The sequence below is a fragment of the Chanodichthys erythropterus genome, chromosome 2, assembly GCF_024489055.1.
Source record: "Chanodichthys erythropterus isolate Z2021 chromosome 2, ASM2448905v1, whole genome shotgun sequence".
Classification (NCBI taxonomy): domain Eukaryota; kingdom Metazoa; phylum Chordata; class Actinopteri; order Cypriniformes; family Xenocyprididae; genus Chanodichthys; species Chanodichthys erythropterus.
The window spans coordinates 9,310,446-9,454,624 of record NC_090222.1 but is presented as its reverse complement, the minus strand read 5'-3'; the positions used below and the strand labels follow the sequence as shown (position 1 = coordinate 9,454,624).

General features: G+C 39.1%; 1 protein-coding gene across 1 annotated transcript; it reads left to right on the top strand.

Moving 5' to 3' along the window:
- Positions 1 to 67,496: 67,496 nt before the first annotated feature.
- On the top strand, positions 67,497 to 136,997 carry LOC137024566 (tumor necrosis factor receptor superfamily member 11B-like). Its single transcript, XM_067392260.1, has 5 exons — positions 67,497 to 67,545; positions 89,085 to 89,448; positions 92,571 to 92,786; positions 134,866 to 135,090; positions 136,596 to 136,997. Exons 1-5 carry the CDS (start codon positions 67,498 to 67,500, stop codon positions 136,985 to 136,987), a joined length of 1,245 nt encoding a protein of 414 aa, XP_067248361.1. The 5' UTR covers position 67,497; the 3' UTR covers positions 136,988 to 136,997.
- Positions 136,998 to 144,179: the final 7,182 nt, after the last annotated feature.

Here is a 144,179-nt window from a genome sequence, read left to right as displayed (position 1 = left end):
GGGTGGTGGTTTTGCAGCCTTGGCTAATTGTATTATACACGAGACTAGATAATGATCTGATATATCATCGCTCTGCTGTAGAATTTCAACAGCATCAATATCAATTCCATGCGACAGTATTAGATCTAGGGTATGATTACGACAATGAGTGGGTCCTGACACGTGTTGTCTAACTCCAATAGAGTTTAAAATGTCTGCAAATGCCAATCCAAATGCGTCTTTATTATTATCTACATGGATATGAAAATCACCAACAACAAGAACTTTATCCGCAGCCAGTACTAACTCTGATAGAAAATCAGCAAATTCTTTGATAAAGTCAGTATGGTGCCCTGGTGGCCTGTATACAGGAGCCAGCACAAATGTCAACTTACATAATGTTACATAAAGCACCATCACTTCAAAGGAATTATATTTGAAATTCTTTTGAGTGATTCTGAATATATTACTATAAATTACAGCAACACCTCCCCCTTTGCCTTTCTGTCGAGGATTGTGTCGATAATCATAACCTCGAGGACTAGACTCATTTAAAATAATGTAATCGTCTGGTTTTAGCCAGGTTTCTGTCAAACACAGCAAGTCTAGTTTATTGTCTGTGATAATTTCATTTACAATAAGTGCTTTTGAAGAAATAGATCTAATATTCAGTAACCCAAGCTTTATCATTTGTTTATCTGATTTATCTGTGATTTTCATTTTTTGAACATCAATTAAATTTTTACCCTTAAAAGGTTTCGGAAGTTTTTTGTATTTACTAGTTCGAGGTACAGACACAGTCTCTATGTGATAATATCTAGGTGAAAGAGTTTCTATGTGCTGTGAATTATTTGAGTTCTGTGACGTGAGGCGGCTAGCAGACGGTCGGTTTAGCCAGTTTGTCTGCATCCTGATCTGGGCCCTGGTTTGTCATGTTTCAGCTCTAAGACTATTTGCCAAATTTCTAGATAGAAGAGCAGCACCATCCCGGGTGGGATGAATACCATCTCTTTTCAACAGATCAGGTCTGCCCCAAAAGCTTTTCCAATTGTCTATGAAACCTATATTATTCTGCGGACACCACTTAGACAGCCAGCCATTGAGTGATGATAACCTGCTAACTATCTCATCACTCCGACGAACCGGAAGAGGGCCAGAACAAATTACTTTCGCTGACATTGAATTTGCGAGTTCACACACCTCTTTAATGTTAATTTTAGTGATCTCCGACTGGCGAAGTCGAACATCATTTGTGCCGACGTGGATAATGATTTTAGAATATTTACGTTTAGCATTAGCCAGCACTTTTAAATTTGCTTTGATGTCAGGTGCTCTGGCCCCCGGCAAACATGTGACTATGGTGGCTGGTGTCTCTATTTTCACGTTCCGTGTAATAGAATCGCCAGTTACTAGGGCACTTTCAACAGGATTCTCAGTGGGTGCATCACTGGGTGGGGAGAACCTGTTTGATGTTCTAATCGGAACGGAAGAGTGGTGTTTGTTCTTGCCATTATGCCGCCTCACAGTCACCCAGTTAGCCTGCTGCGTGGCTTCTACAGCCGGAACCGAATGTGCAGTGTTTACTAGGCTAGTCGCATCCAAAGCAGTATCTAAGGCCCTTTCATTCTCACTATCCTCAATTAAAGTTTGGATGCGTGTCTCTAATTCTGAGATTCTCTCTGTCAGCCTGACAATATCCCTGCATTTATCACATGTGTAAGTCTCACTGCTGACAGAAAGAGCTAAGCTGTACATGTTGCATTTACTACACATGATAATCGTTGGACATGACTGACCGTGTGTTTGATGAACGCCGTCCGAAAAACTGCAACGCACACGGGACTCGCTGGCTGGATGTCTCGGTCGCTTGCTGGTGCCTGGGGCGAGGGTGATGTGCGGGACGCTGTACCTCGCGGTGGATCGATGAATGCCGGGCAGCAACGTCTCCACAGCTTCCCGATCTGGCGAGGACAGATCAGAATAAAATACATTGGATAAATCCGCCATTCAATCGACAAGGAAGGTTGGTTTAAAGGAAAAAAGAAAGTAGACGGTAGCTAGCAGGCCAGCGGGCTATGGCTAACACTAGGTGATTACGCTGGTGGATTGCTAGTAATAAATCGTTCCGTTTAGTAATAGTATGCAATAGGTTAAGTAATCTAGTGAAAATAAGAAAGTTATATTATGTGAATAGGAATAAAGAGAAGGATTTAGGATAAACTCCACGAAGCTCCGAGCGTAGGTCAGACAGCAGACAGGCAGCAGCGTTGAGCAGCGTTGAGCGTCATCAAATATTACACAGCATGTAAATCAAAACTGCCCAACGTTACTGAATGAAATGTCGACCCAGGATGAGCTATAGGACTGTGAACCACTGGGGGTGTTGATGGACTCGATCTATTCTATCTGTGTTTAGATCATCGTTCTAATTCCCATCCAACATAGTCTTTGACAAAAATGCAATTTTATCAGCTTTTTGTTTAAAAATGTTGCCTTTGTTGTTTAAAATGTTGCCTTTTTTTAAATAAAACCCACATTTGAGTATAGATAAAAAAGGATTCAAAAGCTAGAATAAAATGTTTTTAAAATGGAAAGAGTTAAAGTACAGTTAAAGGTATAATTCAAGTATAAAAATAATACCTAAATAGGAACATAGTAGTATACTCAAAGTGCAAGAATAATATATAAAAAGTAAACTATAAAATCCAAAGTATTGTTCACTTTTTACACGAGAGTCTGCGTACAGTGCGCATGACATAAATTTAGTCATCAGAAGACTACGCGCGTACTGTACACGCACCTTCAGGTTTTTGTAACTGCTCTTACTTGTACGTGCAAGTCACACATAATTAGTTTATCCACAAGGTGGCAATCATGCCCTGGGGGCGTTGATTAACAAGGTAGTCAAAGAAAAACTGCATAAACAGAACAGACCGGAGTGCATGCAAGCTACAGTGACAACGGAGGCCTACGTAGATGAGACAAGAGGTTAGAAAGTACCCTCATTTGTACAACTCTAGCATGAAAGAATACAAAGATGTTTACATGGGTTGTAACTCATGGCATGAGATTGCTCAAAACTGCTCATGTGAAGTATACTTTCCAAGGCTGTGCATTCGACTGTGTGCATACACAAGCAAATGCAGAAAAAATGAAGTATACCCAGGGCTTAAGTGTGATGTTATGTTCACTTAAAAAAAACTTACAAGTATACTTGTACTAAACTAGTAGAGTATACTTCAGAGTGTACTTTCATATACTAAAGTATTAAAATAGTAAACTACTAGTACACTTATAAGTTCACTTGTAGTATAGATGCAGTACAAATGAGAAATGTAGCTGTGAACTAGTTGTGCATTACTACCTTTACCCTTATAGTACACTTAAACGTATACATCAATTGGGCCAATTTAGTCCCAAGCAGTACTGAAACAGTACACTTACAAGTTCACTACTAGTACTTTGATACTAGTATACTTACTACAAAAAGTATAATTAAAAATATACTTGAACATTACTTAAGTATAATCATAAAATAAACTTGAAGTATACTTTTTTGTATGGGGACATAGTGGATGAACAGTAAATAGACAGTGCTTTGGTGAAAGCTGATTGACAAGGAACTTAAAAAAAAGCAGAGTATAGTTTTCATTGCGCTAGGACCACCAGGAGGTCTGAGATGTACTGATTCTGTGGCTGTGATTAAATGTGGGTTATCTGAGCCAATAAGTAAGAGAGGTTGAGCTTGTCGCTGTGGGGGAAAATGCAGACCTTGTAGGTATCTGTATTTCGTTTACAGGAACTTAACACGGTAAGTGTGTTTAGCAAGGCTCAGTTCTTTGGCTGTGAAAGTTCTTTTGATGGTGAAGTGTTTGTATGTTTGAGTTAGAGAGCCTTCTGAGTAGAGACCAAGTTGCTGGGCCACTTCATACAGTATTATTGTATTGAACCATCATCCAGTATGGCAAATGTGTCAAGTTCTTTCTCACCATTTCTCAATATCACTCAGCTGACTTTCAGAAGCACTGTACTGCTTGCTGCACTTGGTCTGTCAAGATACAGAGTCTCCACTTCTGAGCTCATGAGCTCACCAGACAACTGTTCTCTGCTAGTGTGTCGTGTTTCATTTTGGCATTGAAGTCATGTAGTACTTCCAAATGCCCCTTTTTTCTTTTTCTTTTTCTTTTTTTTTTTTTTTTTGGCATTTGGCTTTAAGGTTACATTGTGAGATCTGATTATCACGGCTGCATTTAAAGCATTTGATTTCGTTTATTACATTTGGCACTTCAGCCAGTACTTTTTCGGTTTCTCCTTCTTGACTGCTGTAGCACTTGATGGTTTACCACTTTGTAAGCCAGTGGCAAATCGTTGCATTGGCCTTGAGCTCCTGCGCTGGTCTCTCTGTGGCTGAGAGTAGGTTCTATTTAAATTACTAGTGTACTGTGACTCATCCTCTTGTATTCTGAGGGTTTTCTCTTGAATCTAGAGATGATGCCCTTATGGGCTGAGTAAGATCATCTTGATTTCTAGGCAGTACTGACTCTGTGGCTGCTGTATATTTACATTTAATAATTTATCAAATGCTTTTATCCAAAGCAACTTACAAATGCGGAGAACAATAGAAGCAATTAAACCAACAACAGGGCAACAATATGTAAGTGCTGTGATTAGTCCCAGTTAGTCCAGCACAGTACAGGTGCTGGTCATATAATTAGAATATCATCAAAAAGTTGATTTATTTCACTAATTCCATTCAAAAAGTGAAACTTGTATATTATATTCATTCATTACACACAGACTGATATATTTCAAATTTGTATTTCTTTTAATTTTGATGATTATAACTGACAACTAAAGAAAATCCCAAATTCAGTATCTTAGAAAATTAGAATATTTCTTAAGACCAATACAAAAAGGATTTTTAGAAATCTTGGCCAACTGAAAAGTATGAACATGAAAGTATGAGCATGTACAGCACTCAATACTTAGTTGGGGCTCCTTTTGCCTGAATTACTGCAGCAATGCAATGTGACATGGAGTAGATCAGTCTGTGGCACTGCTCAGGTGTTATGAGTGCCCAGGTTGCTCTGATAGTATTGTTGGGTCTGACATATCGCATCTTCCTCTTCACAATACCCCATAGATTTTCTATGGGGTTAAGGTCAGGCGAGTTTGCTGGCCAATTAAGAACAGTGATACCATGGTCCTTAAACCAGGTACTGGTAGCTTTTGCACTGTGTGCAGGTGCCAAGTCCTGTTGGAAAATGAAATCTGCATCTCCATAAAGTTGGTCAGCAGCAGGAAGCATGAAGTGCTCTAAAACTTCCTGGTATACGGCTGCGTTGATCTTGGACCTCAGAAAACACAGTGGACCAACACCAGCAGATGACATGGCACCCCAAACCATCACTGACTGTGGAAACTTTACACTGGACCTCAAGCAACGTGGATTGTGTGCCTCTCCTCTCTTCCTCGAGACTGTGGGACCCTGATTTCCAAAGGAAATGCAAAATTTACTTTCATCAGAGAACATAACTTTGGACAACTCAGCAGCAGTCCAGTCCTTTTTGTCTTTAGTCCAGGTGAGACACTTCTGATGCTGTCTGTTGTTCAAGAGTGGCTTGACACAAGGAATGCGACAGCTGAAACCTATGTCTTGCATATGTCTGTGCGTAGTGGTTCTTGAACCACTGACTCCAGCTGCAGTCCACCCTTTGTGAATCTTCCCCACATTTTTTAATGGGTTTTGTTTCACAATCCTCTCAAGGGTGCGGTTATCCCTATTGCTTGTACACTTTTTTCTACCACATCTTTTCCTTCCATTCGCCTCTCTATTAATGTGCTTGGACACAGAGCTCTGTGAACAGCCAGCCTCTTTTGCAATGACCTTTGGTGTCTTGCCCTCCATGTGCAAGGTGTCAATGGTCGTCTTTTGGACAACTGTCAAGTCAGCAGTCTTCCCCATGATTGTGTAGCCTACAGAACTAGACTGAGAGACCATTTAAAAGCATTTGCAGGTGTTTTGAGTTAATTAGCTAATTAGAGTGTGGCACCAGGTGTCTTCAATATTGAACTTTTTCACAATATTCTAATTTTCTGAGATACTGAATTTGGGATTTTTCTTAGTTGTCAGTATAATCATCAAAATTAAAAGAAATAAACATTTGAAATATATCAGTCTGTGTGTAATGAATGAATATAATATACAAGTTTAACTTTTTGAATGGAATTAGTGAAATAAATCAACTTTTTTATGATATTCTAATTATATGACCAGCACTTGTATACATAGCAAGGTATTGATTTTTAAATCAAATAAAGAATAGTAAGTGTTGGTATTAATAGGTTTGGTATTGACGAAAGAGGTGAGCCTTCAGCCATTTCTTGAAAATGGCTAAAGACTCAGCAGCTCGGGTTGAGTTAGGCAGGTCATTCCACCAGCATGGACAGTTAATATGGACTTGAGGTGAGAACTCAACTACAGTATGTATTAAAGTCCCCTGTAGTCAATAATTTTATCCTTTAAAACTCATCTTTGATCACCAAAATGACATATTGAAAATTGTTTCTTGTTAAAATAATTTGTTCATGCCTTAAAATACCTTGAATGTGATAATACCCATCAACAATCTAAAAAAAATATCCTAAAATATATAAATGATCTGAATTTAGTTGAGTTATGGAGGTATCTTAACCCCAGCGAAAAAGAATACTCATGCTTCTCTAAAACATATAAAACATACTCAAGAATAGATTATTTTTTAATCTCTAACAGTCTAGTGTTAAAAGTAGGTAAATGTTGGTACAGCAGTATTTTATTGTCTGATCACGCCCCTATCATGCCATCAGACAATGGAATATAATGTGTAATTTGTATTTGTGTATAGAGGGTCACCATTGGTCCAATATTTGTTTTTTCTTTAATGAAAAACATGGTAAGTTATGCTGAATCTATATTAAGTTTAAATAAAAACTATTGGATTTGTCAATGAAATATGTCTCTTCATTAGTCAAAGTCAAAGTCAAAGTTTATTTATAAAGCACTTTTTTAAAACAACAGGTGTTTATCAAAGTGCTGTACATACAAAAAGAAAACATATTCAATAATACAAACAGTCAGCAACATAAAGAAAAAACACTTAAGACACAATAAAACAGTAAAGAAAGCAGCTCTCACATGGCATTGAAAGCCAGACTATAAAAATAAGTTTTAAGGCCAGATTTGAAGACCTCAAGTGTTTGAGCCTGTCTGATATAGAGAGGCAAGCTGTTCCAGAGCTTCGGGGCCGCCCCTGCAAAGGCCCTGTCCCCCTTGCTCTTCAGTTTTGCCCTAGGAACAGCTAAAAGCAAATGGTCAGCAGACCTTAGTGCTCGTGACGGAGAATACAGATTAATCAAATCTGATAAATAACTTGGCACCGAACCATTAAGAGATTTAAAAACAAGCACCAAAATTTTAAAATTAATCCTATAATGGACAGGTAGCCAGTGAAGAGACGCAAGAACGGGAGTGATATGTTCCCGCTTTCGTGTGCCCGTCAATAGGCGAGCTGCCGCATTCTGGACCACTTGCAGTCTGGAGAGAGAGGCCTGACTAATGCCTAAATAAAGGCTGTTACAATAATCAAGGCGGCTTGAAATGAAAATATGCACAACTCTTTGAAAGTCTTTAGATGACAAGAAAGGTTTCACCTTGGTGAGTTGTCTCAATTGGAAAAAACATGATTTAACTACTAAATTAATCTGTTTATCCAATTTAAAATCACAATCCATAACAACACCTACATTTTTTACATGGGGCTTCACATATGGATTCAGCTCTCCGAGGTTTAGGTCTACTGTCTCACAGGTTCCCCCTGGCGTAAACAACACCACTTCGGTTTTCTTTTCATTAAAATTAAGGAAATTTAGTGCCATCCAGGTCTTAATTTCTTCAAAACACTGCAAAAGAGGTGCTAAAGAACAGGTATCTTTACATTTCAAGGGCAGATAAATTTGCAGATCATCTGCATAGCAATGAAAAGAAATACCAAATTTCCTAAAAATATGACCCAATGGGAGTATGTACAGGGAGAACAGAATAGGCCCCAAAATGGAGCCCTGGGGGACCCCACATGTGAGTGCAGCAGTTGAGGAGGTATAGTCTCCAAGATGAACCGAAAAAGATCTTTCAGCCAAATAGGATTTAAACCATTCCAATGCAGTACCCTTAATACCAACACATTGTTCTAGCCTCGAAATCAGGATATTATGGTCAACTGTATCAAATGCAGCTGAAAGGTCCATTAAAATTAAGATAGCGCAGTCACCAGAGTCAGTGATAAGTAGTAAGTCATTAAAAACCTTCAACAGTGCAGTTTCCGTGCTGTGTAGTGCTTTAAAACCAGACTGAAACACTTCATGAATACCATGTAGATCTAAAAATGAATTCATTTGTCCAAATACAACCTTCTCCAATAGTTTGGATAGAAATGGGAGTTTTGAGATAGGTCTATAATGAGTAAAAACTGATGGATCCAAAGTAGATTTCTTGATTACTGGTTCCACAGCTGCATGTTTAAAAGACTTAGGTACAACTCCCGAAGCTAGGCTGCTATTGATAATTGCAAGAATTTTAGGACCAATGATTTCAAATGAATCTTTAAGAAGACGGAGAGGAACAACATCCATACCACATGAGGAAGGTTTCATTTTATAAAAGGTCTCTTTCAGCGAGTCAAGAGACACCAACTCAAACTGATTGAAAACAGAAGAGCACTCAGTGGAAAAGGATGAAAAAGTTGAAGGGAGCAAAATATTTGCTCTAACAGCCTCAATCTTGTCAATGAAAAAGTCTAAAAATTTCTCACACATATCGGCTGAAGGCTCTAGACAGGTTGCTTGGGGAGTGTTTAAAACCGAGTTAATAGTACTAAATAGCACCGCTGGCTTGTGGGAGTTATTACAGATGACACTAGAAAGATATTTTGATTTCTCAGATTTAACAGTTTTTTGATATTTAAGCAGATTCTTCTTCAAAATATCAAAAGAAATCTGCAATTTATCCTTCTTCCAGCGGCGTTCCGCTCTTCTACACTCAAGTCTTACAGTTCGAGTAGTAGCGTTCAGCCAAGGTTGAGTTCTTGGTTTTACCCGAACCATCTTAAAAGGAGCCACAGTATCCAAGATATTAAGACAAGTTGAAGAAAACAATGAAGCCAGATCATCAGTGTTAAGGCCGTATGAAGACCTTGAATAGTCATCGTCAATAGCATTAAAAGCCTCAGAGAATGACTGAACGGTTGAAGAATTAATTGTTCTACGGCGACGGGTTGAAGCAGTCACTTTAGGATCACAGGTAATACATATCTCAAAGAAAACAGGTAAATGATCAGAGAAAATAGCATCACCGACTTCAATATTACCAATTGGCAAGCCATATGATAAAACCAGGTCCAAGATATGACCACAAACATGTGTGGGACTAGCCACAAGCTGGGTTAAGTTAAAAGACTCCACCAGATTAAGAAAGGCCTTAGCCAAGGGTTTGACAGGACAACATACATGGATGTTAAAATCCCCAACAATTAAGACCTGATCATATTTTGGCATAATTTCAGCCAAGAAAACTGAAAACTCCTCAATAAAGTCTTTGTTATATTTGGGTGGGCGGTAGACAACAGCGCACAGCACCGGATTACTCAAGTTTAGTTCAAAAATACTGAGTTCGAAGCTGGAATAGGAGTAAGCTGACAGACGACGACAGTTTGTGTTCTTTAAAGATAGCTGCTACTCCACCTCCTCGACCCGTAAGCCGTGGAGAATTAAAATAAGTACAGTTCAGAGGTACGACTTCTGAAAACACGCTTGACTCACCAACACCGATCCACGTCTCCGTCACACACAACATGTCCAGGTCTTTGGATGTGAAAAAGTCATTCAAAATAAAAGACTTGTTGGCTAGAGATCTAGCATTCACCAAGGAAAACCTCACTGGGGTTGAGTCTTTCAGCAACGGAGGTGCGCGATCAAAGGAACGGAGGAGAGAGACGTCCACACCACCTCTTCTAAAACGCGGCGGCCGATAAATGTTGGTCGACGGCTTCCCATCCATGCCAGCAACTGTTACCGGCACCAGCCACCCATACGCGGGATCCCAGGAGCGTCGGAGCACATACCGGCAACAATCCAAGCCAAGCTCGGACAAAATCCAGCGGGGATCAGCCCCTGGAAACAAGGCCATCAAGGTCCTAGCTCTCACCAGTAGACCCCCGCGTTTACCGCGGTGTCTAAAACGCTTCTTCCTCCCGGGAGAGCATAGGGTCCGACAAAGATAGTCAGGTAATCCACACAAGAGCGGAGGAGGGGGTGATGTTCTTATATTTTATTTAATTGAATGGCCTTGAAAACAAATGCATTCAACTTTGGGAAAATGTGTTAGCGATGTATTGCACTTTCAGTGTTTTATTGAATAAATTATACATTGCGACATTATACTTCACCTGACTGACTGAGAGAGGGGATTCAGACGACGACCGTGACGTCAGCAGCTCTGATTGGCTGAAGGCAGTGAGCAACAAAATCTGATTGGTCACAGACCAAGTTGAAGAGACATTTGAATTCCGATAAGTTTAGCCACTCGACATATTTTTTTCGCATTACTTGTGCTTCTGGTGTGTTGTTTAATATAGATTTGTGTGTACGATTGTAAAATGATTCTGCCAGTGTGAACTTAATAAACATTTACACATATTTGGAAATTGTATAGACTACACTGCATATATTAAATGGGCTTGTAATGCATTCATAATGAAATAAATAGCACAAGTAATATAATGAATCCCAAGGATGAAGAAGTAAACTTAAAAAATATACTCAAATTTAACTTTAATACACTACAACTTCAGGATATTAAATAATGTATTTTTTAAATATACTTTCAGTGCATTGTTACAATGATCATTTTCAGCACACTGTTAAAATATATCTCAAATATATTTCTATAAAGTGCAAATAAATTCACTTTTAAAAAATAAACTGAACTTACACTTCAAGTATATTTTTCTAAAATATATTTTTTAGAAAATAAACTAAAGTACAATTATTTTAAAGTGTGTTAAAAGTTGCATTGTGAAAATATGATACTAATATACTTTTTATATATTTAATGATAGTACATTTTTTGTTAGTATATTTGCAGTGTACTATAGAAAAAGGGAATATATTTAAAATACAATATACTTTTTTTTCACTAGGGAGGGCATGAGTATTGGAAAAGCCCCCGGGCCTGACGGCCTCCCAATAGAAATTTATAAAACGTTTGCAGGAAAACTTTTACCACACTTACTTGAAATGTTTAATGAGTCATTTGAAAAGGGAATACTGCCTCCTTCATTGAGATCAGCACTAATTACTCTTATTTTAAAGCCAGGCAAACCCACCAATGAAAAATCATCTTATAGGCCCATATCTTTAATGTCTTGCGATACTAAAATTCTTTGTAAGGCCCTAGCTAAAAGAATTGAAACTCATATGACAAATGTTATTATGAATGATCAAAATGGGTTTGTGCTTGGAAGACAAGCCCGTCATACATAGAGTTTTAAATATACTATACAAAAACAAAATGCCAAAGACCACTCAATCCTGTCATTGGACGCAGAAAAAGCCTTTGACAGGATTGAATGGGGATACCTTTTTGAGGTGCTTAAAAGATATGGGCTGGGTGAGGGATATATTAAATGGATTAGGTTACTTTATATTAATAATAATAAGAGTGCCTTGCTGTTATTGAATGGGGATGAAAGGAGAAACTCTTCGACCTGCAGGCAGTTCGTCTGGAAGAATGATCTTCAGGAAGATATTTCTAAAGAAGAATGGATGGAATCTTGTTTATTTGCACAAAGAAAACAGTGTCTAGGGTTTTTTACTTTGTTTTGTAATGTTCAAACAAAAGCCAATAAATATATTTTTGAAAGAAAAATAGCTTGAATGTAACTCTAGTATATGCGGAGCCATGAATATGCATATTAGTCTCTACCTCCACTTAGTCACACCAGCTCAAAATACCTGATCCACTCACTCAACTGTGTTTTATGTATTGCTCTTAAAGTCAGACACAAAACAGTAATTCATATGATTAGACTTTGGCTTGACTAAGTTATCAAACTGCTAATAATGTGTTGCTAATGTTAAGTCAGACAGCTGCCTTCTAAAAATACATCATATAAATAATTCACCCACTATATTGTTAAATGTACCCGATTTTTCATATCAACAGAAAAATATACCGGGATAATCTGGCTTCTCTTGAGACTGTAGAACCATAGGAGACTGAAAAGGAAGAGATGAAAAATGTTGAATAAAGTCGTTATTTTTGTTTTTGCGCACAAAAAGTATTCTCGTCGCTTCATAACATTAAGAGGTCACATGGACTATTTTAACAATGTATTTACTACCTTTCTGGGCCTTGAAATATGTTATGATTTGTTATGGCTGTGTATAAGGTGATCAGAAACCTCTTGGATTTCTTTAAAGATATCTTAAATTATATTCCGAGTATGAACTAAGGTCTTACAGGTTTGGAACAAAATGAGTGTGACAGAAATTTCATTTTTGGGTGAGCTAATCCTTTTAAGCATTTGCATTGGAGAAGTCTGAATCCGAGACTGTGGCAGAAGTAAGCCTTGATATCTCTCAACAAATAAGCTCCTTTCACTTGATCCAGTCCTACCTTTCATTGGTTCTGGTCAGCTTTCAGTACTTTAGAACTCATTAAAGTGCAGACTTTTTACGTGGTGCAGGTCCAGTGGCACCTTTTGTGGGCTGCACATGTGATGAAGAGGCTGACTTTGCACTGTATAATCGATAACACTTTACAATAACAGTACATGAATAACCATGAACTAACACCTGAGTTAATAGTTACTTCCACATGAACTCAAGATTAGTTAAGATATGAACTAATGAAGAGTGATCCTTAACTACGACAGGGATTCATGCATGAAAACAGAAGCCTTAACTATGCGTTAATACATGTTTGATAATTAATGCATTTAGAGTAAACTAAATCAAACAGTCTCCATAAGAAGGAATAATACATATTTGGACTTTGAAATAAATTTAAACAATTTATTATTGTCAGAATTTAAACTAGTGACATCAGCAGCTTCATTATAAACATTACTGAAAGGCACAGGATTAGTTTGTAATTATTTTCACTGACCCTCCTTATCAAACATAAAAAATACTAAATACACTATCTTAAAAGGTCTTAATCTGTTTTGTGATATTCTTTCCTACCAAACTAAACTACTGTGACTTACAACAGTTCCTGGGGAATCGGTTCCCAAAAAAATAACCAAACAGGAAACATGAACTAAGGTCAGGGAGTGTTTGCTGGGATCAGATTCAGAAGTTCTCTCTCCATCCAGACGCAGGCCATGATCATACTGTACCTCCATTCTCTGACTTTTTGAAAAGTCACACAACATCACTTAACTGGGCTGAACACTTATATAGTTGTGTTAGTACAAGTGTATTTGATAGTAAGTTAATGATAATCATGAGCTGAATTTGGTAAGTAGTTAACAGTGAATTAATTATGATTGTGCCCTCAAGTAAAGTCATGACATAAGTATACATTAACAAACCATTAGTTGATGTTAGTATATGCTTAGTTAATAATGAGTTAATTATGATTGTGCCCCCTCAAGTAAAGTCATGACATGTCACACATCATTAACTAATATATGAATAAACACTATAGAGTGCCATCCTTATTCATTTATACCCCGGTACAAAAAAACTAAAATAAAAAGTATTTGTATTTTATTTTTATTTATATAATTAAACATATATGGACTTGAAAGCAAGCCATAAACATACCTGTAAAGACACACATAAGGCACATTTACATGTAAAATAGCGTGCGTCCACAAGCTAATGCTAATCAAAGCATATACATTTAAACGACAAAAATAAAAATACAGTTAATAACTGCACATAACCTCCTGAAAACCCCAATAAAACATACATGTAAATATGTCTTTAATTATTAATTCGGCTTACCAAAGCAGTCAACATTGATTAGTTTAAAATGCCAGCAACATAACAAACGCGCCAAGAGAACACCTAGCGTGCACCACTAATGAGTGTCCCGCCAGAAACAAACCTTACATACTTTAGTTCCGGGAATAAACTGACTATTTAGCTATGACTAAATGTAACCCACCACAAGTGGGTGAATAACTGGCCACAGGCTGTAGTAAGAATGTATTGCTTGTACAAGCTTTTATTCACAATAATAAATACCAAGTTTTGTATAAAAACAATTAGATATTTAAAACACGAGTACACATCATTCAGCAAGGAGAAAGAAACAAAAACAAAACAAATTTATGACAAACCACAGGGCTCCAATCCGGGCACAACTATACGTGTGTAGGAAAATATAGCCACTACTTGCAATGCACACTCCAAATACAGTACAAAAATCCACGGCACTCAAAAGGATAAATAAATCACCAGAAACCACAGAAGAATGCCCACCACCTCACCAGTGCCAGTCACACCCTTGGAGGAGACCCTGCAGCTGCCATGGAAGTAAGATGGAAAACTAAAAAGAAAAAGGAAACAGTATATCAATTGAAAGCATACAATAATATAAATACACAACATCCAAAGAAAAATGAGGGTAATTCACCAAAAATAAAAGAAATCAAATAGTAACAATAGCCTTGCTAGTCCTGCAACATAAAAACCTTTTATTAATAACTGAAACACACATTTGCATAAATCAAATTATTTAATCTAATCAAATACCTTTAAATGAACTGGATTAAAGAAAAAAAAGGAATACATCAACCACACGGTTCTTCTTTAAAAGGAACCTACAAAACAAACTTTCATGAAAACAAATAAAATAAAACATACAAACAAATAAAATGTAAACTTATAAATGAAATAAACTAAATAGCACTTGTCATTACCTAATTCGCTCTCACTCATTCAACACTCTGAAGGCTGCATCACCAGGCCAATCACCATCAACACACAAGGACTTCTGAAATGCAACAACAAGATAAAACGACTTTCTACCCACCCAAATTAACCTACTATTATCCTTGCATAAACCCATTACCTTGATAAAACAAATACATACGACTGCCTTATGCCCCACGTTCAAAAATCACATAAAGGTGACCTACAGACAAACAATTAGAAGCATGAGCAGCATGAGGCAATATAACAGTCTCGTTGCTCAAAACAGGAACAGCCCTCGGTTAAATTAAATAAACTATTAAGAACAACATTACCTGATGCAAGCTCACGCTTATTTCTGAGTTCAATGAATGAATGAAACGAGGACGCACAGTACTTCCGTGCGTCTATTTATAGCGTGCCAACTACGTAATGACGCAATTCTTAAAATTGTCCCAAAGACTATTGGGAGTTGTAGTCCCCAACCCATACGTCAACCGGTTACACCCATCCCCCCCAAAATTAAATCGACGTCCCGGCGATAAATTATATTTTCACACCCATGGCCTAAACACACAGCTTTGGGAACTATTGGATGGCCTTATCACAGGGAGAGCTATCTGATCATTAATGCACACAGATTGAGGGAGATGATACGGGTTCCGATGACATCCTGCAGTTGATCTCTGTGTGCGTCTTGGTTCCCCACCACCCTGTGAAACTGGTAACGCACTATTTTGGCTCCTACCTGGACCAGACAAAACATTACCTGTACATTCATCCTGTGAATGTACCTCCTCCGTTGGCTGTGATACAATTAAAATGAGATCTTCATTTAGATTAGGCTCTTCATCCCTCATATGAGGGGACAACCCTGGATCCTCTGTAGCATTATAGACTGGACGCAACTCACAACGATGTATTCGTTTAACTTGCCCACTCCCATCCGCCGGACATATAGAATACACTGGACCTAAACCATCTGGGCTTTGCACAATCCTGTAAAGGGTAGGATCCCAAACATCCTGGATTTTATTTCTGCCTCTTACCTTATGAGATCTTTGATACACCAACTGACCCTCTTGCAGAGAGTCACAATTCACCTTTTCATTGTTAGATCGAGCCCGTTGGGCTGCAGCAGCTAGCAGGCGAGCTCTAGCACATTTAAAAACTTGTTCCAAATTCTCTTTATGTTGTACTATCCAAGGTTCTCCAGTAGGATCAAGATTATCCTGCCCCAAAATGAAATCAACTGGCAACTGAGGCTCTTCCCCAAACATAAGAACATATGGAGAATAACCGGTCGACTGATGTTCCGTAGTGTTGTAAGCAAACACAAGTTGTGAAAGAAAATCTGGCCAATGATACTTCTTTTCAGAAGGAAGTGTTCGCAATAAATCATGCATTGTCCTATTAAATCTCTCGCATTGACCATTACCTTGGGGCCTATATGGTGTTGTACGTGTTTTGACAATGCCATATATTTTACACAGTTCCTGGATAATTCTACTCTCGAAGCAGCGACCTTGGTCAGAGTGAATTTGCCTTGGCAACCCAAACAAATGGAACCAACGCTCAACCAATACTCGTGCCACAGTCTGTGCGGTCTGATCTTTTGTTGGTATAGCTTGGGTAAACTTCGAGAAGACATCTGTCATGACCAAGACATTTTCTGTTCCATTGGAAGAAGGTTCCAATAATGTAAAGTCAATGGCCAGGATGTCTAATGGCCTTTCTGCTCTGAGATGACCCATAAAGCTCAGAACTTTCGGTCGAACCTCCTTGGCTAATGTACAACGCTGACATTGTTTGCACCAGTCTTCAATAAACTTATACATCCCAGGCCAGTAACAGCGTGTCCTGACCAGACTAGCAGTCCGCTCCACCCCCTGATGGCCATGATCGTCATGCAAATTACTCAAAACCTCCTCCCTTAGGGTCTGAGGTAGTACAACCTGGCGAAACTCCTTAAATCCATCTTGGGCTTGAAACCGTCGATACAGGACACCATCCACCTTCATTAGCCTTTTCCATTGACGGACTAACTCAATCACTGTAGGGGACTCAAAACTCCTCTCTTTTCGTGTAGGAGGTCTCTGACGATCCCAATACACAAGAAACCGACTAATCACTGGATCTGTTCCTTGCAACTCCTGAAGGCTTGTTTTAGACTGAAGAGGAAGAGCAGAAATGGTTTCAACAGTCAATGCAGACTCATTATTAGCACATCGTCTTACCGTTTCTGGAATAGAGGTTGTCATCGAAATCTCTGTCATCAAAGCTGCATACTGTCTGGACAGTGCGTCTGCATTGCCATTAGATCGACCTGGTTTATACTTCACCTCCAAATCAAAATCTGCAAGCTGTCCGACCCAACGTTGTTCCAACGCTCCAAGCTTAGCTGTCTGATAATGGCTTAAAGGATTATTATCAGTGTAAACAGTACATTTGTGTCCCAACAAATAATCTCTAAACTTGTCAGCTACAGCCCATTTTAAAGCTAGAAACTCCAGCTTCATTGAACTATAATTTTTCATATTTCGCTCCGATGGTCGTAGGCCTCGACTTGCAAAAGCAATAGGTCTAAGTTTACCCTGATGATCTTGTGACAAAACTGCTCCCAATCCTTGATGACTTGCATCTACTTCCAACACGAAGGGTCTACTAAAGTCTGCATAGGCCAAAACAGGAGCGCTTGTCAGCAACCCTTTCAGTGTTTGAAATGCATACTCACACTCCTCCGTCCAGCTTTCCTTCAAGCACATCTTTGATGACTTGCCCTTTTGGTTACGGCTGACTTCCGCCACCAGCCGATTCAAGGGCCCTGCAACACCAGAAAAACCTTTAATGAAACGCTGATAGTAACTGGCGAATCCTAGAAAAGACCGCAGTTCTTGCACATTTTCCGGTCGTCTCCAGTTCGCCACAGTTGCCACCTTATCAGGATCAGTTCCCACTCCTGCAGCAGAGACAACATGACCCAAATAATGAACCTCCGGATGAAAGAAACAGCACTTGCTAAGTTTAATCTTGAGATTTTGTTGTCGCAAACGATTTAGTACCATTTCCAAGCGCTGCAGATGCTGATCTATAGAAGAAGAAAAAAATAATCACGTCATCGAGGTACAACAACAAGGATTGGAAACTCTGATCACCAAAAATTCTCTCCATTAATCGCTGAAAAGTGCTTGGTGCGTTGCACAACCCAAACGGCATCCTATTGAACTCAAAAAGGCCAAAAGGCGTACAAAAAGCAGTTTTATACTTATCCTCTTCTGCTACTGGAACTTGATTATAGCCACTAGCCAAATCAAGTGTTGAAAACCATCTGGCACCAGACAACGCATCCAAAGACTCTTCTATCCTGGGTAAAGGGAAAGCATCCTTACGAGTTTTAGCGTTTACTTGCCAATAATCAACACACATTCGAAGAGAGCCATCCTTCTTTTTAACCAGTACTATAGGGGAGGCATAAGGACTGCAACTCTCCCTAATGACTTGACCATCCAACAGCTGCTTAATATGAGCTTTAACAGCCTCAAACTGACTTGGGGGAAGTCTCCGATAGCGCTGACGCACTGGAACATCATCTAAAAGAGGAATACAATGTTCAATCAAGGAAGTACATCCTAGGTCACCCTCATGTTTTGCAAAAACATCACTATATCGGGATAAAAGGTCCTTAACTAACCCCTGTTCGGCTTCAGAAAGCCCTGGTAATTCCAGTTCAATATCAGATTCTGATGTAGAAGTACACACCTGAGATTGAACTAAAACAGTATGAGTGTTATCCATTTTTTTAAAACAAAAGCTCTGGTCTTGTGAAGGAATCACTTCAGCCCTAACCAGTCTTCCTAATCGAGTCCTTGATTGCAAACTTACAGTAATAGTACTAACATTCACCACAGGGACAAAGACCAGGCCTTGTGTTAACTGAAGCAAAGCAGGGGAAATCAATACACCAGATGGTAACCCATTACTTCCCCATTCCTCTGGTTCCAATAATGCAACTGTATTATCATAACCAAAACCTTTTGGGCAAAGGGCAGGTACTAACCTTAACGTGCCTGCTGGAATCTGCAATGGGTAGTCAGGCTGCACTCTCACATGGCCAATAAACCCAGCTGTATGGGCATTTTCTGCTCTCTGGCATTCCAATAGAGCATCCCTCCATCCCGGCTCTGCTTGTTTAACAGAAGATGCTGAAAACAATGCTGAACCATACTGTTCGAACAGCTCATGGTAACATTGGCTTATAACATTCATTCCCAACAACCCTGGGGTAAGCGCCCTACCTTGCTGTAACACACCCTTGCCTGGATCTTTAACTACCAAGACACCTCTTCTTGGAATAGTGTGTCCCAGCACTAACATATCAATCTCAAAATATCCTATGTATGGGATTTCGAGACCATTCGCCGCTTTCAGCTGCAGCCAACTACACTCTTTAAGGGCCTTTTCACCCAATGATTTAAAATGGCTATAAAAAAAAGATTCTGTTATTGTAGTCACCATGGAACCAGTGTCCAAAAGGCAAGGAACAATAACTTTCCCCATTTGGACAGTTACCGTTGGACACTGACCAACCATACGCTGTAAAACAGATGGACACACTGGGACAGATGCATTTGAGCCGTTACTACCCGATTCTGTTGTCTGGCTCATGACAGCAGAGGGTACTAGTTTAAAGGCTCTTCAGCAGAAATTTCACTAACATTAGCTGTTGGTGGCCTAAAACTGGTATCAATGGGCCAAGGCTGTCGACAGTATCTAGCAATATGACCCAGCTTATTACAGCGCAAGCACCTTTGAGTGTTTGTTCTAGGAGAAATAGGAGAATTATTCTCAGACTTCGGCTTAAGGTCATTAAGACACTTGTTAATAGCATCTATCTGTTTTTGTTGACTTTTAAGCATCTCTTTAATTTCATTCAACTCAGCTGATTCTTCAAACTGGTTCATTTTTCCATCAAACTGAACTACTCTGCTCTGAGTTCTATTACACCATGGTTGTGGCACCGATGTAACGGTCACCATTTCCCCTTCCTCCATCCACCTAATTGCCTCACCCCTTACATCTAGTAAGGAACAAGAAGGCTTCTGCCTCACAAATCGTTTAAGTTCACGTCGCAGAGTAACATCTCTGACATGCTCTACGAATTGATCTCGTAATACGTGATCAGCATTAGGAACACTTCCTGGGTTACAGCCTAAAACTGCCTCCATTAAGGACATTAAAGAATGGGAAAATTCTGTCAAAGACTCTCCCTCCTGCTGCTTACGCTCAAAAAATTTCTGTTGTAACTGGACAAAAGTCTGTTTACCATGATACATATTCCTTAAAATATTAAAAAGGTGTTCTGGTTTTTCCCTCTCAACAGCAGGACGAAGCTTTATCTCCATCCTTGCTTCACCCCCCAAATGATCCAGTAAAAACAATACTTGTTCCCTGTCTGACCAACCTCTACCTTCAATACACATGGTGGCCTCCTCAATCCACTCCTCCAAACTCAAAGATGATAAATCAGAATGTCCATAGAAACGTGGGCACTTTCTCTCTCTGGGGACATACAGCACCCTGTTAAAAGACATTGGAGGAGTATTAATGTTTGTGGAGGAGGATGGATTTGAAGCATGACCGCTGGATGTTGACTCCCGACTTCTGAGTTGATCATTCAATGCCTGCAGAGTACGCAGCTGTTCGCGCAGGTCCATTAGTTCTTGCTGCACATCTTCGGACATGCTGGGAAACTCAAAGGGAAGTCAGATTATGCAAAAGAGAAAGGCTTCTGAGGTAGTCAAGACAGCTGCCTTCTTGCACGACTATTGTTACTAGTACAGTTACCTATTACTTACCAACAATAAGTGGTGAAAACCCAAAATAAAACACATTACATTGACCAGAGAAAAAAAAAAAAGATAGATGACCCTGCCGACTACACCAAATTGTAACCCACCACAAGTGGGTGAATAACTGGCCACAGGCTGTAGTAAGAATGTATTGCTTGTACAAGCTTTTATTCACAATAATAAATACCAAGTTTTGTATAAAAACAATTAGATATTTAAAACACGAGTACACATCATTCAGCAAGGAGAAAGAAACAAAAACAAAACAAATTTATGACAAACCACAGGGCTCCAATCCGTTTTTGTTTGCAGATGAGACAAATTCGTAAAGCAAAGAATGATGCTCTTTGATATATATATATATATATATATATATATATATATATATATATATATATATATATATATATATTCTAAATTCATTCTAAAAAGCTTAGCGTGGAGATTGCTAAACTCCAGTGCACGTTTGTTTTCAGATCATCAGTGCTTCTTCCGCATTTAGAGGGAGTGCGTGCACATAGTTGCCAGATTGCACAGATTAAGTAAAACACCGGCAAGAAAGTATATCCTTTAAAGGGAAAAGCCCTGTTTGGGGGATTTAAGCTCTTTGCATCTCTGCAACCACAAGCATGACTGCTAGTGGAGGCTTGTCATCAATGCAAGATAACTAGTTTTTTCTGTGGGATTTGCGTTTTCAGGATAAATAACGAGTGGGCCAATATTGTGATGATTATTTGAAATCAATTGAGAGAAGCAGATATCGTCATCGCGATTAAAATACTATTAATCCTGCAGCCCTACAGGGGAGTGCTTACTAAAAGAATCTCTTAAACCTTTAAGACCAATTCAGGGGGCGAGGTCCTCTATATGACGACCCACACAAGAGAGGGGAGTACGTGATGCGTTTTACAATAATGTGACATGCATCGTTGAATAAGGCATAAAGAGAGCTCTAAAAAGAAACCAAACTTGTGAGGTGGCAAAAACCATAAAGGGAAGATACAGTTATACAAACAGGGAAGATACAGTATACTCGAATCTCATCGTTTAGGATGACACTAACGCACTACGGTCATAGCTTAGCTTATACACTAGGGATACATACATGCAGCTCGGAGTACAGCGGCGGGTAACACTTTGGCACAGTCATATTTTGTACATATATTCTTCATACGGGTTTGTGTGTGTCTGTGTGTCTGTGTCTGTGTCTGTGTCTGTGTGTGTGTGTGTGGTGTGTATTGGGATTTGGCTGGTCTGGCCCATGGTCACATGGTCCTTAACCCACATGGGTGATTCTTTTGAAGTCCCCAGAGCTGGGGACTGGGGTTCTCCGGTTAGTTTCTGACAGGGCCACAAAGATGCCAAAATCCAGTCTTTCCTAGACCGGCCGGAGCCGATTCATGATTTACATGCACAGTTCAGGAGACTAAAAGCATTCTGAGAATTCCAAAGTTGGTTGGCTAACACTTCTGACCAGAACTCGCAAGCACTGTACTCTAATGAATGACCCTCAATACAAGGGGAATACCAACTAGACTCAACCGAGATGAGTATTGACCAAGCTCAATGCAAGTACCAGGAAGGCTCATGAAGAGCCTACACTCTGATATAACTCTAGGGAGTCAGGATACTAACTGGATAACCGTCTGTTCAACTCTAGGGAACTAGGACACTCAGGAACCCAGTTCAACCCAGAGGATCGCTCTCAAGGAGACCCAAGGAGGGCCAACTACTTGGTAGCAAATCTAACTCCAGCAGAAACAGCCACTAGAGGTATTGCTGGCTTGGAATACTCGTTTGCATTGCCATCACGAGCCGTGTACTCAGCATATTGCTTTCTACCCTTAAAACAAGGGGAGTACAAATCTATGCGACCAGGCTTTCGAGGCGGCCTCAGATAGGGCCTACTACTCTAGCTTTACACGGCCACAGACCCGGGGCTAATGCTCGAGCTCTAAGGGAGCGTGCTCAACTCACCCTGAAAGGAGGGAGTACTCGATACGCTCAACCTGAGCATCACTGGTGATGGGCACATATGGGGAACAGAGCTCAGTGAGCTAAACCTGAGAAAGGGCTCAAGGGTGAAAGCCTGAGCAAAAACTCTTGCTCCAAGACGAGAACGACCGTCTGAGCTCAGCTCTGGAGGAATGGAGACCTCAATAGGAAGAAATTCCACAGAAATGGGCTGTAACAATCGACCACGCAACTTGATAATAATCAAGGAGCTTTTGAGATTTCAGCATAGTGCTTTCCACTCTCCAAAGGAGAGGAAGTCTAACAACGCTCAAGGATAACCACTGTGGAGGCTTTCTGCGAAAGCCTACAACACCTGGCTATCTGTCTGTGCCTAACACCACTAGGGAACTGAAGCATATCGCTTTTACTCTAATATCAAGAGGAGTCTCAGCTCAACCTAGGCAAATTAAGGAGGCCATAAAGCCTGCTACTCACATTAACAGCCTAAGGCCTAAGGCCTAAGGCCCATTAAACGCCCCAATACATAAGTATATATACATACCAGTGGTGTAGTCCTAAAAAAATAAGTGGTGTACTATTGCCCAGACCCCCCCCACGTAAACACGACAGTAAATGTGTTTTATGTTGTTGTTCACTAGTAACATGTTTCATTAAAAACAAATGAATACAGTGCATTCTAAAATTTGTTGACATTTTTGATGCTTTACAGTTTGACTATTATTTAAACATGCTGCTTTGGAATTATATTCACTGTGAAAAGTGATATCTGAAATTAAAGTTTCATTTTATTCAAAAGGGTGTTAAAAAAAAGCCACTTATTCGAAATCTAATTTATTAACATTATAAAAATGTGGTCACAAACAAACAAAAACAGTAGTCAGGCTGAATGGAAATTTAAACCACTCTCTGTCAGTAGGTGGCGCTTATGGAACAGCAGAAATAAAGCTGTTTCCCGGTAACCTCTATAAACTTTGTATATTATTTGTTTTATCTGTTTTATATTATTTATGACTAAGTAAGCTTATCAGTTTGACAAAATTTTACTTCATTGTGTCATAAGAATCAAACTATATAATTTTCCATTATCAAAGAATTTGTTATGAAAAATAGCAACCTACACATAGCCTATAGAAACAACAGAATATGTCACAGGTGTAATATAAATCTAGTGAATTCCCTTAATAGATTATAAATTGTACAAGTTAGCCAAATTTACCGTAATTACTACAATAAAGCTATATAAATTCTAGAAAGGGTGGGTCGTGAATAGTTTAAAAGCTCCCTAATAATTGTTGGCGCAAGATTATGTTTGACCTCTTTTCAGATTTTTGTTCATTTTGTTCATCAGTCTAGATCACGATTGACTTTCTCTATAGTGTTTTAAAGTGTTTAACTCTATTTCAATAGAATTCAAATGATTCGCACATTTATAGCAGCCTAGTATGTTTATGATTCCCGCACCACTAATGCATTAAATAAACGGGGCTTCAGTTGCGCTGATGGTCTTTTCATTTTGTACGGCAACTTAGCGCTTATAAAAGCTCTGAACGCAAAATGTAGGCTATATAATTAATTAATAGTCTTATTTACTCACTAACGTATTTTGCACGCCGTGTCCGCTACAGTGAGAGATCTGCGCTCAATGCACCGCTCAAAACACAGAGCGGCTTTGATCGAAGATCTCTCACTACAGCGTGAACACGCACTGTGAAGCCAGTTTTTTTTGCCAACGATGAGCGGGAAAAGGTAGAATAACATAAGTGTTCATGCACCAATTACAACAAAGAATTGCAAGTTTACACAACAGCATTGGACACACAGTTAAAGGAGAAGCTAACAGGACAATATTTTATGGACTTTCGAAGCAATAAAACAAGTGGGTATACGCAAATACTGATCCTTAGAAGTCGTAATACGCAAACAGCCCTGAGCAAAAAGTAAGCATACGCCGTATGCGTGCGTATCGCCCCGACTACACCACTGATACATACATATATCGTAATCTAACACATATTATAGAATAAACACCCCCTCCCATTATTCCTTTCTACAGGGAGCTGAGGTCACTGAATTTATAACGGCTCTCACGAAAGGAGAGGTAACCTAAAAGCTCAACTTGAGACCTTAAAGAGCAGAGGCCTAAATGTAAAAGTGGCCTTGCCATACTCTGCAGTCTGAAAGGATGCGCTCACTAACAAGCACCACAGAAGCGTTCCAAATGATGGAAAAAACACATCATCGGTTCAGCCTCAGGCCTGATGTAAAAGCGTCTGTGATGAATAAATCCCTCTATCATTCCTTTCTATAGGGAGCTGAAGTCGCTAAAATTATAACGGTTGTCACGAAAAGTGAGGCAACCTACAAAACTCAACTTGTGACTACAAAGAGTGGAGGACTTAATGTAAATGAGGCCTGTCATACTCATGCAGACTGAAAGGATGCACTCACTTCCAAGCCCGATGCCGGACCAACAGAAGGGTTCCTAATGATGGAACAAACTCATCGTCCGATGGGGGCATTGACATGTATCTACGTTTACGCGACCTCTCGACATCTGCATAAATTACATGCTGATGTTAACGGATGCGGGACAAAAACAGATTCTTCCATGCCCTGTCGATCTCAAAGTGGAGATTAAAAGGTAAAGGAAGGCTCATATACACGGGTGCAGATAAACAACACGCAACTGGGGTTGCCATGGGAAACACACACAGCGAGAGAAAACAGTTTCCTCAAAAACCGAACGCACGCGCTCCTCACTCATACAATGCACAATTAATGTGTGTGATTAAGTGTCAAAAACTTTAACCAATCCACACATCACTCGAATGTAAAAAGAGCACAGTCTGTCAATATTGAGGATGCAAAAGAAGATGTAAATTATTAAAATGTAGATTATTTATGAAGCAAAGATGTAAAACCATACATGGCTACTCACTACCACTGTCAAATGATATTATATTATGATGTTATATAGGCCTATAAACAACACCTAAATACAGGTAAAAACTATACATACCTTCACAAAGAAATAAATTATATATTCCCCTACTCACCTAATATATATATTGCATTATAAATGGCTATAACATTGTATTCAATTTATAAATATTTCACATTTCCACAAACTATGGTAAATTACTACAGTTCATTCATGGTAAATATTTGTGGTGATTTTGGGATTTAAAACTCTTCTAACGTAGTTCATGGCACAACGTTTCATCTGATTTATATCTAATTTAATCATTGAGTGATTTGTGGTTTGTAACTGAGAGGGGTGCGTTGAATTGAAATGCTTCTCACTGCATGTCGCAGCGCTGATTAAAGGTGATAAAGAGGATTTTTTCGTCGACTGAGAATCCAAAGACTGTTACTGAGTTTTTGTATTGAGCGCATGCGTAAGAACAGCCCCCCTTCTTCACAGCTCATTTCAAAGGAACGCCTCCCAAAACTCGTGCACGAGTATTGGAACACGAGTGTTTACCACTGGCATTCGCTGTGTCATGTTTTTTGGATTCATTATGTCGGACTCACTGCAGGTAACTCATAATCTGCACTTGTTATTCCTGTCTCCTGACAAAAACATTGCATGCGGGGCCTGTGGAGTGTGGAAAGCTACTGGAGAGCGCAGCCACGCTCGTCTCTCACATGGAACGTCACGGCAGTGATTGACAAGCCAGTGGGCCAATCCGCGCACGACTCTCACAAGGAACGTCACGGCAGTGATTGACAAGCCAGAGGGCCAATCATTTTTGGCTGATGTTTTTAGGCCCTACCTCGTGCACAGATGATGTATATTAATATTATTACTTTCAGTGCACCTAATAAATAGTCTTTTATCAGTTAGTGAAGACAGTTTCAAGTAATACTGCAAAAATGTATAAATCAAAACATCCTCTTTAGCACCTTTAATAATGGTATCCGGGACCGGGAATAAACGCAGCTCCTTTAAGCTTTCGTTTCGTTATCCACTGGGCTGGGCTGATTCAGTTTCAGAGAATGAATCCAAATCTCTTCAGATCATTATGCAAGCACATTTGGCCAATTCTCAGAAAAGAAAGAATTGAGCCAAAAGAATTATTAATTCACAAATGATTGGTATCGCTGGTTCAGTCGACAGAAATATATTACACACATAATAACCGCTGAAATATTTGCACGGAAAGCATTTCTCAGGTCAGTGGGAGGAGCGTACATGGTACGAACAGTGTGTATATAGCCATACAGCTGCAGGCGCCAGTGCGGCCACGTATATAACCCAATTTAGCTGCACCGCCAGGAAAAGAGGAGGATGACAAGATGACTGGCGGCCCGGATTCTGTTTACAGAACCAGGCTAATATGGTCATACTTCCTAGATCTAGTAAGAACTCTAGCTCCTGCATTTTGGACCAGCTGGAGTGTGTTTATTAAGCATGCAAGGCAACCACCCAGTAGAACATTACAGTAATCTAGCCTTGAGATCATGAATGCATGAACTAACTTTTTTTGCATTTGTCATTGAGAGCATATGTCATAATTTTAATATATATTTAAGATGGAAAATGTAGTTTTACAGATGCTAACAATCTGGCTTTCAAATAGGTTTTGGTTCAATAATTAAAACTTCTGGGGTCTTAGAGTATCAGAATATTCCTTTTTGGGTAAACTATTCCTTTAAGTAATAGGAAATTAGTCATCCAATTTTTATATCAACCATGCATTCTGTTAATGTTTGTCAGGGCATGAAGAAATATTGAGTATCATCAGTGTAACAGTGAAAACTAATGCCATTCTTCCTAATGATATCTCTCAAGGGTAGCATGTACAGGCTGAACTCTAATTAGAGCAGTCTCAGTACCATGATCCTGATGGGAAATCAACACAGATACCATTTCTTTCTAAAATGGAACATAGTTATGAGGATACTGCCTTTCCTAGTATTTTTGACAGAAAAGGGAGATTTGAGCTTGGTCTTGGTAATTAACTAGTTCTCTAGGATCAAGTTGCATTTTTTAATTAGATTTTTAATAACAGCCAGCTAAAATGTTTTAGGTCATTAGGTACGTATCCTAATGACAGTGATGAATTAATAATATTAAGAAGAAGATCTATGACTTCTGGAAGCATCTCTTTCAGTAGCTTAGTCAGTATAGGGTCTAACATACATGTTGCTGATTTTGATGATTTAACAATCTAGACAATACTTCTTCTCCTAAGCAAAGAATGAATGGAATTGTTCCTCAGGGGGTCAATAGCTTCTAAACGATAGCTTCAAAATGATGCTTCATGAAGCAGTGTTTTGAAATCGGCCATCACTACATAAGTCGTTATTTTGGGGGGGGTTTTGGCACACCAAAAATATTCTTGTCGCTTTATAATATTAATATTGAACCACTGTACTCACATGAACCGATTTAAATATGTTTTTAGTACCTTTATGGATCTTGAGAGAGGAAATGTCATTGCTCCCTATGAAGGCCTCACTGAGCCATTGGATTTTAACTAAAATATCTTAATTTGTGTTCCAAAGATTAACGAAGGTCTTACAGGTGTGGAATGACATGAGGGTAAGTAATAAATGACAGAAATTTCATTTTTGGGTGAACTAACCCTTTAAAGCCTTTCTGCATGTAGTAGCACTGTCCTTCCACGAAATGCGAAAAAGTTTTGTTTTCTTTTAGCTGCGCTCCATTTTTAAACTATTTACCTTAATCTTCTTTAAGTGCAAAGGAGCATCTGTGTCTAAAGTGCTGGAAAAGAGAGAGCAATGGTTTCTGTTGCAACATCGAGTTCTTTTAAGAAGAATATCTGGATATATCTGGCTGAGGAGTTCAAACTGTTTAGGAACATTGTTTATAAAGCAATCTTTAGTGGTAGTGTAACAAGGTTCGTAAATAAGGAGGGAAGAGGACAGGGTCAGCGGGTGACTACTGGCTGTTTTATTTTCAGCAAAATAATAATAACATAACAGTGTGCAGACAGGCACAAAAATAAAGTAATTCCAACGTTCACTCCAACACAGCAGATATCCAGGAGTGGGGAAACAGCCAGTAGTCCTTCTCTCTCTCGCAGGCTCCTGTTTCTCCTGGCGTTAAATACTCTCTCCACACCAATTACTGAAACAAGAAACAGGTGTTTATCATTTGCGTCTAATCCACTCAGACACCGCGCGTCTCCTCCCTCTCTCTCCCGTTGCAGATTCCGCTAAACCACGCCCCCCTTGCCACAGGTAGTGATAGTGATAGTTTTACCAGTTTTGTAACAGGGAGTTTCTTTTGCAGCCTTGGCTAAATAGAGTATACACCAGTGGCATGAGGTCCATATAAGCTGTGAATGCTCTGCATACCCAAGCTATTTGTGGACTCTGCAATTAATATTAACACTATCTATAAATTACTATTATATCCCTTGTTAGAGGTGTACCATAAAGTCGACATGATAAAATGTTGGTAATGCATATGTAACTGTCTGTAATTTATTTATTTGACAAGTGACAGTAATTTTCTTTAAATCTGCCAGTTACGGAGACTTCCGGGTAAGCTGATCTAAAGCAGCTTTTGCACCTTTGCTCTTTTTTATTTTATTTTTTTTATTAAAGCTGCAGTCCGCAACTTTTTTGGGTTAAAAATTATCCAAAATCAACTTCTGAACAAGTACATAACCAGCCAGTGTTCAAAACTATCTAATTATCTTGTCTCGATTTACAACAGTAAGCTTGTAATAATGTTTTATAATAAGTGCGACATGGCGGATTTCTGCGGGAAATTTGAGCATGCAGCAGTTCCTCTGTGCGTCATTACATCACGTCCGTAAACAAAGGAAGGAGTTCAGGCTAATCGTTTTATCACGTGAGGATGCTGCCGGTAGCGGCACATTTATAGCCTGTTCTCACAGCAGCTGAAATAATTAAACTTATCATTTTGATGGCGGATTGTAATCCAGAAAGATCCATCAATGACAACTGGAGATTCACAAAAGACTTTGGACTGTGGAGTGGCTACAGACATTGAAATCTAGAGGTAACACTTATACACACTAAATACACATAGTCATGCAATGCTGATGTTGTTAACAATAACAATTTGAGAACAATATATCAGTAATAAAAATTTGCACGGTTTGGCATGATCCGAGCTAAACAATCGTTAGATTTAATCATCATTGGCAGCGCGATTTACTGTAGGCCAAATGCTTTTTTCCTCAGTTGGTTAAAAGAAAAGTGGCAAACATCTACTTCAACTTCAACTTTATTCATTTATATAGCACATTTTACTGCAATTCCAATTGCCCAAAGTGCTTCACAATATCACAGAGACAAAAGTAATATATCAAACCAATTAATACAAAGAAATTAAAACAAATAAAGGAATAAAGAAGTATAGATAAAATAAAATGGAAAAAAATACATAAAGGCAAAAGAAATGAAAATCAAATGAGATAAAATCTATAAATATATCAAGAAACTATCTCTAAACATGGTCTATTCTCAACACATGCTAAATTAAAGAGATACGTTTTTAACTGAGACTTAAAACTTTCTAAAGTTGAAGCCTGCCGAATCTGCAAAGGGAGGCTGTTCCACAGTTTTGGGGCGATGACCATAAAAGCTCTATCGCCCCTAGATTTTTTTAAGGAACGGGGAACTGCCAATAGAAGTTAATCTCCTGATCTCAAAATCCTACATGGGGTATGATCCTTTAAGAGGTTGGTGATATAACTCTGGGGGCGATGTTGTGAAAAGCTTTAAAAACCATCAATACAATTTTAAAATCAATTCAAAACTGGACTGGAAGCCAGTGAAGAGTAGATAGTACTGGAGTCATGTGTTCTCTAATTTTTGTACCTGTTAAAAATCTTGCTGCTGCATTCTGCACTAATTGCAGACGAGATAGATTATGTTTACTTATCCCAACGTACAAAGAGTTGCAATAATCCAATCTTGAGGTGATGAATGCATGCACTATGACCTGTAGGTCTTTGGTATTAAGAAAAGGTTTCAATTTGGCGATCAGTCTAAGTTGATAAAAACTACTCTTTACTACAGACTTAATCTGGTTGTCAAAACTGAGAGAAGAGTCAATGATAACGCCCAGATCCCTAACAGTATTTTTTATAGGTATATCTAACGGGGCGATAGCACTAGACATAGCTTCCTTAAGATACGATGGACCAAAGATTATTATCTCAGATTTTTTTCCATTTAACTGAAGAAAATTTTGTGATAACCAGGTTTTGACTTCATCCAGGCAAAGTATTAAAGGCTGTAGCGAATTCAAATTTCCAACTTTTAAAGGCAAATATAATTGAGTGTCGTCGGCATACATATGATAAGAAATGTCATGACGACGGCAGATTGAGCCAAGAGGGCTCATGTACAAAGAAAATAAGATGGGCCCTAAAATAGAACCCTGAGGAAGACCATATTTTAATGATGCCAGCGAAGAAGAATTATTTGCAAAATTCATGAAGAATGATCTTTCATGCAAATATGACTTAAACCATTTTAAAGCAGACCCCTTAATACCTACTTCATCCTCCAAGCGTTTCAAAAGAATTAAATGATCTACTGTGTCGAAGGCGGCACTGAGATCCAGCATAAGTAAAACAACCCCCAACCAAGCGTCGACTGACATTAGTAGATCATTTACTACTTTAACTAACACAGTCTCTGTACTGTGGCCAGCCCTAAAGCCAGACTGAAAGTTATCTAGAATATCAAAAATTTTCTAAACATATTGGCTTGAAATCACCAAAAATGGACAGGAATACTGTAAGGAACATGTCCTATGTGTCCTTGTACTCATCCAGGAAACTGTGCACACACAGTAGAAACCACACCTGGAATAAAAGCCAATGCAACTACACCCACTGAGACAGAAGTGTGATACCTCAACCAATTCACATCAAGTTTGGACTCTACGAGTTCAGAAAACTGCCACAAGGACTTTGAGAAAGGTCTGAAAAAGAAATAAAGCATTTCCAAGGTCCTAAAGACATTGTCTTATTTAACTGTGTATTTTGGAGCAATACAACAAGTTTCACAGGATGAAAGGTGGGTGTGTTAAGGGACGGACACCTGGAATGCTGTGACCCAATTACATCACCACATCAGGAAAGGTGGGGATTAGTAATCCCCTCCCCAACGAGAAGGAATAAAAGTTTTCCTAAGTGAACAGACCCTTGTTCTGAGTTTCTGACCTGACGAGGGAAGAACAACAGCACGACCAAGGTGAGACTCTTGCGAGTAAACCTTTCACCGCACGGATCAAGCAGCCAAAGTGCTTCTACAGAGGACTTTGACTCCTGACCTGCATAACCCAAGTACCTCCAACCTACAGAAGATCCTACGGACCGACCACCATCTGACCTACAGTTCTCTGGATTACACAAAGACCTCCAGCAGTCAGTGCAGCTCTGCAGCTGTTGGAAAGCAATCCAGTCTCCCACTGCACACGGAAGGATACCAGTGGACAACGTTTCCCATTCCCGGACTGATCACCCGACCAAGTGAAATGTAAATATAAGCTAACCAAACCTTTTCCAAAAGCCTTGGCAATAGGTTTTTGCTAAATGAGATTGCTATTTGTGTAGAGACTGTTTTTCTAGGGTCAGCGTACACAGATAGATACATTAGACACGTTATCTGTATTCAGAGTAAATGCTTATTTACTTATTTTTAATACCAGCATTCAGAAAGACCACAACTGACCCCCTCATAGACTGCTAATTACCCATTCATTGCTTCGTCCAATCCGTTGCTCATCTACTTGGCATTCAGTTCTGTTAACATCCATTTGTGTTGTAGTTTGTAGTTTCTGTTTGATTATTGATTCAATTTTCTTAGTAGTTTAGTCATTTTTCCTTAGTAGTTTAGTCATTTTCCTTTGTAGTATTTAGTGAGTGTGATATTTTACTCTTGTATATTTTTTTTACATTTTTTTTTACAAATTCATTTTATTGCATATTGTGTCATACTTGTGTTGATAATCAGAGGCTCTACAAGCTCGCCCGAATCTCACTAAATCCTTCAGATTGGTCAGATGATAAACTTCCTCCAATTTATAAAATATTAATTAAGTTAACAATCTTTCACGATTGTTCTTTATTGTCAAGGTGAGAATCCTGACTGGTGCCCCGAAATATTGGAAGGAATCATCTGACTCAATATTAATATTAATACAAAATATGAATATTAATATTTAAGACCAAAAATCACTACATTTGTGGTGCCCTCATGTGAGGCTAATCCAAAATCACTACATCACTCACCATGGTTACTGATCACCTTAATCACGTTCAGCTGTGTCCAATCATCCCCAAATGTCTCTGTGTATATAAACCCTGTGTTTCCTGTGTAGTATTCCGATATCGTTTGTGTATACGTTGGTGTATGTTCCTTGTGTGTTCCTGATCTCTCCTATTGGATTTCCTAGTAAAAGACCTGTTTTGACTATATCTCCTCGTTGTGTGCTTTATATACCAGCTATTGTAACAGAATACCAGACCAAAACAGCGGCGTGTTTTTTGTTTTCTGTGTAAGTGTTTTTCATGTTTCACTTTTCATTCCCCGTCACGATGTACACACCCGCATTTCTCTTGCTCTGCCTTGAGCAGAAGGGCCGCTCCCTCGAGGCACATTTGGACAATTTTTTGTTCCTTGCACCATTGACACATTACCCTGACAGCAGCCTTTGCAACTTTCTGTTTGCCAGCCTGAACACCACCACCATAGCGCTGCTGTCCGGGGAAGGACCTCGAGGGAGCTTCCCTGAATACGTGGAGTGGGTACTGGCGTCATGTGAATCATCGTTGACTGTGGATTTCTGCGACAACGACGCCAGTCCCACTCCCACTCCAGTGCCCAGCCAGGAACCCTCTGACGGTATGGAAAGTCAGCGCAACACCACCGAAGACAGAGACCCCACCTCCACCGCAATGCAAGAGCCAGCGATGAGTGGAACGACTGAGCGTAACATGTCCGCTGAGATGTAGCTTTGGAGCTGAGTTTGCTGCTACCATCGCAGAGGGAGACAGTGAGGAAGAAGATGGGTTGGAAGGGAGCCCCGCCCACACTCCCGCCACTGAGAGCGAGTTCCAGGCAAGCACCATGGACTATTTTAAATCCCTATCCCTGGTAATGAGTCCCTATCCCAAGTAAATCCTGAGACTGCCTACCCCATTCTTGATGAACTGGTCCCACCCAGCCTCCCTCTCCCACCTCCTCTCCAAATCCCTGGTAATGACTTTGTTTACTTCTCTTCCTCTGCTATTCAACCTGTTCTCCAGCCCTCAACCTTGCCTGCTACCCAGCCATCGCTGTCTCACATCACTCCCTCAGCTCTACACCAGCCTCCTCTCAGTGGCGTGGCTACACATGGGGCCTGCTGTGAGCCAGCCTCAGGCGATGAGGATCCTGCAGCTCCGCCTCCGGCCTCAGGTCACGTCGTTACACCTCGACTCATCGTCCTGACTCCTCCACCTCTGCTCCTTCCACCCTCATCTACAGCAGTGACCATCAAGCGTTCGACTCCACTGGACTCCCTCGGTCCTGCGACTCCGCCTGGGTCAGATATCGCCAGCACATCACCACGGACCTACGGGTCTTTCGTGTTTCTCCGACCCTCCACCCCTACGGCTCTGATGGGCTCCGCCTTCCCTCAGACTCTGCCTCGGCCCTCAGTCATTCCAGCTCCACCTCAGCCCTCCGGTACCCTGCTCCGCCTCGGGGGGCCATCAGCATCACTCTGCTCCTTTGGCTCTCTGTCGCCTAACGATCCCTCTACATCGGCTGCGCTGCTTCCACGCCTCCCCAAGGTTGTTTGGAGCATTTCACCACCTCGGCTCCTCCCTCCAGCAACGCCGCCGTGGGTCGCTGTCCTGGCTGTGGCCTGGAGCAACATCTGGACTCCTCTGCTCAAGGCTACCAACTGGATTTCACCACCACCTGCACCTCCCTGGACTTCACCACCTGTACTTCCCTGGACTGGAAGTGGCTGCACTCAGTGATAAATAGATATCAATACAATGTAATGCAACAACAATATTAATAATAAATAACTTAATAATAGTAGTTGCAGTAGCCGTCAGTGCTGGATTGGAAGTAATGGCAGTAGCATTGGTAACGATGACAATAATAATAACAATGACATTAACATTAATGATGATAATAATAATAATGAATGGACTAGTCAGTGAAATGAATACAGACAAATCCATACCCCAATAGGTTCAGAATCTACTACATCCCCGGCAGCAAGCACAATCGATAGACCCATCCATACGACCATCAAAACTGACTCTGATTCGCCTTCTCTCTCCTTCACTCCCCCGGACATGCCAGACTCTCGTGCCAATGTCAGGCACCTCCAGACAAGGCTCACCTAGTCTGGGTGTGACCCAACAACTGACTATTCTTATGTGAATTCCTGGTGTTCAATGTATCAGTTGAGCCATTTTAGATTTTATTCTTTGGGTATAACTGCCGTGTGCCCTAGCCAGCTCCCTAGCCAGAGACATTGCGTTTAACCCAACAGAGATGTTTGACCCAGAACACCGGCAGAGTTGGCGAAAGGAGGAGGCAGGCAATGTAAAAAAAAAAAAAAGAAAAAAACATAATCGACAGTGCCTGTGTCAACCGGATGTGCCAGTCAGGCCTGCCGACAGAAACAGAGTGGCCGCCAAACCCAGAGTGCTTATATGTTATGTAATTTATTAAAAATGTATAATGATTGTGGAATTGTTTTCATAATCGATGAAGATACAGAAGAGGCCCAATTGTTCTATGAAAAATTAAAGTATTGATAGTTCGACCAATGCTGCCACTACTAAGAACCATAATCATAATAATTAAAGCACTAAAGTACTTTAATATATATATACACATAAACATACATACATACACACATACATATATATATATATATATATATACATATACAGTGGGTACGGAAAGTATTCAGACCCCCTTAAATTTTTCACTCTTTGTTATATTGCAGCCATTTGCTAAAATCATTTAAGTTCTTTTTTTTTTCCTCATTAATGTACACACAGCACCCCATATTGACAGAAAAACACAGAATTGTTGACATTTTTGCAGATTTATTAAAAAAGAAAAACTGAAATATCACATGGTCCTAAGTATTCAGACCCTTTGCTCAGTATTTATTGAAGCACCCTTTTGATCTAATACAGCCATGAGTCTTTTTGGGAAAGATGCAACAAGTGTTTCACACCTGGATTTGGGGATCCTCTGCCATTCCTCCTTGCAGATCCTCTCCAGTTCTGTCAGGTTGGATGGTAAACATTGGTGGACAGCCATTTTTAGGTCTCTCCAGAGATGCTTAATTGGGTTTAAGTCAGGGCTCTGGCTGGGCCATTCATGAACAGTCACTGAGTTGTTGTGAAGCCACTCCTTCGTTATTTTAGATGTGTGCTTAGGGTCATTGTTTTGCAGGAAGGTAAACCTTCGGCCCAGTCTGAGGTCCTGAGCACTCTGGAGAAGGTTTTCGTCCAGGATATCCCTGTACTTGGCCGCATTCATCTTTCCCTCAATTGCAACCAGTCGTCCTGTCCCTGCAGCTGAAAAACACCCCCACAGCATGATGCTGCCACCACCATGCTTCACTGTTGAGACTGTATTGGACAGGTGATGAGCAGTGCCTGGTTTTCTCCACACATACCGCTTTGAATTAAGGCCAAAAAGTTCTATCTTGGTCTCATCAGACCAGATAATCTTATTTCTCACCATCTTGGAGTCCTTCAGGTGTTTTTTAGCAAACTCCATGCAGGCTTTCATGTGTCTTGCACTGAGGAGAGGCTTCCGTCGGGCCACACTGCCATAAAGCCCTGACTGATGGAGGACTGCAGTGATGGCTGACTTTCTATAACTTTCTCCCATCTCCCAACTGCATATCTGGAGGTCAGCCACAGTGATCTTTGGGTTCTTCTTTATCTCTCTCACCAAGGCTCTTCTCCCCCGATAGCTCAGTTTGGCTGGAAAGCCAGCTCTAGGAAGGGTTCTGGTTGTCCCAAACGTCTTCCATTTAAGGATTATTGAGGCCACTGTGCTCTTAGGAACCTTAAGTGCAGAAGAAATGTTTTTGTAACCTTGGCCAGATCTGTGCCTTGCCACAATTCTGTCTCTGAGCTCTTCAGGCAGTTCCTTTGACCTCATGATTCTCATTTGCTCTGACATGCACTGTGAGCTGTAAGGTCTTATATAGACAGGTGTGTGGCTTTCCTAAACAATTCCAATCAGTATAATCAAACACAGCTGGACTCAAATGAAGGTGTAGAACCATCTCAAGGATGATCAGAAGAAATGGACAGCACCTGAGTTAAATATATGAGTGTCACAGCAAAGGGTCTGAATACTTAGGACCATGTGATATTTCAGTTTTTCTTTTTTAAAAAATATGCAAAAAAATGTCAACAATTCTGTGTTTTTCTGTCAATATGGGGTGCTGTGTGTACATTAATGAGGAAAAAAATAGGCTGCAATATAACAAAGAGCGAAAAATTTAAGGGGGTCTGAATACTTTCCGTACCCACTGTGTGTATATATATATATATATATATATATATATATATATATATATATATATATACATACATATACATACATACACATAAGATATATTATCGTACATCTATATACAGTACATCTATATAGTTAGGTATCATATATTCATAATATAAAATCGCAGTCACTTAATATATACACATAGTATATGTACATAAACCCCCAATACACATACATGTATATACTCATACAGGCGCATATATATATTCATAAATATATACATACATATATCCACATATAGACATATACATATAACATATAGAAACATATGCATTATATTCATCTTTTGTTGAAGCATGGTTTCTCATTTTCTATTCATCTAATTGTAAATGCATCTATTGTATATTGTATACCCTGAGGATTGGGGCATCAGCTCACCAGCCAGATTTAATCAATATTTAAGGATAGAAGAAGTAGGCTAAAGACGTCTCAGGTTACAAATGTAACCCTGGGTAGGGAACGAGACGCTGTGTGGAAACGCATTGGGAACCTTCTGCATGATGTCGTCACTGAAGCACTTATGTATCTAACCAATCGCGTAGCGAGACGTCAGAGACGGGTGACGTCACGGACCAGGAAACTATAAAGCATACCCGGATGCAGAGAACGCTAGCTTCTGGAAAAGTCTGAAGCAAGCACTCGTAAGTATGCAGGGGGTACAGCAAGAGACGCAGCGTCTCGTTCCCTACTCAGGGAACATCTGTAACCCTGGAACCTCCTCTGGTGGTTCAAAGGGAGCCTCAGCCAAGCCTTGTAAAACCACGGCCAAGTCCTAGGCTGGAACCCTTGTGCGCACTGGAGGCCTCAACCTGATGAGGGGGTCTCGTCCTACCGAGGAATCCCCCTCAAGAGGAGCATGATAGGCCGATATGGCCACAACATAAACCTTCAAGGTTGAATGAGATAAACCCTCCGAGAACTTTTCTTGGAGAAATCTTAGCACGGAGCTAATAGAGAAATGGACCGGGTCCGTATTGTTTTGTCTAAACCAAGTAGCAAATAAGTTCCATTTATAGGAATACAGCTTCCTCGTGGCGGGAGCTCTGGAGTTAAGAATGGTCTCCACAACCTCAGTTGGGAGACCGGCGTCTATGAGCCTGGCCCCCTCAGAGGACAGGCCCATAGCTTCCACAGTTCTGGGCGGGGATGTATTATCATACCGCCCGCTTGTGACAGGAGGTCCTGTCTGAGAGGTAGCTCCATCGGGGAGCAATCTAGAAGGGACACTAAGTCCGAGAACCATATCCTGGTTGGCCAGAAGGGGGCCACCAGTATTAGGCTGACCCTTTCCCGGTGTACTTTGTCCAGAATTCCGGGGAGCAGAGCGATCGGGGGAAATGCGTACAGAAGTAGCCTAGGCCACGTCTGTACCATGGCATCCCAACTGTGCCCCAAGGGTGCTGGATGTGTTAGGGAGTACCAGAGCGGACACTGGGTTGACTCTCCCAAAGCAAACAGGTCGACCTCTGCACGACCAAAATTTTTCTATAAGACGTCCACCACTTCTGGGTGAAGCCTTCACTCCCTGGGCCTCGGCCCCTGCCTCGACAGGGTGTCTGCTCCCACATTTTGATACCCTGGGATGTGCGCTGCCCTCAGAGAGAGCAGCTTCCCCTGGGACCACAGGAGGATCCGACAGGCCAAGTAATACAGTTGGTGAGACCGCAGACCCCCCTGATGGTTTATATACGCGACCACTGCCATGTTGTCCGTGCGGACCAACACATGGTGGCCTTTCAGGTCTGGGAGAAAGTGTTTTAGAGTCAGAAACACCTCCATCATCTCCAGCCGATTTATGTGCCAGGAGAGCTGATGGTCCTCCCATCGACCCTGAGCTGGGCGACCACTCAAGATTGCCCTCCAGCCCGTGAGGGGAAGCATTACACGATGACAAGAAGTCCCCAGCACGGGTCCCTGGGACAGGAACCAGCGATCTTTCCACATGGACAGAGCACGACGGTGATTAGTGGTAGTCTGAGCCGGAACTAGCACACTCTTTTTGGCATTGAGCCTCAACCCAAGCCTTTTCATGTGACACAGAACAGCATCTCGATGCTGAGCTGCTAGTTGCTCTGATTGAGCTAGGATCAACCAATTGTCAAAGTAATTCAGCACGCGAATGCCCTGGAGTCTCAACGGAGCCAGCGCTGCATCCACGCACTTTGTGAATGTGCGGGGTGATAATGATAGGCCGAACGGAAGAACCCTGTATTGGTAAGCTTCGTCCCCGAAAGCAAACCTGAGGAACTTCCTGTGTGAAGGATGGATGGACACATGAAAGTATGCATCTTTCAGGTCTATCGCCACAAACCAGTCCTCGGACCTGATCTGTGGGATAATCTGTCTGAGTGTAAGCATCTTGAACTTGAGCTTTTGAATTGAGCGATTTAGCACACGTAAATCTATGATAGGATGTAGACCTCATATAGGTCTACATCCTATCATAGATGTAGACTTCATATAGATGTAGGATTGTCACTTCCGGTTCACTTTCGGTTCAACGCTGCTCAACGCTGCTGCCTGCCAGCTGTCTGATCTACGCTCGGAGCTTCGTGGAGATTATCCTAAATCCTTCTCTTTATTCCTATTCACATAATATAACTTTCTTATTTTTCACTAGATTACTTAACCTATTGCATAGTATTACTAAACGGAACGATTTATTACTAGCAATCCACCAGCGTAATCACCTAGTGTTAGCCATAGCCTGCTAGCTACCGTCTACTTTCTTTTTTTCCTCTAAACCAACCTTCCTTGTCGATTGAATGGCGGATTTATCCGATGTATGTTATTCTGATCTGTCCTCGCCAGATCGGGAAGCTGTGGAGACGTTGCTGCCCGGCATTCATCGATCCACCGCGAGGTACAGCGTCCCGCACATCACCCTCGCCCCAGGCACCGGCAAGCGACCGAGACATCCAGCCAGCGAGTCCCGTGTGCGTTGCAGTTTTTCGGACGGCGTTCATCAAACACACGGTCAGTCATGTCCGACGATTATCATGTGTAGTAAATGCAACATGTACAGCTTAGCTCTTTCTGTCAGCAGTGAGACTTACACATGTGATAAATGCAGGGATATTGTCAGGCTGACAGAGAGAATCTCAGAATTAGAGACACGCATCCAAACTTTAATTGAGGATAGTGAGAATGAAAGGGCCTTAGATACTGCTTTGGATGCGACTAGCCTAGTAAACACTACACATTCGGTTCCGGTTATAGAAGCCACGCAGCAGGCTAACTGGGTGACTGTGAGGCGGCATAATGGCAAGAACAAACACCACTCTTCCGTTCCGATTAGAACATCAAACAGGTTCTCCCCACTCAGTGACGCACCCACTGAGAATCCTGTTGAAAGTGCCCTAGTAATTGGCGATTCTATTACACGGAACGTGAAAATAGAGACACCAGCCACCATAGTCACATGTTTGCCGGGGGCCAGAGCACCTGACATCAAAGCAAATTTAAAAGTGCTGGCTAATGCTAAACGTAAATATTCTAAAATCATTATCCACGTCGGCACAAATGATGTTCGACTTCGCCAGTCGGAGATCACTAAAATTAACATTAAAGAGGTGTGTGAACTCGCAAATTCAATGTCAGCATAAGTAATTTGTTCTGGCCCTCTTCCTGTTCGTCGGAGTGATGAGATAGTTAGCAGGTTATCATCACTCAATGGCTGGCTGTCTAAGTGGTGTGCGCAGAATAATATAGGTTTCATAGACAATTGGAAAAGCTTTTGGGGCAGACCTGATCTGTTGAAAAGAGATGGTATTCATCCCTCCCGGGATGGTGCTGCTCTTCTCTCTAGAAATTTGGCAAATAGTCTTAGAGCTGAAACATGACAAACCAGGGCCCAGATCAGGACGCAGACAAACTGGCTAAACCGACCGTCTGCTAGCCGCCTCACGTCACAGAATAATTCACAGCACATAGAAACACTTTCACCTAGATATTATCACATAGAGACTGTGTCTGTACCTCGAACTAGTAAATACAAAAAACTTCCAAAACCTTTTAAGGGTAAAAATTTAATTGATGTTCAAAAAATGAAAATCACAGATAAATCAGATAAACAAATGATAAAGCTTGGGTTACTGAATATTAGATCTATTTCTTCAAAAGCACTTATTGTAAATGAAATTATCACAGACAATAAACTAGACTTGCTGTGTTTGACAGAAACCTGGCTAAAACCAGACGATTACATTACTTTAAATGAATCTAGTCCTCAAGGTTATGATTATCGACACAATCCTCGACAGAAAGGCAAAGGGGGAGGTGTTGCTGTAATTTATAGTAATATATTCAGAATCATTCAAAAGAATTTCAAATATAATTCCTTTGAAGTGATGGTGCTTTATGTAACATTATGTAAGTTGACATTTGTGCTGGCTACTGTATACAGGCCACCAGGGCACCATACTGACTTTATCAAAGAATTTGCTGAGTTTCTATCAGAGTTAGTACTGGCTGCGGATAAAGTCCTTGTTGTTGGTGATTTTAATATCCATGTAGATAATAATAAAGACGCATTTGGATTGGCATTTGCAGATATTTTAAACTCTATTGGAGTTAGACAACACGTGTCAGGACCCACTCATTGTCGTAATCATACCCTAGATCTAATACTGTCGCATGGAATAGATATTGATGCTGTTGAAATTCTACAGCAGAGCGATGATATATCAGATCATTATTTAGTCTCGTGTATAATACAATTAGCCAAGGCTACAAAACCACCACCCAGCCATAATTATTGTAGAACAATCACGTCTGCCACTAAAGATTGCTTTATAAATAATCTCCCCGAGCAGTTTCATCGCCTTAGTATACCTGACAACTTAGAAGAACTCGATGCTGCAACAGAAACTATTGGCTCTCTCTTTTCCAGCACATTAGATGCGGTCGCTCCTTTACGTCTAAAGAAGATTAAGGAAACTAATCCAACGCCGTGGTATGATGAGCACACTCGGGCTCTAAAACGAGCTGTTAGAAAAGCTGAACGTAGTTGGAAGAAAACAAAACTAGAAGTTTTTCGCCTTTCGTGGAAAGAAAAAATGATTGAGTACAGAACAGCCATAAGAAATGCTAGATCTACTTATTTTTCAAATCTCTTAATAGAAAACAAACATAATCCTAGGTATTTATTTGACACAGTGGCTAAATTAACTAGAAACAGAGATTCAACTGCTGACGTTTCCATAGAGCACAGCAGTAATGACTTTATGAACTTCTTTACTTGCAAGATTGATAATATTAGAGAGAAAATTATAAACATGCAACCGTCTACAGTTTCTCTTCAGACAGTGCACTGTAGTGTCCCTGAGGTAAAACTAGAATCATTCGCCGCTATAGGAGAGGAAGAATTATCTAAACTTATCAAATCATCAAAATCAACGACATGTATGTTAGACCCAATGCCGACTAAACTACTGAAAGAAATGCTTCCAGAGGTCGTAGGTCCATTTCTTGATATAATTAATTCATCTTTAACACTAGGACACGTGCCAAAAACCTTTAAGCAGGCTATTATCAAACCTCTTATTAAAAAACCTCAACTAGATCCGAGAGATTTAGTAAATTACAGGCCAATCTCGAATCTACCTTTTCTGTCAAAGATACTAGAAAAGGCAGTTTCAACACAACTGTGTTCCTTTTTAGAAAGAAATGGAATCTGTGAGGATTTCCAGTCAGGATTTAGACCATACCATAGTACTGAGACTGCTCTCGTTAGAGTTACAAACAATCTACTCCTATCATCCGATCGTGGCTGTATTTCTCTATTAGTGTTATTAGATCTCAGTGCTGCTTTTGACACTATCGATCATAACATTCTTTTAAAAAGACTTGAAAACTATATTGGCATTAGTGGAATTGCTTTGGCATGGTTCAAATCATACTTATCTGACCGTTATCAGTCTGTGGTAGTTAATGAAGAGATGTCGTATCGATCACAGGTTAAATATGGGGTACCACAAGGCTCAGTATTAGGACCGTTGCTTTTCACTCTGTACATGCTGCCCTTAAGAGAGATAATTAGGAAGCATGGTGTTAGTTTTCACTGCTACGCTGACGATACTCAGCTCTATATTTCCTCGCGCCCTGACGAAACCTACAAATTCACAAAACTAACAGAATGCATAGCTGACATTAAAAACTGGATGACAAGAAATTTCTTATTATTAAATTCAGAAAAAACTGATTTCCTAATCTTTGGACCAAAAACTTCCTCACGAAAAAACCTTGAATACTCTCTAACACTTGACGGGTGCTCCATTAAACCTTCGTCCTCAGTTAGGAACCTGGGTGTGCTCTTTGATACCAATCTTTCATTTGAAAGTCATGTTTCTAGTATCTGTAAAACCGCCTTCTTCCATCTAAAAAATATATCTAAATTACGACATATGCTCTCAATGACAAATGCGGAACAGTTGGTTCATGCATTCATGACCTCAAGACTAGATTATTGTAATGCTCTACTGGGTGGTTGTTCTGCTCGGCTTTTAAACAAACTACAGTTGGTCCAAAATGCGGCAGCTAGAGTTCTTACTAGAACCAGAAAGTATGACCATATTAGCCCAGTTCTGTCAACATTACATTGGCTCCCTATTAAACATCGTATAGATTTTAAAATCTTGCTACTTACTTATAAAGCTCTAAATGGTTTAGCTCCCCAGTACCTAAGTGAGCTCTTAATGCATTATAGTCCTTCACGTTTATTGCGATCTCAGAATTTAGGCCAGTTGATAATACCCAGAATATCAAAATCAACTGAAGGCGGCAGATCCTTTTCCTATTTAGCACCTAAACTCTGGAACAATCTTCCTAGCATTGTTCGGGAAGCAGACACACTCTGTCAGTTTAAATCTAGACTAAAAACACATCTCTTTGCTCTTGCATACACATAACACATTATCAATACATTAACATTTTTCAAATCCGTTAAAGGATTGTTACGCTGCAATAATTAGGTCGGCCGGAACCGAGAACATTTCCTATAACACTAGATATACCTGTACATCAGAATAAGAATGGCATCTACGCTAATATCTGTCTCTCTGCTTATCCTGAGGTTTGCCGGGTGCTGGATCCAGGCCGTATCCAGATCAGATGGAGAACCTGCATCTGGACCTGACTACAACGTAGCCCAGGAGACAATGGGCCTAAAGATCCAATTCTGGCTGCATCTATAATTCAGATTTTTAATCCCCGTATCCGCTTACATATATTTATATATAATCGATTTTTAATCTCTATAATAAAAATGTACAATTCAGATTTTGATCTCCATATACATTTACATATATATATCTTCCAAGGGGTTTTTTCCCTCCTAGGACTTTTTTCCCAGTGCTAGCACGCTGGGTTTTTCTCCTAGGGGGTTTTTTCCACCCCTGGAAGTCAGCCGACATTGGCTTAATGTAGCACCATCTTGTATATGTTACATATTACCACGCTTGTTTGTACAGTTTTAACCACTTCCCTTTTTTTCTGTGCTTCTAATATGTAAAGCTGCTTTGAAACAATTACCAATTGTAAAAGCGCTATATAAATAAATTTGACTTGACTTGACTTGACCTCCATCCTTCTTTGGAACAATGAAGTAGCGGCTGAAGAAGCCTGACAGCTTGCTGGGAGGAGGAACCCTTTCTATAGCTCCTTTTCGCAAAAGTGTCATAACCTCTTGTTCCATAACCAGAGACTGCTGTGAGCCTACTTTCTTTCTTTTGAGCGAACCGACCCGCTCCCCAGGCACCCTGCGGGGGAGCACAGGCACCCACGCTCACTTTCTGTTGTACTCTGTGGTGCGCCGAGGAGCTCGTTGACGGCCGAGGCTGCTCCCGCTCAGCAGCCTCAGGGGGATTTCTTGATTGGTGGGGGAGGAACCTCTGGAACTCCACAGATTGCTTTTTAGCCTCCTGGAACCTCTCGACGACTGTTGTAACAGTGTCGCTGAAGAGGCCCGCAGGAGACAGCAGCGCGTCCATAAGGGCAGCTTTGTCTCGCTCCCTTATGTCCGAGAGGTTCAGCCACAAATGCCTCTCCGTGGCCACCAAGGCTGCCATAGACCGGACGATTTCTTTTGCCATTTCTTTGGTGGCTCAGAGAGCCATGTCAGTTGCCATCCTGATTTCCTGGATACAGTCAAATGTGGCCTCCCCGCTTTCAACGATCTGGCCTGAAGTCAAGTCAAGTCAAATTTATTTATATAGCGCTTTTACAATTGGTAATTGTTTCAAAGCAGCTTTACATATTAGAAGCACAGAAAAAAAGGGAAGTGGTTAAAACTGTACAAACAGCGTGGTAATATGTAACATATACAAGATGGTGCTACATTAAGCCAATGTCGGCTGACTTCCAGGGGTGGAAAAAAACGCCTAGGAGAAAAACCCAGCGTGCTAGCACTGGGAAAAAAAGTCCTAGGAGGGAAAAAACCCCTTGGAAGATGTATATATGTAAATGTATATGGAGATCAAAATCTGAATTGTACATTTTTATTATAGAGATTAAAAATCGATTATATATAAATATATGTAAGCGGATACGGGGATTAAAAATCTGAATTATAGATGCAGCCAGAATTGGATCTTTAGGCCCATTGTCTCCTGGGCTGCGTTGTAGTCAGGTCCAGACACAGGTTCTCCATCTGATCTGGATACGGCCTGGATCCAGCACCCGGCAAACCTCAGGATAAGCAGAGAGACAGATATTAGCGTAGATGCCATTCTTATTCTGATGTACAGGTATATCTAGTGTTATAGGAAATGTTCTCGGTTCCGGCCGACCTAATTATTGCAGCGTAACAATCCTTTAATGGATTTGAAAAATGTTAAATGTATTGATAATGTGTTATGTGTATGCAAGAGCAAAGAGGTGTGTTTTTAGTCTAGATTTAAACTGACAGAGTGTGTCTGCTTCCCGAACAATGCTAGGAAGATTGTTCCAGAGTTTAGGTTCTAAATAGGAAAAGGATCTGCCGCCTTCAGTTGATTTTGATATTCTGGGTATTATCAACTGGCCTAAATTCATTTAGAGCTTTATAAGTAAGTAGCAAGATTTTAAAATCTATACGATGTTTAAAAGGGAGCCAATGTAATGTTGACAGAACTGGGCTAATATGGTCATGGTAAGAACTCTAGCTGCCGCATTTTGCGGCATGGTGTGTAGACATGCAGCTGCCTGACCTGCTGCCGCATAAGCTTTGCCCACCAAGCTGGATGTGGTTTTCAGGGGCTTGGTGGGCAACGTCGGGGCTTTTACCAACAACGCCGCCTCAGGTGAGAGATAGCCCGCAAGTGTCTCTTCAACCCGGGGCATCGCCGCCTAACCGTGCTGTCTCAGGGGCCGAACACTCTGTATTGCACGGGCCTTCTCCACGATCTCACCACCTCGGTGAGGAGATTGGGAACAAAATTGGTTCTCTGCATCCGGGTATGCTTTATTGTTTCATGGTCCTTGACATCACCCGTCTCTGACATCTCGCTAGGCGATTGGTTAGATACATGAGTGCTTCAGTGACGACATCACGCAGAAGGTTCCCAATGCGTTTCCACGCAGCGTCGACAGTTCCCACGAAAGGGAACTGTATTAAATCTGAATAACTGGTTTTGTGTTTCTGACGTGTTTTTCTTGAATAATACGTTGCTTTAATAGATGTAGCCATTGTGATATTTGGCATTTCTTTTTCCAATTAAGTAATATTGTTTTCTTGGCGATAGACATGAGTAAAGGTATTGGATATTTAAAAGATGGGTTAATTTGGGAGGTGTCACCTAGGAGGCATAATGAAGGGAATTTTGGAATTTTGGTTTTGAAAAATTCTGTTAATTTGTTAGTGACATCTGTTTAGGTTGCAGTTAGTATATCTGTCTGAGGTTTCTAGGCCCATTTCGAACATCTTCTGTTGTGTAATGTGTGTTCTATGTATGATCTTATACTGGATTAATTGAATATTTGTGTTAGTACTAAAGATAAAGCTATTTTTACAAACTGTTTTCCAGAATTTCTCATCTGCGTTGATATTAAGGTCTTTTTCCCATTGTTTGACTGGTGCCGCTGTATTGGTATCTATAGAAGATATTAAAGTATATAGTTTCGTGAACATCTTTACTGAGTTACTGATTGAATTGATATGTTTAATAATTGGGGAAGGTTGTGCAATATCTGTAATTCCGGTTGTGGTTTTAATAGAGTTCCTGATTTGTAGGTAGTAATAATAGTGTTCTTTCCCTAAATTATATTTCTGCATTAATTCTGAAAAAGTGATGAAGGTGTTACCAGAGAACAAGTGATGTATACATGTGATGCCTTTCTCTTTCCATTTGGTATTGTAAAGTGGCATATGATTAATTGTGAAATCCAGATTATTCCATATAGGTGAGTTGATGTGTGGTACGAGCTTGTGATTTATTAATGTATTAATTTTCCACCAAGCAGTGAGAGTTGTTTAAATCGACAAATTCTTGAAGAGATTTTGTTGTTTGATTTTACTTGTGAGTGATGGAAGATCTGAAATTATTATTTCCTTACATTCTGCTTGTTCTAACTCTAGCCATGGATTTTGGGTAGTATCATTTCTGATCCATTTACTAAGATATTGTAATTGCTATGCTAAATAATACTGTTGAAAATTTGGTGCTGCTAGACCACCTTGAGCTTTATTTTTTTTAAGTTTTTGTAAGCTTATTTTCGGATTCTTGTTTTTTCAGTAAAATTTGCTTATTATTTGATTTAATGATGTAAACCATTTTTTGTTTGGTTGTACAGGAGTCAACCGCCTTTGCTCTTTTGTTACGGAACGTCATCATTGTCCTGCGTTCTCATTCGTTTGCTGGCCTATGGGCGAACTTTCTGACGCACCACCCAGCAAACCTGGTTAAAAAAGTCACCACTTGCCACTGGTATACGAGTCTAGATAATGATCTGAGATGTCATCGCTCTGCTGCAGATTTTCAACGCTATCAACATCAATTCCATGTGACAATATTAGATCTAAAGTATGATTACGACAACAAGAGGGGCCTGACATACGTTGTCTAATGCCAGTATAGAATCCCAATGCTTTTTTTTCATTATCTACATGTTTATAACAGTAAACTTGGGGGGTAGACTCATTTAAAGTAATGCAATTGTCTGGTTTTAGTCAAGGTTTTTAAACACAGCACATCTAGGTTATGATCATATCATTTACAATAAGTGCTTTTGTACAAAGGGATCTAATATTCAGCAAACCAAGCTTTATCATTTATTTATCTTTTTTATTATGGCTGTTTTTTTATTTGTTGAACATTAATTACATTTGACCTTAAATGGGTTTGGGACTTTTTTGTATTAATTAGATTTGGGGAACAGGCACCACAGTCTCTATTTGATAATATCTAGGTGAAAGAGTCTCTATGTGTTGAGATTTATATGACTTTTGTGACATGAGGCAGCTTACTGACTTACTGACCTGGATCCCAGATAGTCAAGTGCCAATTCTAAGACTATTTGCCACCCAACAGGGAGGGGGCCAGTGCATATTACAGTGTCTGACATCGTACTTGCATACCTCTTTAATGTTATTTTAGTTATATTTCAAATGCATAAAACCAGACCAAAGTTGGTTTTAGTACAAGAGCTCACCTCAAGAGGCAAGCCACTTCAGAGATGTACTCAGTAAAAGCACATTTTACTCTGTAAGCGAGAGGAGTACAAAGCCAAACTCCAGCGTGACACATAGGAGGCCTACAACCCGTATACACACGGCATTGGCTAGTGGCATCATGACCCATCCATGGTGATGAGTCACATAGAAACCCACACAAAGCTGTGCCAACATGCAGACAGAAAAGAGGCCCTGACAGGGGCCTACAACTTCTATGAACACATGGCATCAACCAGTGGTAGCTTCATGACTAGGGCCAGCCCGCAGGCCAGGTACTTGAGAAACCCTCAGGTATGAGAAGTACACACTACGCCGCAGAAGTCAACGAAAGGCCTAACCTAGGGCTTATTCGTACAGAGGTGGGCAAGGGCGAAGGCGGTGAGAGTCAAAACATGACTTAACCATGGAATGAGTCTAGACATAACCAGCCCAGCTGGGCCAGCACAGAGGGTACAAAAGTAGGCCTGGCCAGGCCTACTACTTTTATCACCAACACAGCTGCTGTGGTCATGATCGACTGGGAGCTAACAGAGATCATACTATTCTAACCAGAATAAGACTCAATCCAACAGGTGATGCACTCAGTGAAATACACACCCTAACCGGGGAGTACAACAAAACACCACGTTCACAGCCTGCTATCACAGAAACAGGCGTTAACCTGTGGCAACACATAAGTAAGCTCACATTTGTATGTAGGGCTAAAGCTTAGAACCCAAAGCAAACATGAATGCTTTGTAATACATGCCATCCAAACAGGATAAATGTTTCACAGAACAGAAATGGAATCTGTAATGAACCCTAGAGAACAAAAGCTAGAATATTTAGCATTGTAATCTGAAACTTGAATATAATTCAAAGGGCTCATGTGAAGACATTATAAGCATGACAAAAGTTCTAAAAAGTGGGGCCTAGCAGCACTGCATAGCTCATCTTCTCGAAGATAAGGGCCTACCACCTGGGAAAAACAGCACCAGGAAGACTAATAACAGCCTATAACCTTAGCTGTTAACCTCAGCCATAGCACCTACATTTTCATATCAAAGGAGAATCGGGCATACGGCCCGCAACTCCCTCAGGAGGAGGCCAGAACTAGGAACTATACAACCTCACAGGGATAGTAATAATAAGGGTGATGTAACAAACAAACAAACACCTAAACCTAGCTCTAGCCTAGCCACTAGCTAAGGCCTACTGGACCAAGCAAAGCTTGGGCTTCATTTTGAAACCTTCAAATATGAGGAGAAAATGAAGCACTGCAAGCAAACATTGTCAGGCAGCCGATAAGCCTATGAGAGTGGAGCATGCCCAGGCAGCCCTCGAGGGGGTTGCTTGTGAGCATTGTGATAAGTTTAATATAAAACCTCTCCGCTCCCGCTGGGTGCTCTTTGAGGAGGGCGCCGCGGCTTGCGTTCCTCTTGGTCGGGTCCTGTCTCTGCCGAGGCAGAGCGGCGGCTCAGATCATGGGGTTCACAGATGAATCTGGCAGAGAGGTTAGAGACGGGCGCCGCCCTTTTCTCTGCCCTTACCTGCCAGGTCCAGTGCCTTTTTCCTAGGTGGAAGCAAGCTCTGCGGTTTCTTCCCCCAGGGTTGAGGCACAGGTACTTCACATGTCCAGCTCTGAGGAGGTGGATATTGTGATAACGATCTGAGGTCTCGCCACCTCACACACATATCATGTTTTCAAAATCACACGTCTAATATTCTAACATCAAAAACAAACCAGTTGTGTTTGAAAGCCATGATTATTTTTGTGTTTTATTTGAAATATTCTGACTGTGATATATTTGCAGTGCGTGGATTAGGTCTGCAATAAAGAATATATGGCTCGGATCTCGCATTTGCCGAGTCTGCACATAGATTACGTGCCTGTAATTTTTATATATATGTATTTATATATATTTGGAGGGAACTGAGCAGACGGGAATTTCCCTTTCTCTTTTTTCCATATAATTCCTTGCAAACTATTACTAGCTATAGGCCTATATGAATTCTAATATATTCAGCATATCATTCAGCCATTCTTGTCGGTTTGTTTTCTGGCTGCATTTAATTTGAGAATTAAATTAAATGAAATATTGTCTGCTTTGAAGAGCATAGGTCTGTATGAAAATACTTTCATCCAGATAGTGTTTACTTGTCTGTTTGATATCTGGCTACATTAAATTAAGAGGAATTAAAAAAATAAAAAATAAAAAAAGAAGAAAAAAGGAGCCCGGTCTGCCAACCCTGCCACCTCGTGTGCTTCCAGTGAGAGTGGTCAGTTCAGATGTTCCCTGCAAAATATAAGCAGCGCTCTCTGTTGTCGAGTTGACAGATGACGGCGCTGCGAGACGGAAGGATGAAGGCCGGGACGGGAAAGACTCTGTCCGGCTTCATATCATCGGTTGTCAGTGGGACGGGAGGATGTTCAGCCCCATTCACCAAAAACAGCAGATTATCAGTGAATCTCAGCTGTCTGATGAAAGTTTGTAAAACTATCTGGTGTAGAACGATCACTTTATAGACTAAATTAATCCACCGTTCTTCATATTATTGTTTTAGGAAATTTAAATAAGGAGACTGAGCTGTATTGTATATTATAACAACCATGTAATATGCATCTGTGTGACGAAGGCTTTACTAACTAAATGTGCAAAGGGCTGTATAACTAATGGTAATGACACTCAAAACTGAGCGAGTGAGTCGCTGTAGCGTTAGGGGAGGTGCCATGCTCGGTGCGAAGACTTGTTTAATTGACTCTTACTTTTGAGAGACAATAGCTTTATATATGGTGCACTTTCAGATTTAAAACTTTGCAGGGTGTTTTCATTCACTTAGAGCTATGTTAAACACTACATGAAAGGTAATTTTCAAAAATCCATAATAGGGGCATTTACAATGAATAATTATGTGTCTGATTTGTTTCAGTCGTTACATCTTACAGCTCTCCTCCTGTCATCACCCTGAATTCCATCTCCATTGAAAGTCCTGAGGCCGAGAGCAAAACCGAAATTCCTCCAGAGTACAGCGCATCCCAGGATGTGTTCAACAAGCAGTTGCCTACCCAATTACCACCTCATCGGCCATGGGACCGTGCCATCAACCTGCTGCCTGAGGCTACTTTGTCCACGCACTCTGTTACCCACTGTCCATCCCGTAGCAGAAGGCCATGGAGGAGAACATCCAAAAGACACTACAACAGCAATTCATTCATCCATCTACAGCCCCTGCCTCTTTCAGCTTTTTCTTCATGGCCAAGAAGGACGGAGGCTTGTAGCCGTGCATAGATCACCCCTTCACTTCTTTACCAGGTCTCGCCCTTACCACAAGAACACACTGACTACCTACCTGTTTACTCACCTGAGTTACCTTACCTGAGATCACCGAAACCGGTCTTCTGTCTTCTGTCATCCGTCTTCTGTCTTCAGTCACCCTCCATCTTGATACCTTGTTCACCAGCCACCACTTCCCGATCTGCATCTGAAAAGGAAAGATATTTGTTTACAAGTCCAGGGTAACACTTTACAATAACAGTACATGAATAATCATACATGAACTAATACCTCAATTAATAGTTACTTCAACATGAACTCAAGATTAGTTAAGATATGAACTAATCATGAACTAATGAAGAGTGATACTTATCTACGACAGAAGTCATAAGGAGCATGAAAACAGAAGCCTTAACTACGCGTTAATATATGTTTGATAACACATTAATTAACATTTAGGGTAAACTAAATCAAACAGTCTCTATAAGAAGGAATAATAAATATTTGGACTTTGAAATAAATTTAAACAATTTATTATTGTCAGAATTTAAACTACTGACATCAGCAGCTTCATAGTAAACATTACTGAAAGGCACAGGATTAGTTTGTCATTTTCACTGAGCCTCCTTATCAAACATATAAAATACTAAACACACAAATAATTTATCTTAAATTGTCTTAATATGTTTTGTGACATTCTTTCCTACCAAACTAAACTACTGTGACTTACAACAGTTCCTGAGGAATCGGTTCCCAAAAAAATAACCAAACAGGAAACATGAACTAAGGTCAGGGAGCGTTTGCTGGGATCAGATTCAGAAGTTCACTCTCCATCAAGACGCAGGCCGTGATCATACTGTACCTCCATTCTCAGACTTTTTGAAAAGTCACATATATAGTAGGTAGTAGGTTAGTAGGTTAATGATAATCATGAGCTGAATTTGGTAAGGAGTTAACAGTGAATTAATTATGATGTGCCCCTTCAAGTAAAGTCATGGCATAATTATGCATTAACACACCATTAGTTGATGTTAGAATATGGTTAGTTAATAATGAGTTAATTATGATTGTGCCCCCTCAAGTAAAGTCATGACATAATTATGCATTAACAAACCATTAGTTGATGTTAGAATATGGTTAGTTAATAATGAGTTAATTTTGATTGTGCCCCCTCAAGTAAAGTCATGACACAATGCACTTACATTAACTAATATGAATAAACACTAAGAGTGCCATCCTTATTCCTTTACACCCCAGTACAAAAAAACAAAAATAAAAAGTATTTGTATTTTATTTTTTATTTATATAATTAAACATATATGGACTTGAAAGCAAGCCATAAACATACCTGTAAAGATACACATACGGCACATTTACATGTAAAATCCATAGACTGTAAAAAAAATATGGACGTAGTGTCCGTGACGTCACCCATAGAGTTCTGAACAGCAGTTTTGACCATAGACTCTAAAAAAAAATATGGACGTAGCGTCCATGACTGAAAATGGGCAAAGAGGCGGGACGAAGTTGGAGCCCATGCGACTTGTTGCTGAAACCACACCCGCCCTAGCTATCTTATATTCTATCTAAAATATTAATCAAGATAACAATATCATTAGAAAGTACTAAAGGATTACTGTCAATCTCCGGTGCCTTTTTTACGATAACGTTATAGATGCTCCAACACCAGTAGGTTAATTAATTTGTGTGGGGTGTGCCAGATGTATATCTCTCAAATGTTCTCTCAAACTAATGAGCACGTGTCCAAAGTATAATTTTTCAAAATAGTGCAGCAGTTTTAGTTATATCCAAGCAGTGCTGTCGGAGTTGTATATCCTCCTGGTATTGTCATTGTAGTAAATCTCAGGAACAAAACTTTTAGCCAATGCCACGACGATCCAACAACGTGTGTTCTGTATTCGAGCACATGTACACAGACTGACATCTGTCTCGAGTATGCAGCAATCCATATATTGTATAAAATAATCCAGAAAAAAGCACAAATATGACTGAGATGCCAAATTCAGCAGCTGAAATGAGCTGCTGAGGTAACATGACGGCTCACAGACAGCAGCTGAATACCTGTCACTCAAGTGACCACGCCCTTAATTATGCAGAACTTTAAGGCTTAATATAATTTAAACAGATGGGCTATAAAAAAAATTCACCCCCCTCAGAGTTGTCATGAAGGGCAAAATTCGCAGTATAGACCAAAACCACAATATGAACCAGAGTGTAATTTAACATTATGGTCAATGAGATTCTGCTCACTTCTGCAGCCTGTCCCTAGCGGCCAGTCGATGAATTGCAGTTTAATTCACTTCCGTATTGGCTTCACGAGAAACAGGGGGAGGTTGCAAGCGGGAAGGAAGTCGACCGGAAGTTGAAGTCGGCCGCGTGCCGCCATCTTGTAGCAGAACTTCACTTGCGTTAGCATCCCATTGACTCCCATTCATTTTGGCGTCACTTTGACAGCGAATAACTTTACATCTGAGGCGTTTAAATACTCCATTTGTCCATTATTTATTTCTAAAGATACACGACAATGTATAAAGGGCTCCATTACCTTCTATGTTACATTATGGCCCCTTAGAAACAGTTTTTGTAAAAATAGGCTAACGATTGCGTCATAACCACTCGACTCTCTGTCGCACAGTAGAGAAATTACCGTACAGACAGGAGGAGAAGCTCGCAGGCAATCGGGGAGACGTCAAGAGAGAAGCCTACTGGCGTTACATTTTAAAATACTATACAAAATAATTAATCAGAATACTTACTCCTGCTCACTCACGCCAAAGAACTCCCCGCTCAAGTTCGCCGTCTCTGCAAGATTAACGATGGCGGTTTGCATGCACAGCTACTAGAAGATTTACATCTGTCAGACAGGTTGCTGACGTCATCAAGCTTAGTTTGAGTCTGCGCGTCAGAAACGGGAGTGCTAAAAATCGCTAAAAATGGGCTTCACTTGTCTCAATTGAGTTCCACTGTGTCCATTTCTTTTACTGTCTATGGGAGGTTGCCGCTTGGTAAAATCGTGCACGTACACAAGCTAATGCTAATCAAAGCATATACATTTAAATGACAAAAATACAAATACAGTTAATAACTGCACATAACCTCCTGAAAATCCCAATAACACATACATGTAAATATGTCTTTAATTATTAATTCGGTTTACCAAAGCAGTCAACATTTATTAGTTTAAAATGCCAGCAACACAACAAGAGAACACCTAGCGTGCGCCACTAATGAGTGTCCCACCAGAAACAAACCCTACATACTTTAGTTCCGGGAATAAACTATGACTATTTAGCTATGACTAAATATAAATCAACTATAAAATTCAGAAAACGGTTTAGATCAAATTAAATTTATTAGTGGTAGTTAGTCTATTTTCCACATTTGATTAGACAGATCTATGTAATTAATGGCTAAATAATCATGTGCCATTCCAATTATTTGTCACAAAGCTGCAGATGGCAGATTATGATATTACAGTGTAAATTATGACAGTATTAAATCACGTTTAATTCAAATTCAGAGTACTTCTTGTTTACTCTTATGGAGCCTGATTTATTTAGTTTACCCCTAAATGTTAAGTAATGCATTAATTATCATTATTAACATGTATTAACATGTAGTTAAGGCTGCTGTTTTCATGTATGAATCCTTATGACTCCGGTCAAAGTTAAGGATCACTCTTCATTAGTTCATGATTAGTTATCTTAACTAATCATGAGTTCATGTTGAGGTAACTATTAATTTAGGTATTAGTCCATGATTATTCATGTACTGTTATTGTAGTGTTACCCAGCTAAGTCTTCATCTGATATTCCTTATGCCATTGATTCACTTGTGCAGCATTCCCGTGCCTCTCCGCCCTCTGCTACAATAAAGATCTGTTTAACCTTACTTACCTGTCGGTCCTTTTCTGTCTGGAGTGCCAGCATCATTGAAGTTTGGCCTTTTGTACCGCAGATCATATGCCTGAGTTGTCACAGTACAGAAAATGTATCTGCTGTGTTCTAGAGTCAAGACTGAATTCAAATCTAGCGCAAGCGTTAGTTCAGGCAGGCCACATAGACATAGCTCAGCATTAGCTATCTATCAGCTGTTCAATCTCTCCAATCACAAATATTCTCCTATCAAGGTACATGTATATATACATGGCACTATTACGTACTTTCATCTTAGCCAGCTCGCAAGCAAGTCAGTAGCTCGAAAGGCTCGTAAAGTATGCGATTACCTGTCATATTTTCAGTTTATCTCTTCTTGCATCTAATATCAATGGACAGCACAGATATTATTGAAGATCCCCTGATCTTCGAAGAAACACTCGAAGAAACTCCTAATCCAGATGAGCACAATCACTTCCTCCCAGATGCAGCTCCCAGTTAGCAGCAAAGACTCATGTCAGCATCAACGAATTTCCCAAAGAAAAAAATCCTATTCACTCTGTATAGTTTCAATATTCAAGCCCCTCCTGACCTTAGCCATGAACAACTTTTCCAGTTCTTCATCGAGTGTAACCAGGACCCGGATTTCCATTCACCTGAAACAGTTCCTCCTCGAAAAATAGAAAAAACATCTCTAGCAAAAATACTCCTTCGCCTCTGAAGAAAGCCAAGCCACATCACTCTGACCAAAACCCTGTGCAACAGAGAGATGACCAAATTCTGTCAGCTCTGACTTCCATCCAAGGTGTGCTTTCTGACATGGATGAAAGATTCCAAGCATAGGAAACTCAGCATTGTTCTTCTACATCTCGTCCTGCTATCCAAGGAGACCCCAGCTGAGCACACAAATCCTGTCAGGTAATGACATTAATTTAATTAAAATTCTGCTATGCGTGGAAACCAATGATAGAAGGATTGTTGACTGTGGAGACATTGCTTTTGTTTTAAAAGACAATGATCCCAGGCTATCAAGGACCTTAACTTTGCCCAAAGAAAGTGTACCCAGACAGGAGACAAGAATTAGACACTTCGCTATTATCTCTGACCTTGCTATGTCTTACCTTATTCTACGAATATCATGTACATCCAATGTTTTAATCAACACCTGGACTGGTCCGGCTTCAATTGGGTGTTTATTAGTAGACATTTCACTGGTCACAGAGCCCTGTCATGTTCCATTTGCAGCTCTTTTTCTCATACAACAACACAATGCCCAAAGACTGCCTCGTTAAAAATGACTCTAGCACTTCAGTCTCCGATCAGGTGAAGCTTGAAAGACAAACACCTTTATGTTAAAATTTTAACAAAAATGTCTATACACAACCTAATTGTAAGTTCTTTTATGTTTGCAGTTACTGCAGGAACAGCCACCCAAAATTTGCATGCCCACGTCGCACACACTTCATAAAAAATAAATAAAAAACTTCTGTCAATGTCCACAAACATTCCAAAGCTCTCACAAAGCATCCAAATCATTGTTTACCTGTTAATGGGACTAATCTATGGTTTTTCAGCAGGTCTTTCCTGTCTTCCTGCATTCTCATTCAGCTGTCTCAATCTTCAATCCATGAAAAAAGAATCCCAGGTCGTTGATGAACTTCTGGCAAAATAAGTTAATAAAGGATACATGATCGGGCTTTATGACAAGCCACCATTCAAAATTTTTTGCATAAACACCATATGAACTGCCAGAAGAAAATATTCAGGAAAAAAGCGACTAATAATCAGCACCGCATTCCACCCACAGTGTTCAAAGCATTAACAACCTTATTCCCTCAGAACCATTCTCTCTTGCTTATTCAGCAGTTGACCACGCTATTAAACTCATTAAGTTAGCTGGCAGAGGTGCTTGGCTTAGCAAAATAGATATCACGGATGCATTCAAAATATTGCCTTTGCAATTGTCTCAGTGGCATCTCTTTGGAGTTAATTGGTGCAACAAAATCTATTTTTCAGTAAGACTCACCTTCGGTTGCAAGAGCAGCCGAAGCATTTTTGACACCTTGTCTGAGGCGCTCTGCTGCATTTTACTCAATAACTGTCAACTGCCTTTCGTTCTGCATTTACTGGACAGTTTTTTGGTCATCGATTACCCTAACTCTAAACCATCCCGTTGCATCAACTCGGTAATAGAGATTTTTTCAAAAACCAGCATTCCCCTATCCAAGGAAAAAAAATTATTAAAGGAGAATTTATTTATTACTTCTCCAATTCAACCACCCTATTAAAGAGGGATATTCTGTCTCTGCTAAGTCATTTCAATTTTGCCATGAGAATCATTCCTCAAGGTCGCTCTTTTATTACTAGATTACTAGATCTATCATAATCAGCAGATAAATTGAATGACTTTGTTGCACTAGACGAAGAATGCAGATCCGATTTAAGTTTCATTTCAAAATTGTGCAGTTCTTGGAACAGCATTTCTTATTTCTTTGAGGGGGAAACCGAAACTTCGGCACAATTAAAATTCTATAGTGATGAAGCTCCCACCATCAGCATCAGAGGGGCATTTAAAAATTCTAAAGAGCTCAAAGATCTTCCATCTTCCGTTCAGTCTACAGCATTGCTAGAATTATATCCAGTCGTGATATCATGTCTTTCATGGGGAGACGCAGTGTTCTAGAAAGAACATTCTGGTGTTTTGTGACTGTGAAGCAACCGTTAATATCATTAGCAAAGGTCGTTCCTCAGTGCCTTTCATTAATCGTTTCATTAAAAGTTTAAAATGGACCACAGTCATGGGCAATTTTACAATTAAAGAGACCCATATCCCAGGGCTGGATAACAAAATAGCTGACACTTTGTCTCGATTTAATTTTCAGGAATTCAGACACCTGTGCCTAGAAGTGGCCCAGACAAGCCCTGCACAAACTTCAGCCGAACTATTCTAGACTAAATGATACCCAACAAAATTACCTGCGCTCACCAAGGCTACATTTATTTAATTAAAAATACAGTAAAAAAAAACAAAAACAGTAATATTGTGAAATATTATTACAATTTAAAATAACTGTGTACTATTTAAATATATTTGACAAAGTAATTTATTCCTGTGATGCAAAGCTGAATTTTCAGCATCGTTACTCCAGTCTTCAGTGTCACATGATCCTTCAGAAATCATTCTAATATGCTGATTTGCTGCTCAATAAACATTTATGATTATTTTCAATGTTGAAAACAGTTGTGTACTTTTTTTCAGGATTCCTTGATGAATAGAAAGTTCAAAAGAACAGCATTTATCTGAAATACAAAGCTTCTGTAGCATTATACACTACCGTTCAAAAGTTTGGGGTCAGTAAGAATTTTTATTTATTTATTTATTTTTTTTAAAGAAATTAAAGAAATGAATGCTTTTATTCAGCAAGGATGCATTAAATCAATCAAAAGTGGCAGTAAAGACATTTATAATATTACAAAAGATTAGATTTCAGATAAACACTGTTCTTTTGAACTTTCTATCCATCAAATAATCCTGAAAAAATATATTGTACACAAATATTTTGTACAATTGTACACATTAAATGTTTCTTGAGCAGCAGATCAGCATATTAGAATGATTTGTGAAGGATCATGTGACACTGAAAACTGGAGTAACGATGCTGAAAATTCAGCTTTGCATCACAGGAATAAATTACTTTGTCAAATATATTTAAATAGTACACAGTTATTTTAAATTGTAATAATATTTCACAATATTACTGTTTTTTACTGTATTTTTAATTAAATAAATGTAGCCTTGGTGAGCAGACGAAACTTCTTTTAAAAACATTAAAAATCTTAGTGGTTCCAAACTTATATATATATAAAACATAAAATAAGGTCCAGGCCTGGTCCTCTCTCGTCCTTCACTTCCGGAGCTCCTCCGTGAGAGACTCGAGGCTCACGGCTCTCACCTGCCCTGCTCATCACATACCCCCATCACCCCTTGCAGGCCGGGGGGTACCCACGAGACTGCGCTCTACATGAGACATGTTACTGCACAGACATGTTACTTACTTGTTCAGATGATATTTTCCAGTGAAAATTCTTATACTGGTCATACTTTCAAGACGTAGAATCTGTGATTCTGAAGTGCAGTATCCACACCGGTGTGGTGACTGACAGAAACATTAGATTAATCCGCGCTGACGAGCTGTGCCGAGGCACAACGCACGTACATATAACTGTTCCGCATATGACTGCAATTGCAGATTTCAAACAAGAGATGTCGACAAAGAGGAAAAATCGCGGACTGCAGCTTTAACTAATAACATTAATTAATGACCTTATGAAGCACACCACATTTAACGTTACCGAAAAAAGTTCAGTGATCCGTCAGATCCTGTAGGTCGGTTAGGACAGTTTACTGCTGAACAACTAATTTTGTCGGTGTGAAATAACACAGAAATCGAAAATTAATAGTTAGTTATATATCTTCAATCTCCCCTCGAAGCTCCGACAGTCCTCAGAGAAGCTGTCAGTCACGACTGTCAATCATGATGACATGCTCCGTTTCTATAGCATCAAATTGCTAGCTAAAATCAAACTTATCACAAAAACAAACAATTTAATATATATCAGGGTGATAACAACTACCTTAATTGACCAAAACCATCTTTCGGAAAATCTTATTTGAAGCATAATTTATTTTTTTGCTTTTAATTTAATTTATCTTCATTTGCATGAAGAGGGTGAGGTTTATGACCTCTACTGCATCCAGCCACCAGGGGGCGATCAAAGAGCCCGCAGCCTCACTTTTCAGGACATATGGGGAAAACCTGATTCAGGCCAAATACCAAGCTCAGAGCCCTTTCCTCAGACAGCATGCCAAATACGCATACTATTTACGCATAATGATTATCTGTAAGTGTGAACTCATGAAACAGTATTTCTGACAGCTTTCAATGGGTTCCTCAGGTGCGGACAACTGACAATACGATTTTTGATCCCCTCAACGATCTCACACTCCACGTCTAATTGATGCATCTTAATCATTTTTCTATCCATCTAAAACACTCAAAATCCAATAGAGACAGTAAAGGCACTACCATCTACATTTCTAGTACCAATTCTGAATTTTGCTCCATTGCAGCCATGTCCCATTTTTTGAGCCTTTGCAATAAAGTGCACCCTCTCCAGCTACTTTTTACCACAGGAAAAGAAGATGCCATGACAAAACCATGATGGTTCTCTTCTCGGCTGCACATCTTTTGCCACCTTTGTGGTTTAAACCCTGCCCTTTACACTAGTCACTCATTTCGCATCAGAGTAGCTTCAAAAGTTCCAACATCCATCCTTAAAGCTATGGGGCTCTGGTCTTCATCAGCATTCAGCATTACATTAAACCTGAAATTAAAGATGTTATTCTCGCCCAAAAAGCTATGAGATTAATTAAAAAAAAAAAAAACACCCATACTTTTGCTGCTCAAAGTTATGAGGGGCTTGCTACTCTTCCCAGCTGCGCTAATAAGGGAAGATCCCCCCTCCGCTGTTAAAGCATAGTTGCCACTAAACTATACCATTGCACTGCTCGAGAAGCTAGTTGCGAACTTTAGAGGGGCTTAATAAACTTACCAGCTGCACTAAAAAGGGATGAATACCCCTCTGCTGTTAAAGCAGTTGCGCTAAACTATACCTTACACCACTCGAGAAGCTGCTGAACTCTTACGATGGGCATGCTGATCTTCCCAGCTGCGATATAGAAGAGAAAATCACCCCTCCATTGTTGTATTTAAAGGGGCTGCTCTTCTTTGCTGCTTGTAACAAACGAATAAGACCACTTGTCTCATATATCCAGGCAAGTTTCTATCTCTATCTCCCTCTCTCTATGAGTTAATACAGTAAGATATTTTGATATTTTATTTAATAAACCATTAAAATATTGAAAATTGAAATTGTATGGAGTTTAAAGAAATGCTTGATGCTCCATGAAAATATGGTCACTCGATATACCGCATACTTCCATATTTGAGTACTACAACACTGCTATAATGCTTATTTCTCAGTAGATATTGAGTCAATAATATTGTCAGTGTTAAGGACTGTCACGGATCCCTTGTTCCCCTGGACTCGAGAGCCCGCTCCAGTGTCTCCAGAGCCCGCTCCAACCCTCTCCAAGCCTGCTGCTGAGCTCTCTCCAGTGCCTCTGGGCGATTACCTACACCCTGGCTCCAACCTCCCTCGTCTCCACCATGGCCCATCAGTCCTCCAGCCTCACAAGTCTCCATCCTGCCTCCGCTCACACCTTGGTCCCTCGTCAGCCTGCCTTCCCCTCTGGACTACACTCCTCCGTCTCCGTTCCGTCCCTCCGTCCCTCGTTTCCAGTTGGCTTCCTCACTCCCCCTGGTGTTCACTGTGTTGTCTGTCGTCCTTATTCAACTGCGGCCTTCTGGAGCCCCGGCTGCGCTTTGGTCGGTGGAGCCGCTGGTTCCGCCATCTCCCGCCGGTCCTTCAGCGCCGCCAGGGCTCATCGGCGCGAAGGCTTCGGCCCCTGACCCGCCATGGCTGCCTTCGGCCCCTGACCCACCATGGCTGCCTTCGGCCCCTGACCCGCCATGGCTGCCTTCGACTCCTGACCCGCCATGGCGTTTGAGCCCGCCCTGGAGACCTCCACTCCAGTCTGCTCTTCCCCCTGCTCCGGCTTGAGGTCTCCAGGGCGCCCACCCCCCTCCCGGTTGTTACATCTACGGCGCGAGGACGCGCCTACCGGGGGAGGTACTGTCACGGATCCCTTGTTCCCCTGGACTCCATTTCCCAAGATCCTCCTGTTCTCCACACCTGCACTCACTTCCCTCGTCATGTCCCCATCATCACGGATCACCTGCACCTGGACTCTATTGTTAGCACTCCCTTTATATTGCACTCATTCCCTTCACTCCTTGTCCGTCTTAAATGTTATGTTGATGTTGTATGCTTGGTTCATCTTGCCTTTTGGATTAAAGTATTGTATATTGTGGAAATCCGTACCTACTTCATCTCTTCAAACCAGTACAACCGTAACAAGGACACTATGCTTTCATGAAAAACGAACTACAAATATCTCAGTTACATAATTATTAGAATTCTGACTGACATGTTTCAGACATCATCCCAAGCATCTCTTATAATGTCAATATAAATATCAAATTGGTGGTACTAAGCTTACAGTTGGGAATTCAGCTCAGTAAGTCTATTTTTCACCTTTTCCCAGCACGAGATATACTGATGGCAGCCAATTTTCAGTTAAAGTTCCTGTTCTCTTTATTTATGGAATCAGTTATGGAAATCAATTGAGTTTTGAAGGCCTCAATGTTATCAGTAAACTCATTCAATAGAGGAAGATCTCTATATCAATCTGCAGTGTATGTAAATGAACTGGTTTTATAGACTCACAGCTGCCCCTGGTAAATCTGTTTACTTGTGTCATATTTGCAAAATGGGGATCCTTTAGGATTTAATCAAAGTGCTGACAACTGAAAAAAAACTCAGACAAGAGTTTTGCATGTGAATGGCAGAACACAGCTGACCGTTTTTAACCCCTCCACAACTAGCATATATCATACAACACCTCAACACTCATAATAGTTTGTGACATAACAGTACTATTAGTTAAAGTCAACATGAAATCAAAATGTACTTTCTTAATACATATTCCTGGTCTTAAATGATTCAATGTTGCATACTATTCTAAAGAAAAAAAATGACTTCATTTAAATTTTCATAAAAATGTTTGTCTTCATTTAACTTAAAGCTGAAAGAAGAAGTGATGAAGAAAAAAAAAATAGTTTTCTTATCATAAGCACCTCTGTTAAAAAAAAGTAAAAAAAAAAAAAAAAATGTTATAACTTGTAACTTGTGTTATATATACTTGTGTTAAAAAAGTGCTATTGTAAATTTAATTTAAATGAGTTGCAAACAGGAATTCATGTTGACATTAATCGAACAGATTACTCATAATATTTTGGGGCTATATTACAGAAATTTTCTGTTTTAGTCATGTTCTATTTCAAATTGAAATTACCATGGTTACAGAACAGATAAGATAGTATTATGAGTTGTTTCTGTATTGAGTATGTTTCTGTAATACAGCCCCTGGTCCCTTGTTTCTTTAACTGAACTTTTACTGTAGTTTGTGTGGTCAGTAGTATAAAAACGGAAAATACAGTAGCCTTCAATGATTTCAAAGCATTGTCATTTTATGATGAGTGTGTGGGTAAGGGCTTTGAAATGGTTTTTAGACTGGCCACATGGAAGCACTAATGGTTGACCTCTTAACACCCACATCATGTCTGGGTATATATCGGTGAAGAATTCCACACAACCTCACCACAGGTCGGGCAGCAGATCCACGCGTCACTGATGGCGTTGAGAGCTACGTCTGTCTTAGACTGCCTACATGCTGTGGTGTGTCTTCTCCCACAACCTTACGAGGTGTGGTCTGTATTGCTCCAACTGTTGAAGTAATGAACCACCCAGTACGTCAGTAAAAAAAAAAAAAAAGTTATTTTGTGAGCATAAAACAATGTCTGTCGAAAGCACAATGATAAGTGTTTTCTGGAAATGGTCTTCAGATACACTATGATATATAATACGAATTCAGAATGATTTTTTAATCATATAATTAATTCATAGAATAATTCTCTTGAGGAAGACATTGTGGATCTCAAAACAGTTTAAAATATTTTGAGACTGATAAAAAAATAAATAAATAAATAAATAAATAAATAATACTTTTTTACTTTGATTGAAAACATTTTAGGAAACAACTGAACATTTCAATATCTAAAAAAATGAACTTACATACATATTATCAGAGTAAAATTCAAAAGCCAAGTTCGGATGAAGGCGTAACAGGGGACGTTCCAGTGAAGACATCATGGGTGTGCTATCTTTGGGTAGAATCTCTCAAGACACACTCTGAAACGATTACATTACCACACAAAATTTCTACATACTTTGTGGCTATGTCATAAAATCAGAACTGTTAAAGTACTTTACATGCAGCTGGTGTCCCTGTTGTCCCCTGTGACCTTAAACATGTCACTTGGCAGGACTCTTTAATCTGTGAGCTGACTATTGAGGGTGCAAAGACCACAGTGAAAAAGAATCCTGGCAACAGTGTCCTAAAAGAATAGGAAATCGTATAATTGAAAAGTGTTTGTCAAAGTAAATTTACAACTGGTTTAGTTATTTTACTCAGTAAAGCCACCAAAGCTGTTAAGGTTACGGTTAAAAAGATTTTACAGATTTCAAATTCAGAGGTATTTATGAACAAGTAGTTTAGGATAAAATATAAAACTGCCTTCCCATGAATTATAAAAGAATGCTTCTTGATTCTGATTATGACACTTCTTCCTGAAGAATTATGTGATAAAGGTTGCTGTCAAAGAGTGTGCTTTATTGTGAATATTGTCACAGCTAATGGTTTATAAAAAAAATAAAATTAAAAAAACAGCTATAATGGGAAATACAGAGGCAGAAGATAAACTCAAGTACAGGCTTCATTGGCAGGTGATTTCAAATCTTGATGCACACTAAGTCTGATGAGGCAAATACACAAGGAAACAACCAGGAGAACAATAATTCAAAAAGGGTAGAAACAAGTCTTAGGATAAATTTACACAACAACGATGTACTAAAAATGTAAACATTTTGGAAAGTTTTGCGCACAGACAAAATTATCCCCGTTCAGTTGGATCCACAAAAATGACTAAAAACACTGTATTGTGCATGCCAGGCCAGTAGTTGGCGATGTCATTTTGTAAAGAAACACTTACATGATAGACTGAACACGTAATACACATGTGCATGACTTCACCGTTTTCACAAATTGGGTAATTTACACAGAGACGATAACTGCTCTTTGAAACCCATTTTCAAAAGGTTTCAGGCTTTTACAAAGCTATAATTACTATAACCTAACCATAACCCACACCCTAAACCTAACAGAAAACTTTCTACTTTATCATTTAAAAGAAAACTTTATTGACTTGATTTTATACTATTTTACAAATGAGTACATCCCCAAAAGGATGTTTTGGGAGATTTAGTAAGGTTTAACTAACTTCTGGGTAAATTTTCCTCAAAATATGGTTAGGTACACACACACATTCAGTCTGTTATGTAACACTGTTTAGAATAAGGTTTTGTTGGCAATTATTATGTATTATATTTAGATTTAACAATACTTTGTTAATGGATTAATAAAAATATAATAATACTAAATGATAAATAAATAAATAATATTCTACTTAAACTAATGCATTTCAAGTTGTACAGATAAACATTAATGTATTATGTGTGAACATTTGTTACAGGTGCTGCTGTATAAGGCGAATACGGAAATCCACAATATAATAGGCTTTAATGAACAACCCAGGAAGAGAGACAGCATAACACACATTAAACAACAACAAGAACGGACAAGGTTTAATTAAGGATTAATCTGAACAGGGAGTATATATGCAGGGGATAATCAGGAACTAAATAAGATACAGCTGATGATAATTAAATAACAGGAACAAACAGGTACATAACCGAAACTAAAGAGCACGAAAACATGAACTAAAAGAAACAGAACAGAATATCAAAATAAAAGTCCATAACCATGACAAAAAATAGGCTATATAGTGAATGAATATAGTATAGGCTATTTATAGATTAAGATTAACCTAGATCAATAAATGCTGTAAAAAAAAATTCATTATTTCATTGGTACTTAATGCATTAATTAATGTGAAAGAGTTTAACCTTATTGAACCTAATTGTTACCAAAATGTTTGTTCACCTTTTTTAATGTTTAAATGAAGTGGGTGGGTTGGGATGATGACGAAGTGATATTTGATGGCAATAGTTCATAAAAGTTTGAGTAAATTTGATTACTCCATAATTTTTTTGCACAAAAAAAGTTTTCAAATGGTGTTACAAACAACCCTGGCCATCTTTATTAATAAATAACTTTAAAGAGTACGAAAAAACCTATTTTTTACAGTCTATGGAAAAAACCCAGACATTACAAAGAGTAATTTTCATTCTGGTCGCATCTTTCCTGCGCATGTGATGAAAGTTGTTGTCAAGAAATGTTACTGACAGCCGTCGTAATTTGATCCATGCCTTTCACCACATTTCCCGAATAATCAAAAAATTGCATTTATAATATATTGATATGCATTTATTTCATAGCCTACTTGCTTCATTAAAAGTGTACTTTCCGCAGGTAGTAATGTTTCAGTAATGCCAGAGAAGCAGACAGAGGATGGACTGCAGTGCCATAAAGTGGGTGGGCACATTCTGACCTTATCCGTTAAACTATAAGTGTGGGAACGATCTTGTCCATGCGGACATCTGCGAGACTTATGAGTGTGCTGAATATGCCTCCACCGACAGCAGTAAAATTACAGATGGTGAGTGTGATGATAGTCTGCCTGCGATATATAAGGAAACATTTGATTATTTGGTGTGTTTTTTTCTCAATATATAATGCTCGATGAAACGATTATAAATTATGTTGAAAGAAGTTTAAATCGCGATGTGTATTGATGCTTTAACGTACAGTGACATTTTATGTTCAGTCGAGAAGCGCAGGTGAATGAACCAGCTAATCAATTGGTATTTTAGCGCGAAATATACAAAAAACGTTTGCATTTGGTGAATCTTACCGACTTGTTTGGACTAAAAACTTTTTTGAAATGCCCCAAAATGCTATCTGGTTTGGCTACTCGCTTGGTTTTGAGACAGAGATGTTGTTTTATTTAAGAAGAATAAACCTTGGCTTCATTATTATTGGAGTATTATTATAACAGTATGTTATGGGATATACAGTATATATACTGTAATTGCATAATATTATAATAGTGACATGATAGTGTTTTTTGGAACTTTTATTCATAAAGTGTTAGTGGAGACAGGAAACGATGGAGTGTGATGGTGAGTGAACATATGAAGTCTTGTGAGACATACACTGAATTCTCACAGTTACCCTAACCCCTAAACCTAAACCCTACCCATATCCATAATGCTAACCCTAATCTTTATATGCACAAATATAAATCCCCTGATAGATTTGCTAAGCACCAGGTACACAATGAGTACACTGATCATAATGCCTTACATTTTAGTGTAAGTGCACCTGATACAAAGTTTGATCTGAATGGTTTCGGTGTCCTTCACTTGTGCCTTTGTTTTGTTTTTGTACAGTTGTAGAGGTGTGTTTTGCATGTGTAGCTCTTTGTGGTTCTGAAACAGTATTTGCATGAATCCATGTTTTAGAGATAAATATCAAAATTATCAAACATCATTGGACTTTCCATGTGTCTTTTTTAGGAATACATTTTATGAGACCATGTGGAATAATGGAGGTACTAGAGTAATTGTGGTTGAGCTGGGCTTTAGTATGGAAACTGTGAAGTTGTTGTCAAGGAGAGGTTATCTGTTATCATGAAAGGGTAAAAGAGTCTGAACTTCCGTAAATGGTGTCTCTCTATTTGGCTTTTGCTATTACCTTGAGGAGATACACTGCCCGGCCAAAACAAAGTCACTGTTTGGATTTTAATAGGCAGATGTTTAAGAATCTATGAATGGATCATTATTACAGTGATTATTATGTTTTTAGCATGTTATATGTTTGGCAACGGTTCTTTTAACCCTTAAAGATGGAATGTGTAGCTTTTCATTTCTTAAACAACCATGTAGGAAGAAACATCATGGCCATATTCCAGGATGACAATGTCAAGATTCACCAGGGTTAAAACTGTGAAAGAATGGTTCAGAGAGCATGAAGAATCATTTTCACACATGAATTGTCACCTCTGAGTCCAGACCTTGATTTCATTTGTAGTCTTTGGGATGTGATGGAGTAGACTTTACAGAGTGAATACAATACAAGACCTTGACCAAAAAATGATGCACCTCTCGATGGAAATAAATGTTGTGATGTTATTCTTTCACAATTTTAACACTGGTTAATCTTGATATTGTCATCCTGGAATATGGCCATGATGTGTCTTCCTACATGGTTGTTTAAGAAATTAAAAGCTACACACTCAAACTTTAAGTGTTAAACTGTTGCCAAACAAATAACATGCTAGAAACATAATAATCACTGTAAAAATGATCCATTCATATATTATTAAGTATTTGCCTATTAAAATCCAAACAGAGACTTTTTTTTTTTTTTTTTTGGCCAGGCATTGTATAAAGCTTGTTTTCACAGTTCGCAGTTTGTTTTTCACCCATCTGTACAATTGCAGAGGCCATGACTAAATTAAATATGTTATGAACACGTAAGAAAAGCTGAAGCTTTTATTCAAAGCTAGTAGTTCCAATCAACCTGAACCATTTTTAATGCTTGCTAGGCAGCACTATTGAAACACCTCTTGATTTCTCTTTTTTCCCCTCCTAAATTGTCTGAAATCAACTCACAGCTTGATATGCTCCATGCAGTTACACAGCTAGACCTGCTTCACGGCATACATCACATATTTTACTCGTAGCCTGAGTGAAGTTAGCCAACAGCTAACTATAAGACGAAACGATCTAATATGCAAGTCTCAAAACAATGCAGACATTATTTTATTCTATTATACAAATGAAACACTTTGCAAACAATGCTACATACAAACTATGCGAGCAAAAAAACTAGACTAATACTACCGTCTCTTTTTGTCAATGTACTTTTCAATTCTGGAATAACAATAAATAAAATAAAACTATGTAATGATATTTGTAGAACATAGTGTAACAAGGGCTACTTTACCTGGTCAGTGGACATGGTTTCCAAACTAGGTTTCTGTATTCGCCGGCTCTGTCAGCTTAGTCAACAAATTCACGTGTGTTGCGCTGCCCACAGGGAAGCTTGTACAGCGACAGTATTTATGACACTGGTAACAGACAATTGTGCTTATCAACCACATGGGGGAACCATGCGAATGTTCCATGGTGTTGCTTTAAGCCTATTCCCAGACTAAAATGCTTGCTTGAGTAACTGAAAGCAACTTGCACTGTTGCACTCTTCAAATGTGTCCTTGCCATTGTTTTGTCTCAAGATGCAAACCAGTAATTCTTTTTCTAAGGCACATTTATAAAAGCCAATTAAATGCCCTAAATTAACTAAGGCCTAATCCTGGCTTTATCTAAGCCCTGTTTGTGAAACCTGGCCCTAGTGTTTTGTTAATGATTCCATCCACTATGCTTGCACTGCAAAAACTTGCCTCTACCTTTTTGCAAACTCCAAAAACATACCTAAACATACAATTCACTACAGTTTCCAGATGAAATAAACACTAGTTGCAGTAAAACACCAACAACTTATATTCCTTTTCAAACTAATAATGATTACAGAAGCTGCTTATTGATTACTAAAGACTTATTTTGCCCAGTTCATTTCACAATACTATGACCTAAAAAAAATTAATTATATTGTATGATTTGAAAACTAAAAAATGTAAGTTTGCTTCACATAAACAGGTCCATGTGTATGGCAGTGTAGTAAACTTACAGTAGCTCACCTAGTAGGCCTACATCAAGGGTATCAAAACCTGCTCCTTGTGGGCCACTGTCTTGCATTGTTTAGCTCTAACTTGCTTCAACAGGTCTGCCTGGAAGTTTCTGCTAACTTAGAAACAAGCTTCTAAGTTTCTAGGGTGTATGGCTCTACCATTAGAGATAGCGTCACAGCCAACTTGGCCCATGAGTGCCTTGTTAACCAATCACATTACAGCCTTGATTCATTGAATTTCTTTGTGTGACAGTCAATCGCTGTGTGCAGATACCATAGTAATGAATGAGTAGTACCATAAACCAAATCCTACCTGTTGCAAAATTGTCAGTGACTTCTCCTTTAAAACTGTAAAAACAGATAAATCCAAAACCAATGTTTAATTGAAAACATGCAGAAGATTAGCTGATAGGCTGTTGATTCATTAAATGATAAACTGTTTTCCCACAAAAGCAGTTTATTCAGCATAGTGAAGCCTCTCCTCCAATGATATCCATTCAAAAAAAAAAAAAAAAGACCTCTGGATTCCTTCCCTGCATTCCACTGCATTATGCTTTTTTTTTTTTTTTTTTTTTTTTGCTAACCTTGGAGGCTTGCCATAAAGAGGCTTTGGCCTAGTAAGATCTTGATTAGCAAGTTCAGATGTGTTTAATTGGGATTGGAGCTAAGCTCTGCAGAACAGTGGCCCTCCGGAGCAGGATTGGAAACCCCTAGCCTACAGCATTGCACTTGTGATGCAGAGTGCAAATCCTATGAACCACGATTCATGACAAATTCAAAGGATCCAAGACTTGTAGAAACACGGCTAAAATGGCAAATGTGTTTTTATCCCATGTTTGTTTTTGTTAACTAAGTGTAAGCAAGTGCTAGGGATACACCGAAATGAAAATTTTGGGCCAAAACTGAAACTGAAAATTTTGGATACACTTGGCCGAAAACAAGTGGCCAAGTTTTTATTAATAATTTATTCATTTGTTATTTTAAATAAGCTCTTTTGGTTGTATAATTGTATTATTATTAGACTTTTTATTAATTCAATATTTTTACTGTATCTGAAATAGAAAATGCAAGCCAATAAAATAACCACACTTTTATTTAAAGTAACACAAAAATTTTACAGAAAATAGACCTGTATTAAAATATTGTGAATATCGATATATTAATATCAATATATTATCTTCATTCAGTTCTCTGCGACAGAATCAGATTTAGCAGACTGTTGTTACAGTATAGTAGGGCTATTGCAAACAGAAACAAACAAGTCCAGAGAAATTTCATGTCGGCACATTATTTGAGCAGACTTTGCTTTTCCGGTGAGCATGAGTGGTACATGAGTGGAGCGTTTGGGCCGTGAGCGACTAAGCAGAGAGCGCACACATGGAGCAGAAAATTTTGAGCTGAGGGCGCAGCACACATGGAGCGGAGAGCTCACCCTTAAAAAAATTAACCATGGTTTTATCATAGTATGTTTTATCACTGTGTGTATGTGTTGAATCGGCATTTAAGTTCGCCCAAAGCCACTGGAAGGCAGCATAACGGCTAATGCTAACGCTCCGCCTCTGGCGGTACACAGGGAAGGAGACCAGAGGCCGTTTTTTGAATGGATGTCAATGGGTGAGAGGCTTCACTATGCTGATTAAACAGCTTTTGTGGGGAAATAGCTAATCATTTAATTAATCGACAGCCTGTTTGCTAATCTGTTAATGTTTTACACTAAACAATACTTTCGTTGGGAACTGTATGTAGATTTTAGCTTGATAAAAATTTATTTTTTTAAGAGAAGGCAGACTAGGGAATGTTGCAAATGTTGCGACGGAGGGAAGGAGTTTTGAACAGTGGGCACTGATGTCACTGCCATTACACAATAGTCTGAGAGTTGCCGCACGTGATTAAGTTAGCCGTTACGCTTTCTCCAATGGTAAAAGATACAGACCCTCTCATCTCCCTATAATATACAATCCCTGGTTCACCTCTGTGTTGCTTCCAAGCCGCTGACTGGACAGGGCAGAGTCACATGACTAAACATGCAGCAGAATGTTTTTAAGGGGAAAGTATTAACAGGATTATAAAACTGGATAACTGACATTAGAAAATTACGTCAGTTAGAGCAGTGTTTCTTAATTGGTGAGACCGTTCTGAGTGGGTCGTGGAGTGCCTGAGAAAAACATGTTGTCCCGATTCAATATCTGCGGTCAGATGATGTTGTCAGGCTATGTGTCAGTATCATTATTCTAACCTTATTTTCGTAGCTTGTTACGAAATATAGCTTTTCTCAATTGCTAACACACTATAACTGATTCATTTGACACAATTTCCCAAAACATTTATTCAATTCTAAAAACATTTTTCAAAACTATGAACACATTTCACTTGTTTTCACACACATTCCAATTTTATTAATGATTTCTACACAAAACTCTACACAAAATGCTCTGTTTCACAGTGGTTTAACCATGTTCTCATTCAGAAAACACAAACACCTAGTATAATTAACTCAAGTGTCACTATGTAAACTCAAATAGCACACATTAATCCATCAGTAAACATTCAGTAGCAAAAATGTTGACACACCAATCAGAATCTCTGGATATCGGGATAATATAAACAGGAGCACAGGTGATTGTGCTTTAGAAATTGAATCCTAGAATCATCGACAGGGTTTTATACTACTTACACATTCAAAATAATTACAGTACACAGTAACAGTACTTTATATGAGAGAAATTACACTATTGTGTCCAGTAAACTGTAGCACATGTACACCCTCAAATTTGTGAAATTTACAGGTTTTTTTTCAACTGCTTACACACAAAATCTTTACTTGTCACATGATTTCTGAAACCTGACAGTCATACACCTGAACCATACACCAAATCTGCAAAACCATACACTAATTCTCAGCCTTTGACTCAGTTTTCAATTTCATATAACACTTTTTGCAACACACAATTCTCTATGTAACACACAACAATCTAACAGGAAGTATCTTGATTTCCTTTTTCAAACACAACCATTGCTTCTGTCCAACTGCATGGTTGATGTATTTCTTTTCTTTCGTACTGTGTAATACTATATTCACAACCACAAATGCTTACAGTAAAAAAATTGTTTGGTTTCAGTCTTGCTTTCATGTTTACTGTGAATTTTCCACATCTCTCTGCCAATTACTTTCAATCGTGTACAGAAATGTACACAGGAGCTCATGAAAGAAGAGCTTTAGGTTTTGAATAACTGTGTGTATATGATATATCCATATAGAATATTATGGCAAAGGTGTTTGCAACGTAAGACAAATGTTTGCTTTTGAGATGTGTTTGTGTTATTTTGAATGCAGTGCTTCATTTTGCAAGAGATGTGAGGGATTTTGCATTTTGTGTGTGCAATTTTTAGATTTGTGTGTAAAGTTTTGGAAAAAAAAGAGCCAAAGTTGTGAAAATGTGTGTAAGCAGTTGAAAAAAAAATGTATTTTTAGATTATTCTGTATTTGTAGGTTTTTCTCATGTGCTGAATTTTTGAGAGACGACTGCCTAAGGAAGGTAGAGAAAGTCTTTTGTTAGAAGACCAAGAAACTGCTATAGTATTGTAATGTATTGTAATGAAATTTGGCTGAAGGTACAGAGGATGGCAAATTTATTTCTTTATTTATGTATTACTATAATTGACAGTATACTGTACTGTGTTGCATACACATTTCATATTTAGTACTTTGGTTTTTGTACTTTTCTTCTTCTTGTAAGATCAACTACTTCATCTATTTTCATCTCCTGTAAGATATAAAAGATGTAACTTTACAGTAGTGAAATCAAAATGATTTTTCCTTAAGCAGCTCATTGTTGCATTTTACTCTTGTTTATATGCACTTATCTTATCTGCACTCTTTCATTTATGTTGTACACTGTAATAGACACTGAGCTGCCAATTTATTCTTAAATACCAATAAGAGGTATTTTTGTTACATTGTTATGAATTGATCTCACTAGTGTTCACTGGGCAGGAAAGTAATCTGTGTATTTGCAGGTTTTGTGTGTCATCTGAGGCCAAAGTTTGATTTTGACAGAAGTGAATATGTTTTTGACTGAAATATTTGATTTTGACATGGAAGTTTGATGTTTGTACAAGTTGGTGTGTAGTTACGAGATTGTGTTTATAGTTGTGAGAAAATGGTGAATTGTTTTTTTAATTGTGTGTTAGCAATTGAGAAAAACTGTAAAAAATCTCTCTCACTTCAGAAAACTAAACTTTCCTGTCCTGTTAGACATTATACTGTGCTCCTAGCGTGCACTGTTCAAATGCGGCAGCACGCACTGTATATCACTTCATATATAAAAAGCACAAAAGAAACTACGAGCATGCAATGTTACGTTGTCAATTAGTAAGTCACAAAATAAACATTGTGTGTCAGCTGGGAAGGATTTGCATGCATGTATGATGTTCATTCTATTCATCAGGAGCAGTTTCCATGTTTCATGTATTTTTTAATTTCTGTGGTGGATCATGCCAACTTTATTGTATTAACAAAAATTAGTTTGGGACTGCTATTAATAGCCTTACCTTATAGGCCTATTTATTCATTAGACTTATTCATACAATTTATGTGTATGTTAAGTAGAGTGGGACAGTACTTGTGTGTCAACAGTCACGACCCACTTTTTTTTTTAGAAATATATATATATTTCTAAAAAAAAAAATCCGGTGCATCCCTACTTTTTTCAAATACAATAGAGCAGTGGTTCCCAAGCTTTTTAGAATGCCGTACCCCCTGAGGCATTTAGCATCCTTCTCTTCCACTACAGTCAGACCATTAATGGAAAATACTTTGTAATATTTAAATTGATTTTCCAGTGCATTTTTTACCTTTATAAATACCTTTATAAAATAAATAATGTTTTAAATAAAACATGTTCAACAGAGAAATATGCAATGATGATAAAAACAGTGATAAAAGTGATACTTTTAAATATTAAACTAAAACCGCCAGTAGGTGGCAGTAAGTCACTGTTTCAATGAATGAGTCCATTCATTCATTCATTTATTTATTCATTCAGTCAGTCAGTCAGTCATTCAGTATAGGTAATTGAATCATTGATTCTCACGATTCGTCCAAAGCTGCAGATTCATTCATGAAACACCGCTGTGTGTTGCAGTTCTGCTGCGGCTTTCGTTGGAACTATTATTTTGTTGCAAAATAGAGCATGCAATACTGTTTAAAATGTACATAACTTAATATTACCCTTTTGTTTGTTGAATTGTTATATAAAATCAATGACACATTTGCAGTTGTGTGGATATTTGGGAAAATTTGCATTCTTGCCCGTATAATATTCAACATTATAAACAAGAACTCACACGGATTATGCTTTTATATCAAAGAGAGTTTGAGTCTTAATTGATCTCTATGCACCACAGTCTGTGTCTATATTGGTTCTTCATGCTAGTACTGTAAGTGTTAAACCCCCACTTTTACAAAGGTACATTGTCGAGAACGGCCATAATGTAGCACGATTTGCTAAGGCAGCATACTCTGCACGCTACTTGTGTGGATTCAATAAGTTTTAACCGCAATTTGATTGGATTTCATATTTGACCTTTTACAGTATTTTGCCTGTTAGAAATACATGCTCATTTTAATGTTATTTTAAAGGTGCCCTAGATTTGTTAGATTGTTTCCTCCTTCTTATATAAATCTCATTTGTTTAAAAGACCTCCGAAGAACAGACGAATCTCAACATAACACCGACTGTTACATAACAGTCGGGGTGTACGCCCCCAATATTTGCATATGCCAGCCCATGTTCCCAACATTATGAAAGGCATTAGACAAGGGCACAACGTCTGGATCTGTGCAGAGCTGAATCAACAGACTAGGTAAGCAAGCAAGGACGATAGCAAAAAATGGCAGATGGAGCAATAATAACTGACATGATTCATGATAACATGATATTTTTAGTGATATTTGTAAATTGTCTTTCTAAATGTTTCGTTAGCATGTTGCTAATACTGTTAAATGTGGTTAAAGTTACCATCATTTCTTACTGTATTCACGGAGACAAGAGCCGTCGCTATTTTCATTTTTAAACACTTGCAGTCTGTATAATGCATAAACACATCTTCATTCTTTATCAATCTCTCCAACAGTGTAGCATTAGCCGTTAGCCACGGAACACAGCCTCAAACTCATTCAGAATCAATGTAAACATCAAAATGAACACTGTACTTACACGATTAGACATGCTGCATGACGAACACGTTGTAAAGATCCATTTTGTAGGTTATATTAGCTGTTTGAACTTTTTTTTATGTTGTTTAAGGCAAGCGCAAGCTCTTGGGGCATGGAGCACCAGATTTAAAGGGCCACACACCCTGAATCGGCTCATTTCTAATGATGCCCCAAAATAGGCAGTTAAAAAAATTCATTAAAAAAATCTATGGGGTATTTTGAGCTGAAACTTCACAGACACATTCAGGGGACACCTTAGACTTATGTTACATTTTTAAAAAAAAGTTCTAGGGCACCTTTAAGATGGGGTGGATTTAAACGAATGGTAAAACTCAGCATTTTGTTTGCGTCACCCCTCTGTCACCTCCCGTACCCTAGTTTGGGAGCCACTGCAATAGAGAAATAAAGGTGTGCTCACACTAGAGCTGCAACTAACGATAATTTTTTCTGTCGACTAATCTAACGATTATTTTATTTTTATTTTATTTTTTTCGATTAGTCGACTAATCTAACGATTATTTTTATTTCTTTTTTTATCATTTGATTTAGTGTTCTTTTTTTTATTAGCTAATGAATCCTTTGGATAACTACTGATCGTAGAAATAAAAACAGTATAAATAAAAATGTTAACACTTTACAATAAGGTCTCATTTATAAACATTAATGTATTAACCAACATCAACTAACAATGAGCAATATATTTGCTACAGCATTTATTAATCTTTATGTTAGTTAATAAAAATAGTCATTCATTGTTAGTTAATGATAGTTCACAGTGCATAAACTAATGTTAACAAATGAAACCGTCTCGGTTACGTATGTAACCCTCGTTCCCTGAAGGAGGGAACGGAGACGTACGTCAGTAGTGACCGACGAATTTGGATATCGCTAGAGAGCCCTATCAGCTTCGAGTGAACTAAAACAAGCCAATGGAATTGGCGTGCGATATTTGCAAAATGCGCACCGCCTCCAACAGGTGTACATAAATAGGAAGCTGATGCAATCGCACTCTGTTTTTCGCTGAGGAGACAACTGGTGTCCGTGCAGCAGCGAGGGTACAGAAACTGTGGCAACGGGACGTACGTCTCCGTTCCCTCCTTCAGGGAACGAGGGTTACATACGTAACTGAGACGTTCCCTTTCAGTCGGTCACGTTCGACGTACGTCAGTAGTGACCGACGAATTGATATCCCAACTAAAGCGCCAGAGTTACGAAACCCCTTCCAGTGCCCAGCGCAAGCTCTGCCGCCCATGACACCAGCTGGGACGGTGAAGGGGGCGAGCTTATGCCGAGAGAGTCTACTGCTGTTCCACCGAATACCCACTAAGTAAACTAGACTACACTGGGAAAGCGAACCCGTAGGGGACGCTGCGGAGGCCACTTCCTACCCAACGGGGGAGGAATTTATGTGGAGAATACACATATGGACTGGCCCGAGGGGCAGTACGCATATGGAGTCCCTGGGATGGCTCCACCTGGGTAGGGGGAGACTCATCTGACAGGTGACAGCAGAGCTGGCTCTGCTAAGGGAAAGACACGGACTCGCCCGTAGGGAGTTTTAAACTGTGGATGATTACACATATGGGAACGCTCACGTAGAGGAGTCACGACATATGGACCCCAGCCAACAGACAGCATCAGCGACGGATGTAGGCCTGGCATCAGCACTCCGCAATGTCCGAGCCGAAGGGGGAGGCGGAGGAACTCAACAGGGTTCGCCAAGCGGAGAACACGACTGGAGTCAAAATATGCACGCATCCGGCCCAGGGGGCGGGAATGGCATTGCAAGCCGACACTTAGAGCGGGTTCAACGCATCTACCGGCTAGTGCAAGTGAGTACACGGGAAGATACCGGCTCTACACGTAGGCTATAGAATCTAGCAAACGTGTTAGGTGTCGCCCAGCCTGCAGCTCTACAGATATCTGTCAGCGAGGCGCCATGAGCCAGCGCCCAGGAAGAGGCCACTCCTCTGGTGGAGTGGGCTCTCAACCCAAGCGGGCAAGGCACGCCCTGAGAATCGTATGCCAGGGCGACGGCATCCACTATCCAGTGGGCCATCCTCTGCTTGGAGACAGCCTTTCCCTTCTGCTGACCTCTGTAACAGACAAAGAGCTGGTCTGAGGTCCTGAAGCTTCACGTTCTGTCCACGTACACACGCAGAGCGTGGACGGGACAGAGCAAAGCTAGGGCTGGGTCTGCCTCCTCCGAAGGCAGCGCTTGCAGGTTCACTACCTGATCTCTGAAAGGAGTGGTAGGAACCTTGGGCACATATCTGGGCCGAGGTCTCAGGATGACATGAGAGTCACCGCGCCCGAACTCTAAGCACGATTCGTCGACCGAAAATGCATGCAGATCCCCTACCCTCTTAAGAGAAGCCAATGCAACCAGGAAGACGGTCTTGAGAGACAGTGCTTTTAACTCGACTGATTGCAAAGGTTCGAAGGGATGACCCCGGATAGATGTAAGAACCAGGGTCAGATCCCAAGAGGGTATGGAAGAAGGGCGAGGAGGATTTAGTCTCCTCGCCCCCTTCAGGAACCTGATGATCAGATCGTGTTTCCCCAGGGACTTACCCTCAACTGCATGGTGATGTGCAGCAATAGCGGCAACATACACCTTGAGGGTGGAGGGGGACAGCCTTCGCTCCAACCCCTTTTGCAGGAAGGAAAGCACGGATCTGACCAAGCATGATCGGGGGTCCTCTCTGCGAGAGGAGCACCATTCAACAAATAGGTTCCACTTCAGCGCGTAGAGGCTCCTCATGGAAGGAGCTCCAGCAGAAGTGATGGTGTCTACCACCGCTTGCGGGAGATCACTCAGAACCTCCGCATCCCGCCCAGGGACCACACGTGGAGGTTCCACAGGTTGGGACGTGGGTGCCATAGGGTGCACCGTCTCTGAGTCAGGAGGTCCTTCCTCAGAGGAATCGGCCAGGGAGGGGCTGTCGCGAGGAGCATGAGGTCCGAGAACCAGGTCCAAGTGGGCCAGTACGGCGCCACTAACAAGACCTGCTCCTCATCCTCCTTGACCTTGCACAGGAGCTGTGCGAGAAGGCTCACTGGGGGAAAATGCATATTTGCGCAGACCCTGGGGCCAGCTGTGTGCCAGGGCATCCGTGCCAAGCGTGCCGCCGGTCAGGGAATAAAACCACTGGCAGTGGGCAGTTTCTGGGGAGGCAAACAGGGCTACCTGGGCCTCACCGAAGTGCTGCCAAATCAGCTGGACCACCTGGAGATGGAGCCGCCACTCGCCCGCAAGTGGAGGCTGCCGTGAGAGCTCGTTGGCTGCACGGTTGAGCACACCTGGGACGTGAGTGGCACGAAGGACTGACTCCATAGCAGGAGATGGGGGGCGAGTTGCAACACGCAATGGGAGCGTAGACCACCTTGATGGTTGATGTACGCAGCGGCCGCAGTGCTGTCCGAGTGGACCAGTACGTGCTTGTCTGACAGCAGCTCCTTGAAGCGGCCCAGTGCAAGACGTACTGCTAGCAACTCCAGGCAATTGATGCCAATGCAGTTGAGGCCCCGTCCAAAGACCCGACACTGCATGCTCGTTGTACGTGGCCCCCCATCCGGTGGCAGAGGCACCTGTGGAGACCACAGCGTGCCTGGACACCTGTTCCAGGGGCACTCCCGCCCGCAGGAATGAGGAGTCCGACCACCGGATGAGGGTGCGATGGTAGCTCGGTGTCACGGGAACATGGAGCGTACCGTGTTGCTATGCCCATCTCGGGACCCGGCCGCGGAGCCAATGTTGAAGCGGCCTCATATGGAAGAATCCGAGCGGCGTGACCGCGGCTGCAGATGCCATATGCCCCAGGAGCCTCTGAAAGAGCTTCAGTGGGGCCGCTGTCCTGCGCTTGAGCGTACTCAGGCAGGTCAACACCGACTGTCCGGGTGACCGAGTCTAGCTGGAGCCCAAGATAAGAGATCCTCTGCCCGGGGGCGAGTTTGCTCTTGTCCCAGTTGACCCGAAGACCAAACCGGCTGAGTTGAGCTAGAACCATGTCCCTGTGTTCGCAAAACTGCTCTCGCGAGCTGGCCAGGATCAACCAGTCGTCGAGATAGTAGAGAATACGAACGGCTTGTTCCTGGGGAGAACAATGGCCGCCTCCGCAACCTTCGTGAAGATGCGGGGTGACAGGGCCAGCCCGAAGGGTAGGACTTTGTACTCATATGCTCGACCTTCGAACACAAACCGTAGGAAGGGTCTGTGGCGAGGCAGAATCGAGACATGAAAGTACGCGTCCTTCAGGTCGATCGCTGCAAACCAATCCCGGGGACGGACGCATTCGAAAACGCGCTTCTGCGTGAGCATCTTGAACGGCAACTTGTGAAGGTACCGGTTCAAGACGCACAGATCCAGGATTGGCCATAGCCCACCGCCCTTTTTGTAAAACCCCGACTTCATATCGGCTGGAGGGACCGGCTCGATTGCATCCTTCGCCAGGAGGACAGCAATCTCCGCCCGGAGAACAGGTGCGTTGTCCAGTGACACCTGAGTGTAGAGGACACCCCTAGAAACTGGGGGACGCCGGGCGAACTGAATCGCATAGCCGAGTCTGATGGTATGAATGAGCCAGCTGAACGGGCTGGGGAGCGCTATCCACGCTTCCAGACACCAAGCCAGCGGGACCAAAGGCCAGCTTGTGAGATGAGCACATCGAGAAAGTGTACTTTGACGATGACACATCCCAGCAATACTAGCCAGGGGTGTTTCCGGACCACCACGGTGGACATTGTCTGGCCAGGGGCCTGCGCTATGACCTGCATCATGCGTAGCTCAACCCTGACTCAGAACTACCCACTTGCAATGAGTGCTTTGGCCTACCACGGACTTGCCGGGGGCCAAGACCCAAGCAGGGCAGAGGTGGTGTGCCCGTAGCACTGCCACCCCACCCTAAAGGGTAGTGAGAGAGAAAAAACTTGTAATGCAGATTATGGCCCCTTTGGCGTTCCATATTTAACACCAAAGAGGCTACAAAACTGCCAAGTTTTTCCATGCATGTCCGGGCACAGGGGGCGGGGCAAGGCGAGTATTTGTCACATAATGCCCCCAGGGGCCCGGGAAAGCATGGTTGTCAAGTCTGAATCTGATTCAGCATGAGCACATCACGACTGTGGGACGCTCAGCATCATCTTCATTTTCAGAGCCCAACTATACTCTCTCCAATGTAGCAGTCGACATCTGATCCTCTGCTGGAGCCCAGACTAAGACGCTAGGTCCCTCATGAGAAGGACCAGCAATCCAAGCAGAAGCTACCAGCCATGTTGGACAGTGAATGTGGCCGTCCAACTGGTCGACACAAGGCGCACTGGGCCGTGTTACTAAACATGAACCACCCACGGACATAGTCACAACATGTTTGCGATGCACTAGAGGAGTGGGGGGCCCACGGAGAATGGCTCGGCGGGTATAGCCCCACTGTGGTCCTCTGGTCACCCAGGCTTTTTACCAAAGTAGTATTTTCTGATTCAGAAAAATAAACTAGATCGGGGAATAAGTGAGCAGACTCCACCTCATTAAAGGCACTCGAGTCTCGACCGTGCATCTAGAGCACCAGACAACGCGATGGGTTGCCATGGCAACGCGCGCTGTCAGCCGGCAGCTCGACGGCATACGGCGCGCTGAACGCTCAAGCCCTTACGAGAAAGGCGAGACAAACAACGTGCCGACGTGGGCATATTCTCATAAGAGAATATGAACCACCCACAAACGCAGTCTCAATACGCTAAGCAGACATGAGAGAAAGTGATTGTGGCCATCAGTGAGGATAGGAAACGACTGCCTCCAGAAACGCATAGACAGAATGACGTCTTGAGAAAGACGCAGTGTCTGTCTGTGAAGCTCTTTTAGAAGGGGAAGAGTCAGCTCAAATTGCAACAGACAACTGCGTTTTATATGGGAATTCAGTTGCTGTTAAAACAGCAGTTGAGAGCTTAAGCTCAGGCTCTCCGGGAAGCTCGCGACCTCGCTGTTGTGCCTTAACGCCAACACAAACAGACGCTGAATCTCCAAGGCTGTTTAGTTTCACTCTTTTGAAGTTTGAAGCTGGACACCAACTGTTGGCTCCGAAGCGAAAGACAGAGTGCGATTGCATCTGCTTCCTATTTATGTACACCTGTCGGAGGCGGTGCGCATTATGCAAATATCGCACGCCAATTCCATTGGCTTGTTTTAGTTCACTCGAAGCTGATAGGGCTCACTAGCGATATCCCAATTCGTCGGTCACTACTGACGTACGTCGAACGTGACCGACTGAAAGTGAACTTATTGTTTGTGCTTAATAAGATTAAGAGAAAACTGTTATTCATTTTATGGTAACACTTTACAATAAGTACAACCATAATCGCACTCTCAATATTCAAAGTGCAAGACCATTTTTTTCTTTGATACAGAGCTAAGAGATTGTTACAACTACACTGCCCAGCCTAAGATAGCTTTCATATTGAGAGATATCTGTATTCATCAGAAATCTCGTCTGAATGCGCCCACGCGTTTACTTTCACTTTCAGCAATTGCGCGTACTCTGTGAATATGGAGCGGCGGCGACCGTTATCCAACTGAATTGAATGTTTTTTATTTAAATACAAATCAAAACGACAGTGGAGGTGTAATGTAAAGGTAGCGGTAGCATATTCTTTCCTAATCATCCTAACACTCTGTCATGGCAATATCACGAGACTACTTTTCACCTCGACGAGAAATCTCGTCACATTTTAATCTTGCGTCACACCCCTAGTGCTTGTGCATCGCAGTTGTGCTGCCGCGGTACGCCATCTCGGTTTTGCAAAGGGAACAAAGGACCATTTTGTTTGGCCCCTGTTTAAAGTATTCCCATACTTTTGATAATCGTGGTCACGTTGACGTGACGCGTTGACGTATTTTTGTAGTCAACGTAATCTATGACGTCGACGCGTCGTTGCAGCACTAGGTCACACTTTTTTGTTCCGGACCAAAAAAAAAAAAAAAAAAAGAAAATAATACATTTCGTCCTGGTATGCTGTGTGCTGGGCTAAATCATAGACTGTAAAAAAATATGGACGTAGTGTCCATGACGTCACCCATAGAGTTCTGAACAGCAGTTTTGACGCGTAAATGAGGCCACGGCCATCTTAGCTGCGCATCACCGCACGTCACTCCCGGATAAGTGAAAATGGGCAAAAAGGCGGGGAGGTGGTTTGAGCTGATGTGACTGGTTGCTGAAACCACGCCCGCCTAGCTCGACGTGACCATGTTAGCAAGCAAAGGAGCCATCTATCTTATTAATAAAGATAAGTTTTATCATCAGAAAGTTCTAAAGCTTTACTGTCAATCTACGGTGTTTTTTTTTTTTTTTTAGATATAGATGCTCCAACACCAGTAATTTATGTTGGGTGTGCAAATAGCAACATGGAAAATTAAAATGGGACTTCATACCTTTATAATACAGATCGCGAGATGAATCCAATCTGTGGCACTTGGGTAAAATATAAATGTCCATTGCAAAACAAAAAACAGTACTTTTTGTCCATGAAATATTGATATATAATCCATGAATGATCTGCTCTCTGTCATCGTTCTTCAAGAAAGGATGCAATCTGAGCAGCGTTTATGTTGTAAAACTGTATACGATTGTATCTAACAAACAAATGAGCCCGTGTCCAAAGTATATTTTTTCAAAATAGTGCAGCAGTTTTAGTTATAATATCCAAGCAGTGCTGTCAGATTTTGATATCCTCCGGCCATTGTCATTGTAGTAAATCTCACAAACAAAACTTTTAGCCAATGCCACGATCCAACAACGTGTGTTCTGTTTCTTCCGCATGCATGCACATCTACACAGACACACATCAGTCTCGAATATTATGCAGCAAGCCATATTTTATAATTGTATAAAATAATCAAGCACAAATACGGCTGAGATGCCAAATTCAGCGGCTGGAATTAACTGAGGTAAAATGATGGCTCACAGACAGCAGAGGCATCTACCTGTCACTCAAGTGACCATGCCCTTAATTATGCAGAACTTTAAGGCTTAATATAATTTAAAAGAATGAGTTAGAAAAAAAACCCTCACAGTTGTCATGAAGGGCAAAATTAGCAGTATAGACCAAAACCACAATTTGAACCAACTTGTAAACATGTTTTTTTCTGCTGTAAACTTGGCCAATTTAACATGGAACTCAATGAGTTTCTACTCTCTTTTGGAGCCTGTCCTTAGCGGCCAGTCGATGAATCGCAGATTAAGTCACTTCCGTATTGGCTCCACGAGAGACTGGGGGAGGTTGCCGCTTGGGCTAAATGCATTCGATGGTATATTATGGAGCTGACAACTCGTGAAAAGCTTATAAAATGTGTAAAGTCAAAACAGCGGAAAAATAAAAGATCAGTTTATTATTAAAAAATAAGTTTATTCAAGTGTGCAGTAAACTTCTGTTAAACCAAAAATAAGAAAGTATACTTTCAATCTACTTTTTATGTACTTCTCAGAAATATACTTAAAATTTCACTTAAATTCTTAACTTGACTTAAACTGACAGAAAAGACTATTTGGCCTATAATTGTGCTCAATCTTTTGAGATATACTTAAAAGTATAATCGAGTATTCTAAGTAAACTTGGCTTGTTGTTGTGTTTACTCTTTTGATTGAGAAGCCTAATAAATATTTTTTTCACATAGTTTTACATACTGTCTTATAAACTTGCATTGTTTGAAACTATTGATTTATAAAGTAAATATGTTCCTAATTCTGAGTATCTGAATTTTTGTGTAGGCTACTCCACTGGTAGCGTACATAGGAATTTACTTCAAATCTACTCTTACCCTGCCATTGACTGAATTTTCCAGCTATCCATTTTCTCTGTTATATGGTAGGGGATGCTATTATGCATCATCTGAAATAGTACACTACTACAACAACTCTTCCTCTTCTCTAAAGCAGTCCAACATGGCTTCACCCCCTTTGTTGTGTGTTTCCTTGGGCAGGGTTTATGTAAATGTTTTGGGGTTTGTGATGTCACCAACCCAGGAAGAAGCTTGTTGTACCAAATCTCTACAATCTCTACCAAGTCTCTACAATTTCTGTAAAAGAAAATATCCCCCTTTGCAACTATGAGCATCGCAACTTTGCAGATCTTGTTTATGCTCAAACAACATTACACTCTAACTAAAGTTAAAAAGGTGAAATAATAAATCAAATACACCTTTAAATATGTCATTTTAGTGATGAAGAAGATGAGTTTTAAGGAATAAAATTATTGTCTACAGGGGGACTTTAATAAAATTAACTTGAATTATAGCCCCTTTTTTGTACGGGGACGCAGTTCTGAGGCCTATACCACACTGTGATGGGCAATATTGTGACTATGATGAGAAAAAACAGGTTTGCTTGAGCATTCTGTCCTTTTTAAAAATCACATCTTGTGACACCATGTCCTGTGTTTGGTTCGTTTACATGTCTTTGGTCCATGTTGAGTTCATATTTCATTCAAACCGCAGCAGAGTTTGTTTGGAAGCGGACCGAGACCCATCTTTTCCAGCAGTCTCGGTCTGCTTGTTTGGTGCGCACCATGGTTCGGAAAGTAGCGTTGACACATATTCAAATGAACTGCACTAACAGAGCAATTGCACCAGGGTTCATGTTAAGTGTGAACACTCCGTAAAGGTGCAGTAAGTGGTTTCTGAAAAAATGCTGTTGAAAGTGGATTGGACCGAGCACCACAACAAAAAAGATTTGTAGCCAATCAGCAGTAGCGGCCTCTCGTGATGGGGGAGATGAGCAAGAGATTTGAAGAAAGACTGTAGAAAGAGAGATGGCTGAGAGACATTACCAGGGCTAAACTTTTTCCTATCACTGGAAAAAGATGGGTTATTATGATCGGGCAAGAGTTTTAGGACCCACCTTAAAGGATTAGTTCACTTTTAAATAAACTTTTCCTGATAATTTACTCACCCCCATGTCATCCAAGATGTCCATGTCTTTCTTTCTTCTGTCGAAAAGAAATTAAAGTTTTTGATGAAAACATTCCAGGATTATTCTCCTTATAGTAGACTTGAATGGGCACCAGACAGTTGAAGGTCAAAATTAGTTTCACTGCAGCTTCAAATTGTTCAGAACAATCCCAGATGAGAAATAAGGGTCTTATCTAGTGAAACCATTGCTCATTTTCTGAAAAAAATTGAAAATTATGTAAGTTTTAACCAGAAATGCTCATCTTGAACTAGCTCTTCATCTTCTTCTCTATTTGAATTCCAGCAGTGTAGATGCTGCTAAGCGTAATACTGCCCTCCACAGGCCAAAGTTTGAACTAATTTTTATATGCAATATGCTAGTTCAATGGTATATAACAATTAGTTCAAACTTTGGCCTGTGGAGGGCAGTAATACACTTAGCAGTTTCTACACTGCTCCAATAGAGGACAAGAAGAAAGCTAGTTCAAGATGAGCATTTAAGGTTAAAACTTATATAATTTTCAATTTTTTTCAGAAAATGAGCACTGGTTTCCCTAGATAAGACCCTTATTTCTCATCTGGGACCGTGTTGAACAGTTTGAAGCTGCAGTGAAACTAATTTTGACCTTCAATTGTTTGGTGCCCATTCAAGTCTACTATAAGTAGAAAAATCCTGGAATGTTTTCATCAAAAACTTTAATTTCTTTTCGACTGAAGAAAGAAAGACATGGACATCTTGGATGACATTGGGGTGAGTAAATTATCAGGAAAAGTTTATTTAAAAGTGGACTAATCCTTTAATATTAGAAAAGCTTTCCAGTGCTGGAGAGACCTAAGTGGACAGGCCTGAAAAGTGACACCAAGGTTGTGTTGTTTCTGTTCCATACATGAGTAACATTGGTTTTGAAACTCTTGCTTGTATATACTCATGTTGGCCTACTGTATGTTCATTTTTGGTTCTTGTCATTCGTTCAAAATCAAAACTTTATTTTTCGTAAAGCATTATTTTGCTTTGCTTCTGCTATGATAAAGAGACATCCAATCTTGCATTGCGTGTTTGTGTTTTTTGGGGGCGGAGCAGTGAAGTGAGGGGTGTGTGTGTTTGTGTTGATTTCAAATATCAACATTATTCAAAAATGATTCTCGTAAATCGCTTACTGCACCTTTAATCTTTTAGTGTAACTCATCGGGCATTTCTTTTAAAAATCATTATAATACTTGATTTCTTTCTTGCTTTTATATATTCATATATGCACTGTTCAGGATAAAGATTTTAATGGAGGAATTGTTTATGTTAATTAATATGTATTTCTTTGGTCTGTTAGTTGGTTAATTTGTGATATAACACATTCCAATACATTTTATAATAATGAATAGATGTCTGAACTATTCCTTCAGACATCACACAAAATTAAAAGAAAAGAAAAACCTTTTTATATGACTTTGGGAAATGTTGTTTATGCAACAACTCAATATGTATACGACATCTCAATTTTAATTTCCCCAGCTAAAATTTAACAAGCCTGTTAATCAGGAATACTTGGTGTGGTGATAACTGTTTAATTAAGCATTGTTTGGTGTAAACACACTTTCTTATCCACTTATAGCTATATAAGTGTGAATTGAATGGTCTACCATCAGTGTTAGTTAGTCTTGTTAGCCATCTGGTATCACACTTGAATCCTTTTGGATCCAAATCTCAATTTCAGTGTCCTGTTTTAGGCTTCCACTCTTAGAACGATATTTCTCTGAGAGCCTTATGTCTGCCTGAGATAAATGTAGCTTACCTTGAAATTAAGCATTTGAATTCAGCACTGACTCAAGGTCACTGGTTTCTTTGTGAGTTTCCTTTAGATCATTTGAACAGTGTAATTACAACTCTCAAAGACTCCACAGTAGTATGTAATTTGGGTTAGAGTACTGTACACATCTTCGTCAAATGGCAACCCTGCTTAGAGCGCCAAAAGGCTAAAAGTTCACCCCGTTTTCCACAGTTTGACTCTATATCTGCAGCATTCACCATGCTAAAAATTTAGTTTAAGGACTTAATGATTTCCTCACTGAGATCCTCCACCTGCTGTGTAAAACACAATTTATGGGTAGCTTGGAATCCTTTATCTTCCTCTTTCTCTCATGAGCCAAAAGCAGTCACACCATGCCCTGTGCGATATCCAGACTATATTGTTTGCCATGGCAGCAGTGGGAAGGGGAAATCCCCAAAATTACTCAGAAAACATTTCACATACACACCAGAATGCAATCTCTAAACTGTATTTCCTATTTGTTTCCTTAGCTGTTCGCCATGTCTTTTGCATGGGCCTACCAAGAAATACCCAAGTACCAGCACCGAGACCCTGTGACCTCTAAGATGCTGCTTTGTGACCAGTGTCCACCTGGCACGGCCGTGGAACGCCACTGCAGCAAGGAGGAAGCCACCATTTGTGTCCCCTGCCCAGAAAAACGCTTTGCGGAACAGTGGCATTGGGGAGACAGCTGTCAACATTGTACATCTGTCTGCAAAGAAAGGCAGATTGTACGGAGGGAATGTAACAGCACTCATGACAGGCTCTGTGAGTGTATACCTGGGTATCACCTGGTGGTAGAATTTTGTGTCCGTCACACCCCTTGCTTCCCTGGCTCTGGAGTCGCTGTACAGGGTAAGTTCACTTATTCTTTGTCAATAATGTGCTAGAACAATAATTATGAATTCAAGACCATCAATCTTCTAATCAATGTGTCTAAACACATTATTTAGCAATTTCACAGACTTGCCTGGATGCAAGTTATGTATCAAGTTTCAAACATCTCATTCACCAGAATATTATGAAGAAGAAATGCTACACAATATAACTTGCAGGGACTCCAATATTTCTGGCCTCTTGAAAAGCTTCTTCAGCAAGGAGCCACTTTTATTTTAAATTGGCTGGTGTGTCTTTTCTTTTAAATGCCATTTTAAATATAATTATTGGGGAGCTTCATTGGTTTAAAAATCCACACTCAGCCAGTCAACTGACCCTGAATTAAACCCATAATGCACTCATGTTCCTTTTAATCCAGTATTCTTTGTGTCTAACTGGTTTCAAGGTTAAGGAAGCACATTCATTAGAAAGTATACATTAGCAGTCGGCCAGTACCTCAGTTAAGCTTTCCTGGCAGCTGGTGGAACATTTGGCAGCGAGTCAGGGTGCTATTTAACCATGCTGTATGTTGTATCAGTGAGAAAGATTCAACACTGCTGGTTGTTATCACATTGGCCACCCCACCCAGACTATAGCTTGAGTCTAATGGATGATCTGTTAATTCTCAGAATTTGTGTTCAATCCCAGATGTTTTAATTTTGTAATTTCTTTTTGTCTCTTTTTAATTAGGTCCAACATTATCCCTCAGTGTTCCAAATCCCTCTGAATTCCTAGCCCACATGCATCACATTTAAAAAAAGTTTTACTGGCTAAAACCTTACTGTAAAAAATTATCTTGATTTTTAACGTTAAAAGACTGTAAAAATGCTACGGTGAAACAGTTAATTGGTTTACAGAAAGTTTCCTTAATATATAAGTTGAATAACTGTAATAGATCAAACAGTACATTTAATGTGATTTTACAGTAAAATACTGTTAAATTTACATTTTTTGGAAGTGAAAAATACACTGTCAAAAATTTCAAGTAAAAAATGGCAGCTGTGGTTGCCAGAACTTTACCGTAAAAAATACGGTAACAATGTTTTAGGTTTTACGGAACAGCACTTAGTTTACTGTCTATTTTACTGTTCAAAACCATATGATTTAAAGGTTTATATTGTAATAATTACGGTTCATAACTGTTTACATTACATACTTGGTTTCTGTAACCAATGATGATGGCAAGATTTTGGCTCTGATTTATCTCCAAATGTATTATGGGTGATTTTCCATTATTAGTGGGATTTTCATGAAAATATAATATGAATAAAGGAATTTTCTAATAAGTTTGTTGCAAATGCATTGAGGGATATATATTAATATATTTTTGTTTTCAATATGTAATTTTCTATGAAAAGTTAACTAAAAAAATATTAGTTGGGCAGTTCCACTTTCAGCATAAGATGGTGACAGAGGTCCTTGAATACTTGATTTGTTTTTTGGAACCTGTGTGAAGTCCTCTTCTGGCTTACATTGTCTGAGTTTTTCTTGATGATCATACCCTTTACGGCAAGTGTTAAACTTCAGTGCATAACTCAATTTGTGTTATGAACAACAATGCAATACCAAATTATGCAGCTTTATTACTTTTCTAACCGATCAAACATATTTGAATTTTTGTCTGGTGGATAAGACAGTAAAATCACATTCACAAGCCTTATCCAGAAGCCTGAATTTTGCAAACTTGGATTGTTTTGACTTGGCCCAGTGAGCAACTACCTGTAATGCCCTAGCAACAACACAAATTGCTAAAAGAAAAAAATAACTCCGAACACCTTAGCCACTACACACCAACACTGCCAACCACTGATCATTGTGGTGAGTTTTCCTTGTTCAAAAAACAAAAAACAAAATGTGGTCACTTAGTTGTCTACAAATATTCTAACTTGTGTGTCCAGAAAAGGTTATCATGCAACATTTTCACCAGATTTGCAATAGGTATGTACAAACATAATTTTGATCTTACTCTAGTTCTAATGTAGATGGATTCTAAATTAATAGGCACATGCCAGTTAGCAATTAGCATATTAGATGCCCAAATCGTGCTTACCACAGAACCTGTCAAGTTCTTAAAGAAAAGCTATGGGTGCCATTCTCAAAACCAGTTTAAACATAATTAACACTTTTTTATTGGTAAACTAAATGTTTTTATGTAGAACCTATTACATTAAGCAATATCACACATTATTGCTACTCTGAAATAAGTTAAGTGTTATTGTAAGTTTGGCTTATTGTCACATTTATTAATTTCTAATAAAAAGTGTGAAATTAATGGACAGATTCTATGCACAGTTAAAGAATGAGACCCAGAAGTAAAAATACTAGTTCCTCAAAAATAGCCTTATGCACATTATTAAACTCCACAAATAGTTATCCTAGTCATTTATAGATCTGACTCATTTTTTACCTAAACATGTGAGTAGCTGGTTTCTTTTAGTCATTTGTGACTTGTGAATGACATTTGTACAAGTGACAAATCCTAAACATCTCAAATTTTTGTCATAAAACTTTCACTTCCTATGTTTCATACACCAGACTACATGGGTGTTAAATGATAAATAAAATGAGATTATTTTCACATATATCTTTTCACTGTGGATTTTTTTTATGAAAAAATACAGTAGCAATGTTTTAGGTTTTACGGAAAAGCACTTAGTTTACTGTCTATTTTACAGTTCAAAACCATATAATTTAAAGGTTTATATTGTAATAATTACGGTTCATAACTGTTTACTTTACATACTCTGTCACCATCTTTTTTTTACATCTGATTATACTTTCTTAAAGAATGCGGGAGAATATGTGTGAGTTTTAGCAATGAAAAAGCTTTAGTCATTTTTAAATATAGTAACATTCACTAATTCTACAATATAATAAATATTCCCTTTCAATATAATATAATAAAAAAGTAGCACAAAATAGAATTTAAACAGTGTACTATAATGAAATGGGCAGGATTATTTATGCCATTTATTCAGATCTATTCCATGAATATGCCTACTTTGCATAGAAGTAGACCTAGTTTTTGCTATTCAAAGTATTCCCTATTCTAAAATTACATATTGCAATTGTGCATTCAGTGTGTATGTACATGTCTTCAGGCACACCAGAGAGGAACACAGTGTGTGAGAAGTGTCCCCAGGGTTATTTCTCCAGCACATCGTCATCCACTGAGCCGTGTATGCCCCACAAGGATTGCACTCAGCTGGGCCTGAAGACTGTCAGACTAGGCACAACTACCCAGGACACACTGTGTGAAACTGAGGATAAAGAGTTCACTTTTGACTGCTCCCATCAGCGCACAGAATGTCACACTGGTAAGCTTCATTAAACCATTCCAGCCCTTGTTTTATCATTGAAAAATTTGTTGTTTGATTTGAAAATAATTTGTGCAAATTTTGGTGAATAATGGACAAATTCTTTTTGAAGGACTAGCTGTGTTGATTCCTGGTACATCCCTAGGAATTGCCCTTGCTGGGCCCAGTGATTGTGTATTGCCATGGCCCCCTCTGCACTGCTTACTGATTTCCATTGGACCAGGGGAAGGGGAAGGGGCATATAATCTCTGTCAGTCCATGGGGTTGGGGCTGACTGATATGTGTGTATGTGTGATGTTATATCAAACTGTGTTGATAGGGTTGCCATAGAAATGCATAATTTTGAGTCTGAGGATGCAAACAGTTCCGTATATCATAATTACGGTAATAAGCTCATTGTGTTGGTTAAGGAGGAAGTGTGAAAAGTGTTGTTTGTTTGCAGTGCTCAGTTTGTTTGCAGTGCTCAGTGACTCTAGCGATGTGTCAACAACTCTGCATAGCCTGATAGAACACGTGATGTCTGCGCAAGCAGTGTGCGTGGAGGTATGTGTTACATATCCCTTGTTCCCCTGGACTCCATATCCCATGATCCTCCTGTTCTCCACACCTGCATCCACTTCCTCGTCAGCTCCCCATCGTCACTCATCACCTGCACCTGGACTCTATTGTTAGCACTCCCTTTATATTGCACTCACTCCCTTCACTCCTCGTCCGTCTTGAATGTTATTCTACGTGTATGTTTGGTTCTCCTTGCCTGTGTTCAGTAAAGTATTGTCATTGATTGTGGAAATCCGTATCTGCCTCTTCTCTACACCAGCATACCATAACAGTAAGACGGACCAATACCGACCGGATTTCCACAAGAGAATATGGAAGCTCCCTTCATCTCCCGGGCTCCAACTTCTCCCATGCCTCTCTCATCTGGGACAGCTGGCGAGCGGCTCATTGGACTCTTACAGGTGGGTCGTTCGCTGGAGAGGTATGTGGAGGAGTTCGTTGAACTTGCCTTTTTGTCTGACTGGCCTGAAGCATGTTTGATCGCCCTGTTTCTGGATGGTCTGGACGACAACACTATCCGTTTAAATGAACCTGATTATCGTCTCTCCTTAAGCGAAACTATCAATTTAATTTTGTTTTTGAATGATTCCAAATTCTTTGTGGAAAAGGTTCATGATGAGTGTTTGCGTCCAGCCCATCCAGAAACACGGTTGGCCGGGCCAGTCAGTCAATCTCCGGCTTCCTCCGCATGCCTTTCCAGCGAACTTCCTTCCTGCCCCACGCTGGGCCCACACTCTCCTGCTGGGTCCGGAAAGCGGAGGAGGAGGAAAAGCAGAGCCCTTTCCATCCTTCATAGAGCCCGCTCCAGTCTCTCCAGAGCCCGTTCCCGTTCCTACGGGAATTTTAATCGTATTAGAGGGTATGGATTGGCCCTCTGTTACAGTCTCCGCCGCCGAGCAAGCAGCGCCAGTCTCCGCCGCCGAGCAGGCCGCGCCAGTCTCAGCCGCCGAGCAAGCAGCGCCAGTCTCAGCCGCCGAGCCCGTATCTCCAGTCTCAGCCGCCGAGCCCGTATCTCCAGTCTCAGCCGCCGAGCCCGTATCTCCAGTCTCAGCCGCCGAGCCCGTATCTCCAGTCTCAGCCGCCGAGCCCGTATCTCCAGTCTCAGCCGCCGAGCCCGTATCTCCAGTCTCAGCCGCCGAGCCCGTATCTCCAGTCTCAGCCGCCGAGCCAGCCGCTCCAGCCGCCGCTGCCGAGCCCACTCCTATTATGAACTGTGTTATTGTAATATCCAGCCCAAAGACTGTTTTCCCTCCCTGCCTCCCTCTCACGGCTCCTGACCCGCCATGGCTGCCCACGGCTCCTGACCCGCCATGGTGTTTGAACCTGCCCTGGAGACCTCCACTCCAGTCTACTCTCCCCAACCAGCCATTTTTAGGTCTCTCCAGAGATGCTCAATTGGGTTTAAGTCAGGGCTCTGGCTGGGCCATTCAAGAACAGTCACGGAGTTGTTGTGAAGCCACTCCTTCATTATTTTAGCTGTGTGCTTAGGGTCATTGTCTTGTTGGAAGGTAAACCTTCAGCCCAGTCTGAGGTCCTGAGCACTCTGGAGAAGGTTTTCGTCCAGGATATCCCTGTACTTGGCCGCATTCATCTTTCCCTCGATTGCAACCAGCTGAAAAACACCCCCACAGCATGATGCTGCCACCACCATGCTTCACTGTTGGGAACCTATTGGACAGGTGATGAGCAGTGCCTGGTTTTCTCCACACATACCGCTTAGAATTAAGGCCAAAAAGTTCTATCTTGGTCTCATCAGACCAGAGAATCTTATTTCTCACTATCTTGGAGTCCTTCAGGTGTTTTTTAGCAAACTCCATGCAGGCTTTCATGTGTATTGTACTGAGGAGAGGCTTCCGTCGGGCCACTCTGCCATAAAGCCCCGACTGGTGGAGGGCTGCAGTGATGGTGGACTTTCTACAACTTTCTCCCATCTCCCGACTGCATCTCTGGAGCTCAGCCACAGTGATCTTTGGGTTCTTCTTTACCTCTCTCACCAAGGCTCTTCTCCCCCGATAGCTCAGCTCTAGGAAGGGTTCTGGTCGTCCCAAACATCTCAAACACAGCTGGACTCAAATGAAGGTGTAAACCATCTCAAGGATGATCAGAAGAAATGGACAGCACCTGAGTTAAATGTATGAGTGTCACAGCAAAGGGTCTGAATACTGTTACGACCGTCTAGGGCCAACAGTAACATAAATGAATGTGTGCTCACTCGATAATAAAGTTTTTAACAAAGGTAGATTTATTAACACAATATAATGAAAATATACAAACAAAGGGATTAAATTCAGGAGTGGACCAGGCCAAAATAACAAACAAAAGTAACTAATTTAAATACCCTCTAAATTCCCTAAAACAAACAAAAAAAAAAACATCAAAGAAAATTACAAAGTAACTTCCCTAACTCCCTTAACTCAAAACATAGAATAAAGATATATGCAAAAATAAATGGCGTCACACTCCCTACTTCCCTTAGGTTATTTACAAATAATACTTACATAAGGTAACTGAAGACAAAAGCAAATTATAACTCAAACCGAACAGAAACAAATTCTACAAAGCACACATAAACACAAAAGAACACAAAGCAAAGCAACAAACAAAATGGCACAAAGTCGGCCCCATAAGGTGTTTGGAGTGGTCCTTATATCACGGGAGCAGGAATCAGTCAATTGGGCCCAGACCAATCAGGACCTCTGCGCAGGCCACACCTTCTCCTGCACAAAAACACTTAAACAAGACATTGGACGTAACACCCTCACCCTTAAAAATAAAAACCATAGGTTTTTAGGAATGGATACGTGAAAGAGTGTCAGCAATCACATTTTCAACCCCTCTTTTGTGCTGGATACTCAGATTAAACCCTTGACAAATTAGTGCCCAACGCATGAGCCTGTGATTTGCATTTGACATGCGTTGAAGGAAAACCAAAGGATTGTGGTCAGTATACACAGAAACTGGTTGTGCACTGGACCCAATGTACACTTCAAAATGTTGAATTGCAAGTAACAACGCGAGAGCTTCCTTCTCTATAGTACTATAATTTAGTTGGTGTTTGAGAAATTTCTTGGAAAAAAAACTAATCGGGTGGTCTATTCCAGCATCATTAGTCTGAATTAAAACTGCACCAGCACCTGTGCCACTGGCATCAACATCTAACTTGAACGCTTTGTCAAAGCGTGGGGCAGAAAGTACAGGTGCGCTACACAACAGAGTCTTCAATGCCTCAAAGGCAAACTGACATGTAGGAGTCCACTCAAAAGAGATCCCTTTACGGAGTAAACCTGTAAGAGGATTCGCCATGCCTAAAAAACGCCTAAGCTCTCTCTTCGTCGTAGGCGTAGGAAAATCCAGAATAACTCGAATTTTGGAGTCAAGAGGTCGAACTTTGCCATTTCCAACCTCCTTCCCTAAATAGGTTACAGTTGCACAAGCAAATTCACATTTTGCCAAATTTAATGTAAGATTGGCCTCCTTCAAACGTTTAAAAACACAGTTCAGAAGTTTGGCATGCTCATCCCAAGAATCTGAATAACAGACAACATCATCAAGGTAAGCTTCACAGTTGGGTACATTAGCGAACACTCTTGACATTAAACGCTGAAATGTTGCACCAGTATTTCGTAGTCCGAATGCCATAACCCTGTATTGAAGGAATGCATCGGGAGTAGCAAAGGCAGAAATTTCAGAAGCCTTCTCAGTAAGAGGTACTTGCCAGTACCCTTTTAATAGGTCGAGTTTAGTGACAAATTTTGAATTCCCAACATGGTCAACACAATCTTCAACACGAGGCAATGGAAATGAATCAGGTTTAGTTAAGGCATTGACTTTCCTATAATCGGTACAAAATCTGGACGTACCATCAGACTTGGGGACTAACAAACACGGTGAACACCAGGGACTACTACTGGGAACTGCTAAACCATGTTCTAACAGATAATGAGTTTCCCGTTTCATGAGATTCCTTTTAACAGGATTAACTCGGTAGGCGTTCTGCTTGACAGGGGCATGCGAACCGACATCAATGTCATGTTCTATGACGTGTTGTTGTGGGAAAATCATTAAATAATGTAGGATACTTATTGATTAAATTTCTGAGATCAGCTTGAGCAGAAACAGGTAAATGTGATAATTTGGTGGACAAGTTCTTCAGAGTGTCAGAATTTAACAAACGAGCAGTCAAAAATGAAGCACTTCTCATTTTTAAATCATCACTCTCGGGTGAATAGTCAGACAGAGACACATTCACAGGTACAACAGTTGCTGCAACAGCCACATTTGACACATCAGTATGAGCTACATATGCCTTAAGCATATTAACATGACACACTCTTGATTTTCTTCTGCGATTAAAAGTATTCACAACATAATCAGTCTCTCCTAACTTTGCCTGAATTTCATAAGGGCCAACAAATTTTGCCTTCAACGGAGAGCCTGGTATTGGCAATAAAAAAAGAACGCGATCCCCAATCTGAAAAGAACGTTGCACGGCTTCACGATCATAGCGAGTTTTCATTTGCTCTTGAACAGCACTAAGTGATTTTCTTGCCAAACTCCACGCAGTATGCAAACGCTCACGAAAACTACTGACATAATCTAAAACATTATCTGGCTGAGAAGAGCACTTAACACCCAATATTTGTTCCTGCAGAACTTTCAATGGCCCACGTACAGAATGACCAAAAATTAACTCAGACGGACTAAAACCAAGTGATGCTTGTGTCGTATTACGCGCCGCAAACAACAAGAGAGGAATTTCTTCATCCCAATCATGCTCTCGCTCTACACAAAAGGTACGAAGCATAGATTTTAACGTTTGGTGAAAACGTTCAAGAACACCTTGCGATTGTGGATGGTAGGCACTCGACACTCGATGTTTGACATTTAATTGCCTCATTACTTTTGCAAATACTTTGGACATAAAATTACTACCCTGATCAGATTGAATATACCGGGGTAGACCAAACGTAGTGCAGAATTTGACAATGGCTTTAATGATAGCTGGAGCTTTCAGAGTTCGTAATGGGATTGCTTCAGGGAATCTGGTAGTTGCACACATTAAAGTTAAAAGATAGGAGTTACCAGATTTTGTCTTTGGCAAAGGGCCAACACAGTCGATTAAAATACGCTCAAATGGTTCTCCAAGAGCAGGGATTGGTTTTAGAGGAGCTGGGGGAATAACCTGGTTAGGTTTACCAGCTAACTGGCAGGAATGACATGACTTGCAGAACTTGGCTACATCAGATTTCATAGACGGCCAGAAGAAATGTTTAAGCAAACTATCATATGTTTTCCTGATACCAACATGGCCTGAAAGTTCATGTTCATGTGCAATGCTTAATACCTGCATTCGGTAAGGCTTTGGAACCACAACCTGGTAAACTGTTCTCCAATCTTCCCCAGCCTTAGGTGGAGACCATTTACGCATCAACACCTCTTCATCGAAATAATACGCAACAGAATGTTTTGGTAAGGCAGATTGTTTCACGGCAGTTTTGAAGCAAGAGACCAAAGTGGGATCAGCAAGCTGTGCTTTGATCAATTCTAATTTACCTAAAGGCAGATTAAAACTAGGAACAGCACACACATTCAACTCATTCGCATCATCTTTTACACATTGATCAGAGTCTCTCGTAGACAGGAAAGACTCAGAAAGATCCACCATCTCCTCAAACTTCCGAAACTGAGCGCGAGTCACTGCACAGGCGCTAAACACATCAGGAAATGTCTCACGCAACACATCATTACATTCATTTACATCTACAGGGTCATCGGTTACTTCAGGTAAACAGAAAACTTTCTTACCCGCCAAATCATTACCAAGAATGAGCGAGACTCCCTCAACAGGTAATTCAGCACAAACAGCCAATTTGACACGTCCCGACCTTACGCCGGACTGTAAAAATACATTGTGCAGGGGAACTTTAACAACAGCCAAATCAATTCCTTTGACTAGTACGTCAGATCCACAACTAGAATGAGTAGAAAAGTTTAACACACTTCCTAAAATAAACGACTGAGCCGAGCCCGTATCTCTCAGGATGCGGACAGGTTTGGCTTCAGACATCGACTCATCAAATGACACTGTTCCATCAAAAATAAACGGTTCGAATGCAGATCGAACATTAGAAGATGCACATTCTGGTAAACACATACGACTATCAACTAAAGCCACACTCTTTGTAGAGTTAGCCTTTCTACTAGACTTCTTTTTCAAAGCAGGACAAGCTGCAATGAGGTGCCCAGCCTCATGGCAGTAAAAACATTCACGGCCTTCCACATTGTCACTATCTGCATTCTCTTTATTCACAGTCGTAACCTCTTTAACATTCCGTGTACGACCATAGGAATTACGCTTAGGTGGTGATGAAAAAAACACTCGATGAGTGAGCACAAATTCATCAGAGAAAACAGCTGCCTCTGTAAGAGTAGACACTTTCTGTTCATTCAAGTAAATTACAATTTTCTCTGGCAAACTATTTTTGAATTCTTCCAGCAAAATCAATTCCTTAAGTTGTTCTAGAGTTGCAACTTTATTCGCAGTACACCACTTTTCAAACAAATTTGCCTTGTCACGAGCGAATTCAACAAACGTTTGTCCTGGGGATTTTACATGATTCCTAAATTTTTGACGGTACGCTTCAGGCACCAATTCATAGGCACGCAACACAGCATTCTTCATCGCGTCATAATCTAAACTCTGCTCAAGCGTCAACGCGGAACAAACTTCTTGAGCTTTCCCAACGAGTTTACACTGCAAAAGCAGCGGCCAAATATTTCGCGGCCATTGAAGCGTGGCGGCGATGCGTTCAAACACAGTGAAGTATGTATCTACTTCACTTTCACGAAAAAGAGGGACTAACGCAATTTGTTTACTAATATCAAAAGTTTGACTTACTTGCACATTGCGTCGAGACACAGCATCCGAGCCTGGAGTGGAAGTGCTATCCGAAGAAGACACAGGCGTACTCGCGCCGGGTGGACCAGTAGTTGGAGGCTTGTTAGGAACTTTAGTTTTAAGTTCGAGCTCCAGCTCTTTCAGTCGAATTGCGCACTGAGTCTCAAGCTCGACTGTCTTTACGTGCAACAGCTGACTTTGATACTGCTGCCGGCTTAGTTCCAACTCAAGCTCCTTTAGCTTAATAGCCAACAATGGGTCTCATGGAGATGGCAGCTCAGCGGGATCTATGCTAAACGGTTCCGCGGGTTTGGTCTGCTCCGCTCCCTCACCCACGGAACTCGCAATTTGGTATGCAACACCCGCTTGCGCGCCCTCCTCTGGCAGGACCCCATTCTCCACCAAATGTCTCACTATCACTCCCTTAATCTCCCTCTTTACTGCGCCTCGAGGCACCTTGATCTGATACAAATCCGCGATTGCAAATAAGTCATCTTTACGACATTTTTCTAATTGTTGCGCCGTAGGCTGAATTGCAAACTCCTCAAAATCAAATTTAGAAGACATCTCAAAAACTCTGCCGAATACCCTTCCCCAAAAAGTAAAAACCCCAAGGCAAACGATAAAAAACAAGGCAAATTTCATCAGATCAAATAAACCATTTGTATGTATGCTACTAAATTTGGTTGCTCAAACCAGATAAAGTTTGAACTGGCGGACGAGCCCCCAATTTATGTTACAACCGTCTAGGGCCAACAGTAACATAAATGAATGTGTGCTCACTCGATAATAAAGTTTTTAACAAAGGTAGATTTATTAACACAATATAATGAAAATATACAAACAAAGGGATTAAATTCAGGAGTGGACCAGGCCAAAATAACAAACAAAAGTAACTAATTTAAATACCCTCTAAATTCCCTAAAACAAACAAAAAAAAAACATCAAAGAAAATTACAAAGTAACTTCCCTAACTCCCTTAACTCAAAACATAGAATAAAGATATATGCAAAAATAAATGGCGTCACACTCCCTACTTCCCTTAGGTTATTTACAAATAATATTTACATAAGGTAACTGAAGACAAAAGCAAATTATAACTCAAACCGAACAGAAACAAATTCTACAAAGCACACATAAACACAAAAGAACACAAAGCAAAGCAACAAACAAAATGGCACAAAGTCGGCCCCATAAGGTGTTTGGAGTGGTCCTTATATCACGGGAGCAGGAATCAGTCAATTGGGCCCAGACCAATCAGGACCTCTGCGCAGGCCACACCTTCTCCTGCACAAAAACACTTAAACAAGACATTGGACGTAACAATACTTAGGACCATGTGATATTTCAGGTTTTCTTTTTTAATAAATCTGCAAAAATGTCAACAATTCTGTGTTTTTCTGTCAATATGGGGTGCTGTGTGTACATTAATGAGGGGGGAAAAAAAAAAAAACTTAAATGATTTTAGCAAATGCCTACAATATAACAAAGAGTGAAAAATATGACAAAGGCTCTCTGTTTCTCCAAATCAGGCCTCTTGTTAATGTCACAACATGTTAAAGAGCCCCTATTATGCTATTTTAAAGGTTCCTAATTTTTTAGGAGGTTTCCTGCAACAGATTTACATTAAAAAAAGGTCAAAAAACACTTTAAAGGTTCACCCAAAAATGAAATTTCTGTCATTAATTACTCACCCTCATGTTGTTCCACACCTGTAAGTCCTTTGTTCATCTTCAGAACACAAATTAAGATATTTTTGATGAAAACCGAGATCAAACATCAAAACCAACATCATTGCACATTTCAAGGCCCAGAGAGGTAACAAAGTTATTGTTAAAATAGTCCACGTGACTACAGTGGTTCAACTTTAATGTTATGAAGCAACGAAAATACTTTTTGTGTGCAAAAAAAACTAAAAAATAAGGACTTTATTCAATTTCTTCTCTCCCCTGTCACTCTCCTATGCTGCCAGTGCAGTGCTTCCGTGTTCTACATCAGAATGCCAGCTCTGTATTGGTCAGCTCCTGTGTCAGCATCTCACACGTGTCGCGCGCTGCTCATGTGTACAACATCGGCCAATACTAAGCCGGTGTTCTGTCGTCAAAACATCAGCTCAGCTGGGGATGTGTTGGTAGTGCTATGTGGTGTTGCATGATATTCCCTTAGAAAGATACAGAGCTGCTGTGTCCATGTATTGTTCCCGCAACACTGAGCACTTTATCCAGGGTCTGCATTAATCATTGAGCAGATTGTTATGCCTGTGACATATTTAAATATACCCCCTCGAACTGAATATGTCACAGGCATACCATTCTGCTGAACGATTAATGCAGACCCTGGATAAAGTGCTCAGAATTGCGCAACGTTGCTCCCCCCGAGGGTGGTTTGGAACAAGTATTGTTACAGATAAGCTTGAGGGCTTTGGGTTCTATTATCAGTGTGAATGCATTTCCGTAGATTTAAAGGTGAAAACTCCACACAGTTGTGAGTGCTTCATGATCTGTTTGACAGAATCGTCTTTCAACATCAGTGAGAGCAACTAGCATAATATATTATATATATATATATATATATATATATATATATATATATATATACACTGCGTTCCAAATTATTATGCAAGTGACATATCAGTAAGATTTCAGTAGAATAAACATTCAGATTTTAGTTTTTCTAAGAAAATGTATGTTTGTTTATGTATCCATGTCTTTTTAGATAACTGGTATCAATCTCAGACAAAATAATTTGCCAGGTCTACTTAGGTCTATGAAAACCCTACTTAGAGGTTGTTCCACATTATTAAGCAAGTCACAGTTCTCATGCCATATGGGGAGGAAGAAAGATCTTTCTGAAGATGAAAAGCATGAAATGGTCCAATGTTGTGCAAAAGGCATTAAAACAACTAATATTTTGTGAAACTGAATGGAGATTATCAAATTATTATAAGATTTGTGAGTGATTTAGAGCACAGCAGAACAGATAAAGGCTTATTAATGAAAGTTCCTGTCAAAAAATTAATTGTATTAAAAGGGCAGCTATAAAAAAGTCAGTGTTTAGCAGCAAACAGGTATTTGAAGCTCCTGGTGTCTCTGGAGTCTCAAGATGCTCTCCATGCAGGCTGGCAGTTGTACGTAAAGATGCATTTTAGCCACCATTAACCAAACCTCACAAAGAGAAACATTTACAGTGGGTGTAGAAATACATTTTCAAACAGTTTTATTGCTGTGGTGTTTTTTGCAGCATGGGATAGTGCATAGTGCATTGTATTTCAGAAGGCACTATCCTCCTTTTTATATCATAGCTGAAAATGGCCAGTTATGAACTTCATATATCTTGCAAAAGTCATTTTAATGCCCTCAGAGACCCTAAAGGGACCTTCCATCTCACTTCCCAATATTGCAGCCCAAATCATCACCCTCTAACTCTTTGCTGACATCGCAGTCTTGTTGGAACGTGGTGGCCATTCACCAACCATCCAGAAATCCATCCATTTAGACCTATTACCTATTATCTATTGTTAGTGCTATTGTTAGCATTAGTCAGTGAATAAAACTATTTTAAAAATGAGTCTTCATGTATTTGTACACCCACTGTAAATGTTTCTCTTTGTGAGGTTTGGTTTGGAGTGGCTGAAATGCATCTTTACGCACAACTGCTAGCCTGCATGGAGAGCTTCTTGAGACTCCAGAGACACCAGAAGCTTCAAATACCTGTTTGCTGCTCAACACTGGCTTTTTTATAGCTGCCCTTTTAATGCAATTAATTTTTTGACAGGAACTTTCATTAATAATCCTTTATCTGACCGAGTTCTGCTGTGCTCTAAATCACTCACAAATCTTATGATAATTCGATAATCTCCATTCAGTTTTCACAAAATATTAGTTGTTTTTATGCTTTTTGCACAACATTGCACCATTTCAAGCTTTTTATCTTCAGAAAGATTATTCTTCCCATATTGCATGGGAACTGTTTCTTGCTTAATAATGTGGAACAACCTCTAAGTAGGGTTTCCATAGACCTGGCAAATTATTTTGTCTGACATTGATACCAGTTATCTAAAAAGACATGGATAAATAAACAAGCAAACATTTTCTTAGAAAAACTAAAATCTAAATGTTTATTCTACTGAAATCTTACTGATATGTCACTTGCATAATAATTTGGAACGCAGTGTGTGTATATATTATATATATATATATATATATATATATATATATATATATATATATATATATATATATATATATATATATATATATATATATATATATATATATATATATATATATATATATACCGTGTTCCAAATATATATATATACTGCCATATAGATATTTTTATTATTATCTCATAATAATTTACAAAAAACAGCTGGTAACAAAATAAGAACAAATAAATTGCAAATGATAGCACAAATAAATACAAGAGAATAAAGAGATAAATTAAATTAAAGCTGCAAGCAGTGTTGAAAGGGCCCTCCCACATGGGGCTACCGCCACCAAGTGGCCTTATGAAAATAGTGAACAGTGGGCGAGACATTTGAGCGGGTAAATAATGGAGAAATATGGAGAACTAAGTCATTTTGATGTGCCACACTTCCTGCTGCCAGCAGGTGGTGCTTTGACTACAACTGAATATTGCCATATAGATGTCTTCAGACCAGGACTATTATCAAACGTGAAGTTTGGAGCAGATTGGACTAGAGTTGTCAAAGTACCGACTTTGGTACCATGTGACGCTTTGAGCACTGTGATCAAATTCGTAAACACCTCTGATTGGTCATTGTGTTCACGGCTCATCGGATATGTCTGTGATTGGCTTCAATGATCGATGCTTCAAAAACGTTATAAATAGTCATCAATGACACCCTTCACTGAGCGCTTACACAGATACACACAGGAGCGTTTGAAAGCAGCCGTCTGTCACAGACCAGTCCGGTGACAGACGCCTGCTTTCAAACACTCTCGCTCTTGCTTTCAAAACGCTTTCAAATTCAAACACTTCCATGTGCTTTCAGACGCTCCCGTGTGTTGATCATTGTAGCCGATCACAGCCAATCTGATGAGCGCCTCCAAGCGTCATATTTTAACAATTTGAGTACCGATTGGTACTGAAGTCTGTACTTTTGACAACTCTAGATTGGACATTGTATGCCTGAGGTACAACAACTTACTGTTTCGTGCTGTTAATCGCATACATTAACACTGAGTTAAGTGTTGCATGATTTAATGTGTTTTTAACTAGGGATGGGCGATATGGCCTAAAAAAATGATCACGATAATTTCAGGTATTTATTGTGATAATGATACCAATGACAATAATATATATAATTTTGACGGGCAGTAAAAAATCTGTCATAATCAAATATTACCCACCATTTTAATTTTTATATTATAATGATAAGACATTTAATAGCTTCTGATGTTGTCCACGTTTTAATTTTTATTCTTCAACTTGCAGGATATGTTAATAGGCCTAGGCTATGCATTTATTTATATTATGAAAAGAAAGACTGTGTCACTTCTCAGTTTTCATCTTGAACAGCTTGATCATCCTTTCCTCTTTGCAGAACGAAATACATGAAAATATGTTGAAAGACACAGTAGCTTACTGAAATCATCAGTTCAGTCAGTGTTGCAAACAATTTCACTTAACATTAGGTTAACTTATACCTCAGAATTCGTTGACCATAAACTTGATGGTCAGCAAGAAAAATAACAAAACAAACCATTTAAAACAAAACAAACTGGATTAGAAACTGAATTATGTAAATATAAGTATTATAACTTTTATATTATATAATATTATGTAGCAAATTAACTCAAAGGGGGAATATTAATAATTATTCACAATATTACAATCAATTTACCTGTTCGTCCAGTGAACACTCAATGTTGATTGTTTATTAATTCTAAGAAATGTTAATTTCCAGGTTATGGAAAAATAACATTCTTATTGTACCTTATTGTACCTACTCAGAGCACGTAGTCAGGATCTAAATCACTTAAGAGGCAATGTAACGCAGTTCGTAAAATATGCAAAGAAGGAGGCGGGAATCGGCGAACGTTCAACAAAACTTTAATTCAAAATAAACAAAACAAAAAAAAGCAAAAGTACGCGTCCGCGAGGGTCTGCCGGCCACACAAACCTAATAAAACATTAAATAATATCCAGGCCTCGTCCTCTCTCGTCCTTCACTGTTGTCGCTCCTCCTTTTATGCTCCCGGAGCTCCTCCATGAGCGACTCAAGGCCAGTGCGCCTCCCAGGTGAAGATCATTAGTCAAGTCAAGTCACCTTTATTTATATAGCGCTTTTTACAATGCAGATTGTGTCAAAGCAGCTTTACATTGATAACTGGTACATCATTTTTGCTGCACAGCAGCAAAAGTGTCAATAGTGTCAATGCAGGCAGATCAAAGCACTGTTGAATAAATGTCAAGAATACTGTTGAATATCAAATGTCAAGTGTCCCAAACTAAGCAAGCCAAAGACGACAGCGGCAAGGAACCCAAACTCCAACAGGTGACATCAGGTGGCAAACAAGTGGCAAATAGGTGTTAAAATGGAGAAAAAACCTTGGGAGAAACCAGGCTTAATCTGGGGGCCAGTTCTCCTCTGGCGAACAGTGCTTTGTTACGAATAAGGTTGCTATCATAAGTCTGATAGGATCGCAACAATCAAAGTATTTATTTCAGTTCCATCCAGTTGAGGATCGTATTTATCACGCTGGTATGGACGGTTTGTTGAGGAACTGTGCTAGTGGCTGTCGTGTCGATGAGGCCTTCACAATGGATGATCTAGTCGACTTGATCTCTGCTGATACTTCAAGGGCTGCGTTGTGGTCATGTCCAATTGAGGCTCGTATTCATCACGCCGGTATGGTCGGTTTGTTGAGGAACAGTGACACTGGCTGTCGTGTTGATGATGTCTTCACAATGGATAATCTAGTCGACTCGATCTCTGCTAATACTTCAGGGCTATTGTGGTCGTGTCAAGGCGCAGGTCCTTGGTCTCAGCTGGATACGGCCCGGATCCAGTTTACTACAGTAAACCTCGGGATAAACAGAAAGACTAGTATTAGCGTAGATGCCATTCTTTTTCTGATGTAACGAGTACATCTGGTGTTATAGGAAGTGTTCCCGGTTCCGGCTGACCTAATTTATGCAGCCTAATAATCCTTTAACGGATTTGAAAATATAAATTGATAATGTCCCTTGTGAAAAAAAAGTGCACTTTAGTATACTTTTATAAAGTGTACTTATTGCAAAAATAATATACTTTAAAAGAACACACTTAAGTGTGAATTAAATGTAATGTTTTCATCGCTTAAGTGCATTATATCTGTACTTAATTTCAAATATATCACATATTAAGTTCATATTAAATGCAATAAGTTGAACTTAAGAGTGACTTTTTTGAACAACTTAAGTGGTACTTTAATACAACTTTATGACAACCTTCGCAATTGCTTCTAGTACCTTTAAAATATAGTTGAAGTGCACTGCCCAATGCACTAACAAGCAATTAATGTGAACTAAAATATATTTTAATATCAGATATCAATACACTTAAGTGTGAATTAAATGTAATGTTTCATCCGCTTAAGTGCAATCTATTTGTAATCAATTTCAAATATATCACAGATTAAGTTAATATTAAATGCAATAAGTTGAACTTTTGAGTGATTTTTTTGAACAACTTAAGTGGTACTTTAATACAACTTTATGACAACCTTCGTAATTGCTTCTAGTACCTTTAAAATATAGTTAAAGTGCACTGCCCAATGTACTAACAAGCAATTAATGTGAACTAAAATATATTTTAATATCAGTTATCAATACACTTAAGTGTGAATTAAATGTAATGTTTTCAGCCGCTTAAGTGCATTCTATTTGTAATTAATTTCAAATATATCACAGATTAAGTTCATATTAAATGCAATAAATTGAACTTCTGAGTGATTTTTTTTAAAGCACTTAAGTAGGACTTTAATGCAATTTTTTATGTACTTCAAAATATGGTAAAAGTATACTTCCGAATGTACTGACAAGCAATTAATGCGAACTTAAATATACTTTAATGTAATTTACATGTACACTATTATATAATTTAATACATTTGTAATTAAATTTTTTGTACATATAATAATGAAGTTACAATTTAGTATATTTCAAAATATTACAATCAACACAAATGCAAATTGAAACCCTCTACATTTACTGACAAAATAATCTCTAAAACAAATGCACAAAAACCTTTTTGTTGATGCACAAGAAAAACCCAAGAAACACTATGCACAATCACAAACAATTACAACACTTTAACTCTCATTTAGAAAGAGTCTGGAGGACAGTGAGGCTTATATGCACTATAATTTTCTCCATCACATACAAAGGTACCTAAACCTACCATCACAATCTTTCTGCATTTTTACATTTTCAGATAAAATCATTCTGTATAAGATGATAAATAAGATAACACCCATGAATTAATACAGACAAAATGTAAAGAAAAGAAAAGATTCAAAACTTTGGGTAACACTGTACAATAATTTTCTATTAGTTAACTACTTTAGTTAACATGAACTATGAATGAAAAATACTTTAAGCATTTATAAATCCTAGTTAATATTACGTATGCATTATTAAAATCAAAAGTTGCATATGTTAATAGATAATGCACTGTAAACTAACATGAACAATAACTATACATTTTATTAACTTGAGAAAAAAAAAATTATTGCCTAATGTTAACAAATATTGATAAATACTGTAAAAAAAAAGTCAATGCACATAGTTAGATAATGTTATCTAATATATTAATTGATGTTAACAAGCGAGACCTTTTGTAAAGTGTTACCTTTTGTAAACCTTGTTACTTATAAGCTCTGCAACCTTTACTAGCACAAACATTAAACAGGACAAAAAGGTTTCTTCTAAAATCTTACTCCAGCATTACAGTGAATGTAATTTTGAAAAGAAAAAACAAAAAAAACAAAAAAAACAATGAATTCCAAAGGCACAAAAACAAGAAAACCAAAATTGTCTGTCACCACCTTTTTTTAAGTTGTATGAAAAAGTGCTGTTTATGTCAATGTCCCAGAAGCTCTTCATCGGCAGAAAACCTTAAGCTGCGAACCACCTCTACACAGCATGCATAAATGAACATGTTCCAAAGAGGCAAGAAAGTAAAAAAAATAAATACCTGGAGGAAAAAAAAACAAAAAAGAAGTAAGAGTCAGTCTGTTATTATAATTGGTTCAATCGAATGAAATCAATAGATATAGATATATATACAGAACTCCAAAGTTTATATCCACCTTTGTAGGTTTGAAAATAATAAAAACCCATTTGGTATTCCCTAAAGGCAAAGAGTTGCTGATAGTGATTGAAGCCTGTGGCCAAGATGTTTACTGTGTACTGATAATTTCCTCCACTTTAATACCAGTTACAGTGTGAAATAAATATGAATGAACATCTGAAGGTATGTTACAAGATACAGTACAACTGATCCATAACAAGTCACATTTATTCGCTCAATCAGTGTTTCAACGCGTGGAAAGACGTCAATGAAACAGCTTGTAAACAATGTCACGTAACATCACATTTACTTCAGAAAAATCATATTCAGCATAAACTCATTAGTCAGCTATAGAGAGGAGCATTCTGCTAATTATATGCACCACGTTAACATATTCATTATAAATTTTATTTTAAATATTTTTTTTTTTATAATTAATTTATGTATTTAATGTTTGAATACATAATTTATGACAGCTACAATTTAAATGTTTATATTTCAAAAAACAATTTAGAGTAGAAATATGATTATGTAATTCTAAAGTTTACATAATCATAACTTTATTATAAAACAAACAAATCATACAAATTAGCATTGTATTTGTTTCTTTATTTAGTACTTCCCTGATGAAGCAGTTTATTCTGCAAGGTGTAAGTAAACTTTTGACCGCAACTGCATCACGCAAGATGAATTACCTCAGTCATCAGGACAACACTGTTGTAGAATCCTGGGAGAAGCTCCTTCACATTTCCCACAAACACCAGGATTCCAGTGACCACACCATCTTCACTGACACTGGCCTTTCAAAATAGAGAACATTTTTATAAACATTTTTATACTTTACAAGGAATTAAACATAACTTTATCAATTACACAAATATAGATAAATAACCTAAGACCCAAGCAAATTGAGGGGTTTTGCTTTGAAAATAATTATATAATAATATCATTATATATAAATATATAATGATTAGATGGGGATTTGTAAGTGCACAGGTGAGAATTTATTACTTGCAAACAGAAAAGATTCAAAGCATTTAAAAGCTATAAGGACAGTTGATGGCAGTGTTTTAGCTTGTAGTGTGTGATCAGGGTGGCTGAATTAATGGAAAAACATGGAACATCACCTCATCAATACAGGTCTTTGATTCCATACAGCTTGCACTGTATCTCCAATAACAAATCTGTACTGATCCTACAAAATGAATATATAAAACAACAGATAAGCACAAAAATATTACATATTACAAACACAAACAGTAATTGAACAACTAACTTTTCAAATGCAAAAAGAAAAATAGATTATAAGCATTACTGGTGGTTATAATAGCGATTAAATGTATTGTCTTTAAATGTTACAAGATCAGATCTTTGAATTTAGTTCTGCAAATTTAACTTAAATTCATTTAAAATGATTTAAAAAGTCAGAGTTCAGTGTTCTTTGAACACACCCACACACGCGACCACGTTCATATTGTATAAGAAATTATTATAATGCAATCATAAATAAATTACAGGAAACATGATTAATTCACCTCCATATTGCGATTAAACTAAATAAGTTACACTCATAAGAACTGCTATGTTCCGGTGAAAAAATAAAAATAAAGAGAGCATATATCAAGATACTTACTTGCTTCTTTATTTGTAATACATAACGTCTCATCTGTAGTCATCCAAACGTGCGCTCCTTTGTTTTCTTCTTTGATCAGCAAAGTTGCCTCGCGAATCGCGATCACAAAAAGATGGCTGAAGGTGCATTTTTCAAACTCTGGTGAAGTAATGCGCCGTCATGACGTAGTATTGTGGCGCATGCGCATGATTAAATTTGTTCAAGTTGGAAGTTTTTCTAATTCATTGTTGTAGTTAGACTGTACGTTTACAGAACTTGACTCATTCACCTAACTGAAATTCAATTATTTTATAGTTTAGTCTGATTAAAATTAAATGTATTTTAACTGAATATGAATTCAAATTATTTTTTAGATCTGTTAAACTTTTGCTTGCAATTAAATAGGTTTAATCAACTTAGAACAACAATGATATTATAAGTATTATACAGATATGTAAAGTACAGCACTGTTGCATTAAGTATCACAAATACAGCACTCCGTTAAAAAAAAAAAAAAAAAAAACATTTTATGTCAAATATTATGTAGAAAACTGACACTAGTCGAGTTTAGAGCAGGAGCTGGTGATAAAAAATTCAACAATAAGTTGTACAGGATTATACACTGTATAAGCAAGTGTTTTGAAATTCAGAAAAATAAATTTCAAGTATATTAATGCACACAGTATTTATTAAAGACTAAGCACATTTAAAATACATTAACAAATGTCATCTTGGACAACACACTTAAGTTGAAATTAAAATTAATTATTTTTCATGTGCTTTAATATATAAGTCAATACATCAGAATAAGTTTACTTATTTAAAACACTATAAAGTCATAATTAGGTAAAAATTAAGTGCATTTTTAAAAAGTGCTCTTAAGCATGTTTAGAAATATTGTCATGAAAGTGTACTTTCTTCAAGTACAACTTAATTCATTATTACAAAGTGCATTTTTAAAAAAGTGTTAATAAATATTGTCATTTAAGTGTACTTTCTTTAAGTATAACTTAATAAGTCATTATTACAAAGTGCATTTTTAAAAACGGCACTTAAGCGTGTTAATAAATATTGCTATTAAAGTGTACTTTTTTTAAGTACAACTTAAGTCATTATTAAAAAGTGCATTTTTAAAAAGTGCACTCAAGTGTATTAATAAACATTGTCATTAAAGTTTACTTTCTGTAAGTACAATTAATAAGTCATTATTACAAAGTGTATTTTTAAAAAGTGCACTCAAGCGTGTTAGTAAATATTGTCATTTAAGTGTACTTTCTTTAAGTACAGCTTAATTTGACATTATTACAAAGGGCATTTTTAAAAAGTGCACTCGAGCATATTAATAAATATTGTCATTAAAGTGTACTTTCTTTAAGTAAAACTTAATTTGACATTATTACAAAGTGCATTTTTAAAAAGTGCAGTTAAGCATGATAATAAATATTGTCATTAAAGTGTACTTTATTTAAGTACAACTTAATTAGACATTATTACAAAGTGTATTTTTAAAAAGCGCACTCAAGCGTGTTAGTAAATATTGTCATTTAAGTGTACTTTCTTTAAGTACAACTTAATTTGACATTATTACAAAGTGCATTTTTAAAAAGTGCACTTAAGCGTGTTAATAAATATTTTCATTTAAGTGTACTTTCTTTAAGTACAACTTAATTTGACATTATTACAAAGGGCATTTTTAAAAAGTGCACTTAATGCACTTATGGTTCTACCATATTTATGGCAGGGAGGCAGTTTAGACTCTTTGACTAAATGTAGTATACACAAGACTAGATAATGATCTGAGATGTCGTCACTCTGCTGCAGAATTTCAACGGCATCAATATCGATTCCATGTGACAATATTAGATCTAAAGTATGATTATGACAATGAGTGGGTCCTGACACGTGTTGTCTAACACAAATAGAGTTTATAATGTCTGTAAATGCCAATCCCAATGAGTCTTTTTTATTATCTACATGGATATTAAAATCACCAACAACAAAGACTTTATCTGCAGCTAGTACTAATTCTGATAGAAAATCTGCAAATTCTTTGATAAAGTCTGTATGGTGTCCTGGTGGCCTGTATACAGTAGCCAGCACAAATGTCAACTTACATAATGTTACGTAAAGCACCATCACTTCGAAGGAATTATATTTGAAAGACTTCTGGCTGATACTGTAAATATTAATATAAATTACAGCAACACCTCCCCCTTTGCCTTTCTGACAAGGATTGTGTAGATAATCATAACCTTGAGGACTAGACTCATTTAAAGTAATGTAATTGTCCGGTTTTAGCCAGGTTTCTGTCAAACACAGCACATCTAGATTATTGTCTGTGATAATATCATTTACAATAAGTGCTTTTGAAGAAAGTGATCTAATATTTAACAACCCAAGCTTTATCATTTGTTTATCATTATTTTCTCTATTTTTTATTTGTTGAACATCAAATTTTTACCATTAAATGGGTTTGGAAGTTTGTTTTTAATAATTCAGTGTACAGACACAGTCTCTATGTGATAATATCTAGGTGTAAGAGTTTCTATGTGTTGGGATTTATCTGACTTCTGTAACGTGAGGCAGCTAGCAGACGGTCGGTTTAGCCAGTCTGTCTGCTTCCTGTCCTGGGCCCCAGTTTGTCATGTTTCAGCTCTAAGACTATGTGCCATATTACTAGAGAGAAGAGCAGCACCATTAACACTCGCGTCACCGTCCTCGCGCCGTTCCCTCATGGCTCTCGCACACCCTTCTCGTCACATACCCACATCGTCCCTCAGCGATGGCTCCTCCGGTTGAGGGCAGCCGGCAGCGAGTCCGCCGTCCCCTGCTCCTCCCCTTCACGGCCGACGGCAGCAGGCTCCGGCCCACGGCAGACAACGGCACTCCTCCGCTCCCTCCAGGATGGCAGCCACCCTACCTCGTCCCAGGAGCATGGCATCCAGGTCTCTGTCCCACCTCCAATACCACCGCCTCGGGCAGCCTCTCGCGGTCTTCACTCCCGCGCTGCCTGAACTCCGCAACACCGCAATCCCCCTCAGCAGCGAGGGCTCTCCGACAGCATGTCCCTCCTTCGTCCCGGGTTTCGGCACCAATGTAATGCAGTTCGTAAATACGGGAAGAAGGAGGCGGGAACCGGCGAACGTTCAACAAAACTTGAATTCAAAATAAACAAAGAACAAAACTAAATTAATGCCAGCAGACCCTCGTGGACGTCTGCCGGCCACACAAACATAATAAATCATAAAATAATATCCAGGCCTGGTCCTCTCTCGCCCTTCACTGTCGTCGCTCCTCCTTTTATGCTCCTGGAGCTCCTCCATGAGAGACTCAAGGCTGGTGCGCCTCACAGGTGAAGATCATTAACTGGCTGAGATTTTGAAGAAGAACTATTAAAGATTCTTGTAATACTAATGTGTTGCACAGGTATGGTATGGACATACCGCATACACAAGCATTTAAATCTTCTTGATACAAACCCATAGACACTAAACATGGCATAATTTAAGTTACCTTAAATGTCATAAAACTTAAAAATCATAAAACATGTAAATACAATGACTGCAATACAACAACAGTAATAATGGATACTATTTCCTGGGAATATGCATGTTCATTTATAGAACAGTCTGTCTATAAATTAATGCAGGAACGTCTGTGTTCTGTGGGGAAAATGCAGGTTTCCTTGTGTCTCTGCTTTTCCACGTGCAACACACACATTCTTCAGGGCAATATTACTAAGGCTGATCTTCCCAGGGGATGGGGACAGACTCCAGAGTGAGCTTTAAACAAGTATTGGTTAACTATAACCAATAATTGTGTCTGATTTGTCTCAGTCATTACAATTATAAAATATACCTAAACTGAGTGCTTGCCTGTGTGTAATCAAATGCATTATTTTATTCTGGAGACTGAACTCACGCTCTGCCACACTGGAGCACACTCACCACCAACTGGACAGGAGTGGGAATTACATGCTACATCAGCCTCAGTAATCTGTCAAAATGACGGACGGCCTTCATATTTTTTGTATATATATATATATATATATATATATATATATATATATATATATATATGTGAGCAATATCACACGAGTAGCCATGCGATATGGCTGTATATCATCATGGCTGTGATTCGTTCGTAGGCACGAGGCCACAGGTAATCACAATATTGCGCTAATACAACAGTTCAACGGCACGAGTGTGTAAACAAAAAAAAATAACAAAGGAGTGTCTTTAAAACCCTCTTTTGTGCAGCACTATTTCCTTCCGCCACGGATTCATATCTCAAGTTGACAGTTGGACCAAGCCTCCGTTACTAACTCTAAAACGTCACTTTAGAACTAGTAACGAAGGAACATTGAGACCCTCCATTGAAACTCATTGAATTTTGTACAATATTAGAGAGAGAGAGAGAGAGAGAAGGCTATTATCTGTGTCTGATATATTAACATTCATATGTCATAACATTCATTCTTCAAGTCGATGTCCATACTATTATATCCATTATAAAAATCCGTTTGAATGTCCGCTGAGGAAAACGATCTTGTTTGTCCTTTTTACAGCTATGGGAATTTTCCATAACACCACCGCGTAAAAACAACTTCCTCTGCAAAAGTTCCTTTCAAAAAAGTCTCTTGTGACTCACTGACTCATTCACCTGTAAAGTGTTGCCGCCATCTAAAGGCGTATTAATGTAACTTTAACTCGATACATATTACGCACTAAAGGGCATTTATATAAAATATTTATTGAACAACAAATAAACACAATTGTACAGTTCAGTCAAACGTAAAGCACTGGTTATTTAATAATAAAAAAAAACTATAGGTCACCCTTTTCGCTTGTATGTAGTTTTTACAAATATTTAACGAATGAAAAGGATTTTAAAGAGTGTGTGACAGAACCTCATAACTCCACTTGCTCCTCAAATTGTCAGTCAAACCTCATAAATCCGCCTCACCTCGTGAAGAAGTGCCGCACGCAGTTTGGAGATCTCGTCTATGCAATGCAAAGGTAAATAAAGATCTGATGTTTGAAAAAAAATGTGTAATGTGTTTTCTTTACTCAAAAAACACTGTCTATAAAGTTTAATATTTTACGTATTTGAAGAGCGGAGAAGAGTCTTCGTCTGATATGTCCCGTCTAACGTTAGTTGTAGCCAATGTAGGGACTCGTTCGACAGACGTTACCAAATGGCTTTATCAGCCAGAGGCATGATTGAACAAAGCTTCATTTGGTCCAAAAGATCCATTTCCTGACAGGAAAAACCTAGCTTTTACAGGAGTGATGACGTGACTTCTTTTAACAAAGGACTCTGTCTAAAGGACTTCTTTGCTCATCAGCAATAAACTAATCAGAACCCATCACGTGGATCTGATCACATTAAATCTATTGATTCTCTCACAAAACCCTCTTGTATTATCGGACGGAACAGGAAAACACCCATCAACGGATTTAAAGACAAATCTGTCCTATCAATACCTCCCTTGTGTGGCCGTCCATCGTGACCCAGTCACCCATGACTCCGGTCAAAGTTAAACTATGCTGAAGAACTCAATCTTGAATCTCAAAAGGGACAATTGTCGATTACTTAAAGTATTAACTATATCCAGAATAACATTTGCTATGATGTGATTACTAATATGTTGGAGTCAATGCTTTATATGTTTGTAGTCCTGTATGCATCTTTCTCTTATAATCATTGTTTTAATTAGGTCAGTCTAGTAATATGTGTGGAAGAAGTGTGTCGTGTTTGAGCTCTAAATGCAGAATTTATAATTCTCTGTAATTCTGTGTGAATGAAACATTGAAATTCAGTATCAGGAAAATATTAAGAAACTTTATAAAGTTGTTAATAAAACAAGAGAATGTCCTGCAGATATCACGCGATGTGATCAATAGACAATAGACGAGGCGTGTCTAATCTCCGTAGCAACGTCTCATTGGAGGATCGCATCTGAAGGATGGAGCCAGAATTGCTCCTTTAAAACTACGCTGTCCGAACAAGTCAGGCAGTTGAGAAATATGAAATAAGGTCAGAGTCAGAAGCTGGAAGTCAGAAATCGGTCAGAAGTAGCCGAAGCACCGCTACTTTGACCACGGCGGAAAAGTCGCATGGGTCATTGAGAACTGATTGACCGGGGCTGATTTTCCATCTAACAGTCGCCGATTTCGACTACGAGCCACGCCGCTGATCATTCAACAGCCGTTACATCCAGATTCCAAAACCCTCTGCAAATACCTGACCAAAGTCTCCCAAGAAGAGAGCCGCTCAAGCCAGACGCTCAGAACAGCGCATTGCACCAGCCAGCAGCATCCTTCAAAGCTTCCGCGCAACCCACAGGGCTTTCCCGAGAAGACGTCACCTGAAAGACAGCCAATCCAGAACGCGGGACTCCGCTGTACACGAGTCACGGAACAACCCGATTACCTCAGCTGTCAGAGCAAACGCAGGTACAAGCAAACTTCTCTCTCTCTTGCTGGAAACTGGTGAAACTCCTTTAAACCTAAAGAATCAAGCCAAAGCTCTGCTTTTGTGATTTTCTTCCGGTTATAAGTTAAGTTAGCACTGAACTTGGGACTTTTCATAACTCATCAACTCCGCGAATGTGTGTGCATGTATGCATGTGTGTATGTGTGTGTGTGTTTAGTCTTAGTTTCCTGTAATCATTAGAAGTAGTCAATAAATCTTGTTTTGATTTTCACATATAGGAGTTTCTTGTGCTGTGTGTATCAAATTACTGCCTTAAACTCAAAAGATCCTAAAAGTTACCTCTTGCAATATAATTACAATAATAACAATAATCATAATAAAATATTGTTACTGTTGGCCACAGAATAATATTTTATCCAGAATTGGTAAAATACTCTAACCTCAATTTTCGCTGGACGAATAATTGATGAAGTGTTAAATATTAATTCTGAATCATTTACAGTGAATCATTTACAGTTGATTCAATTCTTATTCCCTGTAACAATTAAATTGAGCTAATAAATAGGCTAAGCCCCTACACCAATATGCTATGCTACATAAAGGATGTAGGTAACATTAATTATTATCAAATTTAATATAGCACAATTCGACTTGTTCTGAAACAAATAATAGATTAATAAGACCAAAGATTGCCCGTTTTATGTACTCAAATTTAATTATGTCTCATGTTTAACCACTATAAGAGCCAGCGACAAATCCCTGAATCACTGGCCGAGATGAAGCTGTTCTCGGCGCGCACACGACCAGTGAACGGCCGCTGATGGCCTGGAGCTCGCATCTCCGAAAACGTCAAAACAAATTGTAAAATAGGCGCTATTATTAAATATGAGTCACATATTTCAGGTCTAAACAACTACATTCTCGTCTAAAAAACTATTAAAACTACAGTTCATGGTACAAGAAGTAGTATTCTCAAAAATTATGGTGGATTTGATCGGCCGCCATGACAGTCACTTCAAGCGGAGTGATACAAAAAGTGATGAAAAAGTAGGAGTGCTGTTATCATGTTATCACTGAAATATCGCAAGGCTATCAGCCAATCAGATTTGAGAACCAGACAGAACTGTTGTGTGTGTGTGTATATATATATATATATATATATATATATATATATATATATAGCTGCTCCTCAGCCTCACGTCTCCCTTCCGTCATGCTTGTTTCACTCCGCACGTGAACAGTGAATCAGTCGCGCACAAAACTACGTCAACAACTAGACTTATCGTAATTATCGCAAGGAGACTAATTTTTATTGTGAAAAGAATTTTCAACAGTATAAATTGCAAACGATATGGCCCATCCCTATTTCTAACATGTTAGGTACTTCATGGCATATTTAAATGGAGTTCTGGGAGTGAATTACTGTATAAAGCAGTGAAAACACAAAATCTTTGCAATTTAGATGTTTTCGCTGTTAAATTGCAAAGATTTTGTGTTTTCACTGAAGGGTGTGTCCGTGTTGGCTTGACAAAAGTTTGATGTTTTGCAATGAAATGGGAAGCTGTTGTAACCAGAGATGTTTACAAGTCTTTTATCTGGAGTCCGAGTCAAGTCTGAAGGCCTTAAGATAGACTGAGGAGTTAATCACAGTGTAAAACGTTACCTGCAGGTGGCGCTATGAATGTAACTGAATATTGCCATGTAGATGTCTTCATGCCAGGACTCCAATGCAACATTTGAAGTTTGAGGCAGATCGGACATTGAATGCCATAGTTACAATAACTTCCTGTTTTATGGTGAAACAACAAACTTTGTCAGGCCGACATGGACATGCCCTTCAGCGAAAATGCAAGATCTTTGCAATTTAACTTCGCCAAGGCCTTTCGATTAAACTGACCAAATAGGATGTTGATCTGATTAAAGCTCTAGGAGGAGTTTGTTAAAGTACAATGTCTGGAAATGGCAAAAACAAAACGATAAAACCAGCGGCCACGGAACCCGAACCACTGGTTAAGAGAGAGTCAATCATAGCGACCACATCACATAGCATACATTCAACTCCCTTGAGAGCTGAACATGCTACACTCAAACGCAATCTCTCAACAAGCAAGAACAGAGTCTACTACCATGAATGCATCGCTATGAGCGCTTTCAACTCCTTTTCAAAGTGCTGACATAGGTGGAGCTTCTCACCATGACCACATTACAAAGCATGCATTCAACTCCCTCGAGAGCCAAAGGCTCTCCGTTCAAACACTAGATTCTTATCACTCTTTAGAGAAACAAGCAACAGAGTCTGCTGCCATGAATGCATTGCTGTGAGTGCCTTCAACTCCCTTAAGAGCCAAATGCGCTTGTGCAAACGCTGACTACTGTCTCTAAGGTGAGAATCAAAGAACAAATCTTCTTACTAGTCCCTTTCAGTAGTAGTCTCTTGAATGCATCAAATGAGCACATACAGCTTGCTCGAGGAGCCAATGCGCTCCACCCATGACATTTCTGTCTCACATGCACATACAAACAAATGGCTCCTGAAGACAAAGAAGAATAGGATGACTTGTTTCTCAGGTGCCCATTTATACTAACGTCATAGGCTGTCTCCTGCAAGTGTAATTGTTGCGTTTCCCATACCATTTTGTCAGACACAGTGTGAGTTCCCTTTTGAAAGAGAACAATATTCCTGTGACTCAGGCAAGAGATGCAGCTCTTGTGCCCATCAGATGGATAAGACCAATACAAGGCCACTTGCAGAATGGCATTTGAAATAATTTGCTCTTTTAGAAAAATCCTTGTCCTCTTTTCGCCAGAACACAGCAGAGGACAGGCAGGTGCGCTGTAGGCATCTACATCCACATGAATTACTAAGCATATAAGCAGCAGAATTTATGCAATTTTGTTTATGCAGCAGCAAGCGGTCTAAGCTATGGATATGAGAACAGGTTTAAGTGAAGTAAGAATTTCCGCTTTCTACAGGGTTCACTATATTTAGCTGCATAACTTTCAATGATGCATTCATTTATTTCCAAGGGAAATGTTTCCATTAGCTATACTAAATGTGTGTGGCTGATTTCAGCTGCACGCAGTGTCAGAGTTACTGAGTCAGCCAGCGCAGTTTCTCAAGAGCAGCTGCACGGGCTCTGATGACGACACAGCTGTTCCACAATTGCCCGGATTCACCACATGACAAGGATCATGTGTGTTTCATGTTTATTCTGAAAACTTCAGTTCCACTAATGCTCACAAATCTGTATTTTTATAACAGTTAAAGCTCTTTTCATGTAGTTGTGATGTTATATTGTGTCATGTTTATCAAAATAAAACTGATAAAAAACATAGACCCCACTACATTGATATTTAAATAATATATGCTTATTTTGCTCATTTAAAGTATGATTACATTACTTTAAATGAGTCCAGCCCTCAAAGTTACGATTATTGACACAATCCTCATCAGAAAGGCAAAGGGGGAGGTGTTGCTGTAATTTATAGTAATATCTTCAGTATTACTCAAAAGTCTTTCAAATATAATTTCTTCAAAATGATGGTGCTTTATGTAACGTTGTCAGGGTTCTGTTTATGTTTTCCATGTCACATGTTCCTTTGTTCTCAGTTTCCCACCACTTGTTTGTCTCCTTGGTTACAGATTGATTAGTATCCTTAGTTCAGATGTGTCTTGTTTGCTCCTCTGTATATATTCCCTGTGTTCTCCCTCAGTCTTTGTCAGTTCTTGTTTATGGTTATGGTTGGTTTTCCTTGTACTCCCGTTTATTTTCATTAAAAGTCTGTTTGTTGGATTCTGCGACGTTGCGCGCTTTGTCTACCAACGTGTACCATTACAGAAGAACCGACCATTACAACGCCATCCTAGCTGATGACCGCCTCTGGGTATCCGTCCATTGCTATCCTCCAGCAAATCCCCAAGTCCTCAGTGCAGTGATGAAGATGACCGCCATCCCAGAGCCTCATCGTACGATGGCCACCACTCCAGAGTCTCGTCGTAAGATGGTCACCATTCCTGAGCCTCGTTGCAAGATGGCTGCCATCCCACAGCCTCGTCCCGAAATGGACACCATCCCAGAGCCTTGTCACAAGATGGCCACCACTCCAGGGCCTCGTCACGAGATGGCCGCCACTCCAGAGCCTCGTCGCAAGATGGCCGCCACTCCAGAGGCCTCGGTCAAGATATACTACATTTAGCCAAGGCTGCAAAACCACCACCCAGCCATAAATATGGTAGAACCATCAATTCTACCACTAACAATTCCTTTATATATAATCTTCCTGATCAGTTTCATTGCCTTAGAGACAGCTTAGAAGACCTTGATTTTGCAACAGAAACTATTGACTCTGTCTTTTCCAGCATATTACACTCAGTTGCTCCTTTGCGAAGATTAAGGGGAAAAAAACTAAATCCAAACTAATCCAACGCCATGGTACAACAAGCACACTCAGGCTCTTAAGAGAGCTGCCCAAAAAAATGGAGTACAGCTGGAAGAAAACAAAACTAGCATTTCGTGGAGAGAGAGAATGATTGAGTACAGAAAGGCCTTAAAAACTGCTAGATCTGCTTATTTCTCAAATCATTTAGAAGAAAATAAACATTTTTTTTTTTTGATACAGTGGCAAAAATGTATGAGAAATAGAGTTTCAGCTTCTGATGTTTCCAAAAAGCACAGCAGTAATGACTTTATGAACTTGTTTACTTGCAAGATTGATAATATGTGACCAGTGATGGAAAGTAGGGGCATTTGAGTTATTCACAGATTCTGAAAGTGTAGTCTCCAAGCTTTCCAACGATGTGTAACACATGGAAATCTGATAATGTTAGGAGAAGTTGTGGCCATTTGAAGGTAGGCATTTAAGAAAGCTCTATAGGGAGAAAAACGCCTCTAAAGTTGCAGTTCTCACCTGTTCTCACCTGCTGGGAGTGACAATAGGACACATTTACATCTCATTTAGATAAACCATACCCCCTGTAAAGCTGCATGGACCGCATACTATTAATAATAAAGGTTAATGTGCATTATAAATGTCAGTAATTTATCTTTTTTGACTTTTATAAAAATGATTTAGAGCCTGAAATATGTGACTTTTTTTTGTCAAAACTCTATTTGAACTTGTGCATTGTAGATTGTTGTAAGACACTCCTTTAAAATCTGCCCATCATTTTTAATGTTATTATTTTAATGTTTATGTAAAGAAAAAGTACATATTGATGCTAATTTTATTTGTTATTTGCTGGTTTTCCACATGAAACTTGGTGAATTTACTTTTTGAACAGGATTCTGTGATAACCGTGATCATTTTGGTCACTATAATCATGAAATGAAATTTTCTCACCTGAGAAGCCTGTTAAAGAAGAATAGGCAATCCAGGAACTAACTGGACTAACAGATGCCAGAGATCGCTAACTATGGCTATTCAAAACACTTTTCAAGACAATAAATACACGATTGAGACGATGAATGCATGTATTGACTGAATTTGTGTCTGAATAGCGCTCCCTCTGTGGGCGTGGCCGCATTAGCGGATAATGAGCTGAATCACAGACTTCTGACATGGCTCTTTTTTCACACAGATTACATAAACACAGAATGTTTGTTTTCGATTTGACTCGATTTTTACACGATTTAAAACCTGACATTTCAACGTTTTTTCAGACACAAGTATAATTTTTTATGATTAGTATTCACTAAGTTACAGTTCATTTTCTGAGAACTATCAGATTGGACTTCGTTCAGAGGGAGATGAGAGATCACGCATCATGTTAGTTTTCTTTATTTTACAAAAAGCACAACATTTGGTTTCTACTCTGAGTGTACACAAATAAAAGAAGACATTCTATAGTTTCAATTGACATATTACTTATGTCTCTATGACAAAAAATGACGGAGTATTTTAAGTCTGTTTTGCTGCAATGTGAAAAAAATCCAGCAAAATGCGCCGGCGTGTTACCCGACTCCAGAGAGGTAATGTCTTATTATGCTGCTTTTATCGTCGCTCAGATCGTCTTCAGAATCAGTGAGCGCTTTTTCATAAGCATCCGGCTTGTCGAAGAAGTACTTCAAAACATTTTCGGTGTAACAGCCACGGTTCTTCATTGAATTTTGATATCAGCTAGAGCCGGCCAGTATGGAAGGCCGTTTCAGCATAAAAACGTTCCAGCGTTACTCCTCGTAATTATATTTTTACTAGTAACAATTAAATTAAAGAGCTCTATAATTTAATTTTTACTAGTAACAATTACAATTATTAAGCTCTATAATTCATTTTTTACTAGTAACAATTATGATTGTAGAGCTCTCTAATTCGGTTTTTACTAGTAACAATAACAATTATAGAGCTCTACAATTCAATTTTTACTAGTAACAATTACAATTACAGAGCTCTATAATTCAATTTTTACTAGTAACAATTATGATTATAGAGCTCTCTAATTCAATTCTTACTAGTAACAATTCCAATTAGAGAGCTCTACAATTCATTTATTACTAGTCATATGTCTCCATTTATGGGAGGCCGTTTCAGCATAAAAACGTTCCAGCATTACTCGTCGTAATTATATTTTTACTAGTAACAATTAAATTAAAGAGCTCTATAATTTAATTTGTACTAGTAACAATTACAATTATAGAGCTCTATAATTCAATTTTTACTAGTAACAATTATGATTGTAGAGCTCTCTAATTGAATTATAGAGCTCTGCAATTGTATTCTTACTAGTAACAACTGAATTGTAGAGCTCTATAATTCAGTTTTTACTAGTAACAATTCCCATTAGAGAGCTCTACAATTCCTTTATTACTAGTAAGAATTCAATTGCAGAGCTCTGTAATTCAATTGTTACTAGTAAAAACTGAATTATAGAGCTCTCTAATTGTAATTGTTACTAGTAAAAACTGAATTAGAGAGCTCTTTAATTCAATTCTTACTAGTAACAATTCTAATTACAGAGCTCTATAATTGTATTATTACTAGTAAAAACTCCTATTCATGAGGTGCGTTTCAAAATAAAAGCCCTGTAGCGTGGTTCTGAAGTATCCTGAAATATTTTACAGACTTAGGTAACATATTAATCATGTTCACATTAAAGCAAAATTAAGATGATGCCTGAGATGAAAGCCTATATTTAGTCGTTATATTCATTCACCTTTGTATATTGGTAAAGCTAAGAGCCAAGAACACTCCATATCACTGGACATAATATAGGGTGAAATGCCCTATATTTAGTATTGTTATGCAATAATAGAATGATTATCGCGGATATCTAATATAAAATAAACACCTCTAGTTGATTATCAATTTGTGTTAATAATAGGTGATTTGGCGCTGGGATGTGTTGTTTTTGAAATTATGTTGTTGAGTGCTCGTTGTCACTGTTATCAGAGGCGCGTGCAACAGGGTTCACAGCGCTCGTGCACACGGATTAGCAGTTCAATCTATCGCTGTTGCGGAGACTCTCTATTCGATACGTTGAAATCACAAAAAACAAAATACATATAAACGTATCCCTGCTCTTGATATACAATCACTGATGAAAATCTTTGGTTTTAATGAGAACATTTTTTTTACACATGGTTGGATTAGAACCGGGAACCTCTTGCACCCTAAACGGGGAAACTGCCACTAGCCCATCAGGACATTCAATTACAAAATGCGGATCGTCGTATTTATTAACTAATGTACATACTCTCGAGACTAACAATATTGTATTATAGCAGATGTAGGAAAACTATAATATTTGAACACATTTATAATTTTAATATCATATTATTATTGTAATAATAATACAACATACACCCACCCATACACATTCTTGTCCCACCCACTTTGTAAAACAAAGTTACGCCACTGACCCCAGTTGAATATGCATAAGGCACGATTAGCATAATGATATGTCGCCGAATACAGAGCTCTGTAATGCAATTGTTACTAGTAAGAATTGCTATTGTAGAGCTCTGTAATTCAATTTGTACTAGTAAGATTGCAATTACAGAGCTCTCTAATTCTAATTGTTACTAGTAAGAACTGAATTATAGAGCTCTGTAACTTAATTCTTACTAGTAACAATTCAATTAGAGAGCTCTGTAATTCAATTATAGAGCTCTCTAATTCAATTGTTACTAGTAACAATTGAATTAGAGAGCTCTATAATTTAATTATTACTAGTAAGAATTGCAATTAGAGAGCTCTACAATTGAAATCTTACTAGTAACAATTTGATTATAGAGCTCTATAATTCAATTACAGAGCTCTCTAATTCAATTGTTACTAGTAACAATTATGATTAGAGAGCTCTGTAATTCAATTGTTACTAGTAACAATTACAATTAGAGAGCTCTCTAATTCAATTGTTACTAGTAACAATTGAATTAGAGAGCTCTGTAATTCAATTATAGAGCTCTGCAATTACACATATCTTTAATGTGTATTTTTACTAGTAATAAAACAATTAGAGAGCTCTGTAATTCAATTGTTACTAGTAAGAATTCAATTAGAGAGCTCTATAATTGTAATTGTTACTAGTAAGAATTCAATTAGAGAGCTCTACAGTTGTAATTGTTACTAGTAAGAATTCAATTAGAGAGCTCTATAATTGTAATTGTTACTAGTAAGAATTCAATTAGAGAGCTCTATAATTGTAATTGTTACTAGTAAAAATTGAATTAGAGAGCTCTATAATTGTAATTGTTACTAGTAACAATTCAATTAGAGAGCTCTATAATCCCAGTTGTTACTAGTAACAATTCAATTACAGAGCTCTATAATTAAAAATGAATGGAAGTCAATGGATATGGAAGGCCGTTTCAGCATAAAAACGTTCCAGCGTTACTCGTCGTAATTATATTTTTACTAGTAACAATTAAATTAAAGAGCTCTATAATTTAATTTGTACTAGTAACAATTACAATTACAGAGCTCTATAATTAAATTTTTACTAGTAACAATTATGATTGTAGAGCTCTCTAATTGAATTCTTAATAGTAACAATTACAATTATAGAGCTCTATAATTCAATTTTTACTAGTAACAATTATGATTATAGAGCTCTATAATTCAATTTTTACTAGTAACAATTATGATTATAGAGCTCTCTAATTCAATTCTTACTAGTAACAATTACAATTAGAGAGCTCTACAATTAATTTATTACTAGTCATATGTCTCCATTGACTTCCATTCATTTTTAATTATAGAGCTCTGTAATTGAATTGTTACTAGTAACAATTGGGATTATAGAGCTCTCTAATTGAATTGTTACTAGTAACAATTACAATTATAGAGCTCTCTAATTCAATTTTTACTAGTAACAATTACAATTATAGAGCTCTCTAATTGAATTCTTACTAGTAACAATTACAATTATAGAGCTCTCTAATTGAATTCTTACTAGTAACAATTACAATTATAGAGCTCTCTAATTGAATTCTTACTAGTAACAATTACAATTATAGAGCTCTCTAATTGAATTCTTACTAGTAACAATTGAATTACAGAGCTCTCTAATTGATTTATTACTAGTAAAAATACACATTAAAGATATGTGTAATTGCAGAGCTCTATAATTGAATTACAGAGCTCTCTAATTCAATTGTTACTAGTAACAATTGAATTAGAGAGCTCTCTAATTGTAATTGTTACTAGTAACAATTGAATTACAGAGCTCTCTAATCATAATTGTTACTAGTAACAATTGAATTAGAGAGCTCTGTAATTGAATTATAGAGCTCTATAATCAAATTGTTACTAGTAAGATTTCAATTGTAGAGCTCTCTAATTGCAATTCTTACTAGTAATAATTAAATTATAGAGCTCTCTAATTCAATTGTTACTAGTAACAATTGAATTAGAGAGCTCTATAATTGAATTACAGAGCTCTCTAATTGAATTGTTACTAGTAAGAATTAAGTTACAGAGCTCTATAATTCAGTTCTTACTAGTAACAATTAGAATTAGAGAGCTCTGTAATTGCAATCTTACTAGTACAAATTGAATTACAGAGCTCTACAATAGCAATTCTTACTAGTAACAATTGCATTACAGAGCTCTGTATTCGGCGACATATCATTATGCTAATCGTGCCTTATGCATATTCAACTGGGGTCAGTGGCGTAACTTTGTTTTACAAAGTGGGTGGGACAAGAATGTGTATGGGTGGGTGTATGTTGTATTATTATTACAATAATAATATGATATTAAAATTATAAATGTGTTCAAATATTATAGTTTTCCTACATCTGCTATAATACAATATCGTTAGTCTCGAGAGTATGTACATTAGTTAATAAATACGACGATCCGCATTTTGTAATTGAATGTCCTGATGGGCTAGTGGCAGTTTCTCCGTTTAGGGTGCAAGAGGTTCCCGGTTCTAATCCAACCATGTGTAAAAAAAATGTTCTCATTAAAACCAAAGATTTTCATCAGTGATTGTATATCAAGAGCAGGGATACGTTTATATGTATTTTGTTTTTTGTGATTTCAACGTATCGAATAGAGAGTCTCCGCAACAGCGATAGATTGAACTGCTAATCCGTGTGCACGAGCGCTGTGAACCCTGTTGCACGCGCCTCTGATAACAGTGACAACGAGCACTCAACAACATAATTTCAAAAACAACACATCCCAGCGCCAAATCGCCTATTATTAACACAAATTGATAATCAACTAGAGGTGTTTATTTTATATTAGATATCCGCGATAATCATTCTATTATTGCATAACAATACTAAATATAGGGCATTTCACCCTATATTATGTCCAGTGATATGGAGTGTTCTTGGCTCTTAGCTTTACCAATATACAAAGGTGAATGAATATAACGACTAAATATAGGCTTTCATCTCAGGCATCATCTTAATTTTGCTTTAATGTGAACATGATTAATATGTTACCTAAGTCTGTAAAATATTTCAGGATACTTCAGAACCACGCTACAGGGCTTTTATTTTGAAACGCACCTCATGAATAGGAGTTTTTACTAGTAATAATACAATTATAGAGCTCTGTAATTAGAATTGTTACTAGTAAGAATTGAATTAAAGAGCTCTCTAATTCAGTTTTTACTAGTAACAATTACAATTAGAGAGCTCTATAATTCAGTTTTTACTAGTAACAATTGAATTAGAGAGCTCTCTAGTGGAATTGTAGAGCTCTGCAATTGGATTATTACTAGTAACAATTGAATTACAGAGCTCTGCAATTGAATTCTTACTAGTAATAAAGGAATTGTAGAGCTCTCTAATGGGAATTGTTACTAGTAAAAACTGAATTATAGAGCTCTACAATTCAGTTGTTACTAGTAAGAATACAATTGCAGAGCTCTATAATTCAATTAGAGAGCTCTACAATCATAATTGTTACTAGTAAAAATTGAATTATAGAGCTCTATAATTGTAATTGTTACTAGTACAAATTAAATTATAGAGCTCTTTAATTTAATTGTTACTAGTAAAAATATAATTACGACGAGTAATGCTGGAACGTTTTTATGCTGAAACGGCCTCCCATAGGCCAGAGCGGAATACACACAGAATACACACAGACATGACACGCCCCTACTGCGTGCTAGAATCTCCGAAAAACAAGCCGATTTCAACCTCAAAATGTACGCTTTTAAATATACCAATACTGCTATCTCAAACACGGAAAGGCTTCTTCATGATCTCAACTAACAGATTCTGCAAAAAAACAAAATCACCAATTTTGAAAAAAAAATGCTTCTTTCTCATTTTGCTCAAAAGTTGTGCTGCCGACTCGTGTCCCTGGTTTCCGTGACGGATCACATATTTGAGAGAAAATTAAAACCACGCAACCGTCTACTACAGTATCACGTCAGACAGTGCACTGTAGTGTCCCTGAGGAAAAATTCCATTCATTCGTTGCTTTAGGACATGAAGAATTGTCTAAACTTGTTAATCATCAAAATCAACATGTATGTTAGACCCTATACCGACTAAGCTATTGAAAGAGATGCTTCCAGAGGTCATAGATCCTCTTCTTAATATTGTTAATTCTTTTTTATCACTAGGATACATACCAAAAACTTTTAAGTGGTCTATTATTAAACTTCTTATTAAAAAAACACAATTTGATTCTAAAGAATTAGTCAATTACAGGCAGATCTTGAATCTACCTTTTCAGTCAAAAATACTAGAAAAGGCAGGACATCATCACAACTACGTTCCTTCTTGGAAAGAAATGATATCTGTGAGGATTTCCAGTCAGGATTTAGACCGTACCATAGTACTGAGACTGCTCTCATTAGAGTTACAAATGATTTGCTCTTATCATCCGATCGTGGTTGTATCTTTCTATTAGTGTTACTAGATTTCAGTGCTGCTTTTGACACTATCGACCACAATATTGTAAGAATTAACCCAATCAATTAACAGAAAGTGTAATTAAATTACAGTAAATCAGAGGCAAAATTAACTGTAAAGGATTCAGAATTAATATTTAACACTTCATCAATTATTTGTCCACAGAAAAATTGAGGTTAAAGTATTTTACTAATTCTGGATAAAATATTATCCCTTGGCCAACGGTAATAATATTTTAATTATAATTACTGATTAAGCAAAGGTAGCACGATCTTTAGTTCAGATCTTTAGGCAGCAATTTGGTAACCACAGCACAAGACACTTGTATGTGTGAAAATCTATATTACTAATCTATTACACACAAACTAATCTAAAGAAAAACATACGCACACACATACACTCACATTCATTCAGTTACAGGGAAATGGTGAGATTGTTATCTGGAGGTGAATGGATTCCCCAGTTGTCTAGCTTTAACAAATTTCTTTGACCGTAACTTGAGAGAATTAATACACTAGCAATTCAACCATAATTTCATTTGCTTAATAAAAACTGCACCAGCTCAGCAAAATTAGGAGACCTGTGTTACTTGCGTTGGCTGCTCCTGTAAGCGCCTGTTCCTTTCGTGACAGAGTTGAAGGAAGCGGCGTTGCTCGGTCAAGAGTTCTGAAGGACGACGTCCCGTGAGGAAATAGTTGGCTTTGCAGAAAATGTAGTCATCGTTGAAGAGTTGCAGGGTTTACACGTTGCTGCGTGGGTGTCTCTCAGCGTCTCAAGGAGTTGCTGGAAACAAAGGACTTTGAGCGAGTCCTCGTCTGCGAAGTTCAACGAAGGTTCTTGCAGGGGTTTGAGTGAGTTCTTGAAGAGGTTTATAGTGAAATCAGGACGATGGTCAGTCCACAACGACTCAGCAAAGGCCAAGACGAAGGAGCACAATCGAAAGCAAAAGCCAAAACACAACGCACGGTATTGGATTTTGAACAGTCTGTTTTAGCCAATCAGGTCCTGTTTTGGGCGGGTCCTATGCCCAGTTCCCCTGTTCTTGTATGTTCTTGTATGTAATTAGCATAATGTCCTTACAGTCCTTTTGTTCTCAAACTTTAGGGATTTTGGTCAGAACTTTGAGAAGTTAACTTTGCTTGTTCAAAAGTCGTACATCTTACATAAATCAATTTTGCATCAAACTACTGCAAAGAATTCATCCATCACAACCATACCAAACAGTACACGCTTTCTGTAATTGAGGTATAATCCTACAATATTCTTTTAAATAGACTTGAAAATTATGTTGCCATTAATGGAATTGCATTGGCATGGTTCAAATCTTACTTATCTGAACATTATCAGTTTGTAGTAGTTAATAATGAGATGTCATATCAATCACAAGTTCAATATGGAGTACCTCAAGGCTCAGTAATAGGAAAGTTGCTTTTCACTCTGTACATGCTACCCTTGGGAGATATCATTAGGAGGCATGGCGTTAGTTTTCACTGTTATGCTGATGATACTCAGCTCTATATTTCTTCGAGCCCTGACGAAACTTACCAATTCACAAAATTAACGAAATGCATAGCTGATATAAAAAATTGGATGACCAGTAATTTCTTACTACTAAATAAAAAAAAAAACAGATTCAAATTTTTTCACTAAAAACTTCTCCTGGTAAAAACCTAGAATACTGTCTTACACTTGATGGCTGCTCTGTTAAGTCTTCGTCGTTAGTTAGGAACCTGGCTGTGCTCTTTGATACCAATCTTTCATTTGAAAGCCAAAAATATATCTAAACTATGACATATGCTCTCAATGACAAATGCGGAACAGTTAGTTCATGCGTTCATGACCTCAAGGCTAGATTACTGTAACGCTCTACTGGGTGGTTGTTCCGCTCACCTGTTAAACAAACTACAGCTGGTCCAAAACGCAGCAGCTAGAGTTCTTACTAGAACCAGGAAGTATGGCCATATTAGCCTGGTTCTGTCAACACTGCATTGGCTCCCTATTAAACATCATATAAGTTTTAAATCTTACTACTTACCTACAAGGCACTAAATAGTTTAGCTCCCCAGTACCTGAGTGAGCTCTTAATGCATTATAGTCCTTCACGTCTATTGCGATCTCAGAATTCTGGACAGTCGATAATACTTAGAATATCAAAATCAACTGCAGGCGGTAGATCCTTTTCCTATTTAGCACCTAAACTTTGGAACAGTCTTCCTATCGCTGTTCGGGAAGCAGACACATTCTGTCAGTTTAAATCTAGACTAAAAACACATCTGTTTAAACTTGCATACACATAACACATTATTTACTTCTATATTCATGTAAATTGTTAGGCTGCATAGATTAGGTCAGTCAGAACCGGGAACACTTCCCATAACACCTGATGTACTCGCTACATCATAAGTAGAATGGCATCTACACTAATATTAGTCTCTCTCTGTTTATCCTGAGGTTTGCCGCAGCCTGCCAGATCTAGGCCGTATCCAGATGAGATGAAAGACCTACATCTAGACATGACGATAACACAGCCCTGAAGTGTCAACTAAACCAGTGGTTCTCAACCACATTCCTGGAGGCCCACCAACACGGCACATTTTGCATGTCTCCTTTGTCTGACACACCCATTTTAGATCTTTGAGTCACTACTAATGAGCTGATAACCTTAATCAGGTGTGTTTGATTGAGGAAACATGCAAAATGTGCAGTGTTGGTGGGCCTCCAGGAATGTGGTTGAGAACCACTGAACTAAACTATCCCCTGCGAAGTCCTCCTTCCCTTTACTTTCCCTATGTATAGATAATACATTATCAAATTCTTCCAGTTCGCATAGATCAAACATGCAAACTTATAGACTAAACATGTAAATGAACGGCAAGAATGAATTAAAGGTATTCGGTTTTTCAGTAGAGAAGGTGTCATTTAAGTGGCCCCTAAATAATTAGCAATTTTTTACAACGGAAGCGATTCAACCAAAAACCAACTTTAGCTCGATAATAATTTTTCTATTGTCACTGTGAAGCTGCTTTGAGACAATGTGTATTGTGAAAAGCGCCATATAAATGAAGATTACTTGACTTGACTTTTGAATTTTATTCTTGTAAAAACAGATGCTGTAAGCAGTGTATAAAGCATTGAATGAAAATGTCTCTGAAAAATCTGTGTGTTAGTAAAATATTGCTTTTATTTCACTTCAACTGTGATAAAGTATGCAAACGCAGCGTGAGCATCACTACGGGAAGCAGAAAGCTCCTCCCCGCCTACACGTGACTACTCTTGCCGATCAGTTGCATCCATACCACTCCTTATGCTTTTAAAATCACTCTCACAGTAGTCAAGTCATCTTCATTTATATAGTAAGAATTTATTTATTTTCACAATACATATTGTTTCAAAGCAGTTTCACAGTGACAATAGGAAAATTAATTGACAGAGACAATACTTTGATGTCATAAGCCGATCGGTCAGCACAGAGCAGTCTAACATAAACAAGGGAAACACATGGCAAGGGAGCACATGGCAAGGAAACATGAAACATGACAATGACTATTTAAAAAAATAGTGAACCATGAACAAAACCAAAACTATACGTAACAGATCCCCCCCCCCCCCCCCCATGGGTGGCTCCCGATGCCCAACAAAACCAAAACTATACAATTTATAAAACCATGCGTACGCCAGATCCTGCACACAAATCCCTTTATAAATCCCAGTCAGTGGAAGATTGTGCGTACGTGCATCTCCACCCTGTCTCCTCCCCAAAATCACCATATATGGCCCTTATAACGCCTAGTTTTACTATGCATAACCTCATCTACATATCATTTCCATACATAGTCCCATCCACGTGACACCATGTGCCATACACCATTTATTTATTAACATTTGTGCCATACACATTACATTGCTAAAAATCATCCAATATTCTTATGTTTTAGAATAAATATATGAAAATATGCATAAAACAAAATTGTAGTAAATACTTAAGATAAAGGTTTTAGAATAGTGTTGATTCATTCATTTCCACTGGCCAAATAGTATTTAAATTGTTTTAAACAATTCAAATCAAATTTATGCTGTTTTGCTGATAAGGTGAAAATATCTTTTAGGAAGTTTATAGGCTATATTTTTTAGTGGAAACAGATAGGCCTACTTATTTATTGCAGTGTAAATACAATTGTCCTTCTCGGCGCTTCAGTGAAGTGTTTTAAAAAGTTTCCTCAAATTATATCCTTCATATACAGTGGTAATTGTTTGCAGATCCTTCACACGACATCAACACTCTCTGCAGCTGTGGTTATACAGTAAGATATTATCATTGGACATATTCAAACAGGACAACGGACCGTTTGACCACCAAATCCAGCAGTGTCTTCCATAATATCGAAGTTAAGTGTGCAGGGCTCTGGCTTGGAGGGTACTGCAGGTTTGTGGGGCTCCTCTACCAAACCCACAGTATATGATGATCCACTCACCAGCATGGCATGATGAATGTACTCCTCCAGTGATCAGTGGAATTTCCATCCATGTAGCCTGGAGCAGATTCTTTTAAACCCACTCGAAAGATATCCTTAAGTGCAACATCATTGAAGTTCATTTCGCAAGAAAGTTCACAGAATTCTGCAACATAGTCCTCTATGGGGCGATGGCCTTGACGTAGACGGAGCAGGGCAAATGCTGGGTTCATGGTTGGTAAGCATTCCACTGGAGGAAAGTCTTGATGAACCCAAGTGCAGTTTATTTAAATGAACAAGATCAAACATAAAGGCTTGGCTTATTTCTATATTGAAACATGAGAATCTATGGGCTAAAAGAGTACAGAGTAGCTGAGATACTGATATGGTTCATTAACACCAGTATCTGTTTTTTTTTTTGTTTCTGCAACACTTTGTGTGTTTATCATGCTTCCATGTCCATAACCATTCCCACACCTCTCTTTCATTACCTTACAGAAATTACACTATGTGAGGAAGCAATATTTCAGTTCCTTGCATCACCTCCTTTGGCCTCTGTGCCTGTGGAGCATCTTTCTGAGAGCCTTCCAGGACGCAAAGTGGACTGGAAGAGTGTTGAAAGGCTGAAGAAAAGCTGCAGTCCTCAGCAGCAGGCACTACATCTGCTCCGTCTCTGGAGAGAACAAAATAAGGACCAAGACAAACTCCTCAGCATCATCCAAGGTCATCATCTCAGTTTGGCTTATATAGATGTGCTTATATATATGTTGTGGTAATGTGGTTTACATGTAATCCTAGTTCAAAAGATTTAAAGAATTGAAACCCATAAAACTTCAGTCGATGACAGGACAAACTATTACTGTAAATCTCCTAAAAAAACCTACTTAAACAAAAAAGATTCTACATTAAAATGTTACTTTATGTTGGATTGTTGTCTAGATGAAGAGCTTGTATTGCTCAGGTCACCTGCACCTGACTTGTTTTGACATTATTTGCATTTGGACATTTTTTAGTGCATTTTATATACAGATTAGGGCTGTCAAAATTGAGGCAATTAATGCAGCATCTGTTTTGTTTTTTCTGTCATAATTTGGCTAGTGCCACAAGACAAACAACAATGTGCTGTCTGTAAATGTTGTGTCTGTGTGGTACACACATGACTTGTGTGCACAGAAAGACACATTGCCAGAGTATCCTCGCAGCAGCAGTATTAAATGGGTTAAATAACGTCTTAAATAAACTTATAGAGAAAATGAGATGTGCGTCATGTTCTGCAGCGGCAGGTCTTGAAGTCACAGCAGCCTTATAAACCAGATGTCTGTCATTAATGTTACTCAAAGAACAAAGGTAACAGAGAAAATTGTAGCTTTATTAAGGATTAATCTAAATTTAATGAAGACTGTGAAGACTGTAAAGTGTTTGATAACTTTATTCAATTTCTGTATATTTCCTATGTTAGACAGGTAGGAAGGCCACAGGTAAATTTATTATAATATGTGAAGATCATTTAAGTTCATTTAAGTTCATATGTGAAGATTATTTAAGTTAATTTAACTTAAAAATATATTTTTTTAAAAGCCTAATAAATGTTGAAATTGATAGCTTTCTGTTATATTGTATTGTTGAATGTCTATAATTAATGTTTAAAAAAAAAATCTGTGTCATAGAGACATCAGTACCAGTATTAGTATCAGTGATACTGGCCTTCATTCATAAAAAGATGCCATTAAATTTAAAATATAGTGTCTTTTAAGTTGTTTCTGCATTAATTTGTAGTGTAACTGTGAAATTATTACAATATAAAAATATTAAAAACCGCGATTAATTACAGAAAAAAAATGTGTGATTAATTAGTTGTTGTTTTTTTTAAACGATTGACTGTACTAATACAGATGTATGGAAAATAAGACAGGCCTAGTTTAATAAAATTATAGTTTGGAAAAAAAAAGAAAATTTGGAAGAAAAAGAATAATTCAAGTTCAAGAATTTAGCAAAAAGGCTAGCTAAATTTATACTAGAGTGTGTAACTTGTAGTTTGTCCTTTTGCTATATTCATAGTTGAAATGTTGTATTACATAATTGTTCTAAAGCAAGGATAACAATTTGTTCACATTTTGACATCATCTACCATCATAATATCAATTGCATCCTCTCCTGTATTTTTTTAATTTTCAGTGCAAGGTACTTTATGTTCATAGTACTAACATAATCCACCCACTTTCTCCTAGGTGTAAACCACTGTGAGAGGAAGGTATCTCGCTGTGCCAGTGTAAAAAACCTCACTCTGGAAGACCTGTTGCTCCTGATGGACAGTTTACCTGGTGAGAAAGTGAGTGACGAGGATGTACAGGCCCTGGTAAACACTTGTCCCTCACAACGTTACATCCTACAGCTCCTCCACCTGTGGAAGATTCAGAATGGAGGTCAGGACCTGGCCAAGGCTTTATCTCACAGTCTCCGCAAACTACGTTCAAAAGGCGCCCGCCGCCCCCTTCTAAAAATTCTAAAGAGGATCAGTCGGATTATTAGTGTGTCATCCATACATCGTATGTATGAAAAGATGATTGTCAACATGATCCAGGACAACACATGTTTCAAAACTAAACTGTACAATGACTAATTATACTATATCAAAGGACAATTAAAATTTAGTTATTTAAATGAAAAGTTGTAAATATATTTGGACAGTTGTGGGCTAAAAGGGGACAGGGTTGGGCAGGGTTGTTAAGATGCTTTTTTTTTATTATTCTTGTGGCCTGTTATTCTTGTTTTTATATTGGACTGAAACTTTGAGTTTGATTCCAAAATGGAAATATAAGCCAACTGCTGGAGCAAAATCACCTTTAATTCAGGTTGTTGTTTGTCTCTGAAATGGGATGCTTTATGCAAGTTGTAAATAATGAAAATTGGTTATGAATGTATAATAAAACAGAGAGCAGTTATGTTTTATTTAACTGTAATTATGTATTGTCAGGTTTTGTTATGTTTATAACATTTTAAAAATAAATATATATTTTTCAATTTGTCAGAAAACTGAACTCTAAAAATTCAGTAGACAATTTGTTTTTAATTTATGGATAAATGTGACTATTTTGAATCTATATTGATGTTTACCACCACATATTCTCATAATCACAGTGATCTGATTAAAAAAAGCTTTTAAGCTCCTAAATATTGGATATATATGGCCATCAAAATCCTGTCTTTACTGTTTTTTGGTGTACCTTTACTTGATCTACATGTAAAGAAAATGAGGGTAAAAGGGTAAATTTAATTTAGAACAATAGAAAATGAGCGTATTATTTAACTTTAAATTTCTCAACAGTTTTTGTTTATAATCAGTTCTAATAAGATTAGTCAGCCCACACTAAATTGTTAAATATGTCTTTCAGGCTAAAATGGCCCCAATTGTAATATTTATAGTTTTAACAGAAGTGTCATGTCTGCCAGCCAGGATGTAATAAAACACTTCTTTTTACTGAGTTTAATATTAAATCCTCATGTTTTTAGAGGCTGTTGTGTTTAGATATTACAGGGTTGAATTATGGAGCAGGCAAGTGGGGCCAGTTACCCAGGCTTTCGACTGTCATCAGCTTAAGTCCTCTAATTACTATTTAGTCATCTATTGTTAACCTACCAAAACTTGTAAATTGCCTGTAATTTAATGTAGTATAAGACATCTATCACTATAGGATGTGGGGGCTTCCAGAGACAAGTGACCAGGGACCTTGCAAGACCATGTCCTGACCCTGAAAACTTGTAATCATGACAAGCTTGTAAACTCTTTAATACTATTTGTGCTGAATCCATAGTTAAGGAAGCTATTAATGTAATCTTAATTTTAATTTAAGCTCTCAAACACCCTGGGATGTACTTATTGTTTGGTGTCCATTTCTCACTAATACATGATAATACATAACATGTCTTTTTTATTATCAATGTAAATCTGCTTATTGTTTTTTTTCTATTAAATTAAATTTTTGTATTAATCACTCTTTGTATTTGTATGTTGTTTGACTAAGTATTCACTCATGTTGCTTCTGCTCATTGTCACGATCACAGTCTGTTCCTGTTCACTCCGGACTCCATTTCCCATAATCCTCCCTGTCAATCACATGCACTCACTCCACCAATCACCTGTTGACACATACAGTCATGCACACTCCACACTAATCACCACACCCAGCTGATACGCATTACCTGGACTATAAAGGACTCATACTCACACCACCAGTTTGCGAAGTCTTGATTACCCTGTGTGTCAATTCCAAGCGTTATCCTGTCTGTTCCTGTCTGTTCCTGTCTGTTCCTGTCTGTTCCTGTCTGTTCCTGTCTGTTCCTGTCTGTTCCTGTCTGTTCCTGTCTGTTCCTGTCTTTGACCCTTGCCTTGTTATCCTGTTCCGTGATTGATATCTGCCTGCCTTTGACCATTGCCTGTATTTTGACCACGATTCTGCCTGTTCCTTGTGATTCCTGTTTGCTCCTGTCTGACCCTGCCTGTACGACCACTCTAACTTCAATAAAGCTTGCAGATGGATCTCTGCCTGAGTCTCCAGTCGTTACAGAAGACTTCGCCACACCAAGATCCAGCAGCTACCGTGAGTGTTCCAGTCACCTCTAATATGAACCCATCGGCTCAGCTAATAGGTCTCCGTCAGAGAGACCGATCCATTGAGGAATATGTCATGGACTTTATTGAACTGGCACCGTTAACTTGTTTTAATGAGGAGTGCCTCATGATATTTTTTTGCGGTGGACTATCTGATCCGCTCAGTTCCGTCATGCCATTACATCAGCCTGACGGGACATTGGAATGTTATATTGATCTAGCATTGCAGCTGAGCAGCTCTCCCTTTTCTGTCGGTGCCGCGGAGGAATGCGACACTTCGGCGAATCATGTAATGGCTGCCGCGCCAAAGGACATTCACAAGATGGCGGCTACCATCATAACACCAAGTCACATCTCCGCTGATCGCCTAGAGTCATGTCACGTCTCCGCTGATCGCCCAGAGTCACGTCACGTCTCCGCTGATCGCCCATAGCCACGTCACGTCTCCGCTGATCGCCCAAAGCCTCGTCACGTCTCCGCTGATCGCCCAAAGCCTCGTCACGTCTCCGCTGATCGCCCAGAGCCTCGTCACGTCTCCGCTGATCGCCCAGAGCCTCGTCACGTCTTCATTGATCATCCAGAGCCAAGTCAAGTCCCTACTGAACATCCGGAATCACGTCACGTCGCTGGTTCTGTCCGAGAGAGGAGAGGATTGCGTTCCAGCATGAATGATCCTCCACTGACTTCAGCCCGAGCGGCTGGTATTCTGAAGCATCTGCCGGCCGCCACGCTCTCAAGTTCGTCAGTTTCTACGCTCTCAAGTTCGTCAGTTTCTACGCTCTCAAGTTCGTCAGTTTCTACGCTCTCAAGTTCGTCAGTTTCTACGCTCTCAAGTTCAACTCTTGCAACGCTCTCAAGTTTGCCGGTTGCTATGAACTCAAGTGCCCTGGACGCGATGGACAAGATGGCTGCCTTGCCAGTGCCCACGGGCAAGATGGCCGCCCCTGCGGTGCTCAAGGATGCAGGGGTTGTTCCAGCCATTGAGTCCGCTCCAGAACCCGCTCCAGCCAGTGAGTCCGCTCCAGCCAGTGAGTCTGCTCCAGCACAGCCTGCTCTCCTGGTCTGTCCTGTCTTGGCCCAGAGGGCTGTGCTCACTTTTTATGTCTTGGCTGTCCTGCGTGCATTGAGGAACTCGAGCTCTATTGACGTTGGAGCAGTCTACCAGCCCGCTGCCGTCCCGGAGCAGCCCGAGCCCGCTGCCGTCCCGGAGCTGTCTGCTCTCCCTGATACGGCCATGGAGGCCGTCACCGAACTGCCCGCTCTCCTTGATACGGCCACAGAGCAGCCTTGGTCAGCCCTGCCACCACCGCCTGCACCATTTGCTCTACCGCTGCCACTCAGGCCATCTGCCCTGCTGGCGCCACCCGAGCTCCTTGCCCATGAACCCGCCAATGCCTCCCTTGATTTCCCCAAGAACTTTTTGGGGGGGGGCAGTATACCTAGGGGTGGGGAGCTGGGGGGTGGGGACCCTGCCCAGCCACTGCTGTCATGGCCATTCATGGACTATAGGCCACTAGGGCCATGTATGGACTCTGACCCGCTGGGGTCACCCATGGACTCTGACCTGCCGTGGCTGCCCAAGCCGCCTGACCTGCCGTGGCCGTCCAAGCCGCCTGACCTGCCGTGGTTGCCCAGGCCACCTGACCTGCTGTGGCCGCCCGAGCCACCTGACCCACCGTGGCTGCCTGAGTCCCTGGGGCTGCATTGGAGATCCCGTTCCCGGCTGCTGTTAGATCTCCAATGCAACCCCCCCATACCCCCCCCCCACACACACACACACCCCCCTAGCTGTTCCTTTACGTCGCGAGGACGCGCCTTCCGGGAGGGGGGCATTATGTCACGATCACAGTCTGTTCCTGTTCACTCCGGACTCCATTTCCCATAATCCTGTCAATCACATGCACTCACTCCACCAATCACCTGTTGCCACATACAGTCATGCAAACTCCACACTAATCACCACACCCAGCTGATACGCATTACCTGGACTATAAAGGACTCACACTCACACCACCAGTTTGCGAAGTCTTGATTACCCTGTGTGTCAATTCCAAGCGTTATCCTGTTTTCCTGTCTGTTCCTGTCTTTGACCCTTGCCTTGTTATCCTGTTCCGTGATTGATATCTGCCTGCCTTTGACCATTGCCTGTATTTTGACCACGATTCTGCCTGTTCCTTGTGATTCCTGTTTGCTCCTGTCTGACCCTGCCTGTGCGACCACTCTAACTTCAATAAAGCTTGCAGATGGATCTCTGCCTGAGTCTCCAGTCGTTACACTCATATTGTATTCATTGAAAACGTGCAGATATCATACAGAAAAATATCCAAATATGGGAAGCAGCTAGAGTGACCACTAAACAAAGCAATCAAACAGGCATCTCTGTATAAACACCTGATCCATTTGTGGAGGACAATACTGAGAATAATATGACATACATGAGAATAAGAGCATGATGTAGAGTATAAAATGGTTTGTTTTTTATTTTTAGATAGGAGATAAAGATAAGAGGTACATTGTTAGGGGGAGTTCAGGAGTTCTCCTTTTAGATGACTAATGAGTTATGAATGAAAAATGTTCATGTCAGATATTTACAATGGTCTCAACATAGCAATTCTTTACCATGAAAATACCAAAAAGTTTGAACATCTCTCTCATCTTAGATCCTTTGAATCCTATGAAGTTTGTCACGTTGTATTTAACGTACCAGTGATTTAATGTGTGCTTGTAAAAATGTGTTAATATTACTTCTGTTCTGAGTATCGTAATTCTTATATTTCCTTTTCAGTTAGTCATTCTTCCCTTTTCCTCAAATACTAATTTGAGGAACAGACTTCTTCCTTATGCACCAGTGGACTGATTCCAAATTTAGATGGAAGTTTGATGCTGAACATTAGTAGTGTGTAATTGCATGATGACTTTTTGAACCGAGTTTCAACAGCAGACCAGATCAGGTATGTGTTACAATATGGTTGCAACAGGGTAGAATAAAATGCAGGATTTAATTGCAGCAGTTCATTTATTTTTTCAAAATTCTAAACGGTAACAAACTTGAAAAGAAGAAACACAGAAACGGAGCAACTAACTTAATCATGATGAGAATGGACAATGAACAAAACACAGGGCTTAAATACACAAAGAAACAAATTTAATATTAGGTGCAAATTATTATCAAATAAATGAAACACTATAGAAACAAACTTAAACACATGCAGGAGACTGAACTGAAACATGTATCAGACCCACCCAAAACCAGAAATTGACACAGTTACAGTATGTGCCACGATTTTTTCTTTTTTCTTTTTCTTTTTTTGGTTAACTGCTGTTCCTCTTCTTTGAAGACTTTTTAGTAAACTTCTTACAAAAGTTCAGTCAGTTCATGAACGTTAATGTTTATACTGTGGCTGTCACTGAAGATTAGAGATTCAGAAAAGTTTTTTTTTTTTTTTTTTTTTTTTTTCATTCTCACATGGTAATCACATGTCATGACTGTCATTACTTCCAGTTTCACTGATATTTATCATTGATAAGTCAATGACCTTTAAAATTATCAAAGAGCTGTGCATGTATTTGCATCTACAGTACATCAGATAATAGAATAGACAGTGTAAAATGGAACATGTGAAACCTGATCATAGATTATGTTTGTAGGCAGTAAAGTAACATATGCTTTTTTCCTGTAATAGCTCTAGCAAAGAGGCAAAAAGTAGCTATCCATTTTCTTTTTCTGCCAAAGATGCAATGATTTATATTTATTAATTAGGATAAGCTAGTATTTTACTGATAACTACATGCTAGTTTAAATTTAATTTCATTGAGTAATGTAAAATTGTTATATGGTTGTCTACATTCTCATAACATATTACTTGAGGGGTGGGGTGTCAGCAGTCCTGCCTCTGTGTGGGTGGGTATGGATACATTTACAGTGATGAAAGCGCTTGTTCTTCCTACCATGTCAGGACGAGGAAATAAAATGGGCCGTATTTATGTAAGTACAGTTGGGCAATACTAATGAAGATTAATGTAATTTGTATTTATGTACAAATTGTATTATAAATGTAATTTCACATTAGGTATTATTTATGGTAGCGAACATTTATAAAATATTTGATTGCATTTTAATTTACAGTATATACACTTACAATGTACACTACGTACAAAAGATAGTACTGAGTAATACATGATAACTTGGACTTAATATATGTGGAGTTAGGTTTAGGGTTAGGTTCAGAGTTAGTATCTATTTACTGGAGTACGTACATCCATTTAGAATAGATTTAAAATAAAGTGCTAAATAAAAATAACAAAATGATACAATAAAAACTTGGTTAATTGTTAATTACCTAGTTATATAATAATTCATGTAATTATACTGTAAAATATTGAAAAATTGATTATGAATTACCAATAATTTACAATGGATATGAAAACAGTATTTACAAGATAATATTTAACATAAACATATATAATAAAATATTGTTAAATTGACATTTTTAAAGTTACAGTGTTTCTTTGTTTTTAAAATGATGCACAAATGGAGCGTTTTATGTAGCATTTTGTTTGGTATAAGTTTACTGCATCATTTTAGCGTTGTGTGTGTTAACCTTATTGTATTTTGTGAGGGTAATACTGTGCTATATCTTTGAGTTGATGACCATACTGCAAAGATTGATTGTGATTAATTTGTAAGTCATGTGGCTTTCCATTTTAACACCACTCACATGTACACGCTGCCCCGCTGGAACCCACATGAGAGCGCACTGCACTGCAACTGAAGACACCGTCTGTTCATCCTGTCCAAATGACAACATATGCTCGACATGCAAGAATCTTCAGAATGACGGTAAATTCACTAAACGTTGGTCACGTCAAGTCACCTATTGTAAGATTATATAATAAAGCTTTTCAAAGCAGCTTCAATAGAGCTTTAATATGCATGAAAATAATCAGTGATGCAGACTGCATCAAGACAAATTCAAATCCTTTTGCTAAAAAATACATTATGCCAACATTTGGTGCGGGAACATGGATGGTCATTGTTGGACCAATGTTCTGATCCCAAACCATACAGCTACGTCTTAAAGCACTAATTCAGTAATTTTTCACTAATATTCCTACCTTCCCCTTTTTACATTTTATGTTTGAGCAAATTATTAAACTGTTTTAAAAAGTTTATTCATATAGTAAAGCAAAAAGTCAGAACATG

What these genes read in the sequence shown, in the direction of transcription:
- LOC137024566 (XM_067392260.1), top strand. Translation starts at nt 67,498, where the DNA reads ATGAGTGTGCTGAATATGCCTCCACCGACAGCAGTAAAATTACAGATG. An exon ending in CAGCAGTAAAATTACAGATG is followed by an intron (nt 67,546 to 89,084) that starts GTGAGTGTGATG and finishes TTGTTTCCTTAG; the next exon opens with CTGTTCGCCATGTCTTTTGC. An exon ending in ACTCCTCAGCATCATCCAAG is followed by an intron (nt 135,091 to 136,595) that starts GTCATCATCTCA and finishes ACTTTCTCCTAG; the next exon opens with GTGTAAACCACTGTGAGAGG.